At 34.1% G+C, this 144179-nt stretch overlaps 16 protein-coding genes, 2 long non-coding RNA genes and 1 other non-coding gene across 20 annotated transcripts; 11 read left to right on the plus strand and 8 right to left on the minus strand.

The window, feature by feature from the left end:
* Positions 1 to 12851: 12851 nt before the first annotated feature.
* On the plus strand, positions 12852 to 17837 carry LOC105960316 (uncharacterized). Its single transcript, XM_088818965.1, has 4 exons — positions 12852 to 13190; positions 13422 to 13793; positions 17041 to 17123; positions 17777 to 17837. Exons 1-4 carry the CDS (start codon positions 12852 to 12854, stop codon positions 17835 to 17837), a joined length of 855 nt encoding a protein of 284 aa, XP_088675091.1.
* Positions 17838 to 19777: 1940 nt separating this feature from the next.
* On the minus strand, positions 19778 to 20195 carry LOC148770062 (auxin-responsive protein SAUR21-like). The gene has a single exon (XM_088818913.1). It carries the CDS (start codon positions 20101 to 20103, stop codon positions 19837 to 19839), a length of 267 nt encoding a protein of 88 aa, XP_088675039.1. The 5' UTR covers positions 20104 to 20195; the 3' UTR covers positions 19778 to 19836.
* Positions 20196 to 30865: 10670 nt separating this feature from the next.
* Positions 30866 to 33574, plus strand: LOC105960433 (uncharacterized). Its single transcript, XM_012984606.2, has 3 exons — positions 30866 to 31645; positions 32454 to 33158; positions 33249 to 33574. The coding sequence occupies exons 1-3, from the start codon at positions 30992 to 30994 to the stop codon at positions 33381 to 33383; spliced, it is 1494 nt and encodes a 497-aa protein (XP_012840060.1). The 5' UTR covers positions 30866 to 30991; the 3' UTR covers positions 33384 to 33574.
* Positions 33575 to 44247: 10673 nt separating this feature from the next.
* On the minus strand, positions 44248 to 45322 carry LOC105960317 (uncharacterized). Its single transcript, XM_088818967.1, has 2 exons — positions 45304 to 45322; positions 44248 to 45164 (listed from the first exon to the last, which is right to left on the minus strand). The coding sequence occupies exons 1-2, from the start codon at positions 45320 to 45322 to the stop codon at positions 44248 to 44250; spliced, it is 936 nt and encodes a 311-aa protein (XP_088675093.1).
* Positions 45323 to 49948: 4626 nt separating this feature from the next.
* On the minus strand, positions 49949 to 50495 carry LOC148770063 (auxin-induced protein 15A-like). Its single transcript, XM_088819804.1, has one exon. It carries the CDS (start codon positions 50393 to 50395, stop codon positions 50129 to 50131), a length of 267 nt encoding a protein of 88 aa, XP_088675930.1. The 5' UTR covers positions 50396 to 50495; the 3' UTR covers positions 49949 to 50128.
* Positions 50496 to 52127: 1632 nt separating this feature from the next.
* LOC105960318 (auxin-responsive protein SAUR20) lies at positions 52128 to 52731 on the plus strand. The gene has a single exon (XM_012984482.2). It carries the CDS (start codon positions 52321 to 52323, stop codon positions 52585 to 52587), a length of 267 nt encoding a protein of 88 aa, XP_012839936.2. The 5' UTR covers positions 52128 to 52320; the 3' UTR covers positions 52588 to 52731.
* A 13117-nt stretch (positions 52732 to 65848) lies between these two features.
* Positions 65849 to 66807, plus strand: LOC105960434 (17.3 kDa class I heat shock protein). The gene has a single exon (XM_012984607.2). The coding sequence runs from the start codon at positions 66136 to 66138 to the stop codon at positions 66616 to 66618; it is 483 nt and encodes a 160-aa protein (XP_012840061.1). The 5' UTR covers positions 65849 to 66135; the 3' UTR covers positions 66619 to 66807.
* A 1502-nt stretch (positions 66808 to 68309) lies between these two features.
* Positions 68310 to 68856, minus strand: LOC148770064 (auxin-responsive protein SAUR21-like). Its single transcript, XM_088819803.1, has one exon. The coding sequence runs from the start codon at positions 68731 to 68733 to the stop codon at positions 68467 to 68469; it is 267 nt and encodes an 88-aa protein (XP_088675929.1). The 5' UTR covers positions 68734 to 68856; the 3' UTR covers positions 68310 to 68466.
* A 555-nt stretch (positions 68857 to 69411) lies between these two features.
* On the plus strand, positions 69412 to 70010 carry LOC148770065 (auxin-responsive protein SAUR23-like). The gene has a single exon (XM_088819805.1). It carries the CDS (start codon positions 69554 to 69556, stop codon positions 69818 to 69820), a length of 267 nt encoding a protein of 88 aa, XP_088675931.1. The 5' UTR covers positions 69412 to 69553; the 3' UTR covers positions 69821 to 70010.
* Positions 70011 to 71077: 1067 nt separating this feature from the next.
* On the plus strand, positions 71078 to 71891 carry LOC105960436 (17.3 kDa class I heat shock protein). Its single transcript, XM_012984609.2, has one exon. The coding sequence runs from the start codon at positions 71241 to 71243 to the stop codon at positions 71721 to 71723; it is 483 nt and encodes a 160-aa protein (XP_012840063.1). The 5' UTR covers positions 71078 to 71240; the 3' UTR covers positions 71724 to 71891.
* Positions 71892 to 74592: 2701 nt separating this feature from the next.
* LOC148770066 (auxin-responsive protein SAUR21-like) lies at positions 74593 to 75197 on the minus strand. The gene has a single exon (XM_088819807.1). The coding sequence runs from the start codon at positions 75070 to 75072 to the stop codon at positions 74806 to 74808; it is 267 nt and encodes an 88-aa protein (XP_088675933.1). The 5' UTR covers positions 75073 to 75197; the 3' UTR covers positions 74593 to 74805.
* Positions 75198 to 75730: 533 nt separating this feature from the next.
* LOC148770067 (auxin-responsive protein SAUR20-like) lies at positions 75731 to 76249 on the plus strand. The gene has a single exon (XM_088819808.1). The coding sequence runs from the start codon at positions 75830 to 75832 to the stop codon at positions 76094 to 76096; it is 267 nt and encodes an 88-aa protein (XP_088675934.1). The 5' UTR covers positions 75731 to 75829; the 3' UTR covers positions 76097 to 76249.
* Positions 76250 to 76401: 152 nt separating this feature from the next.
* LOC148770068 (U5 spliceosomal RNA) lies at positions 76402 to 76515 on the plus strand. The gene has a single exon (XR_016031945.1). It is a non-coding gene; the product is annotated as a U5 spliceosomal RNA (small nuclear RNA).
* A 9714-nt stretch (positions 76516 to 86229) lies between these two features.
* LOC105964412 (uncharacterized) lies at positions 86230 to 88297 on the plus strand. Its single transcript, XR_001173370.2, has 3 exons — positions 86230 to 87014; positions 87805 to 87896; positions 87993 to 88297. It is a non-coding gene; the product is annotated as an uncharacterized LOC105964412 (long non-coding RNA).
* A 600-nt stretch (positions 88298 to 88897) lies between these two features.
* LOC105960319 (uncharacterized) lies at positions 88898 to 90783 on the minus strand. The gene is made up of 2 exons (XM_088818968.1): positions 90127 to 90783; positions 88898 to 89638 (listed from the first exon to the last, which is right to left on the minus strand). The coding sequence occupies exons 1-2, from the start codon at positions 90781 to 90783 to the stop codon at positions 88898 to 88900; spliced, it is 1398 nt and encodes a 465-aa protein (XP_088675094.1).
* A 12606-nt stretch (positions 90784 to 103389) lies between these two features.
* On the plus strand, positions 103390 to 104256 carry LOC105960435 (18.2 kDa class I heat shock protein). Its single transcript, XM_012984608.2, has one exon. It carries the CDS (start codon positions 103558 to 103560, stop codon positions 104038 to 104040), a length of 483 nt encoding a protein of 160 aa, XP_012840062.1. The 5' UTR covers positions 103390 to 103557; the 3' UTR covers positions 104041 to 104256.
* A 1450-nt stretch (positions 104257 to 105706) lies between these two features.
* On the minus strand, positions 105707 to 106264 carry LOC148770069 (auxin-responsive protein SAUR21-like). Its single transcript, XM_088819806.1, has one exon. The coding sequence runs from the start codon at positions 106137 to 106139 to the stop codon at positions 105873 to 105875; it is 267 nt and encodes an 88-aa protein (XP_088675932.1). The 5' UTR covers positions 106140 to 106264; the 3' UTR covers positions 105707 to 105872.
* Positions 106265 to 106786: 522 nt separating this feature from the next.
* On the plus strand, positions 106787 to 107318 carry LOC105960437 (auxin-responsive protein SAUR21). Its single transcript, XM_012984610.2, has one exon. It carries the CDS (start codon positions 106900 to 106902, stop codon positions 107164 to 107166), a length of 267 nt encoding a protein of 88 aa, XP_012840064.1. The 5' UTR covers positions 106787 to 106899; the 3' UTR covers positions 107167 to 107318.
* A 28410-nt stretch (positions 107319 to 135728) lies between these two features.
* Positions 135729 to 137037, minus strand: LOC105960343 (uncharacterized). Of its 2 annotated transcripts, XR_016031796.1 has the most exons (3): positions 136892 to 137014; positions 136090 to 136273; positions 135729 to 136004 (listed from the first exon to the last, which is right to left on the minus strand). It is a non-coding gene; the product is annotated as an uncharacterized LOC105960343 (long non-coding RNA). The 2 variants fall into 2 exon arrangements; XR_001173014.2 differs by lacking the exon at positions 135729 to 136004 and having other exon boundaries at positions 136016 to 136273; positions 136892 to 137037.
* Positions 137038 to 144179: the final 7142 nt, after the last annotated feature.

Raw genomic sequence — 144179 nt, forward strand, 5'->3', positions numbered from 1 at the left:
TAATATGTCTAACCGTAGAAAAAGAAAAAGCAAATGACACCATTAATTACATTTATCAGGTTGTATGATCTATACTATTTGTATAGAATATATATATATATATATATATATATATATATATATATATATATATATATATATATATATATATATATATATATATATATATATATATATATATTAAATTAACCATCGAAACAATATGCAATTATGCAAGAAATGAACAATTGGAAAAAAATAAGATTAAACAGTGATACATCAAAAAAGTGCATTAACATGTTTATGTAATACTCACCCCGAGTGTTTCTTTAGTGTAGGTCAATTTCATGATTTACACCTCAATTTAGCCTAATTTTATCAATTAACTAATTTTAACCATAATTTCAATTTTGACCTGCCACCATCGGAGACCGTCGGTCAGCCACCGTTGACCGCCGGAGACCGGCGTTGACTTTTTTTTTTTTTTTTTTTTTATAATTTTGTTTTTTCTTAAAAAAAATATTTTAATTAATATTACTGTCTTGACACTAAATAACTGTCTCCAACAGTTATTTAACTGTTGGAGACAGTAATTTAACTGTCAATAAACTTTTTTTTTTCTTCAAAAATATTTTAACCAATATAACTGTCTTGGCTGCTAAATTACTGTCTCTAGCAGTTATTTAACTATCTGAGACAGTAATTTAACTGTTAATTGACTTTTTTTTTTATATATTTTAATTAATATTACTGTATTCGTTGCTAAATTACTGTCTCAAGCAGTTATTTAACTGTCGGACACAGTAATTTAACTGTTAATTGACCTTTTTTTTCTTAAAGAAAATATTTTTAATTAATATTACTGTCTTGGATGCTAAATTACTGTCTCCAGCAGTTATTTAACTGTCGGAGACAGTAATTTCACTGTTAATTGACTTTTTTTAAAAAAAAAAAAAAATTTCTTAAAAAAAGTTATTTTAATTAATATTACTGTCTTGGCTGCTAAATTACTGTCTCCAACAGTAATTTAACTATGTGGCACAAGATTAATAATATTACTGTTCGGGAAAATAATATTCATAATATTACTGTCTCAGACATTAATTTAGTAGCAAAGACAGTAATATTAATTAAAATATTTTTTTCTAAAAAAAAAAAAGTCAACACCGGAGACCGGCGGTCAACGGTGGTTGACCGGCCGGAAACAAATTTCAGAAAAAAAAAAAGTTTTCAAAAACAAAATAAATAAATAAAATAAATAAATAGTCAATGCCGGTCTCCGGCAGTCAACACCAGAATCTGGCCGGAAAAAAAATTTCAGAAAAAAAAATATTTTTTCAAAAAAATTATTATTTTGGGAGTTAATGTGATATATTTGTTTAAATCCGGGGTCAATGTGTAATATTAAGGAAGTTAGAGCATAATGGATGGAATTGATAAGAATTATATTATGGAGGGTATTTTAAACTAAAGGCATGGGATGAGTTTATTTGAAATACTATTTTTTTTGTGTACCAATGTTTAATTCCCATGTGATGAGCCTATTTATCATTCGCTCATGTAAATATATATGTATAAATTACGTAAATTAAGTTTTGCATTATTAAAGAACGAAAGATATACCGTATCTTTTTTTTTGAGTGAATTCAAGTTCATTACAAGGGGAAATAGGGGTGGGGGGACTCGAACCCTAGACCGTTACCCTATTGGTAAAGGCTAGGTACCAACTCTCCTAATGAGAGTTGGTAGATATACCGTATCAATAAAGGACTATAATAATCAACAAAAAAATAAAATAAAGGACTATAATAGATTCGGGAAATATATGCATATATAATATAAATACGATATTGTTTACCCTACCGTATATTAGGTAGATACCATAATTTAATGAATACACATATATGAATCGTACTTGTATATTATAAATCACAATTTCAAGAAGGAAAATATATTAAAATCAAGATATATTAGATTAAATATTATCAATCGTGAATTGAGAGTTGATTAATTTAGATTATAATAGATTGTGGTTGAAATTGTGATTATTTCCATATTAGTATTTCTATATATATATATATATATATATATATATATATATATATATATATATATATATATATCAATTAATAAATAGATATGATATATATTAGGAATTAGTTCCATATTTACTGTAATACGAATTTTAAAAAAGAGTGGGAAAATTTATACATATTTACGAAATATATATATTTAGGAAATGTATTTAATCTCGTCTAATAATTGTAATTAATAATTAGTATACACTTATTGAGATGGGATTTTTATGCAAAAGTCCCCAACCAAGCATGTTTATTATTCTAGGTTTAGGGGACATATCTCTTTTACCAATAAGCCCATCCCTTTAATATTTATTATAACTAAAGGAAACATTCATGTATATCCCAATATTACCCTCAACCATTTATACCCAATTCTTAATTGTAATCCAAATTAATCAATTTTGTCCATAAAAGTTCAATTTTGACCACAAAAATTCAATTTTGACTTTTTTTTGGAGTATAATTTAATATGCTCCAATTTCATCCTTAACTTAATTTAATCTCAATTTGACCCCAAATTTCACAAATTATTAAATTTTGACCCAAAATTTTTTTTTTTTCAAAAAATATTTTTTTTTTCAAAAACTTTTTTTTTGCCGCCGGATTCCGGCGTTGACTTTTTTATTTTATTTTTTTATTTTTTTTTTTCTTTCTTCCGGATTTTTTCGCCGGTTTCCAGCGTTGACCGGCGGTCAACGCCGGTCTCCGGCGTTGACTTTTTTTTTTTTTTTTTTTTTTTTTTTGCTTTTTTTTTTTTTTTTTTTCTTTTCTTTTCTTCCGGATTTTTTCGCCGGTTTCCGGCGGTCTCTTTTTTTAGTGTTTTTTTAAGTTTTTTGTTTTGTTTGGTTTGTTTTGTTTTTCCACGTCCGCCGCTAAACGTTGACCGTAATTGTGCTGTCACTGACAGTAAATTAACGTAATTATACTGTCAATGATAGTTAATTAACGTAATTGTACTGCCGTTGACATTACATTTATGTAATTGTGCTGCCGTTGACAGTAAATTAATGCAATATTATATTTTTTTATTTATTATTATTTTTTTTTATTTTTTTTTGATTTGTTGACAAGTCAACGTAATTATATTACTGTCGTTGACAGTAAAATAACTGTAAACACAATAATATTACTGTCAACAACATCAATATTATTATTTTTTTGTGGTGTTTGTATTAATATTACTGTCTATTATCGTAATATTACTGTAAACACAATAATATTACTGTGGTTGACGGTAATATTACTGTTTGTTATAGTAATATTCCTGTCAACCACATCAATATTATTCTTTTGTTTGGATATTTTGTTTGTTTGAGTTATTCACGGAGTAACGTAATAATATTACTGTCTACTATTGTAATATTACTGTTGCTATAGTAATATTACTGTCACTCACAGTAATATTAATTCTTTTGGTTTTTTTTATTTTGTTTAAATTTGTTGAACGGACAACATAGTAATATTACTTTATTATACAATAATAATGAATTTTCTTGTGTTAATATTAATGTGCTAGAGATTAATATAGCAATATCACTGTGTTAAACTATAGTTTAGTTATTTTTATTGTGTTTAACAGTAATATAGTTAATATTACTGTCATTCAAAGCAATATTGTTGTTTAAACGGAAAAAAAAGTTACAGAAAAAAAAATTAAAAAAAAAAAAATTAAAAAAAAAAAAAAAGTCAACGCCGGAGACCGGTGTTTACCGCCGGTCAACGCCGGAATCCGGAAAAAAAATCCGGAAGAAAAAAAAAAAAAAAAATTAAAAGTCAACGCCGGAATCCGGGAAAAAAAAATCCGGAAGAAAAAAAAAAAAAAAAAAAAAAAAAAAAAAAAAAAAAAAAATTAAAAGTCAACGCCGAAGACCGGCGTTGACCGCCGGTCAACGCCGGAATCCGGAAAAAAAAATCCGGAAGAAAAAAAAAAAAAAAAAAAAAAGTTAAAAGTCAACGCCGGAATCCGGCGGAAAAAAAAAGTTTTTGAAAAAAAAAAAATTTGTGAAAAAAAAAGTTTTGGGTCAAAATTGAATAATTTGTGAAATTTGGGGTCAAATTGAAGTTAAATTAAGTTAAGGATGAAATTGGAGCATATAAAAGTAAGAGGGGTTATTTTAGTCCTTTACATAAATCTGGACCATGTGTGGACTTATTGGTAAAGGAGAATATTGTCTGGATCTCTTTATGAATAAGTTCCCACTGATGGGCTTATTTGTAATATGCCCTATTGAGATTAATACCTTACTGTAATTTATGCCCTAATTTAGGTATTATATTTAGAATAATATACACAATTAATTACGATAAAATTTAATCTGTATTAATTTGAAAATATTAATTCCATAATTAACTTTAATAATTTAATCAGTATTAAATAGACATTATATATATAATATATAGTGACACATGGCTGATGATTAGGATGCCTACGTGGATGGTGACATGGATGACACATGTCGTAATTCTAGACCATGAGGGTTTCAATTTATATTGAATCACACATATATTTAAGGGATTACTTTGAATTTCTATGATCTTATTGTGTTTTTAATTGAAATTGAATATCATTGTTTACGGTAAAAAACTTTTTACTAGCTTGCAATCCACCCATCCCATTTTAATGTGATAAAGTAAATAATTAACAAATAGAGAAGATAATTATCCAATATAATGAAAGATTGAAGAAGGATTTATAAACTATTCGAGAAAAAAAACAAATGATCAAAAATCGAGTATTTTGAGTTGTTTTCATTATTACTAAATAAAACTTAATATGTAATGGGATGATGCCAAGACTTACACGTAAACTCAAAGAATAAAATAAGTTTCGAATAAGCATAGGAAGTAATATTAAATTATTTACAATAAAATGTAAAACTAAATAAAATGAAATCGGAAACATATCACAATTGGTTTACGAATGTTCACCATAAAAAAAATATGATTTAACAAAATAAATTTGCCGGTATCGAAAGACATAAAAATACCATATTATAAAGGATACAATGTTTGAATTACATTGTGTTTGTTACATTCCTCAATTCAATAACATTATTTGCTACATTCAACATTGTCAATGTAAATCAACTCATCATCAACTCCTTCATCGAAAAAGTCTTGTAATCATGCACGCGCATCTTGGTGATAGTTGATATCCATATATCTACAAATCAAAATATTGTAAAGAAAAATAAGACAATGCAACATAAGCATTACCAAAATAACAATTTCAATTTCTATATAACACGAAGATCAAATGATAATATATAACAATATCAATCAAAAATAGCAACCAATAAAGGAAAAAAGTACAACAAATGAATAATATTGAAAATATTATCAAAAAGATTAATATAATAATAATATAATGAACACCCAAATATTTAATAGAATGAGAGGATATATCAAACGAAAAGAACAACGGTGAATCAAAGAAATATCAAGAAGACAACATAATAACAATAGAAGAACAACGAATAACATTGTAAACAATATCAACATGAACAACATAATAATATTAGAAAGAAGATCAAATATTTAATAGACTGAGAAAAACAAATGAAAATATCAACTACGAAAAAAATGTGCAAACAATAGTGTGGTTTGGTGCGCCGGAGATGTGAATGAATGCAAATGATGGAGTATTTATAGTGTTTGAGATGAAATGTAAGAAGATGTTTGTAGATTTAGATAAATTAAGCAATTATATTCTTATTGATATTACTATAATTAGTTAATTAATGGAGATGTTTTTACGGATTGATTTATGATTGATTATGGTTAAATCAATAAAAAAATTGTGGTTTTATGTAATATATAGTCAATGATAGTTGTAGCATAATCATCCAATTCCTAAAAAATAGATATGTTAAAAAATCGGATAGTTATGTTCCATATTTAACGAATATGAGAAAATATTAAACAAAAATAGATTGAATTGTACCTTAAAAGGTTAATTAAATTATTACCATATATAAATTGGAACATTAATATAAAGCAAATAAAATAAAATAATTATCAAAATTTTGAAAAAAGAAGTTGGAGTTCAAAAATAAAATAGGATTCGAATGAAAAAAATACACATAAATGATATTTAAACTAATCCAAAAAGTCTTAATTAATATACAAATTAACTTCATATTAATATTCCGTGAAAATAGTTCTTGGATTCAATTAAACAATTTCCTTAATTATATTAATTATTAAATAATTAGCTTTTAATTAGCTTCATATTAAAATATATTAAATATATGAGTCATATATTTCCTTAAATAATTGATATGTATGGGCGTAAATATTGAAAGCAATAAATGGTAAAAATTAGGATATAAGTTACATTAGGATATAAAATATTTAATAACTTATTCAAATGAATTAAATTTATATTGAGACATGGCTGATGCTTAGATGCCTACGTGGATGGCGACATGGATGACACATGTCGTAATTCTAGACCTTGAGGGTTTCAATTTATATATTATATAGATAAAGATTCATACAATGTTGAACATTTATGATTTTCAATTAATAATATTGAGTAATATTAGAGCCCGTTTGGCTAAGCTTACTTAAAACATCTTATAAGCTCATACATCTAATAAGATGTTTTAGGAGCTGATAAGCTGTTAGATCTTATTTTAAAAATTATTTTTTAAGGTTTTTGGATATGTAGCTTATAAGTTACTTTTAGTTTTTATAAGTTGTTTAGGTGTTTGGAAATAAAATGTTTGTTTATCGCTTTAATGAAAGCAAAGAATATGACGCTATTATAACTGTTAAACTTATTTGATTCAAATACTTTTGTACCTAAAAAATATTATAATATTTACAAATTAATTTTTCGAATAAAATAATAATCATACATTAAATAAACCGGATGATTTTTTTATGTATATTGATATGATATTTGACTATTTTTAAAATAAAATGAAGTGTGATAAATTGTTTTAATGAATTAGGTTTGTGAAAGGTTTGATTTTTTGTGGTATTAATATATTAATATAAAATATAGGTTGTAAAAGAAATATTTGTTTTTGATAGATAAAAGAAATATAATTTATTATTGAGATAATAAGAATATTCGGGTATTTTTATATACATATAAAATATAAATAGAGATTTTTTTCACAATTGTTATGATAATTATGATAATTATATTTTTACTAATCTTCATTATAAGAATACGTTGTTTTGTTAAAATATAAATGTTATTGGCATTCATGTAATATAACAAAATATTTGAGGGTAATTTTTGTATTTTGAGTGTTTTAGTAAAGAAGCAAATAAGATCTTAATGAAAAAACGTGGGGTGTAGGTACTTTTGGAAAAAAACATCTTATAATCTTCCTAACATCTTATTTTTTTGAAATAATAAGATCTTATGTAATTTTTTCACCAAACACCTTTTAACAGCTTATAAGCTTTTAAGCATCTTATAAGATTTTTACGAGCGTATAAGCTTAGCCAAACAGGCTCTTAATTAGATTATGTGGAAATTAATTATATTTATTTGCTTACTCAAAATCATAAACTAAGTTGAGCGAGGACTTGGGAAATTCGATTTCTCAATAGATTATTATGTTTCGGACAAAGCCTTTTTTTAGGCTTTATTCCACGTTGCACCCTTGAAATATAGCTTTTTGGCACCTTGCACCCTTGAAAAAATATTATAGCACTTTGCACCCTCAAAACACAATAAATCATGCATAATGCACCTCAAATGAATTTTTAAAGTTAATGAAGGCAACTTAATATTTTTAGTGGTATTTTTTAGGATGTCAAATGTCAAATCAATTTTTTTTAGTCATCAATCAATTCTAAATTACGAAGTGCAAATATAAAAACACATTTCATCAACATATTAAATTATTATTATTTTCACAAAAAAATTATAAAAAAACAAATATATCCTTCAGTATGAAATTATTTGAAAATTATATTTTATTCCAAAGATTTCTACAAAACATTTACTAATTACAATATAAAAATCCATCAATCGAATAATTTAGTGATTTTTTTGTTGTTTTATTTTTAATAAAAGAATTTATATTTCAGTAATTTTTTGTCATTTTTGTTTTTTAGCATTTCGTACACTCGAAATTATGTCCAGGGCGGAAGAAAATAATAATTTAATTTGTTATTTGAACCCTAGAAATAAAAAAAAACCAATAAAAAAATAAATTACCCTCATTAAGTTTAAAATATTCAATTCAAAGTGCATTGTGAATGATTTATTGTGTTTCGACGGTGCAACATGCTATTAATTTATTTCAAGGGTGCGAAGTGTCAATGTCATATTTCAAGGGTGAAAAATGGGATTAAGCCCTTTTTAATCTATATTATATATAAAACTAAGATACACAATAAAATTTATCTACTTGAGGAGATTGAGTCCACATTTTTTTATTCGTTTCAAAATAACCCCACTTACCATAATCACCATATTATTATGTAATTAATTTCACATAATTAGTTTTCAAATTTTATCTCTCCTACATGTCAAAATAGTGTCTTTTTATTGGTTATTGAGTTTCCTTTTTTAATCCATTTTTCATAATAAATACGTAAATATATAAATGGATATAATTCTTTTTTTGGTTTAATTAATTTTATACACAATATTATATTAATTGCAAAAAAACCCAATTATCATAATTATATATATTATTAATTAATTAATTTCACATTATTGATTTTCAAATTTTATCTCTCCTACATGTCAAAATAGTGTATTTTTATTGGTTCATGAGTTTCTTTTTTTTTTTTTTTATAAACAATATTTTGATTTAAAAAACGTAGGACTTAATTGCAAATTTTATAATTTCACAATTGAGTAAATTTTATGCACAATATTATATTAATTGCAAAAAAACCCACTTACAAAAATCACCCATATTATTGATGAAATAATTATTATCGCTACATATTAGACGTTAATACTGTTATCTTTGTACAATTATCGCTACATAATTATAAATGAATTTTATAATAAATAGGCTATTTTGTTATCACGACAGATGACGTTTGAGTACTAGCACAATGGTGCATCTACATCATGTGAAGATCCATTCCAAGTTACAAAATCCTATTATGAATAAAATAAAAGGTGCGATCTTATTTTTTGGTGAGTAATTTTATGCCTAAGTTTAAATGATTAAGTGTGCAATACATGTAGACAATGTATTAGTTTTTTCTTTAATTTCGACAGAAGCTGAATGCTTACTATTTTGTTAGTGTTTCGTGCAAAATGTAAAGGAGATGTCAAGGAGTCATAAAACAATAGACTCTGTAACACGTGTGTTGGATATGAAATCAGTACTTGCTATGTTGGTAGATGACGATTTACAGATGGTAAGAGAAATTTCTTCCGACAACGGAGGTAATTATCTTTGTCATTATCTCATAACATATCTCATTGTTATGCGTTATTGTCAGTATATTTTTCTACTGTAAATGATAATTTGTTGTTTTTAAATGTAGATTTTGAATATGTCTCCGACGATGTAGTTGACGATATTGGTAAATATTATTTTAATCTAAAAACTTTTAATCTTTACATTATTAATTATATAAATTCATTGTATTAATTTATTTAATAACTAATATTATTTAATTCATTTTTGATAGATTATGAAGATCTTGGAGTCCAAATGTATGAATGTTCGTTTTGCGGTGCAATGATGTGGTACGGCGAAAGAATTGACAAGCACATACAAACATGCAGGCCAAAATTTGGCCTAAGTTGTATGTCCGGGAAAGTCCAGCTCCCAAAAATAAGAGATGCATCTCCTACACTTAACAATTTAGTGTTTGGAACTGATCGAAGGAGCAAACATTTCCAATAGCACGTACGATCGTATAATATGATGTTTTCTTTCACGTCGCTTGGTGGAAAAGTGCATACATCTATTAATAACGGATCTGGTCCATACACATTTCTATTACACGTCCAAAATTACGATCTACTGGGCAGTTTATTGCCGAAAGAAGGCACTAGGCCTAAATTTGCTCAGCTTTACATTTTTTACACAAAAAATGAGATTCAGAATAGAATTGATGCCGTTTGGAAAAAAATTGGGAATTATATCCCTGTTTCTAAAGAGTATAGATCTTACAAATTATAATTATATTTTTTTTTGTTTGGCAGGTCCGGAAATCAATCTAATGATCTTGGCTCAGCCATCGCTGCATCGTTGAAAGATATGATTGATGGTAATAATGTACTTGCACAGTCGTACCGTGTTGTTTGAGATCGGTTTTCCAATGATGGCCATCAATGAGTAAAACTTAGATTGGTAAAGAGTTGCAGTACTGATGGCAGGACGTACAATATTCCTAACACAAGTGAAAATAGCAGGCTTGATCATTGGGAACTTTGACACAGAAGAGGGTGTTAGGGATATTGTAGTTGAGACACGCTCAAATAAGCTTCAACGAATCAGTGAGCTCCATCTTCTTTAATTGCCTATACAATATCCTCTTTTATTTCCTTACGGTGAATATGGTTATTGAGACAATATAAGTTTGAGAGAATCTTCGCTTGCTGATAATAGAAAATGGAGGAATGTAAGCATGCGAGAGTTCTTTGCATATCTAACCTAAAAACGACGTGGATAACATTTGTTACTGTTGCATTCCAAGAAGTTATTTCAACAGTTCTGTGTTGATGGATTTTCAATGGTACAGTCACAGAGGTTGAATTTCATAAGGTTCAATCAGGATCAACTTAAGGTTGACATGTACAAAGGTATCAAAGAAAAGATTTTTAAAGGAGACACTTAAATGATTTTCCAGGGTCGTTCACCGCAGGTCCAAGGTATATGTTTAACAACTTCATTGATGCTCTTAAAATATGTAACTGGATTGGATTTCCAACCCTCTTCATCGCCATCATATGCAATCCTCAATGGCCAAAAATACAAAGGGTGTTGAAAGATACAAATCTCAGGCTGGAGGATCGGCCAGACATTCTTTGTCGCGTGTTCAAGATGAAGCTCGATAGTATGATGACAGTAAGCAAGAAGGGCTGTATATTCGGACGTATTAGAGCATGTAAGTATTTAATTAGATCTCAGTTTATAATTATACATTTACTACATTCATATAAATTAAAGAATTTGGTCATGTGTGAGTTTAACTACTTATTGCTTTCTTAACTAAATTAATGCATATTTTTTTAATTCCATATGTTTATATTTTCTATGCAGATGTATGCACAATTGAAATTCAGAAACGAAGTCTACCGCATGCACATATTTCATTGTGGTTCCATAATGAAGATAAGCCCAAGAACTCAGAACAAATTGACAAAATCATATGTGCTAAAATCCTGACGAATAAAACGACCGAAAGATGTACCAGTTGGTGGAGAAGTATATGATACATGGACCGTGCGGTCAGGCGAATTTGAAATCTCCCTGTATGAAGGATCGAGTTTGCACGAAGCGATTTCCAAAGCCGGTTGTACGGCGCACTGAATCAGATGCATATGGTTTTACTGTGTACATGAGAATGGAAGACGGCAAAACAATTACGAAGAAGAAGACTACTTTTGACAATGGGTTTGTAGTCCCGTACAATCGTATATGGTTGAGTAAATACCGATCTCACATTAATATTGAGTTATGCAACCAGAACAAGTCAATCAAATACATGTTCAAATACGTAAACAAGGGGCATGACCGAGTTACGGTGGCATTTTATGAAATACGGAATACAGATGGCGGTGTTGAGATTCGTGATGAGATAAAGATGTACTACGACTGCAGATATCTTTCGGCATGTGAAGCAATGTGAAGGTTGTTTAACTTTGATATTCATTACAGAGACCCGTCCATAATTAGGCTAAGCTTTCAACTCCCCGATCATCAGCCGCTTGTCTTCAATGAAAACCAATCATTTCAAAGTGTGCTGGATAGGCAAACTATGTTCCTAGCGTGGTTTGAGGCCAACATGAACTATCCACATGCTAGGGACTTGAGGTACGAAGATTTTCCACAACAATTTGTATATAAAGAGGATTCTTGAACTTGGGCGCCAAGGAAAAAATGATTTTCTATTGGTAGACTTGCGAATGTTCCCCCTGGAAAAGGGGAAGACTATTACCTTAGGCTGCTACTTAACATTCATAGGGGATATACGTGCTACGAGGACATCAGAAAAGTTTTTGACACCGTCTACCCTACGTTCAGGGATGCATGTTATGTTTTGGGTCTGTTAGATGACGATAAAGAATACAGAGATGCAATAATAGAAGTGAATACTTGGGCACTGGGGGGTTATATAAGAAGGTTATTTGTAGTTATGCTTCTTTCCAATAGCTTAAGTCGGCCCGAACATGTTTGTCAAAGTTGTTGGTTGGATTTGGCGGAGGGTATTGCTTACAAACAACAACGTCTTTATAATAATTCAGGTATGACAATTTGTATAGCACAGTATTCAATTAGATATTAAATATTACTCATTCTTTTAATATTGTCTCTTTACGTTTTGAACTAAATGCACATAATTTATGCATTTTTTTTTGAAGATTTACATATATCGGATGAAAACTTGAAGAACTATACTCTCACCGAAATAGAAAAAATATTGCAAAGCAATGGTAAAAGCCTGCGAAATTACGCGCCCATGCCAGTTCCAATCGAATTCTCAGCGGAGGAACAATAAACATATTGGTGTTAGATGAACTGGATTACGACCGGTTTGAAATGGGTAGAGAACTTCAATGGTGTCTTGCTTGAATTACAGACGAGCAAAGAAATGTTTATGATGTAGTCATGGATGTTGTATCCAATGACCGTGGTGGAATGTTCTATTCTATATGGCCATGGTGGAACATCAAAGACGATTCTATGGTTAACTCTTTCGGCTGCAGTTCGTTCTAAGGGAGAGATTGTAATTAACGTTCCATCGAGTGGTATAGCATCGTTATTGCTCTCCAGTGGAAGAACAACTCATTCCCGATTCGGACTACCCATAAATGTACACGAGAGTTTCACCTGCAGCATATCGCAACAAAGTCCACATGCGGAGTTGCTCATAAGGGCAAAGCTTATTATATGGGACGAGGCTCCTATGATGCGTAGAGACTGTTTTGAAGTGCTTGACAAGACAATGAAGTCAATATTACAGGTTGACAAACTCTTTGGTGGTAAGGGGGTTGTTCTTGGAGGAGATTTTAGGTAGATTTTACCAGTTGTGCTCAAAGCATCAAGGCAGGACATAGTATATGCTACGATAAACTCCTCTCTGCTATGGAATTTCTGTCGTATCATGAAATTGACTAAGAACATGAGATTGCAGTCATGCTCTTCTCCATCTAACGTGGATGAGGTAAAATAATTTGGAGACTGGATACTAAAGGTTGGTAATGAGGATGATGGGGAACAAAACGATGGTGAAGCTTCGATAGAGATTTCCGATGACATGTTGATTGGTGATTCAGACGATCCATTCAGAGACCTACTGGAATTCATTTACCCGGATTTGTTGAGTAACATGTATGATCCAAATTATTTTCATGGGAGAGCAATTCTTGCACCAACTAATGAATTCGTCGAGTCTGTGAACGATCACTTAATGTCTCTCCTTCCAGGAGGAGAGAAGGTGTACCTGAGCTCAGATAGTATGTGTAGGGACGAGCAAACAATGAAGGATAATGCAGAAATTTATTCGACTGAATTTCTTAACACAATAAGATGCTCCGGACTTTGTTCTCATGCGTTGAAGTTCAAGGTTGGTGCACCCGTTATGCTAATAAGAAACATCGATCAAGCTAGAGGATTGTGTAATGGGACTAGACTTCAAATTATTAAAACTGGTATTCACGTTCTGAGTTGCCAAATTCTTTTTGGAAAAAAAATATCGGTGACATGGTGTTCATTCCTCGGATGACTTTAATACCATCTAACTCCGGACTGCCAATTAAATTTAAGAGAAGACAGTTTCCATTAATTGTTTCTTTTGCAATGACAATCAATAAAAGTCAAGGTCAAACTCTTTCGCATGTTGGTTTGTATCTTCCTAGGCATGTCTTCAGCCATGATCAACTATATGTTGCACTGTCCAAAGTTATGAGCAGAGGTGGCATTAAGATATTCATCAAGTCGGATTCGGGCGAACTCACCAATGTCACTAGAAATGTCGTGTACAATGAAGTATTTCATCGAATTTGAAGGTAGAAAATATTTTCATATTTACCAATTATTTATGTAACATGTTTTTTTTAACAACTTATTCTTTGGCAGGTGTTTCTTCTCTATATAATTTCCCCCGTGCGATGTTATTTTCAGCCATGTCCCTAGGATGCTCAGTGCAAATCTTATTATCCTTAAGATTTATTTTTGACGATATACTAATATTTATATTATTCTTATGATGTAACTATGAAGAACATGATACTTAAAGCATATTTTTAATATTGTTGGTCGCGCTTTGTATTTAAATTCAATGAGCGTAATAAAATATGTATTTCAGACATGTATTTCCAGTTGAAAATATGCCGCCCCGTGCATCGCACGGGTGAATACTAGTAATTATAATTAGTTAATTAGGCCCAACCAAATAGTGAGTTATTTGGCCCAATCCCAAACTAATTTCACTAGCCACCTTTGAATCGGTTGGAATGAGTTAACAGACATTGGCTATTTAATATTTAGGTGGTGTTTGCAAAAGCTTTTAGAAATAGATTATGAGCTTTTTTTCTCACACACTTTGTTTTTAGATGTTTGCAAAGTTGACTTTTGCTTTTGCTTCTCTTAAAATAAGCTGATTTAAGCTATAATTTTAAAAGCACCCATGTACTTGTTTTTTTTATTTATATTAATTTTTCAGATTTTTTCAAACACCCCAAACTTTTAGAATTACCCATTTTGATAATCCCGTTGGAGTAGAAATTGTTAGTTTTGGGATATCAAAAAGGTAGTTTATGGGGTTGATAATCCATTTGATACTCCCATTGGAGTTGCTCTTAGAGGGATAAGTGTTACAAATGATACTTTACGGGATAAGTGTTACAGATGATATACATTAGGGGTGTAAATTGTATTTAAACCTTTAGGTTTTAATAGAGTGTTGATTTACACAAGGTTTTATATTTAAAAATTTTATTGTTTTTTCTTAGAGGGAGAATCAAAGAACCGGTACAAGCATACACTTTTACTATGTAAGTATGGAAATAATGTATTTTTGGTGTTTTAATATTTAACATTTCCAGCTTTCTAGGTAGTATTTTTCCGAGAATGAGCAAATGCAACCATGATATCGAAGAAGTAGCAATCATTAATATAAGGGCAAATTACGGCGACCCCTGAGGTATGGCTAAATCACGAAAAAAGTCCCACTTGTTGGATAATTACAGCCGCCCACTCCTTTTAAATATTTTTACATTAAATTTATGTAATTCGGTTATTTAACGAACCAAATCGTATATCCAGTTCCGTAAACGGTATGAAATGTTGGCGTACCGAAATTTCGGTTCGGTTTTACCAATTTAACATCCCTAAATTTACCTCAGCAGGGGTTTTTTCATAAAATAATACATAGTTGAGAGGGGTGGCTATAATTACCCACAACAGGAGTGGGTTTTCGTAATTTAACCATAACTCAGGAGGTGGCCGTAATTTTCCCTTAGTATAATTTTATCAAATATATATTTCCGCTTAACATTACAAATGACAATAGATGGAGACAATCTGAATTTGGAGAGACTCTGAGTGCATAAATTGTTGTTCTCACTTTTTTCTTATTTTATTTAATTACTTACTTTTTTGGAAAAAGTTGTTCTTTCTAATATATTGATAATGTAGTTAGAAATCAACATTAATTTTTTTTTTTGAGAAAAGAATTCAAAAATTAATTGATGTATTTAGATATGAAGTTACATTAATCCGTGTACAACATATTATGATTAATATTCTTGCTACGTGTAAGTTATGGCGCAATTTATTTGTGCTACGTACTTTAATATTTAACACGTAGCTCCCGGAAATTTTAGGGCCTTATGAATGAAACAACAAAGTGGCTATAGATAAGTCATGGTATCAGAAATGCAGTTAGGTGGTGTTGTAAAAGCTTTTGTAAAGTCAATCTCAGCATTTTTTGGCTCAAAATCACTTAGAGAGTGTTTGTAGTACCAACTTCTGCTTCTAATCTTGTAAAAATACATTGTTTTAAGCTAAATATAAAAAGATGCATGGACCAACTCCCCCTAAAATAAGTTGCTAAAATAAGTTCCTAAAGTTGATTTTTCATGGACTTTGCAAACACCTCCAATTAGAAATAAACAATTATCGTTAACTTAACTTTTAATTACCAACTTCTGTTTTTTTTTTTTAATGTTTTTACGAGCACCACCTTACTATGACAAGGTTTGCTTTGTAATATAATTTGCGACAAAGACAACTATACTACTTTATATATTTCTATTTGATTTCCAATGTTGACGTTGTTGTTTTCTATTTGATTTCTATTGTTGACATTATCACGACGCGTACACCGCACGTGCACCTGCCTAGTAATATAAAAAGTACATTACAAAAGTATAAAAATAGAATGTTTCAATTAAAGTGACAAAAAATTCTAAAAAAATACACCATTAGGAAAATTCATAAAATATAAAATATATAAGTACCAGAATTCTTTTTTTTTATAAGAATATGAATTCGATTATTGATTTAAAAAGCTGATAGAAAATCAGTTACAATAGATACATTTTGCTTTTTCAATATACATTTTTTTTTGTTTTACCAAAATCAATTCTCTCACCTTCTTCCCCAACATGCAAATTGTCTTATGGATTGATCCAACCAATCATCCCAGTTGCAATCGATGTTGCTGAATCTGTCTCCACATTCATCTCTTCTTCTCTTCGTCGACTTCCGACCTACTACCTCACGTATTTCACCAATAACAAAACTCGTAAATTATAAAAATTCCCACCTCATAATTGAATGTGTTTATTCTTCATTATCCGGCTATTCAGGCTTTTGGATTGCCGTCGGCCGTCCACCACCAGCATCTGGACTCGTCGCTCACCGTGAGAGGGCTACGCAGGGGCGTAACAAGGTAGGCCCAGGGGCCAGCCGTCCCCCTCCCCCAAAAAAAAGGGCAAATGACAAATATGCTCATGACAAGAGCACTTAATTAAAAAATAGACATCCAACACTTTTGTCGTCCAAATAAGGGTTTTTTGCAAAAACCACCTCTGTGTAATCTCGAATTTCTGAAAAAGACTTCGTGTTCAAATAATTAGCAAATACCCCCAATAAAAATTAGTCAAAGTTAATAAGGCCCTTGAGAGCTGACCGTGCACTTCACTCAAAATGTGACTGGGGGTTTGTTTTTTGACGAAAATACCAAAATGCAACCAGAAATTTCATAAGTACCAAAATGAACTTTTTAAAATTTTCAATTAAGTCCTTAATATTTCAATTAAGCCCTCTTCTTCAACCTCAGGAGCAGCCCTCCACTTTTTCATCGTGATTTTTTCCAGCAAACACCATCAACCAAACCCAGATCTGAGCTTGAAGTTCATTTCTATTTCAAATCCAAGAAAACAAATGGGAAGAAAAACGGCGCCTCAAACTTTTTCGGCACATCCATGTCCAAAGAAAAAAAAACCCTTCAAAGCACTTTTTTCCAATTTGTAAAACTTAATTCGTATCCTGAGGAAGAAGAAGAATGTCAAACTCGAAGAATCATTTGTCGTCACTGTGCAGTTACTCCGCCAAACTCGACGCCGACTATCCGATTCCACCATGCCGCCGCCACCGCTTTTGAATGCCACCGCCGCTACTATAGCTTCTGAATCCACAATTTCCGTCCATCAAAAATTGTTGTCGAGGCATTCTTTTCTTCCGATCTGAAAAAAAAATCCAAAAAATCCACCCCCCCCCCCCCCCCCCCCCCACCACCACCATTGTCACCAACCATTCTTCTCTTTTTCCTTGACGTGCAATGAAGGGGAGAGAAGCTGGTTTGCTCCGTTTGTGTGATATTTTTTTTTTCAATTTTTATGTCAAATTGAAAATTACTAAAAACTTATCAGGGGTAGTTTAGTCATTGCATACAAGTCAACCATCAATTTTGAAGTAAGGACGGTTGCTTCGTAAAACACAACATAGGGGGGTCCTTGCTAATATTTTTAACACGAGGACTTTTTCGGCAATTCAAAATTACATAGGGGGTTATGTGCAATTAGCTCTCCAAATAAATCCAACTCATTCAAACTTATTTGTAAATAAGGAAAGCCCTTTTATATATACCAAAATTACCCCAAATTCCTTGACACCCTAATTCAACTTCAATTTCATGATTTACACCACAATTTCACCAATTAACCAATTTGGACCCTTATTCCAGTTTGACCGCTTTTTTTTTTTTTTGTTTTCTATGAAAATTATTTTCCCGCAGGTCAACCTCCGGTCTCCGGCATTGACTTTTTTTTGTTGTAAACTTGTTTTTTCATAAAAAAATTATTTTAATTAATATTACTTTCTTGGCCTGCTATATTACTGTGTCCGACGGTAATTTAGCTGTCGGAGACAGTAATTTAACTATCTAAGACAGTAATATTACTGTCAGAAGCAGTAATTTTACTGTGTATTGATTAATTTTATCGTCTGGGCCTGCAATTTTGCTGTCTTCGACCGTATTATTACTGTCTCATGCAATAATATTACTTTTTGGGACAATAATATTAGTAATATTGCTGTTCGGGAAAGTAATATTCATAATATTATTGTTCGGGACAGTAATATTAGTATTTGGGACAGTAATATTACTATTTATGACGGTAATATTAGTAATATTACTGTTTTGGTACTCAATATTACTATCTCATACAGTAATTTTGTTCTTAACACAGTAATTTAGAGAGAAAAAAAGTTTCAAAAAATGATAATAATAAATAAAGTCAACGCCGGAAATCGGCAGGAAAAAAAAAATTCAGGAAAAAAAGTCAATGCCGGAGAACCGTCCGGCCAATGTCGGAATCCGGCCGGGAAAAAAAGTTCAGAAAAAATATTATTTTCTGAAAAAAAATTCAGAAAAAAATATTATTTTCTAGAAATTAAAGTTCCAATTCAAAGTATAAAAATTCAACTAGGAGGGGTGGATGCTGTTCTAATTTTCAGGCCTTGACCAAACAATATTAAGATCAAAAGTTTGAAAACTAACAACGAGGGGCAAATTGGAAAAACGTACAAATGCAAGTGAGGAAATCGATGTTTTTTTAAAATAGAAGAGGTAAATTGATCTCGACCCAGATTATAAGGGAAGAAAGTGGAATTTGTCCTTTATTTTTTTTTCTTCACAATTTGAAAAGTAACACATAAAACTATTTTAATGGTCAATTATTTCTTACAAAATCCAAGTGTGGCCTGTGTCGGCTAAAGACATTGAAGATGATATAGGAAGTTCCAAGGACTTCTATATTTTGTTTTGTTTTCGGCATTTTAAACCCTCAAATTACATGTTTTTAACATTTTAACCCTTTTATTGCAAAATTTGCAAATAGCCCTTTTCAAATATAAAGTGATTGGCACTTGGCACCCAAAAATCAATATTTTTAGAATTGTTTCTTGGGTTTAATATTTTTCAGTAAAATCACTTATGAAGATGTTTATATCATAAGGAGAACAAAAAAACTAATTAGAACAAAAAGATTTTAATTGTTGATTTCATATAGAAACAAGAAGAACAATACTTCTTGGAGAAACTAATTTTACAAAACTGTGGTCCTCCTAAACATATGTACATTCCTCTATATATGTATATATTATGTTCTGCTCAAGCGATATGTAAGATGAACGAATAAATCCTGACTGCAAGGAATAGTAAGGCCGCCCATTGGATGATGGAATCCAAATTCTTCTTCGGCTTGGCATAGCAAATCTTGAAATGAAGGATGGCTTAAATATGACAATGGAATAACAAATCTCTTCTTTTCATTTTCTCCAACGTAAACAGCTAAATGCCCCTTTGGGACTTCAGTTGATCTTCTTTCGTTGGATAAAGATCTTTTCAGTATTTGGCGGATGGCCATTTTTGTATGAAGTGTGAATCTTTCTTAGCTGAAGTATTTGAAATAAGTGAGAGCTGAGAAAGGAGTTGTTGATGATGGTTGTAATCAAGAAATGATGTTTGTATATATAGGCTATAAACAAATGATGTATCCTCTATGAAATTGAAAAAAACATAAGCATATGAAATCACATGGATTTGTCTTAAAAAAAAGTAAATTGGTAATGAATTAATTAGGCCAATAAGATGAATTTATGTGATCGAAAATGTTGTATCCCACCAGCTATAGCAACATGGCCCTTAAACATATATGTGATTTTCCATTTGCTAGTGTAGTTGGCAATGTTATCCTAAATGCTAGCTAAGTTATGTTTTGTAATCTAACTTATGCCACATTTAATTCGGTGGGTCTTATCACATTTTCTTGCTCAAATTTTGTGAAGTTTTAGAGACAAAACCATGTGATTCTTTATAAATTAATATACCCTTTGGCCACTTCGCAACCACTCAATCCAGCTAAGAGGATTATGGCATTTAGATGTTCATCTATATATATGTTTACACTACACATTTCTAAACTGACAACCAGCCTTCAAAACTCGATTTTCAAGATTTTCATCTGCTTCACTAAAGTACTCTCATATATTTCTTTATTTTCATCTTCAGCCTCGATCACCAAGATTTCAGTTCCAACAAAAATCGATGGCTATTCACAAAATTCTTAGACGGTCTTTGTCGGCTGAAAAGAGGACAACTGAAGTTCCAAATGAGCATTTGGCTGTTTATGTCGGGGAGAGTGAAAATAAGCGATTTGTTATTCCATTATCGTATTTGAATGATCCTTTGTTTCAAGAATTGCTATACCAAACTGAAGAAGAATTGGGATTTCATCTTCCGATGGGCGGCCTCACTATTCCTTGCAGTGAGGACTTATTCATTGATCTCACCTCTCAATTGAGCAAAACATTATATATAGACTAGGTTCTAGAGCAATAGAATTTTTGTTAGCTAGTCTCTTTACATATTTTTCATATCTGTACACACAATATACTTTGTCGGATACAAAATGTCTTCCCGGACAAATTTTAATGGTAGTTACAAGTTTTATCATAAGCGTTTTTTCGCATTTTTGCTTTCAAAAATTCATCTCTAACTTTTTGTACTTGTCAGAATATAAATAAGGCAACTCGGTCATTGAAATTTCATGAAACCCCAACAATTGAATCGGCTGAAGAGGTTGTACGTAACTAGCTAGTGCGGATGCTTCTATTTTTTGATCCGGACAAAGAATCCCAAATAACAATTTATAGCCAGGGATATAAATACAAGAGCACATAGCAAACTATTCTTTCGGCTTCTTTTTGCAAACATGGTGTGCTTGCTGCAATTCAAACAACATACGCCTCATTTTGGAGGGTTAATTTCCATTTGGGAATTTGCCCTAATAAATTAATCTAGTTCAATGTTTACTTATGTTAATTTGGTCACTGATAAGTAACAACATTCAAAAATATTTTTTGAAAGAGTGCCTATAATCAAATTATATTATTATGTTTCTAACGTCTGAAAAAACAGATATAGGACTTGGTTAAACTTGAGAAATGATATGGAACATTTGATTTGTGCTCAACGAGAGGTTAACTATATATGGATATAAAATATAGGAAAAATTATAGAAAAGACCCCATCTAAGAAATATAGTTAAAGAAACACCCCATCACAAAAATAATTAGAGAAAATCACCTTAGCTAATATTCCACTCAAATGCTATTTTAATAATTCCCAAACCACCCTTATTGATGTTAAATCTCATTTTCACGTTTCACAACCTAAACCCATTTCATTTACCGTTTCTTTCTTCTCCTTTTCTCATCTTCTCATCTTCTCTCTTCTCTTTTCTCTTCTCGACTGAAATTCGGAGGAAAAGCAGGACGTCGTCGGAGAAAATGTTTGACGGCGACCGACGACGGTGGTGATGGAAGAGTGTTTGCCGCTGCCTCCCGTCGCCGCGTGATGTGTGGTGACGACGGTTCTGTAGTTGGCGGCGGTGGTTTCCACCGACTACGCTAAAGCAGATGACTGACGCTTGTCGTCGAGGACGCAGTGGATTGACTGCTACAAGTGAGGCATGATATAATCACTGTTGCTATTGATGTTGCTAAGGTATTTTTTTTTTGTTTTTTTTTTGGTTTTTTTTTTAATTATTTTTTTAGTTTTAGTTTTGTCATGTGTTCAGAAATTATTTATGAAGTGCCCAAGAATGGTTGACAAATACCTTGAATCGTTTATGTTGTTTTTTTGGATATTGAAATGCAAATTTGTGTTTTTTTTTATAAGTTATTTATTTTATTCTTGTTAGGGATTGGTTTTTTTTTTTTTTTTTTTTTGTTGGCCAAAATATTTTTATTCCATTATATACTTGTGAAAGTACAAGAGGGCCTTCCTTAAAAATCTTATGGGCCTACACAAGGAAAAGAGTACCCCTACAATCGGAACGGAATAAAAACGGGACAATCGAAGTCCTATACAATCGATTACTAAAAAACCCAAAAAATGGGTTAAAAAGGAAATAAACAAAAATTACTATGTCTAATAAAGAAAATCTTCGAAAATTGCTCAAGGACCTCATGTGTGGATGAAAGTGCAAATACGCACAAGAACCACGTGTAAGTTGATATTCCTGCTCACCAATACAAAAATTGCAATTCGACCCCTTATTAAATTGAGAAACCCACATGTCATCATAGGTCCAAATCAACTTAGGGGCGGAAATTAGCAATCCCCAACCTATCACTGATCAAAGTAGCCCGAACCTCCACTGAAAGACTAATTTCGGTAAAATATTCTTGACTTGATTGGTGATTATACGCCCAATTAGCTAATCGATCCGTCACCGTATTCTTTTGACGAACTACGTGCTTGAAAGAAGAATCCACTTCCTGCAAACAAAGCCGAAGAATATATTCTAACTCCCATGTAACGACCTTGGTTTTAATTGCATTAATAGCCAACAACGAGTCACTCTCCACCGTAACATGAAGGATCCCCATGTGCCTACACATTCTTAGGCCATAAACTATAGCCAAAAATTCCGCAGAGTTGTTCGTGCCATGCCCGAAAAATGAAGAATATCTAGCAACAATATCCCACCTCGAATCTCTAATAATACCGCCTCCTGAACTCATCCCACCTTTTGCCGAACCATCTGTATTAATCGTATACTTTCCTGTCGGAGAAAATTCCCATTTATGCCATGCCCCCCGTTTATGAGGCGGCTGCACCACCGGAAGACCAGCGGCTTGAATACGAAGGCTTTGAATCTTGGTAGAAGATTGCTTGGGACGATGCAAAGCCACCAAGCTCTGCGTATGGTAGTAAACCTTACGAATAATTTCCGCACTTGACATATCCCCATCAGCATATACCACCCAGCACCGAGCATTCCAAATTTCACGAAAAATGTGACATACCACCGAATTCCGAATCATCGCATAAAGAGAGAGATCGGATGGCCGCGGGACCCAAACGCACAAAGCATGTTTGGGCGACTCAAACCGATCTTGGACTTGGAAAAGGGAGCCGAAGTGCTTCCAAACCCGTACCGCAAGCTCTGAGTGCAAAAATAGGCGAGCAATATCTTCCGAGCAAGGCGATTAGGAGCAAACACATCTTGAAGCCAATGGAATACCCCGAGAAATTATTCGTTGATCAACCGGCAATGCATGATGAATTACCTTCCATAAAAATCCACTAGTTCGATGAGGTAAGTAAGGCTGCCAAATACGAGTTGTCCACGAGACGCGCAAACGTGGCATATTAATATGACGCCAATATTCCTTACTCGAAAATTCACCAGATTGAGTGAGGGTAAAAATGAAACGATCCGGTTTATTCATCTCTAAAGTAATTTTCTTCATCTTTTTATGCCATTCTTGTGGTATAATTTGCAGCAGGTCCGCAAATTGGGGCCAGGCTTCCGCAATTGTCAAGTTATTATCGCTTGGTAAAGGTCCGACTAACACCTCTCCTAGCCAATTATGTGTCCAAAATTTAATAGCACCACGGCCCACCAACCATTCAGTACAGTCCGCTAAGCTCTCCGCATGGCTACAAATTGACATCCATAATGGAGAGGCGGATCTCCTTGTAATATGAACTCATTTATCACAATACTTCGCCCGAGCAAATTTGGACCATAATGAGGAATTTTGCAGCACCTTCCAGAATAGTTTAGCATGTAAGCACCGCATGACTTGTTTGAGATCTCGAATACCCAAACCCCATTCGTCAATAGGGGTACAAACCGTTTTCCATCTCACCCACTGGGTCCGCGATTCTCCACCAGAGCTCCACAAGAAAGAAGACATAAGTTGTTCTAGACGAACAAGAACAGAGGCCGAGACTTTGGAGCATGCTAGCTAATAAATCGGGATGCTTGCCATAACTGATTTAATCAACGTTAGTTTGCCCGCAAATGAGAGAATTTTACCGTGCCACCCTTGAAGTTTACCACGAACTTTTTGTATTAAATATTCGAAGTATTCAGCCTTGGTACGACCAGAATAAATCGGTATGCCAAGATATCGGAAGGGCAGAGATTTACGACGAAAGCCTGTCAATTGTTCAATAGACTGACCCACAAATTTAACCCACTTACCCACAAACATGTTGCTTTTAGACACATTCACCAATTGCCCTGAAGAGTGTTCGTAAGATTTTAAAACCTCCATAAGAGCTTGCATAGATTGTGGGATAATTATACTTTTCGTCCCTATACTTTACCACTTATTCGTTTTTCGTCCCTAAACAAGTTGGAGTGACATTATCCATCCCTAAACAAGCCATTTTTCTGCTATTTTCGTCCCTCCGTCAATTTGGCTGGTTAGTTTGGACAGAAAATAGCATGTGCTTCGCACATGATACGTAAGAGCCAACCCCTCTTTAATTTCAGATTGCATCTTCTTTAGAGCATAATTCTTCTTTTCCAAATTGCTAATTTCTTTAATATCACACCTCTTTGGACTAATAAATAGCCTCGATAATTCCCAAAAGACAATTTTTTTCCATCATACAAAAATCTGATGCAATGCAATTTCTACTTTGAATTAATATATTTGGATTTGTTGAATGAAATTTATAATATGTTAAGCTACTCAAAAAGAATTCTTTGTTTTGTTACCTATTGAGGATTTGCACGATTTGCAATTCTATAAACTTTAATTTAGATTGCCTACCCTAATTGGTCATTATATCACCAACTGACTTTGACTACTCATTTAAACAAAAAAAATTGTCATGGCCGGTGTAGGGGATATTAAAAAAAAACTGATGTAGTTGCATGTCTTGTATATTCATTAATTCATGCGCACATATTGCAAAAATTTATTTCACTGTATGTTTTGAGTTCAAATATGAAAATTTCATGCAAATTCGAAATAAATATTATTCACCCGACAATTGTATCGTTTACAGTCAATTCTGGTCAGAATTTCCTTTTAATTGGGTGGGAATGGGTCTCTTGCATGGTGGTGGTTCGTTTCCAAAGTTGAAATGGGTATTTTGGGAATGTGCATGATGGCTCGTTTTCTCTAGCAAAGTTTAGAGATGAGTTTTGGTGGGTGCCAATGCATGGGTAATTTGAGTTAATATATATGAGTTGGTTTCACTAAGCATATCACCAACAACATACACGTGAGCGGCCACGTGGATTAATAATCATCCATGTCAGCAGCATATATTGAGATTTTCAGGTCCACGTCAGATTTCCATCCAAAGTAACAGCAAGAGTTAACGGCAGGACGAAAACTGCTAAAAAATGGCATGTTTAGGGACGAATAATGTCACTCCAACTTGTTTAGGGACGAAAAACGAATAAGTGGTAAAATATAAGGACAAAAAATGTAATTATCCCCATAGATTGTTGCCCTCCATTCGAGAAAATAAGTATGTCATCCGCATACAAAAGATGAGAAACCACCACTTCATTTCGACCAACCTTGAATGGAATAATCTGTTTCGTCACCATTTTCCGATTAAGATTGATGGTCAAAATTTGTTGTGCCAAGATGAATAAAAGAGGAGAGAGGGGATCGCCTTGCCTAACCCCGCGGGAAAATTTGATGTTTCCGGTCAGGATTCCGTTGATGTTAAAAGAATAAGAGATGTTGCAAGTATTTTGATAAATCAAATCACATGATTTATGGGAGAAACCAAACGAGCACATGGCCTTCAAGAGAAACCTCCACTCTAATCGATCATAAGCCTTCCCCATATCCAGTTTAATAATGATGCCCCCCCCCCCCCCCCCCCCCCCCCCCCTCCGAACACTCTAGTCAATATCTCTCGTCAACTCTTGTGCCATAACAATGTGAGTAGTCATATTCCTTCCCTGTACAAATCCAGCTTGCTCCTCAGAGATAATAAAAGGAAGAATCTTGCCTAATCGGTTCGCTAGAATTTTAGAAACAATCTTTCCCGAGAAATTACCCAAACTAATGGGTCTGAAATCGCTCATACTCCTTGCATTCTCGACTTTTGGCAACAAAAAAAATTGTGGATAGACACATTTCCTTCAATAAATAACCCCCGCGAACGAAATCAACAATAAAATTTGCCAGCTCATCTTTAATAATTTCCCAACATGTATAAAAGTGCCCTGTGAATCCGTCATTGCCGGGAGAACTAGACGCCTTCAGTCCCTTAATAGCTTCGAGAATTTCTTCTAGATCCGGAACTATGCAAAAAATTTCATTTAAGGAGTTACTCACCACAGTAGTAATCTCATGGAATAAAGTCTCGTCCATATGATACTCCGACGCCTAAGCACCAATTTCGTTAGGAATGGATCCATCCTCTCTCTTAATTTGAATGGTCGAACGCTTGCACCGATCTTTGATGCACGCATGGTAAAGAGCGGTGTTGCGATCCCCATCCTTCTCCCATGCAAGTCGAGCCTTGGCACTTACCATCTTCGCTTCCCAGTCTTCGAGACGATTAAGATATTTCGTAGTCTCCACAAGTTGCCCCGAAATCTCCTCATTCTAGCCATGTTGAAGCTCATTTTCAAGCGCTTGAATTGTTTGTTGAGAAGCTTTGATATTACTTTGTAGGTCACCAAACACTTCCCAATTCCACCGCTTAAGAACACGCCTGACATTATGCAATTTAGCTGAAAAATATACGACGGAGACCCAAATATGGGAATAGTCCACGCCTTCTTGACTGTCTCTGGAAAAGAGCTATGATCTACCTACATACGCTGGAAAATAAATCTGGTTCGAACCGAATCCAGGGGCTGCTCATAACTCACACATAAAGGCGCATGATCGGACAAAGTGCGCTCCAAATGAACGACCTTCAAATTTGGAAAAGAAAGGTGAAACGAGGGATTGACCATGATCCGATCAAGACGCTTCCAAATCCTCGCAGGTCTCGTCCTATTATTGCTCCAAGTGAATGGATTCCCAATAAATCCCGCGTCCATTAAACCACTTTGCAACACCAAATTCTGAAAATCATGTAGACGGGAGATATCAACCAACCCTCATTTCTTCTCCGTAACGTCTAAAATGGCATTAAAGTCTCCACCTACTAACCATGGAGTGGATATAACAGCATGCATGGCCGTAATGTGATCCCCAAAGATTTTTCCGTTCAGTATGCGAACAACTTGCATAAATGAAGGAAGCAGTGAACAACGGCTGGCTAGGACTGGATATAGTATCAATGATTGCTTGGGCGAAAATATTTAAGCATTGTATATCAACAAAAGGTTTCCATAAAATCCAAATATATTGATTAGTGTATGCCCCATCCATGAACGAAGGAAACCCTAGTTTCCAGGCGAAATTTTACAGATGGTAATTTAGGCTCCAAAATAACCAATACTGTAATTTTATGTTGGCGAATAAGCTTCTTAAGGTGATTTACTGTAGCTTTTTGATTTACCCCCCGAGCATTCCAAATCGAGCACGACATATTAAACTTGGGGATTATTGAAGAACTTTGCCGGAGACCTGGTAACTCGATCTGTAGGTGGAACGTAATACCTACTTGAAGGAGGAATTATTTTTCTCTCCTTATTGCCAGCTTTCCCATTTGCTGGGACTTCACTATCTGATTTAGGGGACATAAAAATCCCTGCTTCGGCATCATGTTCACCCTCTGAATGGTACATAGCAAGCGCATAATTCTCCTCACCAAGGAGTTGAGCTTCAAAATGGTTATCCACTTCAACATTATCAGTCCTCACTGCATGAGTAATTTCTAGAGCCTGGAAATTGTCAACGTTCTCCGGCATAGTGTTTTCAGTCTCCTTGAATTCTTCATGGTTTGACAACTGATCTGCTACTGCACCCATATGTAGGTTGGAGGCGGCATCTACACCAGGTTTGTGGCTTTCAGCCAAAGGTGTAAGGTTTGTGCGTTCCTCTTGGGGTTGTTTAGACATGTTCCCCTTCTCAGAAACGTTTAACGTTACAGCCGTATGTTTATGACCAACGAAAAAAATTGTTCGTCAAAAAACTTTTGCGGCTCAGAATGTATACCATCGGTACCAACGACTGTATCATCTTCTACTACAACGGGAACGGTCTCAGCTACACCCCGACGGAGCATATGTCGAGGTTGTCCCACCGGGTTTGTCTTCGCTACAGGGGGTTTTGTCACTCCTTGTTTCTTTCGACACGCTCCTACTAAGTGCCCCAATAATCCACAATGAGCGCAATATGTGTGATTGCACTCATAGTCTACCTTCTGCCACCACCCATCATCCTTCGATACGCCGATAAAAATCGACTCCGGCAAATGTTGAGCCACATTAACCTCAATACACACCCCGGCGTAATGAGTGTGCGTGAATGCGAGAGTTCTGTCATCCACTCGTAAAACATTACCGAGCGCCGCTCCAATTCTTTCCAACGACGAAACATTGAAATATGGGAGCGGCAGTTTCGGTAAACGAACCCAAACCGCTACTTTGCTACTGTCTTTACCAATAGTAAATTCCGGCGTCCAACGAAACAAACAGAACATACAATTCTTGATGTTGTTAGAGTTGCAGGAGAGTTCTAACTTCGCATCGTGGATAGAACCCGTATGAATGGTGATATGTCGGGGATCCAAGAACCCAATTGCAGGCTCGGACGTCAAGTTCCACCCCGAGTTGATGTGGGATTTGATATCTTGTAAACTTGGACGACCAGCAGAGAATTTCATGATCAACGTGTTATTGACTTGACGATTTAATTGATCTATTTCAATCGGCGAGAAAAACACCGCAGGGGCGTGTTCGACGGAGGCTGTGGGACGAGGCGCTAGGGCCACGGGGACGAGGCGAGGAGGAGATGTCGTGCGTTTGGCCGCGAGCATCGCTGCGAATGAAGGACGGCGTGCCGGTGACGATGAATAGTATGGTTAGACGGCGTGCCAATGACGATGGGAGGCAGATTAAGGATTTTTTGATAGATCGGGCGGAGAACGGCGCATGTAGAGAAATTCGCGCAGACAGTAACCTTAATCGACTATGTACATGTTCAATAGTCGATTAAGATAATCGACTATCGTCGATTAAGGTTGATCGACTCCAATTTTTTTTTTTTTTTTTTTTTTTGTATTTTTTGTTTATTGATTCTTACTGTATAAATCAATTATAATGTTTGTACATTTTTTGTTTTTGTAAAATATAGTTGATTTTGCATTTTTTTTGCAGTTGTGATTTATTATTTTTAGTAGCAGATTCTTAATCTAGTATGCTTCATCATAGTCGATTAATATACCAGATATAGAAAAAAAATAAAACAAAAAAATTAAAGAATTTCCTTAATCGACTATGCTTCATAGTCATTTAATAAAACTGATACAGAAAAGAAAAAAAAATCGCTAATGACTAGCGCGTGGCGCCGTGATGATGTGGCGGGCGGGGGCAAAATTGGAAAATATAATGGCTGAAAATGGGTGTGGACTTTTCTCGAATGGAGCAAAATATTTGGGCATTTCCCCGCTAAAAGAAGTAATGGGGGTTTTCTCAAAGAGCCCCTAAAATATAAAAGAAAAAAACATCTCCCGCTAAAAGAAATAATGGGGGTTTTCTCAAAGAGCCCCTAAAATATAAAAGAAAAAAAAAAAGAAACGCGTAAATCTTATTTCATCCATAATATAACTAATAAATTATATTATAATAGTGCAATATATTTTGTTATTATAAATTTATAATTGCATATTTAAGTAGTTATTTTCTCAGTTTTAAAATGTTATCATGCGCATTACACAAGGATAATTACTATTTTTAATAATATTTTAAAATGTTATCATGCGCAATACTATTTTATTAACAAATTTTAATAATTTTTCAATTTACTTATTTACTATTTTTAACAATATTTTAATTTTTAAACAATCAAATTACAAAAAGAAATATATACATATAAATACATTTTAAGGGTCAATTTCGTCATTTCACATCCAAAAACCAACTCCCAGTCGCGCAACTCGCGAGTGAGCCACACACTAGTCAACCAGGGGGGTTTTTGCCTTTAACTAAATTTCACATGGGAGTTTTTGCTAGTTTATTTATCACAGGGAGGTTTTTGCTATTTAGAGATTATACATGGGTACATTTTGCAGTTTACTCATAGAATATGATAGGAAATTCTATTATTTATATCTAAATAACATAATTACACAGGGAAAATAAGAATCCTAGTAAAATAAAAGTTAATTCCAAGTCAATACAAATATAATTTAGAATCCGAACCAAAAGGAACTCTCTCAGCAAGTCTGTTACAAACAAAGCCGATTTGTTTTCTTCAAAGAAATCCACCACACGGATCTATTGCAATTCCGTTCCACTCACCTTTTTAAATCAATACTCAATCTGTGTGATTTATTCCATTTCGTACAACAACAGCATTATGTTTCTTGATAATGGAGTTGAGTTCTCTCTAAAAGTTCTGATAAACAAAGAGAAGAACAAAGTACTATTTGCAGAAGTCGACAGCGATTTCGCAGAAGTTCTGCTGAGTTTTTTAACTTTGCCACTGGGAACAATTGCGAGAGTTCTGAAGAAGCACTACGGAGACAAAGACGCAACGACACCTGTCAATATCGGAAGCCTAACCACTTTGTACGATGGATTATCGAATCTTGAAAGCATCAATGTACAGAGTCCATTCCGTAAGTCCATGCTTCTCTACCCCGTAAGTTCGTTTGAAGGTGAATGCCGAAAGCTTAAACTCGATATCAGTGATCCTTTGACCGTTACCTACTTTTCTTGCCCGGACTGGAATTGTACGCACCGATGGTCAAAGATGGCAATGCGAGGAGATACTACCGGAACTTGCGTTTGTGGGAAAATGAAGAACAAAAGCGTTTGTTTAGACGAGTCTGAAACTGCTGTTCATGGATCCGGTGGAGTTTTCACGATTAAGACGACTTCTTTCTTGATCTCTGATGATCTGAGAATGGTGCCTAATGTGGCGGTAGGCTTTGTGCAAACTCTCCGAAATCTTGGCATCACCGATACTAAAGGCGCCGAGCTAAGGAATGTGACTTTTGGGTTCAATGAGGTAATATAATTTGTTTGTAATATAATTTGTTTCTTGATTATGTTTGTATACTGTATATAATTAGGATTTATTTTTTGTAATTTTGATTCTCTATGTTGTCTATTTAGTGATTTAGTCATCTAAGTTATTATATTTCAATTTCACATGCAATAAAATTGCAATTTAGCAGTTGTTGGTTCACTACAAAAAAAATCTTTAGAGTGACAACACCTATTTTTCAATTGCATAGCCAATAAAATTGTCACTATGCTTGTCACTGATGGGGTGTCGCTAATGCTCTATAGTGACAATAAATAAGGATTAAGTGACAACAAAAAGAGCTATAAGTGACAAGAAAAAAATATTGTCACTTAATGTATAGATTAAGTGACAACTTTTGCATTTGTCACAATTGTGGTGTCGCTAATGCAACTTTTTCTTGTAGTGGTTTTATGTTGCTTGATTTTTGCATTTCATGATGTGGCATTTGTTGGATTTTGCTTGTACGGACTTTTAGAAGTTATGAATTCTTCATCAAACTTACTGTTCATAGAATTCTTAATCTGTGAGTTACAAATCAAATTAAAGGACCATTTATAATATTTAAAATATTCGTATAAGTGCATTCAAATGAGTTTGTTAAAACTAAAATTTCTGGCAAAACAGGACCAAAATTGCTAAATTTGCAAAGTTATTGCACGCAAACTTGAAATAGCATAACCAAAAGGACTAAATCACTGAATTGGTTAATATAGATGATCTAAATTACAATTTTCTCCCATATAACTATGTCGGTTTTGTGAATTTTAATAATCATTGTCTGCCTTAGGTTATGGATTTGCTCAAGGCCTCGTTAATGTCGCGTACTCCGCTAACCGACCTTATACTCAATAAAACAAAGGTTTATGATGACTTTGTCAGGCTAAAATACGACGCGGGAATTTCCTTCCAAGAGAAGGAAAAATCAGAAGCGACCAAGAAGATGAATATAAGGTTGGTGGTAAAAAAATCGAACAATAAGTTATTGTTTGCTCAAGCGGATGATGATTTCGTAGATTTCCTTTTTTCTTTTCTTACCATCCCACTAGGAGGAGTTGAGTGCCTTTTGGGCAGTAACACTTGTCTTAAGAGTATAGACAATTTGTATAAGAGCATAGCGGATTTTATCGATGACAAGTATTGGGTGAGTCCAAGTATCAAAAATAGGGTGATGAAACCCAATCTACCTAAAGGTTATGTTTCCGAAGGTACGATTCTTCCTCTTAGTGAACAAGTTACTCTATATTACCATCGGGATATGAACCAGAAAAAAGAATGGTTGTCATATTCAATTGGAAAAAAATCGGGATGGGTTGGTGAAATGGTGTTCAGTCGAGGCCAAGAGAATTTTGTTAGAGGAACAAAAATGTACATGGTGATCGATGATTTAACCGTGACTCCTATGTGTATGACCTCAACCCTTTCTATACTGAAGAAAATGGAAATCCCTTTATCTGATGTCAAAGAAGTGGAGGTGCACGTTGGATTGCAAGAGGTAATTAATATAATTTGATTTTATAATATCTCGTGTTTAATTTATTTATATTTTCCCATGCATGCATGTCGAGATTCGTTTTGGGTGCAGGCTTTAAGCATACTGAAGGCATCTCTGACATCGACGTCTGCTTTGACCGATGGCCTGAAGATCAATAGCATGTTAAAGAAAAAGCCTAACCATGCAAGTGCATTTATAAGGCGGTTCGCACAATTGTTTAATTAGTAATTTTAATTGCACCATGCATGGATTATTTTGTTTCCCAATAATGGTATTAGGCCAGTACTATACAAGTTGTAGTTACTTCATTGTTCAGGCCTTCAGGGGTAACTGATAATTTAGCTAATATTTACTGAAATTGTGTTTTCTGATCGGAATTGTTTTATGGTCGTAATAATAAGGATTGATTAAAAGATTGAGCTTTGGTCCCTTTACTTTTTTATATTATTATTGCCTCATAGATTTGTATTTTGTTATGCAATTGTCTATGCATGTTAGTATTAATATTATTATCAACTATCCGGTTGCAATTGACCATTAAATTATGTAATTAATTAGGAAAATAATAAAAATATTTTGAAATTTGCTATTCAAACACAATTCTAACTTTTCAGAAATTACGAAGATAGTAAAATTTTTCTCCCTCGTACTTGCTTTACTTTTGCCAAATGCGAAATATGGAAATTCTAGATTTTAAATTTTGTTTTCCAGAATAATAGTATTCAATATTGAATCAAGACAATGAGGGAGAACCCCTTAAAAAACCCATTTATCAATATTAGACCAATTCTTTTTTTTTTTTCTTTTTTACATACTTCTCATATGATGTTATGGATTGACATACCTCCATTAATTTATTATAACCTAATTTTATCCTTTTTAATTCGTTTAACCCTAGAAACACTATGTTTACTGCTCAATCACTTTTTCACTTTCTCTCCTTCGTCAATGCTTCTCTCTCCCCTTTCTCTCTTTTATCTTCCACCACCGCCACCACTCTCTTTGTGGACTGCTATCTTCCACCGCAACTGTCGCGAGTTCTTACCCACACAGAATTGGAGGATTCATTGAGGAACATGGAGAGACGACAGAGGTCGTCTTCCGCCAAAATTTGTAATTTCCGACGACACCAGCCGCTGCTTCTTCGAGACCCAGACGAATTACTCCTCATCTTCAACCAACAATAACAAGATCCAAAGCAATCTCTCCCTATCAATCCTCCCCTAAGTCCATTCTCTCCACATTCTCCCTTCAAAACGCCCCCGCAAATTTCGTCGCCGCAGCCTGTCGCGCCCACGTCAATTTCATCGCCCTCTATAACAACCGGAGAGCGGCCGCACGGCGAGGAGATTTCAAAGACGGAGTTTGAGGCATGGCATTAGTGATTGGAGCAGGGGGAGGTTGTTGAATTGGGGAGTGATGGTGGAGGAGCATCTGCGGCGGCTCATCATTGTACGAAACGCCGTGGGATTTTGCTGATTTTACAGATATTTCATTTAGTTGTTTCGGACAGTGGAAAATGGACGGTCTTGTTCTGACGCCTGGCAAATTAGAGTAGTTTTTTTTTTGTTGGTTTCGGTGATTTATAGTTGATTTCAATATTTTTCATAGTAGGTTTTGATAATATTTTAGTTGATTTCAATATATTGTAGTTGGTTTCGATGATTTTGTAGTTGGTCTTGATGATTTTGTAGTTGATTTTGATGATTTTGTAGTTGTTTTCGATAAATTGTAGGGCATTACTATAAATTGTAGCTTGTTGGTTGCTAAAATTTGTTGTTGGATTGAGGTGTTTTATAGTTATTTTTGTTATAAATTGTAGTTGTATTGAAATTTTGTAGTTGATTATTGTAATTTATAGTTGTTTACGATGTGGTAAATCTCCCAAAAAAAAAACACGAATTTATTAAAAAAATAATAATTTATTAAAAAAACAAATTTATTAAAAAGAAAAAAAAAATGTAGAAAATAAAACGATAATATATAGGTATTGGGAAAGAGGGGTGGGCATTGGAATAATATAAGGATAAAATAGGGATATGAAAAGTTAGGGGTGTCTCTCAAATGCAAATAATAAAGTGGGTCTAGCTTTATTAAAACACGGGGTAATTTTTTATAAATCCTCCACTCTAAGATTATATAGGTCCTAGTCCAAGTCATAAGACCTATTTTTCTAAAACCCCTACTAATATTTTTGGCTGATTTGCCCTTTGCAGCAAAATAGTAAAATTCCCTTTTAAATATAATTATCCACCAAATCAGTTTTTTAGCTAAAAAAGAGGGAAAAAAATCTCAAGTCGTGAGATTGAAACTGCAAAACCTTACCTCTCATTTCTTTCAATGCACCACCCTATAGCCCTAATTCTCAAATCGACAAAAAGGGTTGTATATCTGCAAACCGCCACCGAAGAAACAAACTGCAAAAACTCACTTCTCGTTTCTTTCAACGCACACTATAGCCCCAATTCTCAGATCGACGAAAAAGTTGTAAATCTACAAACCGCCATCGAAGGGAAAAATCTGCAAATCTCGTCAAATCGAAACATGCAAAAACTCTCTCCCCTTTCGTTCAACACAAACTCTGTAATCTTAGCCCCTTATTGCTGAGATCGATGGAGAGTCTGTAGGTCTGGAAACCGAGAAGATGGCGCAAAATCGAAAACGTACAGGTAATTTGCTATATATTGCATTTTTTTGTATTTTTTTTAAGTCGCGATTCATTGACGAAATACAATGGGTTTTTTTATGAATGAAGTGAAAGACAGAGATTTGGAGCCTATGACCCAGGTAATAACTTTGTTTTCTACAAAGAATTTTTTTTGTTTGTTTTTCATTTTGTTGTTTTTATGTGTATTTTGCACTTTGATGTTTATTGTGTATTTTGCACTTGTTGTTGTATTGTATATTGTATATTGTATTTTTCATTACACTTTGGTGGCATGTCGATTTTTGCAAACCTGCTATTGTATTGTTGTTAGTTGTGTTGTGATTTTGAAACTGTGTATTGCTGTTTGGAATTATAATTGGCACTTGCTATTACAAATTGCGGTTACTGTTTCAAGATACGCGTTATTATGTGCAATTGATGTACATGGTTTTTATTGGTTGACCTGTTGTGCAAATTTTTGTATTAATTCAACAGTTGATTTATTAAAGGGGAAGAGAAAAGTAAATGAATCAGCGGAGTCATCAAAAGGAGGAAAACAAAGATCGAATTAAGTTGAATATGTTCGCACGGGAGAACAAATCAATGCGGAAGAGCCAACATATGGAGATAATAAATCACCCCTTCTATATAGATCAAATCTAGTTTCAGTTGTTCGCTCTTTCCGGCAATATAAATATACAGAAAAACATATTGACTGCATTGGGCGGACTGCGTTGGCTGCTTTTATAATTCCATTAATGCCAAGGAAGATCTCTACACACCATGTTCGGAAGTCGACAGAAGAGGTGCACAAGATCCTACTTACTTACAACAAGGACAGACACAGATTTATTATTGGCGGAAAGGAACTTCAAATATTTCCTATTAAGTGCCAATTAATTTTCGGCATAAAATGTAGTGAAGTTGGGATGCATATAGCCAATCCTAAAGGTTGTCGTAAACCGACCGGTGGCCTAGTCCCTGGGCAATTTCGCAATGTAAAGCGACTGAACAATGCAAAACTAAAAAAAACCATGATTAGGTTGATTAGTGGAGACAGAGATTCAGATATAAAAAATGTGGCGAGGATCATCATACTAAATCTCACTGTTCTAAAAATCGGCCGAGGCGGCTGATTAATCGGTCTCCGAGGTGGAGGCGGTCAAAAACCTTTACGATTTTAGTGTAAAAGTTTGAAAAATAGGTTTTTTGCCTGTGAGGCGGTTTGAGGCGGTCTGAGGCGGTCAAACCTTTATGGCGGGTCAAACTTCGATTCCAAAAATCGGGGTTTTTTTTAATATATAATTCGAATTAAAAGTTAGGATTTTAATAAACAAAATATGATTTTATACTTTATTTTGTTTATGTTAACTGTTATTGTTAAAAAACTAATGATGTATGTTAGGAATGTTCAAGAATAAATGTAAATTCAAAAAAAATGCCTTTTTATTTATATTTTATAAGGATATTTATGAGTTATAATCTTATTATTATTAAACTTTTATTATTTTATCAGGATTTATACATGATGGAGATATAACTATGTTTAAATATCTTTTTATATATATATTTTTAATATTTATAAATAAAATCTAGAAATATATAATATTAAATTTTTAAAATCGATTTATTTCCGATTTATCGCCGATTAATCACCGCCGCACCGATGAATCGTGAGTCGGTCCCTGGCCGCCTCCGACCCAATTACCGCTTTTTACAACCTTGCTAAATCTTATGTTCAATTTCTTCTTCACTACCAGTGGGGATTTTGTTCCATGGTCCTGCGTTAAATATGTGGAAGATCTGGATGGTACAAAAAGATACAATTGGGCGAGAGAGATAACAATGCCATAGAAAAAGGTACCCCTGAGTTGGTTCCAGGATGCAATATGCTGTTAATGGTGAGTATTTTTCAATGGTTATTACTGTCATATGTTGTAATAATAATCATGTCCATATTCTTAAAAAAGATTGTTGTCAAATCATAGTATTGGCTGGCCGAGAAGACAACGGTAACACTGCCTATGACAGTCAACGCTTTTCAAAGGTTTAGAAAGTGGAACATCCAAACTATTGCTGAATGGTTGAATCAAATACACTGGAATCAATCAACGTATTTGTGGTGGTATTTGTTTGCATTTTATACACGCATATATATGTATATATGTTATGTTTTGCATTTTGCTATATATATATATATATATATATATATATATATATATATATATATATATATATATATATATATATATATATATATATATGTTATGTTTTGCACTTTGCTGTTGGTTTTAACTTTTGCATCTAAAATGCTAATTTTACTATTACATGTTTCGTAGGCAAAATTGAATTCTTAGCCAAAAAGAAAAAAAAAATCTACTGTTATTTGAGTTATCTTGTGATTTATATTATTACAATTTTGCATTTGCTATTATGTATTTTGAATTAGCAAAATGATACTGTTATAATTCGTTGTTGCTATTAAATTTATGGCTTTTGCAGTTATCTTGTGATTTAACAAAATTGTATTATTCCAATTTGCATTTGCTATTATATCAATGGCTTTTGCTGTTATGAAATGCAATAATAATTAGCTCACATATTTTGATGTTTTTATGTCTGTTTTGGTTGCTATATTATTTTACATATAGATTGTTGGCCCTCCTTGTTTTTAGGTGATTATAATTTTCCACTGTTTGAATATACCCTCATCGTTAGGGCTCTATGGCATCATAAAAGTTCTTTTCCTGAAAAGAAAAAAAACAACAATAACAGAACCACGAAATAACAAACAAAATACATCATATTGACAAAAAGTGGAAATAATAGCATGAAATAGACTAGTGTATAAAATAGTCTGACAGAAAAAAAAAAAAAAAAAAAAAAAAAGTGCAATCGACATAAAAAAATGAAAACAAACCAAAAAAGGAAAGAAAAAAAAACAAATCCAAATCGTTGTAGACAGAAATTCGCTTGAGTATAAAGAAGCCAAATAAATACACGAATTACATTTGTTTCATGCACGACTTCCTATTATGGTTTCCGAGTTCATTACATTGTCCACATCTAATTTTCCTCTTTATCTTCTGTTAAGTATATATTTTTATACTTTATCGTACCTTTTTATTTGAGCTTTTGGTGTGATTTAACGATAATTGGTGCTTAAAAAGTTGATTTATTGTATTTTAGGTATAAATTGAAGAATTGGAAAAGTTTGGGGTCAAAACTGCAAATTTGGAGAAAATATGGGCCAAAAGTGAAATAATCAAAAATATGTTGAAATTGGCTGAAAATAGGCCCGCACGGCCGTGCCAAAATTAGCCTATTTTTGGCACGGCCGTGCCAAATGCTGAAATTGGGCAGAAGGTTCGGCGATTCTCGCGCGGCCGTGCGAGAATTGCACTGATTTTCGCGCGGCCGTGCGAACACACGCTGGACACAATTTTGGACTTTTAATCACACAAGGAAACCTAAAATCATCTACCAAGTTGGGACATCTATATAAGGGCAAACCAAGCACGAATTAGAGGACTTTGGACACAACCTTGGAGCAAGAGGAGCGAGAGAACGAAGAATTGAAGACGGAGAATTGACAACTCTTCATCACAATTCTTCTTTTATCTATCTTTTCTTAATCTTTTCTTTTTATGTTTTTATTTTGTTTATCATAAGAATTACGCGTAGCTAAGTTTTTAATCTAGGATTTTGTCGGAACCCTATGTGGGGATGGTGAACCCGTTTTCTTGAGATTATGCAATTATGATTTTATGATTATTTCTTCTACTTGATATGATTGTTAGTGCATGAACTTGATCAATTTATGTGCTTTATCTGTGATTATTGGGATTGACTCGACAGAGCTATTTTGATAATTAGACGGTAAGTATAAGAACCTTCGAGTAGTTTTCACCGGATGAGTGTGTCAATTGCATGTGGTGTCGTAGACATACAGATATCACATTAGGTAGCCAATTACGAGACTTGTTAGTTAATGCTTTATTCATAATTTGTTTGCATAGACATATAGTGAACCGTTTATGAATAATAGACTCATAATACACGCGACAGCGGGTTATGAGTAAATTAGTGTCTCGGGTTAATAATCATGAATCATATATTTCATAATTGAGGGGTTTTGGGTGAGCAATTCTTGCATAGGGGGAAGATAAAATCCTAGGTCCGTTTTTATATTGATATTCTCTCTTCTTTATTTGCTTTCCTAATTAGTTTAATTTATTTAGTTGATTAAATTTGACAACCTTGCGTAGGCTGGATAAAAATCATAATTGTTAGAATTTGGTACTTAGGATTAGATAATTTGAGTATTCCCTGTGGGATCGACATCCGACTCTCACGAGTCCACTTTTACTACTTGTTTGCGATACGTGCACTTGCGTGTTAGGTATTTAGCACCCAACAAGTTTTTGGCGCCGTTGCCGGGGAATACAGCTAAATTATCTATTTATTCTGATATCAAATTTGAGCAATTTTTCTTACTTCAGCCATTTAATTTTTTTTATTTTATTATTTTTTTTTATTTTTTTTTTTGTTGTTTTTGTTTCATGTCTGGTTATAATGTTAGGGAACCTCAAACGGGATATGAATGGCTTCCATCTGACGAATACCTCCAAAACACCTATGATATGCCTCCGTTTTGTTCAGCATGTGGTGGAAATCATTATTCCGATGAATGTTGGGGATCACCAAAAGCGACAAATTTCGTCGAAATTACCAACGGAAGTTATTGGAACACTTACACCAACACATACGAGCAAAGTTTTCAGGACCAAGATTTGAACGAGTTTCAACATAGAGAGCCACAATTCGATGATCTTCAAAATTATTATCCATTGCAGCAACAAACCACTAATGACCAACCTGATTTGGTATCCATCATTGGCGAATTCATGAAGTCCACTCAAGCATCATTTCGAAACATGGAGATACAACTGGAAGAGATGACGCTCAAATTAAAATCTGAGTCTCTTGAAAATATTCCAGACGAAATCGGCAATGATTACATCAAAGAAAATTCGGGTGAAGCCTGCGGTGAGAAAAATCTTCCATGTCCAGAAAATAGTGTCGATATGAGAGAAATTGAAATTACGAAGACACTTGAGCATGATGAATCTGAGAAGGCAATCGAGCTAAACCACGAAGATACCTCAGAACAAGAGAAGAAGGAGATGGATGTAATGATTGAAGATATTCTAGTTGTGGACCATGTCGTTGATCTAAATGTGGATTTGAAGACATCAATAGTGGTCGATGAGAAAGCTAATGTGTTTGAGGTGGAGGTTATACGTAGACTGGAGATTTTTGTATACCGATTTGAGGGAGCGGTCGATGAACATCCTATCTTGGCTTCGTACCGATTGATTACCACAAAAAAAGACTACAAGCTAAGGTGTATCGTAACATATTGCAATGCTATCCATGCCTTGGTGGAAATTGAAGTGATAAAGCTCATGGGTGGATGCGCAATCTACAAGGCTTTGGATTGGACATAACAATTTCAAGAAGAAAAGTCTGGCTGAAGACTTAAAACTTAGCGCTTCTCGGGAGGCAACCCGAGCATTTATCGATTTTCGTATTTTTCTTTGTTTTTATTTTTCTTAGTATTTGTGCATGCGCAAACCAATAATTTAATCTTGTTTTAATTTTGAGGTCGAAAATCAAACACTAAGGGATCGGACGATAAAGGTCGAGCAAACGAACATCAAAGAGCGCATCCCTTGGAAGGACCTTCGACTAATCAGGTGTATTCTATCCTTGAACTTCGTGTTAATTACATTGAGGGCAATGTAAATTTTAAGTTTGGGGGTGGTAAATTACTTGTTTTTATGTGCTTTAATTTTTTAGTTTGCACGCCTTAGGATTTTTCATTTTATTTTAGTTGTTTTAGTTTATTTATTGCTTTCGAAAAAAAAAAAATTAAAAAAAAAAAATTGCTTGAGATAAATGCTTTGATGAATCATGATGACGAAAGATGGTCGATGTTTAATGATGGAATTGCTTGCTTTATCTTGATTTTGATCGAATTTTGGTGAGCTTTTGATTCAAAGTGTCGTAAGAAGGAGTCATTGTTAGGAATCTCGAATTATGTCTTGCTTTGGTTGAAAGTTTTGTGTTTTAAAACATGGAATTAATTTATGCTATATCATATGCTATTCAGTTTTAGAACTTGCCTTAGGAATTTACAAAGTGAAATATTAAATTGTTGAGCAATTTGGGAAGTGATTTGGGCCATCTTTGAACCGTTTGAGCCTTTCAAGCCTACCTTTAAATTTTTATCATTCGAACCTTGATTGAGCCTTGGAGAAACGGTGTTCTTTCTTTTAGCGAATGTGTATAAGGTAGAATAAGTGGAGATTTTTGAAAAATTAACCCTTGGAGTTCGGTCGAATTTTTTTTTATAAGGTCCTTCTTCTTCTAAAAAAAAAAAAAAAAAGAAAAGAAAAGAAAAAAAAAGAGATATATATATATAAAAAAAAAAAAAAAAAAAAAAAAGAGAAAGAAGAAGAAGAGACTAGAAGGGGAAGTAAGGACTAGTTGTTGAATTGTTTTGAAAGCTCGATCCATTGTTTTAAGAGCAAAAGTGGAGACTTTTGAACTCTTAAGAATCGAGTTTATTAAAGTCCTTAGAGGTGAATTCATTGTTTCAAACGCCTATCTTTCAAAATTTGGCGTAATCACCTCAATTCAAGAAGCATAGCCACATATACCCATATTTCCTACCTCGAACAAAAAAGCCCAACATTTGAAAGCCAAAAAGTCCCAATGATCCCAATAGCTCAATTATTTGATACTAGCCGAGTAGAGAAATTTGGGGAGTCTTTGGAGTTGAATATTATTATGTAAGTATAAATTTTCTCCATTTTTAATTTGCAAATATGGGATACTTTAAGCGATAGCATGGTTTGTGGGTTTTAGCAATGGTGAGTGAATACGTATCTTTGAATTACGAGCTTGTAAATATTTGAGAATTGTCATGATAATTGCAAGTTCTGAAAAAATGAAAATTGACCATTAATCTATGTGATGAGAGGCATTTGTTGAGAGTGTTGCTGTGAAAGTTGCTAGTTTTTGCTTGAGGACAAACAAAAGATCAAGTTTGGGGGTGTGTTAAGTATATATTTTTATACTTTATCGTACCTTTTTATTTGAGCTTTTGGTGTGATTTAACGATAATTGGTGCTTAAAAAGTTGATTTATTGTATTTTAGGTATAAATTGAAGAATTGGAAAAGTTTGGGGTCAAAACTGCAAATTTGGAGAAAATATGGGCCAAAAGTGAAATAATCAAAAATATGCTGAAATTGGCTGAAAATAGGCCCGCACGGCCGTGCCAAAATTAGCCTATTTTTGGCACGGCCGTGCCAAATGCTGAAATTGGGCAGAAGGTTCGGCGATTCTCGCGCGGCCGTGTGAGAATTGCACTGATTTTCGCGCGGCCGTGCCAACACACGCTGGACACAATTTTGGACTTTTAATCACACAAGGAAACCTAAAATCATCTACCAAGTTGGGACATCTATATAAGGGCAAACCAAGCACGAATTAGAGGACTTTGGACACAACCTTGGAGCAAGAGGAGCGAGAGAACGAAGAATTGAAGACGGAGAATTGACAACTCTTCATCACAATTCTTCTTTTATCTATCTTTTCTTAATCTTTTCTTTTTATGTTTTTATTTTGTTTATCATAAGAATTACGCGTAGCTAAGTTTTTAATCTAGGATTTTGTCGGAACCCTATGTGGGGATGGTGAACCCGTTTTCTTGAGATTATGCAATTATGATTTTATGATTATTTCTTCTACTTGATATGATTGTTAGTGCATGAACTTGATCAATTTATGTGCTTTATCTGTGATTATTGGGATTGACTCGACAGAGCTATTTTGATAATTAGACGGTAAGTATAAGAACCTTCGAGTAGTTTTCACCGGATGAGTGTGTCAATTGCATGTGGTGTCGTAGACATACAGATATCACCTTAGGTAGCCAATTACGAGACTTGTTAGTTAATGCTTTATTCATAATTTGTTTGCATAGACATATAGTGAACCGTTTATGAATAATAGACTCATAATACACGCGACAGCGGGTTATGAGTAAATTAGTGTCTCGGGTTAATAATCATGAATCATATATTTCATAATTGAGGGGTTTTGGGTGAGCAATTCTTGCATAGGGGGAAGATAAAATCCTAGGTCCGTTTTTATATTGATATTCTCTCTTGTTTATTTGCTTTCCTAATTAGTTTAATTTATTTAGTTGATTAAATTTGACAACCTTGCGTAGGCTGGATAAAAATCATAATTGTTAGAATTTGGTACTTAGGATTAGATAATTTGAGTATTCCGTGTGGGATCGACATCCGACTCTCACGAGTCCACTTTTACTACTTGTTTGCGATACGTGCACTTGCGTGTTAGGTATTTAGCACTCCAATAGATGGTATCCTCTTCTTTTTTGGTCTTCCACGTCGAGATTTAAATTCAGGTGGGCCAACACAAATTTCCTCTTCGTTTGTAGTGTATCTAACATACGGTAAATAGGGATCATATAGTCATATGGTTCTGTCCTCTCGTTCCCTAATACACACACCGCATGAACACAAGAAAATCCAAGAATCTGCCATTCTCGACATGTGCAAGATTTTTGCGCCAAGTCAACAACAATAGACGGATTACTGGGAACTTCAAAAATATTGTCAGCGGCCTTCTCAGGCTTCCACGACCTGCCTTCAACTTCAATATCTTGCGAAATTTTCTCCTTCTTAGGGTAGCACATAGATGACCAATTAGCTGCTTTATCTCTTCTCTTAGTCATCTGCTTCATTAATTTGCTTCTAATTGCGTCTATCATAGTCATAACTGGTAGGTCGCGCAACAGAAGAATTTGCGAATTCCAAGATTCCACGCCGTTCGAATACATGATTTCACCGTATCTATGCCCATCAAAATACGCATTCGCCCATTTATTATAAGGCAAGTCATTCAAGAATTTCACAACTTTGCTAGAACCAGTGACCTTGAGCTTCTCGATCTTCTTATCAAAAGACGTCTTTGAGAATTCAAATACGCATGATACAAATTGGCCAACAATTGCCTCCCTATAACTTGTTGGAACCCCTTTAAATTTGTTGTTCAAATTACCTATCAAATGTCTGAGGCAAAATGAGTGAAAACAATATGGAAACATGTTCTTAACCCCTTCTAGAATGTCATGTTGCCAATCAGAAATAAACGTAAAGATACGATCCTGGTTAATTGGCTCCTTTAGCAATGTTAAGAACCAAAACCAGTTATCGTCATTCTCCTCATGAACAATAGCAAATGCGATAGGGAAAAGTCCTGCAAAAAAACTTATCCAAAAAAAATGCAAAAATTTTAAGAACTAATCATAATTTTGCTATTATAATTTGCATTTTGCTCTCAACAAAATTAATGGTTTGCATTTTTCATTTTTTCGTTTCATGTTCTGCATACTAACCATTAGCAAACGACAACATCATTAACAGCCATAAAAAATACTAGATTATGATAAATTAAAATATTGCTATTGTAATTTGGATTTTGGTGCCGCCAAAATTATTGATTTGCATTTTGCATTATACATGTTTTCAATTTTTCCTTTCGTCTTCTGCATCCTAAAAACTTAAATAAACATTGACATCTAAAAAAATTTAAATTATTTTTTGTAAGTAACATCGATCCGAACTTGTCTTTCACTTGGTTTACAACATCTGTAGGTGTCATTTGTGGCATGATTCGTAAATCACCAACCGTCAATTCACCAACAATTTGTGTACTCATCCTAATTTTTTTCGACCGACGAAGTGCAACACCACAAGTATGCAATTGATTAAATGTCCTTACGTAGAAAAAACCATTAATTTTGTTGGCAGATGCATGGGTTCTATAGGGAAGTTCTTAGATTCTTTGAGTTTGCAAACAACAGTCACCCTATTACTTTCGTTCTTCACATAATCAAATTGAAATCCATTGTGATAAGCAAATTTGACTAAACATTTCCTAAAATTCTCTACCCCCTCTTTAAATATTTGCCCCACATCTGTAATTAAGTTACTCCAATTTGAACTCAACATCACCATTGGATTACGTGATCCTTCTGATGCAAGACTACCCATCTTTGGATTTGCATCAAGCATCGACATTTGGGTTCCAGTTGGATATTCAAGGAAATCTGTTGTTTTAATTTAACATTACACCATCTTTCAACTTCACATTAACACAAATTTCATCAATCAAAAATTTCTCAACATACTCCATCATCACGCCGGCCAACATCGTCGTCATCCGCCAACATACATTACCCGTGATTTAAAAAATTGTATGTTAATGTAAAATTACCAGGATATAAAGTACTCCACTTCAAGCAAACAAAATTTACTAAACACTTATATCTCGAAGCACCCGACACTTTTTTACTGCTACGAAACCATCGAACTTAAATACCAATTTAATTGAGCGGGGCAAACTGCATAACGAAATTAACAAATAAAAAACCTCAATTATGCTATGGATCGACCAACAAAGAAAAACGATAGTAACGAACAACAAAACAAACCTGTTGACGTAGCTCCTCTTCATGTTCATAGCAATACGAAAAACAAAAATATACCTAATTGCATTTGATTTCACAAAACTAAAGCCATACAATTCTAAGATCTTATAATGACGAATGAGTTCTTTAATTCTACCACGTTTGATAAACGCCCGATATTTTTTTCCATACCACGTCTCATAACTCCCTTCCAAATTGGGCCGGTCCGACCCGGTTCGATCTGGTCTGACCCGACCTGATTTTCTTTCTTTTAATTAATTTTTTTTACAGCGGTGGTCTGGCTCATTGGAGCTTCGGTTAGCTGACTCAACATTAGTAAACTTCAACATTAGTTGACTATTGACATTTTTTTTCGGCAGCGTGTCGTCGCATCTCTAGTTAATTAGCACACTCAACATTAGTTAACTTAAACATTCGTTGACATTCGTCGGAGCTACGATTAGCTGATTTCAACACTAAAACAATCGGGTGTCTGCTAATGCTTAGTCAGCTAATCAGAGCCCTAAGTACCCGCCGCCGACAAAAAGAGTTAAAATAAAAAATAAAAAATAAATGGTCGGATGTCAGCTAGTGCGAACTCACCTAATGCATAGTCAGCTAGTGTCAACTCAACTAATCAGAGTTACGACGTCCCGTTGCCGGAAAAAAAATAATAAAAAAAAAAGAGTTGGACGTCAGCTAATGTTGAAGTCAGCTAATGCAAGTAAACTAATCCGAGTTCTGACGATCCGCCGCTCGGAAAAAAAAATTAAATAAAAAATAGTATGTTAACTAATGTTGAAGTTAACTAATGATGAGTCAAATAATCGGAGCTTCCAAGACAAGCCGCCGGAAAAAAAAAACGATGTCAACTAATGTAGAGTCAGCTAAATCGAAGCTCAGACGACCCACCACCAAAAAAAAGAATTAAAAGAAAAAAAAATGTGATATCAAATGTTAACTAATGTTGAAGTTAACTACTATTAAGTCAGCTAACCGGAGGTCCGACGACCCGCCGCCGAAAAAAAAAAAAAAAAAAAGGGATGTCATATGTTACTAATCTCGAGTCAGCTAAACGGAGCTACGACGACCCAGGCCACCACTGTAAAAAAAGAAATTTAATAAAATAAAAAACTTAAATTATTTGTTTAATAAAATGAATAGATAAAAATAATAACAAACCTTAATTACGGTTTGAATGGGTAAAAAACTCGAAAATGGTATAAACTAATTATTTGAGTTTATATCAAATGAAACTTACAAGAAATGAATTTTCTATACTATATTATCTATAAAAGGATGAATATGCTTGGAGTTTCTTCCATTTTTTGAATGTCCAAAAATGCCCCTAGGTAATTAAGTTAGTAAATTTATTTAGTAACATAAAATTAATAAATTGATACATCTACACGTAGTGCATCCACAATGAATGGGTACATGATGAATGTAGTGAGTAACCGATTCTACTTATACTTGGGAATGAGCAAAAGAATTTGAAGAGTTGGGAGAATGAATGGTAAAATATACTCTTTAAATACTGGTGTGCTACTATAAAACATATCATATGTGGAGTGGAAAGAAGTGAAATTCCCCACTTTCACATTTCGGTGAACTAATATTCATATTTTATTTCTATAAGTACCTTTTTCAACAGTTAGTAATTAAATTTGCAATTCATTTGTTGTTCAATTTTTTGTTGCATATTAAAATAAAATGGCGTCCATCACAAAGAAAAGTTTAGCATTGAAATAAACAGGCAACTTCTCCTAAGAGACAGCTTATTTACTTGACGTGCATCGAGAGTGGCATGTCGGAATTTTCAGGTTTAAGAAATATTTTATTCATATTTTACGGTGTTTCATAATATCGAATTTCCTAGAAATTTAGATTCTACTACAAATATTTCTTATTTTCTACTACAAATATTTTATTATTTTAATAATATTTTAATTTTAAACAAACCAGTGAAGGAGAACTTGTACAAGCATCTCGAATAATTCTCCAGTTTTGAAAATTGTCATTCTCAAAGGTTGGCGGCGCTATTCGCCAAAGGAGATGTAAGGCTTGTGCGCGATGGACTCTACCTGCGAGGGGAGTGTGTCGGTCGCATTCTTTGATGATGGTTCTGTGTATGGATAGTTTGGTGGCTAAAGAGCAAAATATGGAAAAGTGGTGGTGACGGCGGTTTTAAAGCTTAAATAAAGAAATAGAATTAAGCCTCTTTCTTTGGGTGAATTGCATTTTGCACCCCAAAAATGGTAAGAATTGGCGTTTTGCACCCTTCGATTTTGGAATTGGCAAAATACACCCTCAAATTAAATATCTAATGACAAAATGCATCCTACAACTGTTTCGTATGAGATTTTAACCAAAATTTGAATATATCATGATATTTAATATTTAGGAGTTTCAGTATTTTTAACAAAAATGATGAGAATTCAATTTAGGACAAACATAAGCTTATTTCATACAAACAATTTTAAAACAACATAAAATGTGAGGTTAGAATATAACTAGAAAAATAATCGATCATTGAGATTTAAAAAGACAGAATAAATCTCATAAAATATGTAATGAAAATTGTTAATAATGTAGATGTTTTTTGAGCATAAATTATAACCTTTTAAATTACATTAAAAAAATATCATTGTATAAACAAAATTATTATTTTTTAGCTTATATATAATTTCAATTTTGATACGAAAAACTAACAAAAACAAATCATTATTTTTTCCTTTGTGATTCATTTATAATATAACGAAATAATAATTTAAAAATATAAAGTACAAAAAAAAAAAAAAAATCACCAAGCAAGAATATATTTGTATGGAGTTTGCAAACACCACAAACTTTAAGGAAAAAAAGTTAACTATATCACCAACTTCGAATTTTCCAGATGTTTCTGCAAACTACCTTGATATGAGAAAGTTTGCATTGTAAAATAGTTAGCTACAAAGACTACTATTACTACCCTGTGTATTTTTATTTGATTTTCAGTGTTGATGTTGGTGTTTTTATTTTATTTCAACTATTGATATTGTCACGACACGTGCAACGCACGTGCACATGCCTAGTACTCAAAAACATAAAAATGCTTGGGCTTATCTACATTATGTAAGTTAGTGAGGCTATCTCAATTAAACTCAATTTGATTTTGTATTCACAAGAAATTCAACAAGTGAAGGCCGCGGCCCCGCATATCTTGTGAAGATTTTGGAGACAAAATCATGTGATTGTTCATGTGCTTTTGTTTCTCCGAGTTTGTCATAAACCACATACCATTTGGCTTCTTCGCAAGGACTATGGTATTTACATGTTCATCTATATATACACATTCACACGACACATTTCTATAGTTACAACCCAACTTTCAATTCACAACTTCAGAGCTTAAACCGAACGGTGTTAAGGTCAAATGTCTGACAACTAACATCGAGGGCCACATTAAAACAAGTTTTCAAGTGCAGGGGTCAAATCGATACAATTGAGAGTAGAAAGGGGTAAAGTGATGCCAAGTCAAAGTACAAGAGGGAAAGTGGACATAAAATGCACATGTCAAAATGGCTCGGAGTAAACAAAAGATCATTCATAAGTAATACCGTTAATCTATCTGTCCATGAGTACATCTTCTACCTGCTGACAAAGTATCTTCTTTTTGTACAAAAACAAAAAAATGAACAAAATCATCCACGAACTAGCTAACAAACATTCTATTGCCCTAAGACCTAGCTTATGTATAACTGTATATATATCATTTTCTGCTCAAGCGAGATGTAAGATCAAGGAATAAATCCTCACTGCAAGGAATAGTGAGGCCGCCCATTGGATGATGGTATCGAAATTCTTCTTCGGCTTGGCATAGCAAATCTTGAAACGAAGGATGGTTTAAATATGACAATGGAATAACAAATCTCTTCTTTTCATTTTCTCCGACGTAAACAGCTAAATGCCCTTTTGGAACTTCATTTGATCTTCTTTCGTTGGATAAAGATCGTTTCAGTATTTGGCGGATGGCCATTTTTGTATGAAGTGTGAATCTTGGGGAAGTATTTGAAATAAGTGAGAGCTGAGTAAGGAGGAGTTGTTGATGATGGTTGTAATCAAGAAATGGTGTTTGTATATAGAGTAAAAAGCAGTTTGCCCCCTAAACTAATGTCCGTTTTGCACTTTGCCCCCCAAACAAAAAAAATTTGCACGTTCTTACCTGAACTCCGTTTTTTGTTGCACGGTGCCTCAAAATTGGAATTTTCAGGTCATTTTGATCGGAATCTTGCACATGTGCTTTTCACGTGAGTTTTAAGGGGGCAAAAGAGTCTATTCCTTACATTCTTCATAGTAAATAAAAAAAAAACAAAAAAAAAAAAAAAAAAAAAGAATGAAAGAAAATAAGGGGCTGCTGATCTGCCATTTCGGAACCAGCTTCGTCTTCATCTGTATCAACCACGGCGGCGCCAACGAGACCCCCTCTCCCCTCGTAATCGATTCCGTCTCCCGTTCGCCGATTCTCTCTCTTCAGGACACCGTCGGAGTTGGGTGGCGTCGCATCGATGCTTCCGCTGTACTTCTCCAGATCTCTAAGTTGGGTCTCTGTTCCGAGGTAACATTCTTAGCAAATTTGCAGAGTTATATCTCTCTTCATGTGAGTGGGAAAATTGGCAGCGTTTCTGGTGGAGGATGAAGTTGAGGGTTTCCACATATAGATGGAAAAGCCGCCGGATGTAGCGTCGAATTTGCAGGCAGAGCAGTGTGAGTTTCCATCGTTGGGTCTGCAGAGGAGCAGTGTAGATGGTCAAAAGAATCCAAAATTTTCATTCCAAAAAAATCCCAAATTCAATTCAATCAAAATGTATTAGATGATTCTATCTTGGCTTCGGATCTTGGATTTGTTGGAAGAGGAAATAATGATATCTCCCCCACAAGCTGAAACCTACACTCAAATCCCCCACACACATTTTCTTCTTCTCTAATTCTTCTTTGCACAAAATTTGCCACCCATCAATTTCTTTTTGCTTTCACACATTTTATAGTTTACAGTTTGAAAATTTTTCTGAGGAGCAGGTTCTCTCCAGTGGCAGATTTCCCCACCTTGTTTTTCACTTTTTTTTTTTTTTTTTAATTTACTATGAAGAATGTAAGGAATAGACTCTTTTGCCCCCTTAAAACTCACGTGAAAAGCACATGTGCAAGATTCCGATCAAAATGACCTGAAAATTCCAATTTTGAGGCACCGTGCAACAAAAAACGGAGTTCAGGTAAGAACGTGCAAATTTTTTTTGTTTGGGGGGCAAAGTGCAAAACGGACATTAGTTTAGGGGGCAAACTGCTTTTTACTCTTTGTATATATAGGCTATAAACAAATGATGTATCCTCTATGAAATTGAAAAAAACATAAGCATATGAAATCACATGGATTTGTCTTAAAAAAAACAAATTCATAATGAATTAATTAGGCCAATAACATGAACTTATGAGATCGAAAATATTGTATCCGACCAACTATGGCAACATGGCCCTAATTAAACCACCCTATAAGTTTTCTCTTGTAACTAATGCATGTAAGCCTTACAAATTACAGTCCCTACACATATATCACATCATCTAACTTATACTGCATTTAATTCGGTGGGTCTTATGAAATTTTCTTGCTGAAATGTTTTGAAGATTTTAGAGACAAAAGCATGTGATTCTTCATGTGATTTTGTTTGTCATAAATCATATACCATTTGTCCACTTCGTAACCACTCTATCCAGCTATGAGGAATATGGCATTTACATGTTCATGTATATATATGTTTACACGACACATTTCTAAACTCACAACCAGCTTTCAAAACTCGATTTTCAAGATTTTCAAGATTTTCATCTGCTTCACTAAACTCTCGTATATTTCTTTGCTTTCATCTTCAGCCTCACCAAGATTTTCATCACTTCCAACAAAAATCGATGGCTATTCACAAAATTCTTAGACGGTCTTTATCGGCTGAAAAGAGGACAATTGAAGTTCCAAAGGGGCATTTGGCTGTTTATGTCGGGGAGAGTGAAAAGAAGCGATTTGTTATACCATTAACGTATTTGAATGATCCTTTGTTTCAAGAATTGCTATGCCAAACTGAAGAAGAATTCGGATTTCATCATCCAATGGGCGGCCTCACTATTTCTTGTAGTGAGGACTTATTTATTGATCTCACCTCTCGCTTGAGCAGAGCTTGATATATAAGACTAGGTTCTAGAGCAATATAATTTTTGTTAGCTAGTTTCTTTACATATTTTCCTATTTGTATACACAAAAGATACTTTGTCGGATACAAAATGTATTCCCGGACAAATTGATAGTAATTACAACTTTTATCATAAGCTCGTTTTTGAATTTCTTTTTTCAAAAATTTTATACCCATAACTTTTTTGTTTGATGTTGGTCACACGCAGAAAAGTATGTTCAAAACGTAGATCATTTTGTACTTGTAAATAAGGCAACTCGATCATTGGAATTTCATGAACCCCAAAAAATGAATCGGCTGAAGAGTTTGTAACTAGTGCCTATGCTTGTAATTTTATCCAGGCAAATAATCTCAGATAATAATTTATAGCCAGAGATATATATACAAAGGCATAATTCCATAGCAAAATACGTACCGGTGAGCACATAGCAAACTATTCTTAAGGGTTTTTTTTTATTTATTTTTTATATTTTTTTATTTTTTTATTTACTTTTTTTTTTATATTTTTTTTATATATTTTTTTTATGCAAACATGGTGTGCTCGCTGCAATTTTTTTATTTTTTATTTTACTTTCTTTTTTATATTTTCTTTATATATATATATATTTTTTATGCAAACATGTGCTCGCTGCAATTCAAGTAGCATACGCCTTATTTTGGAGGTTAATTAATTTCCTTTTGATCAACTATCAAACTTAGCACTTACAGGCCCGCCGCTTGATCAATTATCAAACGTAACGCTCACCCTTATTAAATAATTTAAAGGGCAAATGGCAAAAAGGCCCATCACATGGGACTTAAATGCATTTTAGTCCATAAAAAAAACAGTCACTCAATTAAGCCCATCCCTATGCCTTTAGTCTAAAATACCCTCAATAATATAATTCTTAACAATTCCACCCATTATGCTCTAACTTCCTTAATATTACACATTGACCCCGAATTTAAACAAATATATCACATAAACCCCCAAAACTTTTTTTTTTCAGAAAATAATTTTTTTTCTGAAATATTATTTTTCCGGCCAGATTCCGGCGTTGACTGCCGGAGACCGCCGGTCTCCGACGTTGACTTTTTTTTTTTTTTTTTTTTTTTTGAAAATTTTTTTTCCTGAATTTTTTTCCGGCCGGTCAACCACCGTTGACCACCGGTCTCCGGCGTTGACTTTTTTTTTTTTTTTTTTTTTTGAATTGTTTTTTCTTAGAAAAAAAATATTTTAATTAATATTACTGTCTTGACTACTAAATTACTGTCTCTGACAGTAATATTACTGTTTGGGACAGTAATATTATGAATATTATTTTTCCGAACAGTAATATTATTAATATTATTTTCTAAGACAGTTAAATTACTGTTGGAGACAGTAATTTAACATCCAAGACAGTAATATTAATTAAAATAAATTTTTTTGTAAGGAAAAAAAAAAAAAAAAAGTCAATTAACAGTTAAATTACTGTCTCCGACAGTTAAATAACTGCTGGAGACAGTAATTTAGCAACGAATACAATAATATTAATTAAAATTTTTTTTTAAGAATAAAAAAGTCAATTAACAGTTAAATTACTGTCTCCGACAGTTAAATAACTGCTGGAGACAGTAATTTAGCAACGAATACAGTAATATTAATTAAAAATATTTTTTTTAAGAATAAAAAAGTCAATTAACAGATAAATTACTGTCTCCGACAGTTAAATAACTGCTGGAGACAGTAATTTAGCAACGAATACAGTAATATTAATTAAAATATTTTTGAAGAAAAAAAAAAACAGTCAATTAACAGTTAAATTACTGTCTCCGACAGTTAAATAGCTGCCGGAGACAGTAATTTAGCAGCAAAGACAGTAAAATTAATTAAAATATTTTTTTTAAGAAAAAACAAAATTATTAAAAAAAAAAAAAAAAAAAAAGTCAACGCCGGAGACCCGGCGGTCAACGGCCGTTGACCGCCCGGAAAAGAATTTCAGGAAAACAAAAATTAAAAAAAAAAAAAAAAAAAAAAAAGTCAACGCCGGAGACCGGCGGTCTCCGGCGGTCAACGCCGGAATCTGGCCGGAAAAAAAATATTTCTAGAAAAAAAATTTATTTTCTGAAAAAAAAAAGTTTTGGGGGTTAATGTGATATATTTGTTAAAATCCGGGGTCAATGTGTAATATTTAAGAAGTTAGAGCATAATGGGTGGAATTGATAAGAATTAGGGTTAAAATTGGGGTCAAAATTGAAATTAGGGTTAAAATTGGTTAATTGGTGAAATTGAGCTAAATTGGGGTGTAAATCATGAAATTGGAGTTGAATTGGGTTTCAATGAATTGAGGGTAATTTTGGTATATATAAAGGAATTTTCCTTATTTGCAAATAAGTTTGAATGGGTTGGATTTATTTGAAAGACAAAAAAATTGGATGTCCCTCTTTTAATTAAGTGCCCTTGTCATGGGTTTTTTTGTGATTACCCCTAATTTAAAATTTAAAATTACTTGACGTATTATAAAGGGGTCTTTACAAATAAGCCCATGAATGGGTACTTATTCATAAAGACTTCTTTACCAATAATTCTACACATAGTCCAGATTTTTGTAAAGGACTAAAATAACACCTCATACTTTAATATGCTCCAATTTCATCCTTAACTTTATTTAACCTCAATTTGACCCCAAATTTCACAAATTATTCAATTTTGACCCAAAACTTTTTTTTTTCAAAAAAAAAAAAAAATTCAAATTTTTTTTTCCCGCCGGATTCCGGCGTTGACTTTTCAATTTTTTTTTCTCCGGATTTTTTCGCCAGTTTTCGGCGTTGACTTTTTCGATTTTTTTTTTCTTTCTCCCTTTCTTTATTTCCGTAACTTCTTTTTTTCGTTTAAACAACAATATTGCTGTGATTGACAGTAATATTAACTATCTTACTGTTAAACACAGTAAAATTAACTAAACTACAGTTTAACACAATAATATTGCTATATTAATCTCTAGCACAGTGATATTAACACAACAAAACTCATTATTATTGTGTAATAGAGTAATATTACTATGTTGACCGTTCAACAAATGTAAACATAATAAAAAAAACCAAAAGAATTAATATTACTGTGAGTGACAGTAATATTATTATAACAACAGTAATATTACCGTTAACAACAGTAATATTACAATAATAGACAGTAATATTATTACGTTACTCCGTGAATAACTCAAAGAAACAAAATATCCAAACAAAATAATAATATTGATGTGGTTGACAGCAATATTACTATAACAAGAGTAATATTACCGTCAACCACAGTAATATTATTGTGTTTACAGTAATATTATAATAATAGACAGTACTATTATTACGTTACTCCGTGAATAACTCAAACAAAACAAAAACCCCAAAAAAATAATAATATTGATGTTGTTAACAGTAATATTATTGTGTTTACAGTTATTTTACTCTCAACGACAGTAATATAATTACTTTGACTTGTCAACAAATCAAACAAAATAAAAAAAAAACAATAAAAAATAATAATATTACATTAATTTACTGTCAACGGCAGCACAATTACATAAATGTATTGTCAACGGCAGTACAATTAAGTTAATTAACTATCATTGACAGTATAATTACGTTAACTTAATATCAGTGACAACACAATTACGATCAACGTTTAGCAGCGCACGTAGAAAAACAAAAACAAACCAAAAAAAAAAAAAAACCTTAAAAAACCACTAAAAAAAGTCACCGCCGGAAACCGGCGAAAAAATCCGGAAGAAAAAAAAAAAAAAAATCAACGCCGGAGACCGGCGAAAAAATCCGAAAAAAAAATTAGAAAAGTCAACGCCAGAATACGGCGGCAAAATTTGTTTTTTGAAAAAAAACGTTTTGGGTCAAAATTGAATAATTTGTGAAATTTGTGGTCAAATTGAGATTAAATTAAGTTAAGGATGAAATTGTAGCATATTAAATTATGCTCCAAAAAAAGTCAAAATTGAATTTTTGTGGTCAAAATTGGATTTTGGTGGATAAAATTGATAAATTGTGTTACAATTAAGAATTGGGTATAAATGGTTGAGGGTAATATTGGGATACACATGAATGTTTCCTTTAGTTATAATAAATATTAAAGGAACGAGCTTATTGGTGAAAGAGATATAGCCCCTAAACCTAGAATAATAAACATATTTGGTTGGAGACTTATGCATAAAAACCCTATTATAAAACTAACATTAATACCCTTAGTAAAAATTTATGAAATACACTACATCATAAATATTTTACAGGACAAAATGCACCTCTGACTCCTAGAAATTTCTAATTTTCTCACTTTCCCCTTACATATTAAAAAATGAGACTCTCTCCTTTCAAAATTTTATACTAGCTGCACTTTGCCCCAATTGACACTTCTCGGCATTTTTTTCACTGGTATTTTTTTTTTTTCTCCATTCACTTGAAGTGCATTTTCGTCTGTTAACTTGGGCGAAATGCATTAATTAGTCCATTCAATTTAAAGAAACAAAATACAAAAAAATATAAATTCAATATAATCTTCTTCCCACGACACATCCCCACCAACCCTCACCGCCTAACAACTCTACATCCAGCTTCTAATTCCAGTTAATTTTCTCATGTTTCTATGTGTAATAGTTTGTTGCCAACAATTTTTTTTTTATTGAAAATTTTACAAAAACAAAATATAAGTAGATCATTACAATTAGGGGTGGGTTTGGGAGGACAACCTTACTAAACCCCTCGAATCACTATCATTACCGAAATTTTGGTATTATGGAATCTATTATCATTGCTTTACCAAAAGCTTCGGTATACCAAAAGTTCACGATGGTAAGTGATCCAGCCCATTACCGATTGGCAGATCCAGTGAAGCCCAAAGGCCCAACTAGGATCAAAAGGGCACCAGTAAGCCCACCAAGAGAGGAGGGCCCATTAAGCTAATGTCTTGTTAGGCGAGAGGGACCAAGCGACCCGCGAGAACGAGAAGCTCTCTCGCTCTCTCGCAAAGCTTCTTGCCAGAACAGCCCGGATTTGGTGCTAGCTGCATGTGCAGGTATTTAATGCATGTCTGATCTACTGACAGACTCAGAGGAATGTCGTTCTGGTCTTCTACTTTTTGCAGCTGCAGGCGCCAATGAAATGTCATATTAAACTGCATTGAAAGTAATTTGGAGTCCGGATGCCTAATTACCGCGATTGGACAGGTAAATTAAATTGGAGAATATTGGACGTCCGTCCCCTTTCTAGTAGTATAAATAGGGGCAGTAAATACAGGTATCAAACATAAGAAAAATCTTCTACCTCAATTACATATAAAAACATAATATCTTCTTCAAGAAGTTACTGACTTGGCCGTCGGAGTGCTAACTCCGGCCTAAGTCCGGTTCTCTCCTTTTTTGTATGTTTATCCGTGGGCCCCGGTCCGAATTCAGGCCTACCTAACTCTTCAAATTAACCCACCACGAATCCAGTCGGATTAGTGAGGTATGATAATAGTAATTATCAATTTATGTTATCTAATATTTAAGTTTAAAATGGATATCATTTTTTCAAAGCGATTCAAGATATATACATGTTTAAAATGTACAAAACTAGTATTTAAGATATAAGTATTCTAAATATATATTCTTAACTATCTAATATAAAATATTTCTTAAATAAAATTTTTGACATCAATTATATCATCATAAAAACTTTTAAGTTTTTAACATCAAGTATATTATTATTAATTTAATGAAGCAATTCAAAATATTTTTGACATACCTAAAGAGTATAATTAATTTAACTAATAGTAGTTAGTTAGCATACTATATCCACATTTTATATAATAAATTAATCATTAAAATAATTTTTTTTTTAACATTTCCGTATGGTACGATAATAATTCGGTACAAATATTTTGGTAAATAATCGGTAGGGATCGGTAGGGCGACGAGTTGGTAGGACAATTTGGTAAAAAAAAAACCCTACCCTAATTACAATGGGATAGTTAGTGAAAACCCCCCTCACTCATTGAGTATAATAAGAATGGATCCTACCCCCTTAACCCCCTTAGTTATTTAATTAAATACATATTTAATAGACTAATACTCAATAAACCTAATTTGCCCTCATATCTTTTATATTTAAAATATCTAATTACGTGAAACCCTATTTCTTATCTCTTTTTTCTTTCCACCAGCTGTCTTCCATTTCTTTCGTCCGCCCCACTTTGTGCCTCAGCCACCACCATTGCCATGCCCCTTCCCGCCGCAATCCCGCCTCTACTTGCCGCGACCTTGGTGCCCCAACCACCACCGCTGGAGTTGTTTGATGATGGAATCAATCGACCGCGATGAGGATGCAGAAACTTTGGACAGTATCTTCATGGAGAGTCGCCGCCTCCCCGCTCCATTGCCCCCGCCCTAGATCTACCAAAGTTTTGGCGGTTAGAGGTACCAAGGTTTTCGATTTCATCATCAGATTTTCGATTACGCCATCAGCAAGGCTTATCCGCACCACTGTCATCTCTGCCCCAATGTTGCCATCGCTTTGCTTTTTTTTTTTTTTTTTGCTGTTGAAATTGTGTTGGATATCTCGCAAAGGAAAATAGTTGTTTTCGTCACTTTTTTTTGTTGTTTTCGAATTCTACTATTTGTTTTAGATTGTTTCAAATTCTGTTATTTGTTTTAGTTGGTTTAGATAATTTTGTAGTCTATTTCGACATGTTTGTAGTTAATTTCGATAATTTTATAGTGATTTCAATAATAGTTGATTTCAAACTGGTAAACCTTGAATACCATAATTTTTTAGTTGTTTACCATAATTTTTAGTTGGTCGTGAAGCAAAACCAAAAAGAAATTAAAATTGTGATTGATAAAGAAATTTTTGCAGTTGATTATGGAAAGAAAACAAAAATAAATTGCAAATAAAAAGATATTCAAAATTAATTAAAATGTTTAAAAAACAATTTAGTTGATTTAAAAAAAATTAGTTTATTTATGAAAAAAAAACGGAAAAAGGCCCGAAAAAAAAATTAAAAAAAAAATATTTTTTATTAGAATCTTTTTTTTTATATTATTATTTTTTAATAATTTAATAAATAAAAAATGGAAATAAAAAATGATATTTTTATGTAAATATAAAAGGGGTAATTTGAAAAAAACCCTCCATTACACAAGTGTCATTACAGTAAGTCCAATTTTATTTTACACTTTTAAGATAAATCCAAAACAGTTTTTATTAATTAAAATTAATTAATTATCACCATTATACCCCTAACTAATAAATAATGTATATTTAAGTTTGATATTAAAAGATATATAATATCTTTTGGGGTAATGGCAAATAGGCCCATGACAAGGGCACTTAATTAAAATAGGGACATCCAACTTTTTTGTCTTTCAAATAAATCCACCCCATTCAAACTTATTTGCAAATAAGGAAAATCCCTTTATATATACCAAAATTACCCCCAATTCATTTGAAACCCAATTTAACTCCAATTTCATGATTTACACCCCAATTTAGCCCAATTTCATCAATTAACCAATTTTAACCCAAATTTCAATTTTGACCCCAATTTTAACCCTAATTCGTATCAATTCCACCCATTATGCTCTAACTTCTTTAATATTACACATTGACCCCGGATTTTAACAAATATATCACATTAACCCCCAAAACTTTTTTTTTTCAGAAAATAATTTTTTTTCTGAAATATTTTTTTTCCGGCCAGATTCCGGCGTTGACTTTTTTTTTTTTTTTTTTTTTTTTTTGAATTTTGTTTTCCTGAATTTTTTTCCGGTCGGTCAACGGCCGTTGACCGCCGGGTCTCCGGCGTTGACTTTTTTTTTTTTTTTTTTTCTTAAAAAAAATATTTTAATTAATTTTACTGTCTTGGCTGCTAAATTACTGTCTCCGGCAGCTATTTAACTGTCGGAGACAGTAATTTAACTGTTAATTGACTGTTTTTTTTTTTTTTTCTTCAAAAATATTTTAATTAATATTACTGTATTCGTTGCTAAATTACTGTCTCCAGCAGTTATTTAACTGTCGGAGACAGTAATTTAACTGTTAATTGACTTTTTTATTCTTAAAAAAATATTTTTAATTAATATTACTGTATTCGTTGCTAAATTACTGTCTCCAGCAGTTATTTAACTGTCGGAGACAGTAATTTAACTGTTAATTGACTTTTTTATTCTTAAAAAAAATATTTTTAATTAATATTACTGTATTCGTTGCTAAATTACTGTCTCCAGCAGTTATTTAACTGTCGGAGACAGTAACTTAACTGTTAATTGACTTTTTTTTTTTTTTTTTATTTTTTTCCTTAAAAAAAATTTATTTAAATTAATATCTTGGATGTTAAATTACTGTCTCCAACAGTAATTTAACTGTCTTAGACAATAATATTAATAATATTACTGTTCGGAAAAATAATATTCATAATATTACTGTCTCAAACAGTAATATTACTGTCTGAGACAGTAATTTAGTAGTCAATACAGTAATATTAATTAAAATATTTTTTTTCTAAGAAAAAACAATTGATCAAAAAAAAAAAAAAAAAAAAAAGTCAACGCCGGAGACCGGCGGTCAACGGTGGTTGACCGGCCGGAAAAAAAAAAGCAGGAAAAAAAAATTTCAAAAAAATAAAAAATAAAAAAAAGTCAACGCCGGAGACCGGCGGTCTCCGGCGGTCAACGCCGGAATCTGGCCGGAAAAAAAACAGTTCAGAAAAAAAATTATTTTCTGAAAAAAAAAAGTTTTGGGGGTTAATGTGATATATTTGTTTAAATCCGGGGTCAATGTGTAATATTAAGGAAGTTAGAGCATAATAGGTGGAATTGTTAAGAATTATATTATTGAGGGTATTTTAGACTAAAGACATGGGGATGGGCTTAATTGAGAGACTGTTTTTTTTGTGGACTAAAATGCATTTAAGTCCCATGTGATGGGCCTTTTTGCCATTTGCCCATATCTTTTTCATATATATCTTAAATAACAGTTTCTTAAATAATTCCACAATTCCCGCTTATTGATTGCAGAATTCTAATCATCATAATTTTAATATATCTCTCCCCCCTCTTTCTCTCGCAGGAATTAATCTGCAAATATAGGAATATTTTTTGGGTTTAAAAAACAGTGTGTGAATCTTTGTTTGATGATTGTGTTAAAAGAAGTGTATAAATAGTTGAATTAATCAATCTCTGCGAAATTATTATAATTATTAATTAATGACGAGTGATGAGATTAAGGTAGTTTAATATGGATCATAGTTATCTTAAACAATTAATTTATATTATTTGGTGGGTGAAAAGGTGTGTTCATATATATATGTAAACAAAGAGATGTTGTGTTCCTGGTGTGTAGTGTCGAGTGAAAAAGGAATTTTGTAGCAGTGTTGATTCCCTCTCTTTCTTTCTCTCTCTCTCACTTTATAGTGAGTGAAAAAGTGTGTGAGAGAAAGAGAGAGAGAGTGCGTGTGTTTTGAGTACATATGTTGATTGTAACCACTCTGTATTTGTCTCTCTCTCTCTATATACAAAATACAGAGTGGTTTTCACATAATGTCGGTTTTCATAATATAGAGTGGTTTTCACACAATGTCGGTTTTCAAAGTTACTTTTAAGTCATGGGTATAATTGTGCATTAACGTAACAAAATACAGTGGTTTCGAACAAAATACAGAGTGGTTTTCGTCTCAACAAAATATAGAGTCTAATTAAGCAGGAAGTTTGTCTCAATAAAATACAGAGTGGTTTTCGTACTTTTCCGCAAACTATGTAAGTGCTTAATAGTCATGGTTTTAGCACTGTTCGAAATAATGTTAATATGAATGCACATACTTTTTCTTCCCCATTGTTATGTGGTTTTAGCATATAGTCGATTGATCCTTTAAAATTACAAAGTGGTTTTGATATATTGCCGGATTTCAAAGTTACATGTCCGTTTTTATTATTATTATTATACATGTCAGATTTATATGTATTTTCTCAATCGTGGTAACAACTCTTTTTTTTCCCTTGTTAAATTAAAGACAACTTCTACCGTAATTTGGGGGAATTCTGAAAACAATGGAGAATGGGCTATGCCGGAGTGGTTTTTCTACAGTGATTTGGGGGAGAAATATTTGGGAGAATTATACGTAATATGATTTTTGGGAGGGATTTGGAATTGACTTACTGTATTTTCAATTTTAATAATTATACTAATTAGTGGGGGCATATATGGTTTTTCAGGCCCATTGAATTTATCTCAAATATCATTTATAAATAATGGATTTATTAAAAATTAAAATCCTAACGAAGGGTGTTTGGCATATAGCCCCAATAATAAAAAAAGGAATCAAGTAATGAGTATTAGATAGTGGAAATTGACTAGTGAAGAAGGACATATTTAGAATAAGGAAAATGCTAGACCTACTACTAATAGTGAAAATAAGGGTGAATCCACTCTTATTAAAAAAGGGGCTCTTTGAGGAAACCCCCTCATTACTTTTTTTAATGGAGAGAGGTCCAAAATATTTCAGTCCATTGGGAAAAGCCCACACCCATTTTGAGCCATTATGTTTTCCAGCTTTGCCCCCACCCGCCACATCATCACAGCTGGGTCACGCGCACAACGTTTTTTTTTTCCCGTTATTTCCCCTTCTTTTCTGTATCAGTTTCCTTAATCGACTATGAAGCATAGTCGATTAAGGAAATTTAATTTTTTTAATGTTTTTAATTTTTTTAATTTTCTTAAATTTTTTTATTTTTTTATATTTTCTAATTTTGTTTTTAAATTTTCTTTTTTTTGTTTTTTTTTAATTTTTTTTCTCTATCAGGTTTATTAATGCATAGTCGATTAAAAATTTAACTATTAAAAATAACAAATCACAATTACAAATAAAATGCAAAATCAACTATATTTAAATAAAATATATACAAACACTGTAATTGATTTATACATTGGAATCAATAAACAAAAAATCAAAAAAAAAAATTAACAACTGGAGTCGGTTAACCTTAATCGACTACTGAACATAGTCGATTAAGCCTTAATCGACTATTGAACATAGTCGATTAAACCACACGTAGTCGATTAAGGGCCCTGCTTGTGCGAATTTCTTTTTATGCGCCGTCTTCCGCCACAATCTACCAAAACTAGATCTGCTCTTCATCGTCACCACGTCGTCGCCACACCACACCATCACCACCCCACTTCCATATTCTAACGGTTTTTTATACAAACAATCAAAACAGAACCATGTACTACGGTCAAAATCACCAAAACAAAGCCACCTATATAAAAAAATATGCAGCAAAATTAGAATAAAAATCCATAACAAATAAGTAAAATGAAACAAAACTACATTGAGTGCGTGTTTTGCAGCCCCCGTACAACTCTGAGATTTCTATCTGCAATTAGATTCCCGATCTCCAATTTTCAAATCTCAAACCAGAAACAACAGAAACAAACATTACTCCAGAAAATCAAAACCATAAATAAAGAGTAAATCTTAGAAATAGACGAACGTACGCATCTCCTCCGGTGTGGAGACTCCCCTCGAAGCTCCAATCGCCAAACCTCCGCCAGCGCCGCCTCGGCGCCGCCTTCTACCATCGCCCCATAGTCGGACCGCCACCAAACACTCAGATCAGATCATGTAGAGAAGGAAAAAAAAGAGAGAAAGAGATGAGAGTGTGAAGAGATGAAAAGAGAAAAAGAAAGAAAAAAAAACGGCGTAAAACATAATTAGGGTTTTGAAAGAGTATATTGGACAATTAAGGGTATATTTGAAATTGTGAAATAATATGATGGAATATTAGGTAAGGGGGTTTTATCTAATTATTTTTTGGAGGAGGTATTTCCTTAACTCATTTTCCTAGATAGGGGTTCTTGTTAATATCCTATTAAAAAAAGCTAGAGGGCGGGGTTATCACTAATGGTCCAAATTACAAAATATAAATAATACTACAAATAAAATAGGGTTAATAGCATTTTGCCACCTGTACTTTGCCCATTTTTGCGCTTTGGCACCTTAACTAAAAAAAATTGCACGGGCACACCCAAACTCGTTTTTTTTACGCACACAACCACCTAGGGGGAATATTACGGCGAATCTTGAAAGATTCCGGCACACGTGCGATGCACATGACTAAATACATGGGTTTTGTCTTTAATCTGAAGATATCATGTGTGGTAAAACTGGAAGTTTTAAGGACTCAATTGAACTTAATTTGAAACTTTCCTAAATTCTAAATTAATTGAAATAGAGTTGTGGTTCTTCTTCTTCCATGGGAGTGGGTCTTCTTCTTCTATGGGAGTTTCTCCCCATTAATATTTTTCAAAGAAACCCTTTCCAATGCTTCAAATACTCCACTATGCAGGCAATTCTCTCTCTTTCTTTCTAATTCTCAGTATGTTTCTGTGGTTTACAGTAAATGTTAAAATTAATTACGCTTTAGATATGTGTATGTGTGAGAAAATTCAACTATGATAACAAATGTGAGATGCAATGCATATGAAGCAGTAGAAGAAGAGCAGCAACAGGTGGAGTCGCGTGGTGTGCAACCAGGTGGAATTTGTGAGGAAGATTTTTGCCCAATCATCCATGGCCAGAGATGCACGTACGCAAATTCGTCCAGACTTTTGAACATGCCTCGCTAATTCTCTAATCAAAATCACTTCCATCTCCCCCATGAACACAACCGTACCTCCAATCGTTCTCCAATCCAAGAACTAACGAACAAGACTAAGAGAAACGATTGGACTTAATATGTTAATGATGATGAGGAGGAACATCGAGGAAAAATCCAAGTTGAGGACCAAGATCGTCTCACAAGGTTTTTGATTAAATTGATGAGAGAAGATAACCCATTATTTTCTGTAAAGCTTGGATTTTTTTCAAAAGTTGTTGTTAGTTCAAAGAACAAATTAATGGGGGCGAAACTTCCATTGAAGAAGAAGAATGAGAGTTTTATATCTTTCAATTTCACCCCTTGGAATTTTCAATCTTTCAATTTCATCCTTTGGAACTTTCAATTTTAACCCACGTGATATCTTCAGATTAAAAGACCAAAAAATTCTCACATTAAGTATGTGCATCGCACGTGCGCCGGAAAAATGAGAAGATTCGCCAGAATATTCCCCTTAAGTGGTTATGTGCGTAAAAAAATGAGTTTGGGTGTGCCCGTGCAACTTTTTTTAGTTAAGGTGGCAAAGTGCAAAAACGGACAAAGTACAGGTTGCAAAATGCTATTAACCCAATAAAATATATGAAAAAAATGAAATGGTGATACAAATGGATTGTTGTAAGATTGGGCTTCAAAAGTTTTTATTCCGTAATGAGCCCAAAATATAAAGTCACGGCCCAAGGAAAGAACAGTTAAGTATTTTCTAGAACATGTTCGAAATTCTAATTGTACTGAAATCCGTATCGCTCTCGATATTTCAAGAATTTGCAAGATCATTCTGATCACCCATATAAATACGCGTGCTTCTTCAACCAAATCCCGTCAAAAATTAGAAACCGAGTTATCAAATCAACAAGTTCATCATCCACCCAGTATTATTTTTTGCAGAGATGTCTCTGATTCCAAGCTTCTTTGGCAACGGCCGCCGGAGCAACGTCTTCGATCCATTTTCATTGGATGTTTGGGACCCATTTGAGGGCTTCCCATTCTCCTCAGCCGTCACCAATCTCCCTTCCTCCGCCAGAGAAACAACCGCGGTGGCCAATGCTAGGATCGACTGGAAAGAGACGCCGGAGGCACACTTGTTCAAGGTGGATGTTCCCGGGTTGAAGAAGGAAGAAGTGAAGGTTGAGGTTGAAGATGGCAGTATTCTTCAGATCAGCGGAGAGAGAAGCAAAGAGAAAGAGGAGAAGAACGACAAGTGGCACCGTGTGGAGAGGAGCTCCGGCAAATTCATCCGCAGATTCAGGCTGCCGGAGAATGCTAAATTGGAGGAGGTGAAGGCGGCGATGGAGAATGGGGTGCTGACTGTGACTGTGCCCAAAGAGGAGGTGAAGAAGCCTGAGGTCAAGGCGATTGACATCTCTGGTTAATGTTTGAATTTTATATTTCAGCAAGTTTTGGTTTGTCTCGTTGTAATGAATAATGAATAATGTTGGCGTATATTTGGGAGCGTATTTCTATCCGGTTTTGTGCAAAGTGAAATATCACTATGTATAATAGAAATTCCGGAATAAAGCCCAACTAGTAAATAACAAATTACATTTTGCTTTTCACATTAATTCATTTCTATATGTTAATTTGTTAAACTCTTGTATCAGTATTCAGTACCATTTTTAGATTTAAAACATTGGGAACTAGTTATGGCAATTGTAAATAATGGCTAACTCTATGAGGTAAGATTAAATTATGAAAAAAATCTATCTTCTTTGGATAACTACAACCACCTTCCTTCACTACGTATTGTTTTACAAAAAAAAATTTTGTTAATAGTTAAACTTATAAGACAATATATAGTTCATGGGATGTTGTAATTAACTCTGCCTTGTAATTTGATTTTGCTTTAGGAGTGACGGTTTGCCCCTTTTTATTAGTGAATAAACACTAACTGTCTCGACTCTCATGTAATAACCATCAAGTTCACACAAACATCAATCTTCTCATCAAGACACAAAACTCTCTCCCGCATTTCTTCTCACCTTCTCCTCCCACAATCACTCTCATAATAACCTCTTCAATCTCACCTCTCTCCATCCAACATTTCTCCATTTTGATCCCTATTTTCCAAACACCATACACATACCTCGAATTCACCATTTGTTCGCCGAAAAAAGGCAAACAAATCATCGGTACTCCTTTGCAAATACTCCCTAGCGTCGAATTCCATCCACTTTGCGTCCAAAATCCACCAACTGCAAAATGAGACAGAACCTCAAAATAGAACTCCTCCCCCTAATCGAATCCGAAACTGGAGGTCCGTCCGTTGCGTTCCGGGCGTTCTAGCGAACCATGGTCCCATAATTCATGTTTAATTTTGTCATTGTTAAGTAGAAATATCAGAAATATTTATTTACAGCATGCTTATAATTAAATTTAATTATTATTTTTTAACATGTGGATAAAATATAGGGCAAATTCCATTTTCCACACCTTTTGTACCACTTTATCCCATTTTACGTACGATCGTATCGATTTATCCCAATGTACTTGTAAAATTGTCCCAATGTAGTCCGCGGCGTTAGTTTATAGATTTCTGACCTTGACAATGTTTGATCAATTTGACCATGGCTTCTCCCCTTTCCATTGTGTTGTCCCTTTGGTTTAAGAATTGTCGCTCGACCAACTGTTTCAGCTCGCTCAGTTAAACCAGACTTTGTTAAACATCATTCACGGTGTCGTCGGTCGGGCTGAGAGATTATGGGAGGAGCTGGCAGCACCTGAAGGATAAAGAGATAAATATGTGCGAAATGAAAAGTCTCTAACTAGAGTTCCTTGCAAATTGATGCGATTGAGATCTACAGCTACCACAACTGTACGTCTGGGATGTTTAATGAAATCTCGATAAATCGAACAAAAGACCCATGATTTGGTGACTCCTATTGGGTCGTCTGTAGTGGCTGATTCCTTGCCTCGAGAATATTGTATGCTCTGTTCGGGATGGTTGTCAAATTTTCCCTACTTCATAAGATAAAAAAATGCAAGTAAATCTAGATTGATTTGAACGTACTGTTTAGTTCATATGGAATTATTATTTCCAACTCAAACCACACAATACTTTTGCATCTTAAAATGGTTCAATGATTTTCGTATATATATACTCTAATTTTGTGCTTCTATACATTTTTTTTCTCTTGATAAACTATCATATTTGTCTACAAAATGAAAACAAACAAGAAGAACTAATTTTACAAAATTGTGATCCTCCTACACATGTATATCGATCATGTTCTGCTCAAACGGGAGGTTAAATCAATGAATAGATCTTCACTGCAAGGAATAGTGATCCCACCCATCGGATGATGGAACCCGAATTCTTCTTCGGCCTGAAATAGCAATTCTTGAAACAAATGATGGTTTAAGTACGACAATGGAATAACAAATCGCTTCTTCTCGCCCTCTCCAACATAAACAGCCAAATGCCCTTTTGGAACTTCAGCTAATCTTCTTTCGTTGGATAATGACCGTCTCAAAATTTGACGGATTGCCATCTTAGTTTGTGTGAAGTGAATTTCGCTTTGGTCAACTAAAAACGAAGAGGTATTTGAAATAAGTGAAAGCTGAGAAAGATAAGAGTATTTTGATCAGGAGTTGTCGTTTGTAATTAAGAAACGGTGTTGTATATATATATATAGGCTAGAAAGAAATGATGAATTCTTCAGATATCTACATAACACGGTCAACATAAATGTGGTTGCTCTATGAAACTCGAAAAAACATACGCATATGAAAGCACATGGATTTGTCTTTAAAAAAATGAAATGAAGTCAAGGCAACAAGAATTTGTGTGATAGAAAATGTTGTATCCTACCAACTCTGGCAACACGGCCCCTTAAACCATCATCTCAACATCTCTATTTATTTCGATATATCTACTAATTAGGCCATCTTATCCTAAATGCCACATTCAATTCAATGTGACGTTTTCTTGCTGGTGGTGTTAGGGATGATATATAATTCATTATGTTGCTCTAATTAAAGGACAAAACCATGTGATTTTTCATGTGCTTTTGTTTCTCTAACTTCTCCAGCCACCACATATCCTTTGGTCTTTTCATCACCATTCAATCCAGCTAATTTGGATATACCATTTACATCTTCATCAATATATATATATATATATATATATATATATATATATATATATATATATATATATATATATATATATATATATACTTATACGACACATATCTAAACTCACAACCAGCCTTCAACTTCTCATATTTCACTTGCTTCATAAAACTCTCCTATAATTCCTTCATATTCTTTCATCTTCGGCTTCATAAAGATTTATTTTAACCAAAATCAATGGCTATTCACAAAATTCTTAGACGGTCTTTATCGGCTGAAAAGAGAACAACTGAAGTTCGAAAGGGACATTTGGCAGTTTACATCGGAGAAAGTGAAAAGAAGCGATTTGTAATTCCATTATCGTATTTGAATCATCCTTCATTTCAAGAATTACTATGTCAAGCTCAAGAAGAATTCGGATTCCACCATCCAATGGGCGGCCTTACTATTCCTTGCAGTGAGAATTTATTCGTTGATCTAACATCTCGCTTGAGCATAGCGTAATATATATACTAGGTTTTAGAGCATATAATTTTTGTTAGCTAGATTCTTTACATATTTTGTAAACACAGAAGATACTTGTCGGATACAAAATGTATTCCCGCACAAATTAATCGTAATACATATGGAAGATTTTAATGTATACTAGTTTTGAGCCACTTTGATACATGAATATATTGCCTATTATTTTTAACCACAACCAAGAAAAAAAAATAACTTGTCATATGCTACTAAACTGTACTTATCAGAATACAAAAAAGGCAACTCATTAGGAATTTCATTCAATCACCAACATTTGAATTTGTAGAAGAGTATTTAAGTGCCAATACTTCTATTTTGGCTCGGAAAACGAATCCCATAGGAATTAATAGTTTATAGCCAGAGAATAAATGAAATGGCAGTAATATGTTCGAGTTCACTCAGCGAGTAAAGAGAGCATAGTGAATTAATTGTTCACCTTTTGCTAAAGAATATCGTGTTGTCGTTTTAATTCAAGCAGCATACGTCTCTTTTTGGAGGGCCAATTTCTTTTGGGAATTTTTCGTAATAAATCCAGTTCAATTTTGAAGTATAATTATAGAGAAATTCGTGTTATAAGTATGTTTTGGAGTCGACCTCACTCATGTACGAATCAAGGTTCACAGAATTTAGAATTGAGTTTTGGGAGGTAGCTGCCAACCCTCGAACCCGAGAACGAATTGGAGCTGGTTTAGATCTATTTTGTGCTGCCGACTTCCAAACGACGCCGTTTCGGAGTTCGAGTGCTGGTCGGAGGTGAGCCCGACGATGCCATTTCGGGGTAGAAATCGAGATTGATGTTTTCTGATGAGGAAGACGTCGGAGATGGTGTGCAGCTGGTTGAGTGAATTTTTTTGTTTATTTTGGAGAAGATGGTTTTTTTTAAAAGGTTAAGGATTGAATTGAATTTTTTTCAAAACTTGATTTTGGGGCATATTGAATTTCGGGGTGAATCTGTAATTTTTGAAATTTATAATTAAAGTGAATTTTGGTCCTTTCGGGTCAAAAATAAACTTACAGTCGCACAATCGGCGTGTGGAGCACGCGATAAGCTGGCAGGGCCCTTGTTGCCTCTGACTAATTTTCATAGGGAGTTATTGCTAATGTTTTTAACATGTGGGTTTTTTCAGCAATTTTAGATTATATAGTGGTGGTTTTTGCAAAAAACCCAAAAATATAAAGTGAAGGCCCAAAGAAAGAACAAGTATGTTCTAGAAGATGTTCGAATTGTACCGGGAATCCGTTTCGCTCTTGAAATTTCAGGAATTTGCAAGAATCGTCTGATCACCCATATAAATACGCGTTCTCCTTCAACCAAATCCCATCGAAAATTAGAAACTATCAAATTCATCATCAAAAACCAAATCAACAAGTTCATCACCATCAAGTATTATTTTTTGCAGAGATGTCTTTGATTCCAAGCTTCTTTGGCAATGGCCGCCGAAGCAACGTGTTTGATCCATTTTCATTGGATGTTTGGGATCCATTTCAGGGATTCCCATTCTCCTCCGCCGTGGGTAATCTACCCTCCTACGCCGGAGAAACTGCCGCTGTGGCAAACGCTAGGATCGACTGGAAAGAGACGCCGGAGGCACACTTGTTTAAAGTGGATGTACCTGGACTGAAGAAAGAGGAAGTGAAGGTTGAGGTTGAGGATGGTAGTATTCTTCAGATAAGCGGAGAGAGAAGCAAAGAGCAAGAGGAGAAGAACGACAAGTGGCACCGTGTCGAGAGGAGCTCCGGCAAGTTCATCCGCAGATTCAGGCTGCCGGAGAATGCTAAATTGGAACAGGTGAAGGCGGCGATGGAGAATGGGGTGCTGACTGTGACTGTGCCCAAGGAGGAGGTGAAGAAACCTGAGGTCAAGGCGATTGACATTTCTGGCTAATGTTTGAATTTTGTATTTCAGTATGTTTTGGTTTGTCCGGTTGTCGTATATTTTGGAGTGTATTTCTTTTTGGTTTTGTGGCAAGTGAAGTATCACTATATAGTATGTACAATAGAAATTCCAGAATAAAGCCGAACTGGTAAATAAGAAATTACATGTTGCTTTTCAGTACTTTACTTTTAATCATTTCTATATGTTAAACTCTTGTATCAGTATTTCCTTTAGATCTAAAACGTTGACAAATTATGGCCTTCTCTCTCAAGTTAAATTAAATTATGAAATGATAATTACAACCACCTCTCTCAGTTAACTATTATCTCTCTCAGTTACCTATTATCTTACGAAAACTTCCTCCTTTAATAAGTAAATTTGACACCGTAAATATGGACAATATATAGTTGATGAGAGTGATTGTAATTACCCAAAAATGAGAAATTTTCATAATTTAATCTTATCGAGAAAATTACAGTTTATGTCCCTAAACTTTACCACTAAAACGATGTATGTCCTTAAACATTTCAATCCACAAAATATGTCCTCAAACTTGCCACTTTTGATCACTTTATGTTCTGCCGTTAACGTCGGCAGCTAACTTCGACGGAAATTGCACGCGTGGCTCACGTGACGTCTATGTGGCCGTTAAATGTGACGTGGAATAATATATTGAATATTAAATGTTGACGTGGCACAAGAATATACTAATTTCCTCCAACTCACTCTCCCAAATCACGTTCATTCCCATTCCCAAATTTTCAATCCAATCTGCATTCTTGCTCGAACCCATACTAAAATCGAAGTCATAAACCCATAAAAAATCCAAACATTCTCACATTTGAAGAGTTTTTCCCTTCTCAGAGAACAGCAGATTCACGTGCAAACACATGTCTGCAATCGAGAGGAAGAAGGTAATTCTTCTCCCAACTCCGTCTCTAGAACATTGGGGTCGTGTGATTCTTCGCCTGCTGATGCTTGTGCCCCTTGTGGTCTCGATGAAGCGAGCACAAGGATGGTGAAGATGGCACAAATTCTACCCAACTCCGCAGTTTCAGAACCTGCCCAGAAGGTGTTCGACAAAATGTCTGAACCAATTCCGGAAAAAAAAAACATGCAGCACCTGTCAAAGCTGCATATAATTCTTTTTTGGCCAAGAATAAAGTGGCCAAGAACGGATTCCAGCTCCCCGACTTCCCCAACGAAGTGGAAGAAGACATGATATTTCAGCCCGAAGATGAAAATGAAATCGAGGAAACATTCGGCATTTGTTTATTGGGCTATTTTGCAGGTAAAACACCACGAAAAATGGCCATGGATTCACAGACGATTCTGCTATTTTCGAATTTCACCTTAATAGAAGGATTCGAAATGGGGTTTTAGGGATTGGATTTACGGGTTCATTGGGGATATGGAGAATTAGGGATTTTAAAATAGAAATAGGGGAGGAGAATGACGTGTCGCTCCACATCACGTTTCGTCAACCAAGTAGGCACTGGGTGTTGTACAACTCGACATTTAACGGCCACATAGACGTCATGTGAGCCACGCGTGCAATTTCCGTCGAAGTTAGCTGCCGACGTTAACGGCATAACATAAAGTGATCAAAAGTGGCAAGTTTGAGGACGTATTTCGTGGATTGAAATGTTTGAGGACATAAATCGTTTTAGTGGTAAATTTTAGGGACATAAACTGTAATTTTCCCTAATTTTATCTTATGGCTGAGCGTAATTTGGCCTTATTTTATGAGTGAATATGCACAAAATTGTTGTATGTAACAACCAATAAAACACAAGATTTAACAAATGATGAAATGAGATTAACCAAACCATCAAATGCTACATAAGAAGAACCACCCGATTTCACACAAACATCAATCTTCTCCTCAAGACACAAAACTCTCTGCCTCATTTCTCCACTTTCTCTTCCCAAACAATCACTATCTAAATAGCCTCTTCAATCTCACCTCTCTTCATCCAACATTTCTCCAATTTAATCCCGGTTTTCCAAACACCATACACATACCTCGAATCCACCATTCGATCGCCGAAAAAAGGCGACCAATTTATTGGTACTTCTTCGCAAATACTCTTCAGCACGGGAGGACTGTTCCCATTGCGTTTCCGCGCAAACCATGGTCCCAATAATTCATGTTTCATTTTATCATATTTAAGTAGAAAAACTCAGAAATATTTATTTAAAGCGTGCTTATAATTAAATTAAATTATTATTTCTTAACATGTGGATAAAATATAGGGCAGATTCTATTTTCCACCCCAGTTGTACTTACGATTGCATCGATTTACCCCATGTACTTGTAAAATTGTCCCAATATAGTTCTCGTCGTTAGTTTTCAGATTTCTGACCTTGACACTGTTTGATCAAGGCTGGAAAATTACAGAAATGACCATGGCTTCTCCCCTTTCCATTGTGTTGTCCCCTTTGGTTTAATAATTGTCGCTCGACCAACTGTCTCGCTCCATCAAACCAGACTTTGTTAAACATCATCCACGATGGCCAAACCTTTATGGCGTCGTCGGGCCGAGAGATTATGGGAGGACCTGGCAGCAAATGATTATGGGAATGATAAAGAGATAAATATGTGAGAAATGAGAGGTCTCTAGCTAGAGTTCCTTGGAAATTGATGCGATTGAGATCTACGGCTACCACAACTGTACGTATGGTATTTTCCATGAAATCTTGATAAATCGAACAAAAGATGACTTTGTAAGAACAAACACTTTTGGGCCAACCCATGATTTGGTGACTCCGATGGGGTCATCTGTAGTGGCTGATTCCATGCCCGGAGAATATTGTATGCTCTATTAGGGGTGGTTGTCAAATTTTCCCATATGATAAAAAAATGCAACTAAATATATCAAGATTGATTTGAACGTACTGTTCAGTTCATATGGAATTAGTATTTCCAACTCAAAACCCGCAATACTTTTGCATCTTAAGATTTTTGTATATACTCTAATTCAGTGCTTCTATACATTTCTTGATAAACTATTATGTCTGCCTAGTAAAGGAGAACAAACAAGAAGAACTAATTTTACAAAATTGTGATCCTCCTAAATATGTATATCAATCATGCTCTGATCAAACGAGAGGTTAAATCAATAAATAGATCTTCACTGCAAGGAATTGTGATCCCACCCATCGGATGATGGAATCCAAATTCTTCTTCGGCCTGGAATAGCAATTCTTGAAACAAATGATGGTTTAAGTATGATAATGGAATAACAAATCGCTTTTTCTCGCCCTCCCCAACATAAACAGCCAAATGCCCTTTTGGAACTTCAACTGATCTTCTTTCGTTGGATAATGACCGTCTCAAAATTTGACGGATTGCCATCTTAGTTTGTGTGAAGTGAATCTTGCTTAGCTCAAGTAAAAACGAAGAGGTATTTGAAATAAGTGAAAGCTGAGAAGGATAAGAGTATTTTGATCAGGAGTTGTTGTTTGTAATCAAGAAACGGTGTTGTATATATAGGCTAGAAAGAAATGATGAATTCTTCAGATATCGACATAACATGGTCAACATAAATTAATGTGGTTGCTCTATGAAACTCGAAAAAACACACGCATATGAAAGCACATGGATTTGTCTTTAAAAAAATGAAATGAAGTCAAGGCAACAAAAATTTGTGTGATAGAAAATGTTGTATCCTACCAACTATGGCAACACGGCCCCTTAAACCATCATCTCTATTTATTTCCATATATCTACTAATTAGGCCATGTTATCCTAAATGCCAAGTTTTGTTTTGCAATTGAATTTATGCCACATTCTATTCAGCGGGTCAATATGACGTTTTCTTGCTGGTGGTGTTAGGAATGATATAAGGGTCCCTCACAATTGACAAATAATTCATTCTTCATGTTCTTTTGTTTCTCTAACTTGTCCAGTAGCCACCACATATCCTTTGGCCTTTTCATCACCACTCAATCCAACTAATTTGGATATAGTATTTACAACTTCATCTATATATATGTTTATACGTCACATATCTAAACTCACAAACCTGCAGCCTTCAACTTCTCATATTTCACTTCATAAAATTCTCATACATTCCTTAATTTTATTTAAGATTTAGTTTCACAAAGAACCGATGGCTATTCACAAAATTCTAAGGCGGTCTTTATCGGCTGAAAAAAGATCAGCTGAAGTTCCAAAGGGTCATTTGGCTGTTTACATAGGAGAAAGTGAAAAGAAGCGATTTGTAATTCCATTGTCGTATTTGAATCATCCTTCATTTCAAGAATTACTATGCCAAGCTGAAGAAGAATTCGGATTCCACCATCCAATGGGTGGCCTTACTATTCCTTGCAGTGAAGAGTTATTCGTTGAGCTAACATATCGCTTGAGCAGAGAGTAATATATATACTAATTTTTAGAGGATATAAATTGTATTAGCTAGATTCTATTACATATTTTGTGAACACAGAAGATACTTTGTCGGAAACAAAATGTATTCACGAACAAATGAATCGTAATACTTTAATACACGGATGCCTTATCTTCTTACAAATTGTTATCAATATTTCTAGTTCTGCCATCATGAATACATGGTTGTCAAGAAAAAAAAACATGTCGTATGCTACTAAATTGGGAATTTCATGCAACCCCAAAAGAATCCCATAGGAAAACAACCAAATAATAGGTTATAGTCGAGTTCACTCAAAGAGCAGTGAGAACATAGTGAACTATTTGTTCGCCTTTTGCTAAAGAATACTATGTTTTCGCTGTAATTCGAGCATCATAAGTATGTTTGAAACCAAATTCAGCCATTCTGGTTATTAATAACGTTTACTGACCCATTAATTGTACATTATTAGTAAACCTAGTGAAATGGGAATCTAATAGATTTACTCATTACTAAAGAGGCTACTAGAACTGGAAAAAATAAAGAAAATAATGAATCTTCGGCCTAAGAGATTGAATCTTCAATAAAGGTGAAAGCCAACGAAAATATTAAATTGAATTTGTCTTCGTAAAACAACATTGGTAGGTCGACGAGAAAACACAAGAGAGAGAGAGAGAGAGAGAGAGAGAGAGAGAGAGAGAGAGAGAGAGAGAGAGAGAGAGAGAGTTCATAAAGTCTGTTCCTAATGGTATTGATCCTGCAATCATGATGCGAGAAAAAAATTAACTAGTCAATGTTCCTTGGAGTGCATTTTGGATGGGAAAATTAATTGAGGAGGTATTGCAAATCCGTAACAGCAACCTCATTGTACTTGTTTGGACAAAGAGATTCATTGTGGATTTCAAATCCACAGTTCTCATTTTTAGTTTTTCTTTTTTTAGCAATTGTGGTGAATTTCAAACCCCTTCCTAAATTATAATTGTTTCAAATCCTCCCCAATTGAATTGATTAAAAACCATTCATTTCAAATAACTCAATCTAAACACAACCTTAATGAAATTTGGTCTACCCTTATAAGCACGAGTATAGTTCAAAGATGCTTGTCTATTTCAATTCATTCATCATTCGACAACAAACTAAAAAGAGAACGGGGTTCATAAAATCCCATTCATAATTAACTTCTCTTAAGTTGTTAAAAACAAGGAAAATAGTACAAAGAACCATAGTGCGTCAAAAACTAGTTATGTTGGATTCATAAATATTGTTTACCGTTGTTGTGTTGAGTATTAGAACATTGTTAACGATGCTTCCGCTTCCTCCACCCTCGAGTAACACTTCTTTGGTTGGTCAACAACAAAAGAAAAATGAGAGAAAATTCATAAACTTTGTTGATCATGAAACCTATGATTTCACAAACATAGTGCAAGAAAAAAGTTTACATTGTTAGAAAACTGGTTTAACCACTATGTCGCTGACGAATAAGAATATTGTTCGAGATACTTCTCTAGTGCATCTACATATGTGTTCCATCTTCTGTCTTTGGGGAGGCAACCGACTCAATAGTATCCCTTCCCAAGGTGAAAATGAGGTTCCGAGGGAAAATCTCAAAGAAAAGAAAGACCTCTTATGCGGTAACTGTCAACAAAAAATAAATAATAATAAATCAATAAATAAAGAGAGAGAGAGAGAGAGAGAGAGAGAGAGAGAGAGAGAGAGAGAGAGAGAGAGAGAGAGAGAGGCAAAATGAACTACGCTCATAATTAACTTTAATAATTATTAAAATAAGAAAATTAGTGATAGAAACAATGAATGTGCCAAAGGCTTCAAATTTGTGGCCGTAAAGGTTTATAAATAACAATACTTCGTTCTACATTTAAAGATTAAAGACCTATTCGTTTGGCAGTTTGCTTACAAACTCTCTACCTCTACCAACTTTAAAAGTATGAATCTTTTTTGTTTCTTAACATTTTTTGTGCTTTCTTTTATGCCGCTTATAACAAAGTTATACCATCAACTAGTTGGTGTACTCAATTCTGTGATAAAAAAGAATGAAAATAATAAATTAACATAGCTTAATAATGTAGTTTAAATATCAAATGTCTTTTCATGTGCTATATTTATATGAAGGTGAGAGTTTATTTTCTTCTTATTATAATTTTTCTACATATAGATATTTTCGATGTAATTTAATTTTGTATAACACTACATTTGGACAACTTTCATTGATATATTATAAGCATATATGTAAAAAATTATTTTAAAATAAATCATGTTATTTTAGGGACAATAAAAAATAGGGTCTTTCTAGGGTGAGATCCTATGTTCTAAACTTTTATGAGATACCCCCTTTATATTGCGCCACGTGTCCCTGCCAAAAAATCCATTTTTTCCTCATTTACGTATTGTCGTAAATACCCTTCGTATAATTAATATTTTCAAAAAATCGGCCATTATATAATATTAATGTAATGTCAATTTTACCCTCTATATTTTTAATGCAATTTTAAATATATATTTATTGTTGAATTAAAATTTATAATGTCAATTATATCATTATTCGTAAAAATCATTAAACCACCCATCGAAAATTGCATCAACCTGAATTCGAACTCGTGACCATCTGAAAACACACAAGAATACTTACCATTAAGACACAACACATAATTGACAATAAACTAACAATACGGATATATATCACAAAGCTACAATTTATAATGGTTATAAAACTTATATAAATAATGTTAAATAAATTATTAATTCTCATATAATTATTATTATTATATATTAAAAATATCCCATACTAACAAATCTTTATATAATATAATTTAAAAATCTAAGGAAATGTTGTTCAACTCGTGTAATTTAAAAATGAGTTTCGAAAGAATTTGAAGTTTGAATTGAATCGTAAATTGGAAGATTTTATTAAATCGTAATATTTGAATCAATTAAACTCATGTGTTTTCAATTCAAAGACAATATTCAAAGATTTGATCGATTAAGCTCAACTCATTTCAATTCGTATACAATATTCAAATATTTGAATCGGTTAAACTCAATAATTTACAATAGCGTATTAATCAATCTGTGTATAGTTAAAGTTTAGTAACCTTTTTTTTATTGAATTTTATCATAAAAAATAATAAAATTTAATTCGTAAAAATCGTAAGATTTAATCGGTTCATGGTTAGATTAAATCTTACGATTTACGATATGATTTTTACGATTTTACGAATTAAATTATTATTTTGTTGTTAAAATTGAATTAAAAGGATAGTAGACTTTAATTATAAATAGTTAACTCGATTAATACGTTCTTGTCAGTGGTTGAATTTAATCGATTCAAATTTTTGAATAATATTTACAAATTAAAAGGATTTGCGCTTAATTGATTCAAATCATACGCTTTAATTAATCTTATGATTTGATTCTTGCGTAATTTAGGAATTATTTTTTTATGATAAAATTGAATTAAAAATGTATTACACTTTAATTAATAATAGTTAATTTGATTAAGACGTTCTTGTCAATAGTTGAGCGCGCTAATGAATCGATTCAAATATTTGAATAATTTTTACGAATTGAAAGCACTTGAGCTTAATTGGTTCAAATATTACGCTTTGATAAAATATTATGATTTACGATTAGGTTCTTACATGTGTTAGGAATTAAATTTACTATTTTTTATGACAAAATTGAATTAAAAAGATATTAGACATTACTTATAAATAGTTAAATCAATTATGTAACATGTTATGTCAATAGTTAAGCAACCGATTAAAATATTTGAATAATGTTTACTAATTGAAAGGATTTGTACTTCATCGATACAAATCTTACTAGTTGATTAAATTAAATATTAAAAGAAATTCACAATATAGTATTTGTAGTATATAATTTTATTTTAAAGTAAGAAAACTACTAATTGGAATGAGTTATAATTTTTTCTTCTTCTAAACAAACATATTATTTTATTTTTTATTTGGATTTGTCACACTATCGATTAAATAACATAAGTGAGTTTGAATTAAGTTATGCATTTTTTTATATTTAATTGAGCATTCTTTACATTAAATGGTGGAGTTTATTAATACTTCTAATATTATATAATTAATGATAGATGTTTGGCGTATTGAACTGCAATTCTTTATATTTTTAAAACTTTATTTTATTAAATTTGTTAATAATTTATTTAATATCATTATTAATTTAATAATAATGAATGTTGCAATTAATATTTGAATTCACAGTATGTATACAATTATTGTTAAATATATCATAATAAGTTAATGTGCTTGGATGGTTAGGAGTGATAAATGTATTAAGAGGTCACAAGTTCTATTCCTAATGAATGCATTTTTTTCGATTATTTATCAAATAAATCTCGGTCACAATGAATTTAAATTAATTATTTAATTAAAATATAGTAGGGGGTAAATTAGACAATTCAATGTTAATCAATTTTATATTAATTTAATAAAAAAAATAATCGAAGGATAATTTGGTAAAATACTTCATTTTTTAGAACATAAGCCATGTTATTTTCCTAGGGTCCAGATTTAATCTTAGAAAATTAATGGTGATTAATGCATATCTCATAAAAGTTTAGAACATGGGGTATCTCACCCTAGACAAACCCTAAAAAATAAACCCATCATGAGCTACTTATCCATAAAGGGGCCAAGACAAAAAAATATTTTACAAAAAAAATCTAGACAATGTCCAAAGGTGCGTAAAAGACTAAAATACCCCCTCACATTTTAATATGCTCCAATTTTATCATTTAATTCAATTTAACCTCAAATTTCATCTATTATTCAATTTTTTCTCCTAACCCAATTTTGACTACAATTTCGTCAGTCGTCGCCGTTGAGCGGGGTTGTTTTTTATTTTTTTTTACCTGTCTGCTTTTTCCGCTGGTTTTCAGCGTTGAGTTTTTTGATTTTTTTTCCTTTCTGCCGCGTCTGACAAGCGTGGCCTTGACTTTTTTTTTCTTTTCATTTTTTGGTCTGTTTAAACAGTGATACTGCTGTGGTTGACAGCCATATTAACTATATTACTATTTAACACAATAATATTAACTGTATTACAGTTCAACACAATAATATTAACACAACAAAAATCACTATAATTGTGTAATAGAGTAATATTAATATGTTGACCGTTCAACAAATGCAAACATAATACAAAGTCAAAAGAATTAATATTCATGTGGTTGACAGTAATATTACTGTCAACCACAATAATATTACTGTAACGAAAGTAATATTATTGTCAACTAAAAGTAATACTATTGTGTTTGTAAAAAGCGGTAATCGGATCCGAGTCGGTCAGGCACCGATTCACGATTAATCGGTGCGGCGGTGATTAATCGGTGATAAATCGGAAATAAAATTTAATATAATATATCTCTAGATATTATTTATAAATACTCGAAACATATATAAAAAGATATTTACACATAGTTATATCTCCATCATGTACATATTCTTAATAACATAATAAAAGTTTAATAATTATAAGATCATAATACAATATCCTTATAAAATATAAATAAAAAAGCAATTTTTTTGAATTTACATTTATTCTTGAACATTTCTGGCATACATCATTAGTTCTTTAACAACAATAATTAGCATAAACAAAATAAGGCATAAACTCATATTTTCTTTTATTAAAATCCCAACTTTTATTTTGAATTATAAAAAACAAAAAAAAAAAAAAAAAAAAAAAACCGATTTTTTACCGATTTTTGGCCGATTTTTGCAACCGAGTTTGATCCGCCTTAAAGGTTTGACCGCCTCAGACCGCCTCAGACCGCCTCAGACCGCCTAAAACCGCCTCACAGACAAAAAACCGATTTTTCAAACCTTTACACTAAAATCGTAAAGGTTTTGGACCACCTCCGCCTCGGAGACCGATTAATCGGCCGCCTCGGCCGATTTTTAGAATACTGTTTACAGTAATATTACAATCAAACAAAATAAAAGGCCAAAAAAATTAATATTGATGTGGTTGACAGTAATATTATTGTATTTACAACAATTTTACCGGCAACGACAGTAATATTATTACGTTGACTGGTCAACAAATCAAACAAGATACAAAAGCCAAAAGAACAATAATATTGATGTGGTTGACAGTAATATTATTGTGTTTACAGTAATTGTCCTGTCAACGGCAATATAATTACTATCAGCGACAATTCAATCATCATCAATGAAAGTATAATTACAGTCAACGTTCAGTTGCGGGCGTTACAAGCAAAAACTTCGGCAAAGCCTATGAAAACACCTCAATCCAACAACAAATTTTAACAACCAACTACAAGTTACAATTTATAGTAATCCCCTACAATTTCTCGAAAACAACTACAAAATCATCAAAACCAACACAAAATCATCGAGACCAACTACGAAATCATCGAAACCAACTACAATATATAGAAATCAACTAAAATATTATCGAAACCTACTATGAAAAATATCAAAATCAACTATGAATCACCGAAACCAACAAAAAAAAAAAAAAAAACAACTCTAATTTGCAAGGCGTCGGAAGACCGCCCATTTTCCACTGTCGGAAACAACTAAATGAAATATCTGTAAAATAACCAAAATCCCACGGCGTTTCAAGTACAATGATGAGCCGCCGCAGATGCTCCTCCACCGTCACTCCCCAATTCGACAACCTCCTCCTGCTCCAATTACTAGTGCCATGCCTCGAACTCCGCCTCTGAAATCTCCTCGCCGTGCGGCCGCTCTCTGGTTGTTATGGAGGGCGATGAAATTGACGTGGGTGCGGCAGCTACTGTTGAGGTTGGAGAGCGGATTGGCTGCGGCGACGAAATTTGCGGGGGCGTTTTGACCGAGGGAGAATGCTAGCTATGGAGAGAATGGACTTAGGGGAGGATTAATAGGGAAAGATTGCTTTGGATCTTGTTATTGTTGGTTGAAGATGAGGAGTAGTTCGTCTGGGTGTCGAAAAAGCAGCGGCTGGTGTCGTCGGAAATTACAAATTTTGGCGGAAGACAACCTCTGTCTCTCCATGTTCCTCAACGAATCCTCCAACTCTGTGTGGGTAAGAACTCGCGACCAGCGGCGGATCTACTATATGTCTAGGGTGTGCAGCTGCACACCCTTGAAATTAAAAAAAAAATATTCCCTATATATATATTGTTATATTATATTATATGTGATTATTTAACAAACGTAATTGGTAGTTCACCTGGTAAGTAGCTTTAATCTTTTGTGAAATGTCATAGGTTCGAGTCCCAAAATCATCAAATTTTTTATAGCTTTTCCAAAACTCTACAAATCCATTTATACTCACATTTTCTCTCTACAGATCCATTTATACTTAACATTTTCTCTCATTTTTCCAAAATTTACTCACATTTTCTCTCTACAAATCCATTTATACTCTAACATTTTCTCTCATTTTTCCAAAATTCTACAAAAAATTGCAATTGGTCTTAAAATTTCGATTTTCCTACATATTAATATTATTTTATGCTGGTATTATTATTATTAAAAAAAATCGGGGGCGCTGCCCCCGAACCCCGTAAACTTTCGCACCCCCTTGGCTAAATTCCTGGATTCGCCACTGCTCGCGACGGCGAATTGGAGAGGCATGAGTGATATTTGCGGTGGAAGATATCAGTCCACAAAGAGAGTGGTGGCGGTGGTGGAAGATAAAAGAAATAAAGGGGAAAGAGAAGCATTGGCGAAGGAGAGAAAGTGAAAAAGCCGTTGAGAAGTAAACATAGTGTTTCTAGGGTTAAACAAATTAAAAAGGATAAAATTGAATTATAATAAATTAATGGAGGTATGTCACAATTCATAACATCACATGATAAGTATGTCAAAATGAAAAAAAAAATTTGGGCTAATATTGATAAATGGGGTTTGAGGGGTTCCCCCTCACTGTCTTGAATCAATATTGAATACTATATTCTGGAGAACAAAATTTAAAATTTGCAATTTCCATATTTCGCATTTGGCAAAAGTAAAGCAAGTACGAGGGAGAAAAATTCTACTATCTTTGTAATTTCTGAAAAATTATAAGTATGTTTGAATAGCAAATTTTAAAATATTTTTATTGTTTTCCTAATTAATTACATAATTTAATGGTCAACTGTAAATTGATGGTTGATAATAATACTAATACTAACATACATAGACAATTGCATAACAAAATACAAATCTATGAGGCAATTATAATATAAAACATTAAAGGGACCAAAGCTCAATCTTTTAATCTATCCTTATTATTATGACCATAAAACAATTCGGGTCAGAAAACACAATTTCAGTAAATATTAACTAAATTATCAGTTACCTGAACAATGAAGTAAATTACAACTTGCATACTGCTGAAACGTGAATAAGGATTAAGGCCTAATACCATTACTGGGAAACTGAAACGTGAATAAGGATTAAGGCCTAATACCATTACTGGGAAACAAAACAATCCGTGCACGTTAAAATGACTAATTAAACAATTGTGCGAACCGCCTTATAAATGCACTTGCGTGGTTAGGCTTTTTCTTTACCATGCTATTGATCTTCAACCCATCGGTTAAAGCAGACGTCGATGTAAGAGATGCCTTCAGTATGCTTAAAGCCTGCACCCAAAACGATTCTCGCGTACATGCATGCATGGGAAAATATAAATAAATTAAACACGAGATATTATAAAATCAAATTATATTAATTACCTCTTGCAATCCAACGTGCACCTCCACTTCTTTGACATCAGATAAAGGGATTTCCATTTCACTACCAAAAAACATGGCTTTTGTAACGGAAAACTTGTGACACACTAAATCTGTCACAATTAGTGATCGAATTGGTGTCAAATTTGTGACTGCTTTCATTACAAAAACTCTGCAATTGATTGTGACGAGTACATGACCAATTTTGCGACGAATTTTGTGACAACCAAACTTTTGTCACATTTCAGTCACATCTTGTTTGACAGAAATTAGTTTTGTCACAAATCAGTGACATATTTTATGACGAAAAATAGTGTAGTCACAAATCGGTCATAATATTTTTAAAGAAGCAATAGTTTGACTAATATTGGTCACAAATTCGTCACAATCTCGTTTCCATCACAAATTTGTCACATAGATTTCAGTCATAAATCCGTCCCATGTCACGATTCGTCATTGATCCGTCGTTACTGCATCGCCGTCACACATCTGTCATACACAACTCCGTCATAAATCTGTCATATTTTAAATTTTGTCATTTATCTGTCACTATCTTTATTCAATCACAAATCCGTCACATGTAATTCAGTAACGAATCTGTCACATTTTAAGTTTCGTCATTAATTCATCACTTTTGATATCCTGATCACAAATTCGACACATATGTTTATTGATTAAAAATAATTACATTTTGATTTTGATTTATTAATCATTTATACTTATTTTGATCTTTGTAAAACAATTTAATGGTGACTAAAACTGATTATAATATATTAAAAAACATAATAATATAACAAATATGAACTATTCCAATGCTAATATTGTAAATATATTTTAGATATTGTTCAAAATTCATACTATTCCTCTTTAACAACATTGGTTCGGAAAATTGTTTAATTTTGTTTATTATTTTGCTTCAAAAAATATTTGTTATTTGATTTTAAATTACTTTCGACCGAGTTTGTAAGATACACAATTTTGAAATTTGATCCATTTTTGTTAATAAGTAACTTCATTAATTAATTAACTTACATATGTAACATATTGTATTTTTTTATGGGGGATTTTCGTAATTTACCCTAAAAATAAATAATAAAAAATGCATTGTTTCAATCATATGTCAATATTTTACTATTTTGAAAAAAGAACTTGATGAATTAAAAAATGAAGCCTACAATTAAATAAAATTATCAGGCTTAAATTAATTAATTGTACTTTGATTTGTAGTATATTATGTAATAATTAATGTTGTCAGAATCGGATCGGACACAAAACGGGATAAGCATTCGGGTTACGATTGGACCGATTCAACCCGGTTGTTTTAGTTTTTTAAATTTTTAATTATATTATAAATTTTAATATTTAAAATTATAATTTATATACATTTTTTTTAATCTTCACACTTTCTTCCCCTTTATTTTTTTTTTATAGACTCTTGCCTTTATTTTATTCACTTTTTTAATATTTTTTTATGCCCTTTTCTTCTCTCTAAATTTTCCTCTCGTCATTGCGGCCGGCTTCTCCTTCCCTTCATCTTCTGTTTCTTTCCCAAGAAATTCAGCACCTATCCCCTCTCTTTTACTCACAATTAATTAATTGTTACTTCTATTTTTTTTTCTTCTTCCCTCTCTATCTCTTCCTTATCTAATTTGTTTTCTTCTTATTCATCTTTTTTCTCCATCCATATTCAGCCATCTGTTCGACCCACGACCAAACCCGTCGGATTCCGGCAATTCACGGCCAGATCCGCAAATCCCGGCAACCCACGGCCTACTCCACCCAGATCCGGTCACCCCAGACGAACTCTGGCCAAATCCCGCCACCAACAGCCTCCGATATGAAAACCCGGGTCATTGACCAATTTTCGGGTTCATCGGTTTCAGCCGGTCAGAGGGTGTTTTTGACATTTGACTCCACGCTCCCACTACCATAAATTAATACCGTGGACACTGTCAACAAGCACCAGAAAACATCAACAAAACACCCGGTGACAAGGTTAGGGTTTCTGGATTTACGGTTTTTTTTTAAACTCCAACTCCGTTTCAAACATGAAACCATCGACAGCGGTAGACTGGGAATCAATTATTGTGATTGGGCATGGCGCACCGACCGACCACCAGCGATTTTGCGATTAGGCCCATAGCTCTCTACTAGCATCGGTGGTTTCTACCATCTATAGCAACAACGGCATCAGTGATTTGGCATCAGTGATTTTAGGTACTTATCTAATTTCTTCTACCGGCAATTTAAGTGGGTAGTTTCTGATTTTGTACTTTACTACATATCTGTGTCTACATGAATTCTGAGTTTTGGATGCAAATGTATATTGAAATGTTATAACTAATTCCCCAGATCTGCAGTTAGGCCGTATATAAACAATTATTGTTCGAGATTAACGTATTTTTATCTTCTCTAGTTGTTAGAGGTCGCACTACTTTTATTTTTTTAATAGTGTTTTCAAGGTCGTATTAACTCTAAGGTATTGTGCCTTTAGCAGTCTAGGACTTTTTTCCATCTAAGTAGTGAGATTTGCTTTTAAGGTTGGTTTTAGTCATGGCCAATGCATTTGAGTTGTGCTTTTACATTTAGCAGAATTTTCATTTTTCTCTTCTAATGATCTTGAGATATCAATGCCCTATCCAAATATTATTCAATTGCTTCTAGACTAATGTGCCGAAGGTGTTATACTACTGCAAGTTTTCAAATTAGATTTAATCTTTTACTAAGTTGAAATGAATGTTTCAATAAAACTTTGTCCATACAAGTCCTTGAAAAGTTAAGATTGCAGGTTTGCTTCTAGTGTTCAGACAAATATGATTTTGCATAAAAGTTTCTCTTTTTTTTCGGATTTTTTTGTAGTAAAGAGCTAGAATGAAGATCTTAGTGGTCGGATTTTTGTATTTTGCCCCTTCCTTACCTAGTGCTTACGATTTTGGGGGTTAATCATAATGTTTCCTCTGAATAATATTGATGCAAGATGCATTTCTTGTTTTTCAAATGCCAATAGCACCAAGAACTCATCACAAACTCTGCATGGCTCATGCATAATCGTGGACGACAAGAGTATTTTTGTTTCCTATTGTGATAGATTACACATCAGTAAGTATAGAGGAATAATTATAAATTCTTTTTCCATAATCATGAAATCTGCACATTGGAATTTACTGATTGTTAAATAAATTTCTTTGCTCGCAGGGTCTCGTGTAAATTTTGTTCGAGTTCAAATTTGAGGGCTCAATGCAGCAACGGTCTGATCGAAACTAGCTTTCTGCATCAACAAGCTCGAGCACGTAACTGAGAAGGATATTGATCTCGAACATTGTTACAGAAGAAATATCTTTTTTAACTTGTATCGAATTGAAAAATTAGGTGGCTTCCTTCAATTTTAATGCAAAACTCTTTCGAGTTTTCTTTCGGTCTATGTATTATATGTTTTGACTATTGTGGAATCATATGTAAATTTGGTCTTCTAAGAATTTTCTGTGCGAATTTACTTGGTATCTTCTACTTTTTGTTAGTTTTGTTTTGTAGTAGATTGTGTGTTGATTATCAAGAATTTTGAAGTTGAATGAAGTTTTGAAATATTCGTATAACAAATATAAAAAAACTAAAATAGCTTTGAATAGCGAATAGCGAAACTTCCTGAATCAATAACCAGTGATCGAATTGTGACCGAAAGATAATTAAATATTTGTAACATATTTGTGACGAGATACTTGTGATGGAATTGTGACCGAAAGATTATTAAATATTTGTAACATATTTGTGACGAGATACTTGTGATGGAATTTTGTGACGGAAGTTTTGAATGAAGTATTTGTGACCGATGTTCTTGATGGAATATTTGTGACGGACGTTTTTTTGTGACGATGTTGTCACGGACAAGTGATGTAAATTCTCAGTGATTTGTGACACATTAATGACCAATAAAAAGGTTTGTGACGAAATCCGTCACAATACTTGGAGACCCTAGATTACGTATTTGTGACGAATTTGTTTTTAATTGCGACAGACGCATCTGTCATAAACATTGTGACGGACAAGAAAAATCAGTCACAAATTTATTTTGTGACGAGGGTTTTTCTGACAGAACAATTCGGTCACAAATTTGTGATAAAAGGGCTTTTGTGACAGATTTTCTTACATTTCGTGACTGAATCATCCGTCACAAAAGCCCTTTTTTTTGGTAGTGTTTTCTTCAGTATAGAAAGGGTGGAGGTCATACACATAGGAGTCACGGTTAAATCATCGGTCACCATGTACATTTTTGTTCCTTTAACGAAATTCTCTTGGCCTCGACTGAACACCATTTCACGAAACCATCCGGAATCTTTTCCAATTGAATATGACAACCATTCTTTTCTCTGGTTCATATCCCGATGGTAATATAGAGTAGCTTGTTCACTAAGAGGAAGAATCGTACCTCCGGAAACATAACCTTTAGGAAGATTGGGTTTCATCACCCTATTTTTTAAGCGTGGACTCACCCAATACTTGTCATCGATAAAATCCGCTATGCTTTTATACAAATTGTCTATACTATTAAGACAAGTGTTACCACCCATAAGGCACTCAACTCCTCCTAGTGGGATGGTAAGAAAAGAAAAAAGGAAATCTACGAAATCATCATCGCCTTGAGCAAACAATAACTTATTGCTCGATTTTTTTACCACCAACCTTAAATTCATCTTCTTGGTCGCTTCTAATTTCTCCTTCTTTTGGAAGGAAATTCCCGCTTCGTATTTTAGACTGGCAAAGTCATCATAAACCTTTGTTTTATTGAGTATAAGGTCGGTTAGCGGAGTACGCGACATTAACGAGGCCTTGAGCAAATCCATAACCTAAGGCAGACAATGATTATTAAAATTCACAAAACCGACATAGTTATATGGGAGAAAATTGTAATTTAGATCATCTATATTGGCCAATTCAGTGATTTAGTCCTTTTGGTTATGCTATTTCAAGTTTACATGCAATAACTTTGCAAATTTAGCAATTTTGGTCCTATTTTGCCAGAAATTTTAGTTTTAACAAACTCATTAAATTTGTTGAAGAATTTATAACTTTTAAAAGTCCATAAGCAAAATCCATCAAGTGCCACATCATGAAATGCAAAAATCAAGCAACATAAAACCAAAAAATGCTAAATTGCAATTTTATTGCATGTGAAATTGAAATATAATAACTTAGACGACTAAATCCCTAAATAGACAACATAGAGAACCAAAATTACAAAAGAAAAAAAATTCCTAATTATTAACAGTATACACATTCAATAAAAATTACAAAAGTAAAATAACATAATCAAGAAACAAATTATATTAATTACCTCATTGAACCCAAAAGTCACATTCCTTAGCTCGGCGCCTTTAGTGTCGGTGATGCCAAGATTTCGGAGAGTTTGCACAAAGCCTACGGCCACATTAGGCACCATTCTCAGATCATCGGAGATCAAGAAAGAAGTTGTCTTAATCATGAACACTCCAGCGGATCCATGAACAGCAGTTTCAGACTCATCTAAACAAACGCTTTTGTTCTTCGTTTTCCCACAAAGGCAAGTTACGGTAGCATCTCTTCGCATTGCTACCTTTGACCATCGGTGCGTACAATTCCAGTCCGGGCAAGAAAAGTACTTAAAGGTCAAAGGATCACTGATATCGAGTTTCAGCTTTCGGCATTCACCTTCAAAGGAACTTACGGGATTGAGAAGCATGTGCTTATGGAATTGACTCCGTAAATTGATGCTGTCAAGATTCGATAATCCATCGTACAAAGTGGTTAAGCTTCCAATGTTGACAGGCGTCGTCGCGTCTTTATTATCTCCGTAGTGCTTCTTCAAAACTCTCGCAATCGTTCCCAATGGCAAAGTTAAGAAACTCAGCAGAACTTCTGCGAAATCGCTGTCGACTTCTGCAAATAGTACTTTGTTCTTCTCTTTGTTTATCAAAACCTTTAGAGAGAACTCAACTCCATTATCAAGAAACATAATGCTGTTGTTGTACGAAACGGAATAAATCACAGGTTGAGTATTGATTTAAAAGGTGAGTGCATTGGAACGGAATTGCAAAAGATCCCTGTGATTGGATTTCTTTGAAGAAAACAAATCGGCTTTGTTTGTAACGGTTTTCCCCATGTAATTAGTTTATTTAGATAAAATTGGATTTCCTGTCATATTCTATATACTAATATTTCCCGGTGCAATGCAATGCAAATGATAACATTTTAAAACTAACTAGTACTACACCCTTGGGATGCACGGTGAGTACATATTTTTAATCGTCAAATAAATATATATATATATATATATATATATATATATATATAACATGATCTGAAAAAATCTGTACAACATAGAACACATTGGGGATACGATGCTACACCCAGTGATTTTCACCGAATAGCTCTCTTCTTGACATATATCCTTTTTAATTTATTTTATAATTATATTTCTAAAACTCCATGGGATATAACTGTATTCGTAGTGGTAATCTTATTAACTAGGGTGCCTGGTTATATTAACTAGGTGTAACATCGATATTGCCGAACACATTGGCCACCAAATGTGATTGAGTAACCTATACCTATTTCATCTCACAATCGTCAGGAAAAACTCCAAACATCTTACTATACAAAATTGAATGTATTTTTTCTAATATTCAGCAATTAGTTAAAACATTCAAACTTTTTTCATAATAAGGAGAGTTCTGTATAAATTTTGTTGATTAATCACATTCATATTAGTTATTAAATGCTAGGAATTACATATTCTATCATTCTTGTCAATGTTCTGAAAACCGAACCGGACATTGACCTGGCCAAGATATCGGGGTCACGCTTGGACCTGTTCAACCGGGGTCCAACCGGGGTTTTGAATAATTTATTTTTAATTATTTATATTTAATTTATATAGTATTATTTATGCAAAAAAAATACGTAAAAATAACCTGTTTATCACCAACTAGCATTTTTTCTCGTGCGATGCACGGGGTATTATTTAAATAGTGAAAAAAAATCAATTTAATGCATAATAAGAAATTATAGTACACTAATATACTAAAATTTAATAATATAGTATTATTCATATTTTATATAACATTAGTTTTTTTAAATCTTACATATTAAGATTTATAATCCAAATAAATAGACTAAAATTTAACAAATCGAATTTCTAGTTTTATCTCTTAATAATTTTTGAAAATTATAGTTCAAAAAATTAGTATAGAAAAAATATTAAAAATAAATAATTACATAAGTAGCAATAAGGTAGGATTCTTCACGGGCTAGTTTTAATTTTGATAATTGTTAAAAAATTAATTAGAAATTAGTAGAGAAAAAATATTAAAAATAAATAATTACAGAAATACCATTGAGGTTTTTTTGGGTTGCCCAACGTTTCTTTCTTTTATATATTAGATAAGATACCATTAGAGTTTTTTAGGATTTCTTTCTTTATTATATAAGATATCAAATATTCATATGAGTTAAGCATAAAATTATAGTCATCTTATAAATCAAAACTCAAAAGTTAACATTTAATTTGAAGTCATACATCTTACTAAAAAAATAAAAAAATAAAAATAAAAAAGGTCTTGCATCCAATGCAAACATTTAAAATAAGTCTCACATCAAAATTAAATATTTAAAGTAAATAGTAAATGCATAAAAGACACTATCATCTTCATATATCACTCTTCCTCATACTCATCTCCAATTCCAATTTCTCTTTTTCTCTTTTTAGAAAAAAGGTGTATGTTGTACTTTTTTTACAGAAAAAGACTTCTGTTGTTGTCTTCTATTTTTTTTTCTTTTTTCTGGGCATTAAAATGATGCCGTTTTGACTTCCTTTTTTTTTTGAATTAATTAAAAACGCGTCTATGCAGCCAAAAAACCAGTTTTTAGCCGGTTTCCGGGTTTCCGGTCAAAAGACCTGGTTTTGACATTTTGACCGGTTTTTTGTAATTTTTGGTTTTATGGGGCTAACCGGACTGGACAAGGCACCGGTTTGCGGTCGAACCGGCCAGTCCGGTCCGAGTTTCAAACATTGATTCTTGTTCCTTTTTTTCCCACTATTCATAAACAGATTGTTAACCTAGGTACCGATGCTTCCGCGCCTTCCAGAAAAAGTTGCTACTGTTATTCCAGTCTTGCTCATTAATATTTTCATTTTTTCCAACTCTTTGCTCCAAACCAGTACAACCATTTATGATCCGTGGGTGACCTGAAATTAACAAGCAAATATCCAACAGAAAAATGAATCGAAACACAATAATCAACATGAGAAATGCGCTTAATATAATGTAAAAAACTGGCAGACATAATAATGGCTTATAGGAGTGGACGGAAAAGGGTCTGAAATGTGAAGTTGAAAGCAAAAATGGTCGGTGAGCACTTGAATTGAGGGCCTGAAAATTCACTTGTCATTTGTTTCTCAATGTTGGGTGCTAAATACCAACACGAAAGTGTACGTATCGCAAACAAGTAGTAAAGTAGACTCGTGAGAGTCGGATGTCGATCCCACAGGGAATACGCAAATTATTTAATCCTAAGTACCAAATCCTAACAATTGTGATTTTTATCCAGCCTACGCAGGGTTGTCAAATTAATTAACTAAATAAATTAAACTAATTAAGAAAGCAATTAAACACGAGAAAAATATCAATATAAAACGGATCTAGGATTTTATCTTTCCCCTATGCGATAATTCTTCACCCAATTAATCTCCTATCATGCAAGTTACGATTCCCGATTATTAACCCAAGACACGAAATTACTCATAACCAGCTGTCGCTGCGTTATAAGCCTATTATTCATAAAAGATTCACTATATGTCTATGCAAACCTAGTATAAATAAAGCATTCAATAACAAGTCTCGTAAACGGCTACCTAAGGTATTATCTGTATGTCTACGATAATACATGCAATCAACACACACATTCGGTGAAAAACTACTCGAAGGCTCTTCTATCCCTGTTCTAATTATTAAAACGATCTGTCAATCAATTCTAACAATAACACATAGCAACATAAATTAGCTACGTTCATGCGCTAAATAAGATCAAGATAGAAGAAATAATCGAAGAATTAAACTTGCATAAAAGTCGAAAAAGAGGTTCGAATTACCACATAGGGTTCCAATAAAATCCTAGAATAAAAACTTAGCTACTCATGTTCGTTACGAAAAACATAATAAAAATACGAAAAATCATAAAAGCTAATAAAAGAGGAGAACTTTGATGAAGAGTCGTCAAGTCTTCGTCTTCGTTCTTGTGCTCCTTGATTGCGTGTAGAAAGATGAAAAATAAAAACCTAAAGATTAAAGATAAAAAGTAAAAGATAATCCTAATTGTGTGCTTGTGGCCTTTAAATAGGGTGCAAAAATATAATAGGGCGGGTTTCCTTGTGTAATTAAACTTCCTTCACTGCGCCCCTACGTCCATCCAGACGGCCGTGCGAGAATAGGCTTTAAAATCCGGACGGCCGTCCGGTCCTTGATTCTCCAGAATTCTGATTTTTTTACTTTTGGCCCACTTCTTCTCCGAACTTGCAGTTTTCACCCCAAAAGTTGTCAATTCTTCAATTTGCACCTAAAATACAAATAATAACCATATTAAGCACCAATTATCGTAAAAACACATCAAAAGCTCCAATTAAAAGGTACAATTAAGTGTATAAATATACACTTAACACTCAACATAAGTTACAATTGTTGATTGTGTCGACATCTTAATAAATTATTATTTGTGTTGACAAACCTGCAAGAAAAACAAATATATTTAAATACTCACCAAATTAATTTACTCAACTAATATTGAACAATAAGCTATTGGGATCATTGGGACTTTGTGGCTTTCAATTGTTAGGCACTTTGGTTCGAGGTAGGTAATATGGGAATGTGTGGCTAATTTTCTTGAATTGAGGTGATTACGCCAAAAATTGAAAGATAGGCGTTGGACACAATGAATTCACCTCTAGGGACTTTAATAAATTTGATTCTCCAAAATTCACACGTCAACGCTTTTGCCTTTGAGGCAATGGATCGAGTTTTCAACACAATTCAACAACTAGTCCTTATTTCTCCCTTCGAATCTATTCTTCTTCTTCTTTTTCTCTTTTTTTTTTTTTTTTTTTTTTTTGAATCGAAGAATTTAGATATATATATATATATATATATATATATATATATATATATATATATATATATATATATATATATATATATATGAAGATGCACATATATATCTATTTTTTTTTTTATTTTTTTTTTTAATTTTTTAATTTTTTATTTTTTTTTTCGGACGAAGAAGAAGAAGAAAGATCTTATAAGAATTTTTCGACCAACCTCAAGGGGATAATTATTAAAAAATCTCCACTTTTCTACCTTCTACATATTGGCTAAAAGAAAGAACACCTTTTCTCCGAGGCTCAAATCAAGGTTCTAAGGATAAATTGACAAAAAGGGTAGGCTTGAAAGGCTCAAACGGTTCAAAAAGAAGGCCCAAATCATATCCCAAATTACTTACTACCAACACTTCGTATCATAAATGTCCTAAGGTGAGATTTAAAACCGAACAAAGCATGATTGAGCACAAATAAATTCCAAATTTAAAATGCAAAACATTCAACCAAAGCAATGCACAAGGTGTGATTCCTAGCAATAATTCACTTCTACGTTCCGTTGAATCGAAAGCTAAACGAATACATACTCCTTATCAACATAAAACAAGTAATCACATCATCAAACATTGACCATCTCCCATCATCATAGTTCATCGATGCATCGAATTTTTTTTTTTTTTCAAAGCAAATAATAAAACGGAAATAATAAGACGCAAATAAAGCATGCAAACTAAAAATAAAAATTAACTAAAACACAAATAAAGCGCACATAAACGAAAACAAGTAGTTAACCACCCCCAAACTTAAAATTCACATTGCCCTCAATGTGATTCGCCCGGAGTTTAAGGATAGAAAACACCTGTTTTTAAGCGTCGGGACCATCGTCGGGTTGCTCACCAACTCCAACTTGCGCATGAGCATCACCATCTCCTTCATCATCCGAAAGCTCGGGTACCGGCTCAATAATCGGTGCGGGAAAATCGTCGAACACCTTGTGGGCGTTCTTGGTGGAATGGGTTTTTCGAGAACATTGCACCGTTCTTGAATCTCCCTGCACAAATCAATAACAAACCATCTTGATTACGTATTATGTGTGTGTAGTTGGTAAATTTTCGGTGAAATTTGTCAAAGAAAAGAGAAAATTTCGAAAAAAGAAGGCGAAGGTTCGAAGTGGGGGAGAGAGGGGATTTGAAATTATGGAAATTGTTTTTTTTTTTTTTTTTTTTTTTTCTGCACGGCCGTGCGAGATTTAGGTGAAAAATCCGCACGGCCGTGCCCTTTCTCAGAATTAGGCAGTAGCCTCTTCAAATTTCACACGGCCGTGTGAAATTCCTGCCTTTTTCTTGCACGGCCGTGTGGATAATTGCAAAATTTGCAATTAAGCCCCTGAAAAATAAAAACTTCTTATTAGTACCCCTGAAACTTTTTTTTTTTTTTTCTTAAGTAAAAATAAAATAAGAACTAACACTAACAAGATAAAAACAAAGATTAAAAGAAAATAAAATAAAAGAAAGAAAAACGAAATCTCGGGTTGCCTCCCGAGAAGCGCTAAGTTTACAGTCTTCAGCCGGACTTTGTCTGCTTCTTTGTTCAAGCTAACGTGACCGAAGTCACTTGGCAATTGAATTCCTCTCCCCGATGACTCTCGTTTGATTTTTTAGGTGGCCACATCCTCCTTGCACGTTCATCACCGTTAGCACCCCAACTCTTTTAACTATCTCTCGGAGGTGTTGAAATTGAGTTCGCACAACAAACGTGCTCCTTCCGATTCCCTTTTCCGTTATCATCTCCTGCACTCAACGATGCTTTCCCATGGTCCAAAATTGAAACATCAAATTTTTCATGATTTGTAAAATCCATAAGATCAATAGTAAAACACTCATTATTCTCACATGGATTTTTATTAGCACAAAAAACATTAAATTTGATCGTTTCATCATGCACTGTCATTGTAAGATCACCATTCGCACAATCAATTAAAGTTTTTGAAGTGGCTAAAAACGGTCTCCCTAAAATCAGAGGTATCTCCCTATCTTCATCTATATCGAGTACAACAAAATCAACCGGGAAGATAAATTTGTTCACCTTTACTAGCACATTCTCTAAAATACCTTTTGGGTAAACCAAAGACCTATCGGCTAATTGCAGAGTTATAGCCGTAGGTTCAATTTCACCTAACCCAAGATTTTTAAAAGTGGAATAAGGCATAAGATTAATGCTAGCACCTAAATCAATAAGCGATCTAAATTTTTTACCTCCTATAGTACAAGGGATAGTGAACTTACCTGGATTGCCGAGTTTTTGTGGAAGGGGCCGTGTAAGAATTGCACTACATTGTTCCGTGAGTTGGATCATCTCGTTCCCTTGCAATTTCTTCCTCTTTGTCACGAGATCCTTGAGGAACTTCACCCACTTTGGCATCTTTTGAAGGGCTTCAATAAACGGAATATTTATTTGGATTTCCTTCAGCTTGTCCAAAAATCTTTGATAATCGGCATCGAGCTTCTTCTTTATAAGCTTCTGAGGATATGGAATTGGAGGGGCTCGTGATTTCACTGGAGATGATAGTGGTTCTTTGTGAGTTGCTTCTTTTTCCCCAATCACTCTCGGCTTCTCGATTACCGTGTTTTGCTTCTCCTTTGGTGGGGCTTCCTCCAATTGTCTCCCATTCCTTAAACTCACAGCGTTGCACTGCTCGACGTTGTTTTTCCGAGGATCTTCTGTATTTGACGGCGGTGCTCCCGATGGCCTCGTGGTTAGCTGGGTTGCAAGTTGACCCATTTGTGTTTCCAAATTCCGGATGGAGGCTTGGGTGGTTGTCATGAATTGCGCCAAGATATTTGCGAGATCTACACCTTGAGGTTGAGCTTGAGGCGGATTTTGGAATCCGGGAGCTGGTCGTGAATGATTTGGTGGTTGACCTTGAGGTGTTGCTTGCCTTTGTCCTTGCTGATTTCCTCCCCACCCAAAGTTAGGGTGATCCTTCCATCCGGGATTGTAAGTATTGGAGTACGGGTTCCTCTGTTGTCGGTTGGTGTCATGCACATAATTCAGAGACTCCGTTTCTTCTACGCGCTGATCGGGAACTTGGACTGCGTGGACTTGCTGAGTCTGCAAAGCCGTTACTTGCTTCGATAGCTTCTCCAATTGGGCCGTGATTGCAGTGACTCCGTCTGACTCCAAAATTCCTCCCGTCTTGACTGCTCCGCTATTCGACCGGTCCGATGCTCGCATGTATTTATTCCTAGCGATTCGTTCCAAGAGCTCGTATGCTTCGTCGTAGGTCAAACTCATGAACATACCTCCAGCTGCAGAATCGAGCACTGTCCTCGAGTTGTCTTGCAGTCCATCGTAAAATATTTGCAGTTGGCGCCACTCTTGTAGTCCGTGATTCGGGCACCTCCTTACTAACTGTTTGAACCGCTCCCACGTCTCGAATAATGCTTCACCGGCTTCTTGTATGAAGTTTTGAATTTCTCGCCGGATTCTCTCAGTTTTTGTTGGGGAGTTGTATGTGTTCATGAAAAGTTGAGCTAGCTGGGCCCACGACGAGATGGAGTGCGGTGCACGAGTTTGCAACCATTCTCGGGCTGCTCCTTGTAAGGAGTGTTTGATCAGGCGGAGTTGCAATGCTTCGGGTGATACTCCGTTCATCTTGTGCGAGTCACACGTTTCGAGGAAATTGACTAAGTGGAGATGTGGGTCTTCATGAGCCAATCCGCTGAATAACCCATTGTTTTGGAACATCGTGAGGAGTCCCGCTCGAATCTCGAAATTGTTGGCTTCAATGGGGGGCTGCTGGATACTTGATTGAAACCCATTAAGCGTTGGAACGGTGTACTCATGCAGTGCTCGTTGACGCGGTGGTGGATTAATTAGCTGGCGTTGCTCTTGCTCATTGACGACTTCCCCAACCGCAATCGGTATGCGCCCTTGGTCATCTTCCCTACGATTGATCTCTTCTTCCATCGTTGCGGGAGCGTTTTGAGCTAACCGTTGATTTCCCCTGGCTTGCCTAAACGTTCGCTCAATTTCGGGGTCGAGAGGTAGCAAGCTCGTGTCGTGTCCTCTTCGCATAAAAAGTACCTAAAACAAAATAATAAAATGATTAAATAAAATAAATAAAATGGCTGAAGTAAGAAAAATTGTTTAAATTTAATATTAGGATAAATAAACAATTTAGCCGTAGTCCCCGGCAACGGCGCCAAAAACTTGTTGGGTGCTAAATACCAACACGCAAGTGTACGTATCGCAAACAAGTAGTAAAGTAGACTCGTGAGAGTCGGATGTCGATCCCACAGGGAATACGCAAATTATTTAATCCTAAGTACCAAATCCTAACAATTGTGATTTTTATCCAGCCTACGGAGGGTTGTCAAATTAATTAACTAAATAAATTAAACTAATTAAGAAAGCAATTAAACACGAGAAAAATATCAATATAAAACGGATCTAGGATTTTATCTTTCCCCTATGCGATAATTCTTCACCCAATTAATCTCCTATCATGCAAGTTACGATTCCCGATTATTAACCCAAGACACGAAATTACTCATAACCAGCTGTCGCTGCGTTATAAGCCTATTATTCATAAAAGATTCACTATATGTCTATGCAAACCTAGTATAAATAAAGCATTCAATAACAAGTCTCGTAAACGGCTACCTAAGGTATTATCTGTATGTCTACGATAATACATGCAATCAACACACACATTCGGTGAAAAACTACTCGAAGGCTCTTCTATCCCTGTTCTAATTATTAAAACGATCTGTCAATCAATTCTAACAATAACACATAGCAACATAAATTAGCTACGTTCATGCGCTAAATAAGATCAAGATAGAAGAAATAATCGAAGAATTAAACTTGCATAAAAGTCGAAAAAGAGGTTCGAATTACCACATAGGGTTCCAATAAAATCCTAGAATAAAAACTTAGCTACTCATGTTCGGTACGAAAAACATAATAAAAATACGAAAAATCATAAAAGCTAATAAAAGAGGAGAACTATGATGAAGAGTCGTCAAGTCTTCGTCTTCGTTCTTGTGCTCCTTGATTGCGTGTAGAAAGATGAAAAATAAAAACCTAAAGATTAAAGATAAAAAGTAAAAGATAATCCTAATTGTGTGCTTGTGGCCTTTAAATAGGGTGCAAAAATATAATAGGGCGGGTTTCCTTGTGTAATTAAACTTCCTTCACTGCGCCCCTACATCCATCCGGACGGCCGTGCGAGAATAGGCTTTAAAATCCGGACGGCCGTCCGGTCCTTGATTCTCCAGAATTCTGATTTTTTTACTTTTGGCCCACTTTTTCTCCGAACTTGCAGTTTTAACCCCAAAAGTTGCCAATTCTTCAATTTGCACCTAAAATACAAATAATAACCATATTAAGCACCAATTATCGTAAAAACACATCAAAAGCTCCAATTAAAAGGTACAATTAAGTGTATAAATATACACTTAACACTCAACATAAGTTACAATTGTTGATTGTGTCGACATCTTAATAAATTATTATTTGTGTTGACAAACCTGCAAGAAAAACAAATATATTTAAAGAGCTTGAAATCTCAACAGAAGGAACAAATTATTGGTGTGGCGTCTTTGTATCCATTGTAATCTTGGTTCGTGATTTACTAATCATTGGGTCAGGGTTCGATAAACTTGTTTCTTTAGGGGATCTTGGGGTTTCAAAACCATATATTCTTATTGGGTTTCGTCACATGTCGGCGTAGTTCATATCACTTGGGTGGTTAGCGGTGGCTAGGGTTTTTGGTAGGAGGCGATTGGGGTGAGGAGTAATTGGCGGTTTGGTCTAAAATTCTTAGCATTTTGAAGCTATGACCTCCAAAAGAAAGAGCTCGACGAGAGGAAACCAACGGTAGTTAAACCATCGAATTTCGACCACCGGAGAGAGATATGACTCCGGGAAGCAACTTCGCCGGTTGGAGATCTATGGGGGCCGGATTTTAATATTGGAGTTGAGAGAGGAAGAGAGAGACGACTGTGAGTGACTAGGGTTTAAAAATGATTATAAAAGGGCATTTTAAGTACATCAGGGTGGGCTAGGGGGGTCTATCAAATTAATTTCGAAATGAAGGAGTACGTACAAGGATGTAATTAGTTAGGTGATTAGTTATATATCAATTAAATGTATATCTCAGCGCAAATTTGGGGCCGGTCGGATCAATCAAATGAGCTGATTGCATCGACAAACGCGTCGGTCACGTTTAATAGTGGCCGAAACTGAGCTAAACGGTCTCTTTTCACTGCGAGCGCATGGACAATGGGGCTTTGCCCAACTAACATGCCGACGGCGCCTGAAAGAGCTTCGCGTTCATATGCAGATCGCCTCGAAACTCATCCGAGTCAAAAGTTATCAACGCTTTAAGCCGCTACGGTACAAGTTTTTCAACATAAAACCAAATTGTGTGCATAGATTTCAGGTGCGATCATACCAGCACTAATGCACCGGATCCCATCAGACCTCCGAAGTTAAGCGTACTAAATAAGGGAGGTCTCTAAAATAATCGCTACAATATATATATGGATAATTAGCTAGAACCCCCGTATTTGGAATTTATATAGATGGGGTCCATTTTATTAGTTGATTATAGCTATAAGTCACTTCATCAATAAATGTAATATAAATTAAATTAAATTATTTTTCTATTGACATTAATACCCTTAGTTATTATTTATATTAAGATAATTAGTTATGGAAAATATGAATAAAATATCACATTTCACTCTCCATTTAACTCCTCTCTCTCTCCTCTCCCTCACGTCTCTCTCTAATTTAACTCCTATCTCTCTCTCTCCTTTTTTTTTTCTTTTTTTTTCTTTTCTAGTTTAGTAGCCTCACGGCTCTCTCACTCTAATGAATCTCTTGTTTGTTTTCTTATGACCTATAGTTGCAACGACGGTAAAATGCAAGTTCAACCAAAAAAGCTTCCAATTATAATATGCACACATTTTCATCAATGCATATTTACAATATCAAAACGCATCATAGAATCCCTATAGAAAAATACAATGTTCGAAGTTGCAACAACGAGATACAAAAAATACAATTACTATTGCAATATGCAATACATAATGAAACAGTAAAATACAAAAGAAAAAAGCTACACACACATTAACTTTAATACGAGTTTACAAAGAGAACCAAAAAATATTTCAAACATTTCATAGTTATTCCCAAAGAAGAAGAAAAAACTAATATTAATTTGCAATAACGAGCTGCAAATTAAAATATGCAGAACTGCCAAAGTGAAATTGAAAACCGTCTAAAGGGACAACATCAACAAACTTCACGTTGCAAACAACAACATAAAAAATATAAACTACAACAACATCAACAAAATAGTGGCAACAACAACCAAATAAAAGTATGCAAATAACCATATCCAAATGTAATTGTCAACAATAAACTGCAAAATGCAAACGATACAATGACAATAAGTTATTTTCAACAAGTATTTTGTTATGATAGATGAAACCACTTGTTACGACACCAAACTGCAAATATTACAGTAAAGTGCAACTTATACTATGATAACAACAAAGTCGAAATGAAATATAATATAAAAGCAAAATATGCATCATATAAGTAAAATCCAAAATAAAAAGCAAAGTGCAAAAAATACTATGCTAAAAACAAAAAAAATCCAAACAAAAACCGATAAAATGTTGCAATTGACATAAAAAAATTATATAATAAAAAACAGCAAAATCAAAAGCAAGAAACCAATGATTTTCACATAAAACAAATATGGTAATTGGGGTCGAAGAATCAATATATCAACATCTTTGAATCCATTGATGAAAATGTTCATGACAATTCGTGCATAAATTGCCGTTAAAAACATAAAAGAACAGACATAAAAGAGCAAATCACCTGAACTTTTTCCATCTTTAATCATTATCTCTGTTTTTTTTTTTTTTTGTTTTTTTTTTTTTTTTGAAATTTACATCTACGAGAATAACGATTAGAAAAATCAATTTTACGATTGTTTCTAGGATTACAGTATTTGTTTCGCATAAAAAGGGAGAGAATTTTTTTTTCTTTCAGAGATTCAACGATCGAGATAATCGCGGCCCTATTTTTGCTAGATGGGTTCACGGGGAATAAATTTGCTATTTATTGATTTAAGAATAAAAATTTCCTATGTTATTTAAGGGTATATCAGCCATAATTAATTATAGGGGGTTCTAATAAAATTGGACTTATATACCTACAGAATCTAGTAACGGGACCTATAAAAAATTACCTCAATATATAATACTACAAAATAAATGAAGTGGAAAAAAACCCCGAAATGAATTCATAATTATGGATAAAGGTGATGCAGATGGATTGTAGTAAGATTGGGCTACAAAAGTTTATCCAGTTATGAGCCCAAAATATAAAGTCAAGGCCCAAGCAAAAGAACAATGAAGTATTTTCTAGAACATGTTCGAAATTCGTTTGGCTCTCGAAATTTCAAGAATTTGCAAGAATCGTCTGATCACCCATCTAAATTATAAATACTCATTCTCCAACCAAATCCCCATCGAAAACTAGAAACTCAGTTATCTGCAAACTATCAAATTCTTCATCAACAACCAAATCATCCATCCAGTATTATTTTTTGAAGAAATGTCTTTGATACCAAGCTTCTTTGGCAACGGCCGCCGTAGCAACATTTTCGATCCATTTTCATTGGATGTTTGGGACCCATTTGAGGGCTTCCCATTCTCCTCCGCCGTTGCCAATCTCCCTTCCTCCGCCAGAGAAACAACCGCGGTGGCAAATGCTCGGATCGACTGGAAAGAGACGCCGGAGGCCCACTTGTTTAAAGTGGATGTTCCCGGGCTGAAAAAGGAAGAAGTGAAGGTTGAGGTTGAAGATGGCAGTATTCTTCAGATAAGCGGAGAGAGAAGCAAAGAGCAGGAGGAGAAGAACGACAAGTGGCATCGCATCGAGAGGAGCTCCGGCAAGTTCATCCGACGATTCAGGCTGCCGGAGAATGCAAAATTGGAACAGGTGAAGGCGGCGATGGAGAATGGGGTGCTGACTGTGACGGTGCCGAAAGAGGAGGTGAAGAAACCTGAGGTCAAGTCCATTGATATCTCTGGTTAATGTTTTAATTTTGTATTCCAGTAACTTTTGGTTTGGTTTGTGTGGTTGGTTGTAATGAATGATGAATAATTGTTTTTATGTTGGCGTATATTTGGTAGTACTGTATTTCTTTTGAATTTTGTATTTGAGCAAGTTTTTGAAATTGTTTTAGTACTGTATCACTCACTATGTATAACAGAAATTCCAGAACTGGTAAGTAACAAATTACATTTTAAACTCTTTTCACATTAATTCATTTCTATATGTTAAAACTCTTTTTATCAGTACCTTTTTCAGACCTAGAACATTGTGAACATATTATGGCATGGGTAAATAACAAAAATCTATCTTGTTTGAATAACTACAACCACCTTCCTTCACTACGAATTATTTTATGCAAAAACTTCCTCTTAAATTATTGAACTTGTAAGACAATATATAATTGATGGTGATTGTAAACTCTCCCTTGTAATTTGATTTTCCATTAGGAGTGACGGTTTGCCCCTTTTTATTAGTGAATAAACACTAACTGTCTCGTGTAATAACCAATCGAGCAGAAGATTTAACAAAAGATGAAATGAGATTAACCAAACCGTCAAGTGCCACACACTAAGAACCACCCAAATCATTAAGACACCAAACTCTCTCCCTCATTTCTTCTCACCTTCTCTTCCCACAATCACTCTCATAATAGCCTCTTCAATCTCACCTCTCTCCATCCAACATTTCTCCATTTTGATCCCTATTTTCCAAACACCATCCACATACGTCGAATTCACCATTTGATCGCCGAAAAAAGGCGAACAAATCATCGGTACTCCTTCGCAAATACTCCCCAGCGTCGAATTCCATCCACTGTGCGTCCAAAATCCACCAACTGCAAAATGAGACAGAACTTCACAATACAACTCCTCTCCGTAATCGAATCCGAAACTGGAGGTTCATTCCCGTTGCGTTCCGGGTGTTCCAGCGAACCATGGTCCCAATAATTCATGTTTAATTTTGTCATTGTTAAGTAGAAAAATTCAGAAATATTTATTTAAAGCGTGCTTATAATTAAATTATATTATTATTTTTTAACATGTGGATAAAATATAGGGCAAATCCCAATTTCCACCCCTCTTGTACCACTTTATCCCATTTTACTTACGATTGCATTGATTTACCCCTATGTACTGCTTAAATTGTCCCAATGTAGTCCGCGGCATTAGTTTTTAGATTTCTGACCTTGACAATGTTTGATCAAGGCTGGAAAATTACAAAAATGACCATGGCTTCTCCCCTTTCCATTGTGTTGTCCCTTTGCCAAACCTTCGGACCTCAGGCGTCATCGGCCTTAGAGATTATGGGATGAGCTAAAGAGATAAATAGGTGAGAAATGAGAGGTCTCTAACTAGAGTTCCTTGCAAATTGATGCGATTGAGATCTACGGCTGCCACAACTGTACGTATGGGATTTTGTATGAAATCTCGATAAATCAAACAAAAGACACCTTTGTAAGAACAAACGCATGATTTGGTGACTCCGATTGGGTCGTCTGTAGTGGCTAATTCCATGCCTGGAGAATATTTTATGCTCTGGTCGGGATGCAGAATATTTTATGCTCTGTAGTGGCTGATCAAGATTGATTTGAACGTACTGTTTAGTTCATATGAAATTAGTATTTCCAACTCAAACAACACAGTACTTTTGCATCTTAAAATGGTTCAAAGATTTTCGTATATATATACTCTAATTCTGTGCTTCTATACATTTTTCTTCTATTGATAAACCCTCATATTTGTCTACAAAATGAGAACATACAAGAATAACTAATTTTACAAAATCGTGATACTCCTAAACATGTATATCGATCATGTTCTGCTCAAACGAGAGGTTAAATCAATAAATAGATCTTCAGTGCAAGGAATAGTGATCCCACCCATCGGATGATGGAATCCAAATTCTTTTTCGGCCTGGAATAGCAATTCTTGAAACAAATGATGGTTTAAGTACGATAATGGAATAACAAATCGCTTTTTCTCGCCCTCCCCAACATAAACAGCCAAATGCCCTTTTGGAACTTCAACTGATCTTCTTTCGTTGGATAATGACCGTCTCAAAATTTGACGGATTGCCATCTTAGTTTGTGTGAAGTGAATCTTGCTTAGCTCAAGTAAAAACGAAGAGGTATTTGAAATAAGTGAAAGCTGAGAAGGATAAGAGTATTTTGATCAGGAGTTGTTGTTTGTAATCAAGAAACGGTGTTGTATATATAGGCTAGAAAGAAATGATGAATTGTTGAGATATCGACATAACACGGTCAACATAAATGTGGTTGCTCTATGAAACTCGAAAAAACACACGCATATGAAAGCACATGGATTTGTCTTTAAAAAAATGAAATGAATTCAAGCCAACAAGAATTTGTGTGATAGAAAATGTTGTATCCTACCAACTCTGGCAACATGGCCCCTTAAACCATCATCTCAACATCTCTATTTATTTCGATATATCTACTAATTAGGCCATCTTATCCTAAATACCACATTCAATTCAATGTGACGTTTTCTTGCTGGTGGTGTAAGTGTTAGGGATGATATATAATTCATTATGTTGCTCTAATTTATGGACAAAACCATGTGATTTTTCATGTGCTTTTGTTTCTCTAACATCTCCAGCCACCACATATTCTTTGGTTTTTTCATCACCATTCAATCCAGCTAATTTGGATATACCATTTACAAGTTCATCTATATATATGTTTATACGTCACATATCTAAACTCACAGCCTGCAGCCTTCAACTTCTCATATTTCACTTGCTTCATAAAACTCTCATATACTACTTCATTGTCTTTCATTTTTGGCTTCACAAAAGATTAATTTTAACAAAGAATCGATGGCTATTCACAAAATTCTAAGGCGGTCTTTATCGGGTGAAAAAAGATCAACTGAAGTTCCAAAGGGACATTTGGCTGTTTACATCGGAGAAAGTGAAAAGAAGCGATTTGTAATTCCATTATCGTATTTGAATCATCCTTCCTTTCAAGAATTACTATGTCAAGCTGAAGAAGAATTCGGATTCCACCATCCAATGGGTGGACTTACTATTCCCTGCAGTGAGGATTTATTCGTCGATCTAACATCTCGCTTGAGGAGAGCATAATATATATGCTAGGTTTTAGAGCATATAAATTTTGTTAGCTAGATTCTTTACATATTTTGTACACAGAGAAGATACTTTGTCGGATACAAAATGTATTCCCGCACAAATTAATCGTAATACTTTAATACATGGATGCCTTATCTTCTTACAAATTTTTATCAGTATTTCTAGTCCTGCCACCATGGATAGTTTGTACTTGTTAGAATATAAAGAAGACAAGTCACAGGGAATTTCATGCAACCACAAAAGAATCCCATAGGAAAGCAGCCAAATAATAGTTTATAGCCGAGTTCACTCCGCGAGCAGTAAGAACATAGTGAACTATTTGTTCGCCGTTTGCTAAAGAATACTGTGTTGTCGCTGTAATTCAAGCATCGTAAGTATGTTTGAAACCAAATTCAGTCATTCTGTTTTTAACCACTGAAAAAGAAAAACATATTGAACTTGAATACTCGAACTTGAGTATTATCTTTAAAGATTTTAGTTATTATATTGGTAAATTTGTAGTCTTTTATTTACTCTAAGATTTACCTATTGGATATGCTATTGTAGCTGTAGGAATTTTTTCAGCTAATGAGCTATATTTATCTCAGCCATTGGAGACGGGTTTTTTTTTTTTCTCTCTGTCGACAAATACCATATTTACTAAACTTGAACTTAGACCTTGCAATTTTGTCTTGGAGATAGTACAAATTGAAATTTGTGAAACCACCATGACAAACAGCAATAAATCAAATAGTTTCATAACTTTTCACCAGTGAGGATACTGGAATAATCACATCTTCAGAAGGAATCTGTTGGGGCTAAATACCTAACACGCAAGTGCACGTATCGCAAACAAGTAGTAAAAGTGGACTCGTGAGTGTCGGATGTCGATCCCACAGGGAATACTCAAATTATCTAATCCTAAGTACCAAATTCTAACAATTATGATTTTTATCCAGCCTACTTAAGGTTGTGAAATTTAATCAACTAAATAATTAAACTAATTATAAAAACAAATAAACACGCGAGAATATCAATAAAAACGGATCTAGGATTTTATCTTCCCCCTATGCGATAGTTCATCACCCAATTAAACCTCTATCATGTAAGTCACGATTCCCGATTATTAACCCAAGACACTCAATTACTCATAACCCGCTGTCGCGTGTATTATGAGTCTATTATTCATACCCGATTCACTATATGTCTATGCAAACCAATTATGAATAAAACATTAAATAACAAGTCTCGTAAATGGCTACCTAAGGTATTATCTGTATGTCTACGATAATACATGCAATTAACACACTCATCCGGTGAAACTACTCGAAGGTTCTTCTATCGCTGTTCTAATTATTAAAACGATCTGTCGATTCAATTCTAACAATAACACATAGCAACAAAAATTAGCTAGATTCATGCACTAAATAAGATCAGATAGAAGAAATAATCATGGAATTTAAACTTGCATAATATTAGAAAAATAGGTTCGAATTACCACATAGGGTTCAAACAAAATCCTAGATTAAAAACTTAGCTACTTATGTTCTCTACGAAAAGCATAAAAATACGAAAATTCATAAAAATCGAGAAATAAAAATAAAAAGGGAGAACTATGATGAAGATTCGTCAAGTCTTCGTCTTCGTTGCTCCGTTCTCTTGCTCCTAGATTGTGTGTAAAAAGATAGATTCCTAATTGTGTGCTTTTTTGGCCTTTAAATAGGGTGCAAAAATATAAGAGGGCGGTTTCCTTGTGTAATTAAACTTCCTTCACTGCGCCACTTCCTGAACCCGGACGCCCGTGCGAGAAATAGCTCTGAAACCCGGACGGCCGTCCGGTCTTTAATTCTTCAAAGTTTTGATTTTTTTACTTTTGGCCCATTTTTTCTCTGAATTTGCAGTTTTTACCCCATAAGTTGCCAATTCTTCAATTTGTACCTAAAATACAAATAATAACCATTTTAAGCACCAATTATCGTTGAAACACACCAAAAGCTCCGATTAAAAGGTACAATTAAGTGTAAAAATATACACTTAACACACCCCAAAACTTGAACTTTTGCTTGTCCTCAAGTAAAATCAATTTATGAGCACAAACCTCGACTATACATCTCATTACATAGGTCGATTTGATCAACTTCGCGTTTTTAGAACTTGCAATTATGATGACAATTCCTAGGTATTCGTAAGCTTAACATTCAACGGCACTTAGTCACTTACTATCACCAAAAACCACAAATCATACAATTGCTTCAAGTATCCAATATTTGCAAATTAAAGATAGAAAGAATTTATACTTACATGCATATATTTGACTCCAAATACTCACACATTTATTCTACTCAACTAATATTGAACATTAAGCTATTGGGATCATTGGGACTTTGTGGCTTTCAATTGCAAGGCTCTTTAGTTCGAGGTAGGAAATATGGGTATATGTGGCTATTGTTCTTGAATTGAGGTGATTACGCCGAAATTTGAAATATAAGCGTTGAAATAATGAAATCACCTCTAAGGACTTTAAGTCAACTCGATTCTCAAAAGTTCAAAAGTCTCCACTTTTGCTTTTGAGGCAATGGATCGAGCTTTCAAAACAATTCAACAACTAGTCCTTACTTCTCCCTTCTATTTTCTTCTTCTTCTTTCTCTCTATTTTTTTTTTTTTTTTCGTGGAAGAAGAAGAAGGACCTTATAAAAATTTTCAACCGAACTCCAAGGGGTAATTTTTCAAGAATCTCCATCTATTCTACCTTATACACATTGGCTAAAAGAAAGAACACCTTTTCTCCGAGGCTCAAATCAAGGTTCTAAAGATAATTTCGATAAAAAGGTCGGCTTGAAAGGCTCAAACGATTCAAAGAAGGCCCAAATCATATCCCAAATTACTCACTACTCAATACTTCGAATCATAAATTTCCTAAGGTGAGTTTTAAAACCGAACAAAGCATGATTTAGCACAAATAAATTCCAAATTTAAAATACAAAACATTCAACCAAAGCAATCCACAAGGTGTGATTCCTAGCAATAATTCACTTCTACGTTCCGTTGAATCGAAAGCTAAATGAATATCTACTCCTTATCAACATAAAACAAGTAATCTCATCATCAAACATTGACCATCTCCCATCATCATAATTCATCGATGTGTCGATCCAAGCAAAAAAAAAATTTAAACTTTTTTTTTTTTTCTCATGCCATTTTTTTTTAAATAATAAAACGACAACTAAAACAAAAACTAAAACATGCAAACTAATAAACAAGTAAAACACAAATTAAGCGCACATAAAAGAAAACAAATAGTTAACCAGCCCCAAACTTAAAATTCACATTGCCCTCAATGTGATTCGCCCGGAGTTTAAGGATAGAAAACACCTGTTTAAGCGTCTGGACCATCATCGGGTTGCTCACCAACTCCACCGTGCTCATGAGCATCACCATCTCCCTCATCCTCCAATAGCTCGGGTACCGGCTCAAGAATCAGTGCGGACAATGGTTCCGGTTCGGCGCACTCGGGCGTACCGCACGCCAAATGGCGCACAATGGCTTGGAGCATCTTCCCCGACCACCGTTGAAGAGATTCGATTGTGCTCACCTTGTGCTCCACCGTGGCAAGCCGATTTCTAGTAATGACCAACTCTCGCTCCATTCTTCTTTGAAAACGGCGGTCCGAACTTGTGCTTGGACCCTCGGGTGGAGCTAATGGTTGGCTATCGACGGGTTGCTCGCCACCGTGGATGGGTGCCTTGAATTGTCGGGCCGCAAGGTTACTCATCGGCTTCCGAATTTGTGTGATAATATCCGTCGTTTTGGTTGGGACCTTCGCCTTCTTGCATAGGCCGGTAACGAGGCAAGGGAAATAGAACCCTTTGGAGTTGTTGATCATGGAGATCCAAAAACGGTCGGATATGATTTCGCCATTATTGATCGGTGTGCCCTTTAAAATGTAATATGCAAGAGCACACCGTTCATGGTCCACGTGAGTCCATGAGCGGGTGGGGATGAGGTCGGCGCATATGAAAGTAAGGCATGCCTTGCCTATTTGGTGGATGCATTTCCACTCCAACTCGTATTCCTCCTCGGTGGAGAATTCGGACCAAATTGGGGGCCCATCACACAACACCTCGCCGAGTTGATCTTTTGTTACCGCGAGTTGCATTTGTTCCCAGTTGAATGGCTCATGTCGGACGTTGTAGAAGGAGTTGATGGCCTTGGCACTCCAATCGACCCGCTTCCCTCGAACCGTGCTCGTCTTCCTATCCGAAGTTAGGAGAATACGGGTGTTGGCGTAGAACTCGCGGACCAAAGATAAGTTTATCGACTCCGCCGGTTCCAACAATGATTGCCACCCTCGTCGTAGGAATTCTTGATGCAACGATGCACATTGCGGTAGGGTGACCTCATATGCGCGCTCCGTCACAAGTTTCTTCACTTTTTGTTTTTCAAAACGAACCTTGGCGCCTTCGACACAAAATGCATCGTCATCGGGGGTTGGAATTTGATAGGCTTTCTTGCCCTTCCCCTTGCCTTTTGAAGTGCCTTCGCCTTGTGAGGTGCCCTCCCCGTCATGTCCTCGTTTCCCCATGATGTGAGAATGCCTTGTGGAAGGGATTTGAAGTGAATTGGTGTGCAAAATTTCCCCCAAACTTGACTCGGGCAAATCGTCGAACACCTTGTGGGCGGTCCTTGTTGAATGGGTTTTTAGAGAAATTTGCACCTTTCTTGAATCCTCCCTGCACAAATCAACAACAATCCACCGTGTTTGAGTATTATATGTGTGTAATTGTGAATTTTCGGTGAAATTTGTCAAAGAAAAGGGAAAATTTTGAAAGAAGAAGGTTAGGGTTCGAAGTGGGGAAGAGAGAGGAATGGGAATTGTGAAAATTGTTGTGTAGAAAACCCTTCTTTAATACGCACTGTTTTTATTTCGCACGGCCGTGTGACCTCTTGCACTGTTTTTTCGGACGGCCGTGCAAAATTCAAAAGTTGGGCAGTAGGTTGCTGTTTCTCGGACGGCCGTGCGAGAATTCAGTGTAAATTCCGCACGTCCGCGCCCCTTCTCGATTTTATACAGTAGCGTCTCCAAATCTCGGACGGCCGTGCGAGAATTCAGTTATTTGTTCGCACGGCCGCGCCCCTCGCCGATTTTATACAGTAGCACCTCGATAATCTCACACGGCCGTGTGAGATTTCTGCCTTTTTTCTTGCACGGCCGTGTGAATAATTGCAGAATTTGCAATTCAACCCCTGAAAAATAAAATTTTCTTATTAGTGTGCATGCTTTTTTTTTTTTTTTTTTTTTTTTATAAATAAAATAAAAACTAAAACTAACAAAATAATAATAAGAAAAAAATTAAAATAAAATAAAATAAAATAAAGAAAAACAAAATCTCGGGTTCCCTCCCGAGAAGCGCTAAGTTTACAGTCTTCAGCCGGACTTTGTCTGCTTCTTTGTTCAAGCTAACGTGACCGAAGTCACTAGGCGATTGAATTCCCCTCCCCGGTAATGCTTGAGGCGTTGCCCATTGACTTTGAACGATTTTTCGGTTTCGGGATCCAATAACTCGACTGCGCCGTGCGGAAATACTTCGAGTATAGTAAACGGTCCGGACCATCTTGACTTGAGTTTTCCTGGAAACAACTTTAGACGGGAGTTGTGAAGGAGAACCAATTGCCCCTTTTGAAATTCTCGATGCAATATCTTGTTATCGTGCCAACGCTTGGTTTTTGATTTCACGATTCGTGACCTCGGCTTGCCCGTTCGTCTGAGGGTGGTAGGCCAATGCGACCTTGTGCTTTACACCATACTTGGCCAAGAGTGTTTCGAATTGTTTATTGCAAAAGTGAGTGCCTCCATCACTAATAATTGCTCGTGGTGTTCTAAAGCGGGTGAAAATCTGTCTTTTCAAGAAAGCACAAACCACTGCAAAATCATTAGTAGGAAAGGCGGCCGCCTCAACCCATTTAGATACATAATCAACAGCCACTAAGATGTATAGGTTATTGAATGATGGGACAAAAGGCCCCATAAAATCTATTCCCCATACATCGAAGGGCTCTACTTCGATCATTGTATTTAATGGGAGTTCGTGCCTCCTTGAAATATTACCAACTCGCTGGCATCTATCACAACTTGAAACAAAATTATAGCAATCTTTAAACAAAGTTGGCCAAAAGAAACCTGATTGAAGCACCTTTCTCGCCGTGCGCTCACCTCCATAATGTCCCGCATAATGCGAGCCATGGCAGTGAAAAAGTATATCTCCTTTCTCGCTTTCCGGTACACATCTTCGAATGACTAAATCGCTGCATTGTCTAAACAAAAAGGGTTCTTCCCAGAAGTAGAAATTCACATCGTGTAAAAACGTTTTTCGTTGATGAAAAGTGAGCTCAGGTGGAAGTACATGGCTAACTAAATAATTCACAAAATCCGCATACCATGGTACTTCTTGATTATCAATAACAAGCAATTGTTCATTCGGAAAGTTTTCATTAATGCAAATTGGATCTTCTAATTTCGTTTCTAGCCTAGATAAATGATCGGCTACTTGGTTTTCGCTACCCTTACGATCACGAATTGCCAAATCGAATTCTTGCAACAATAAGACCCACCTAATAAGTCTAGGTTTTGCTTCTTTCTTTTCTATCAAATATTTCAAAGCCGAGTGATCCGTGAAGACAATGACTTTTATGCCTATAAGATATGATCTAAATTTTTCGAATGCAAAAACAACTGCTAGCAACTCTTTTTCAGTGGTGGTATAATATAATTGTGCCTCGTTTAGAGTTTTATTAGCATAGTAAATTGAATGAAATTTTTTATTCTTTCTTTGACCCAACACGTCACCTACCGCAAAATCATTAGCATCACACATAAGCTCAAAAGGTTCATTCCAATCGGGCACAACAATAATAGGAGCAGTTACTAACCTTGTTTTCAAGTCGTCGAAGGCTTTGAGGCATTCGTCATTGAAATCAAATTTGACGTCCTTCTCCAACAAATTGCACAATGGCTTGGCAACCTTGGAAAAATCCTTGATGAACCGCCTATAGAATCCCGCATGTCCCAAAAAACTTTGAATCCCCTTTACGGAAATTGGTGGCGGTAATTTCTCGATTGTCTCGATTTTTGCTCGATCGACTTCTAACCCTTTCCTTGACACCTTGTGTCCTAGCAAAATTCCTTCTTGCACCATAAAGTGGCACTTTTCCCAGTTGTGCACCAAATTTGTCTCTTCACACCTGCGAAGAACCTTAGCCAGTATTTGGAGACAGGTATCATACGTATCACCGAAAACAGAAAAATCATCCATAAAAATTTCAAGACCACATTCAACCATGTCCGTAAAAATTGCCATCATACAACGTTGAAAAGTAGCAGGAGCATTGCATAAACCAAAAGGCATACGTCTAAAGGCAAAAGTACCAAAAGGGCAAGTAAAAGTGGTTTTGTCTTGATCCTCGGGAGCTATGGCGATTTGGTTATAACTGGAATACCCATCTAAAAAGCAATAAAATTCTTGACAAGCTAGCCTATCAAGCATTTGATCAATAAAGGGCAAAGGGAAGTGGTCTTTTCGAGTGGCTTTATTCAATTTTCTACAATCCATGCAAATTCGCCAACCCGTTACTGTCCTAGAAGGGATTAATTCATTTTTTTCGTTTTTTATAACAATCATTCCCCCCTTCTTGGGTACACATTGTATCGGACTAACCCACGCACTATCGGAAATAGAAAAAATAATACCTGCGTCTAACCACTTGATGATTTCTTTCTTCACAACTTCCTTCATGATGGGGTTCAATCGCCTCTGTTGTTCCACTGAAGATTTATGGCTCTCCTCCAATATGATCTTGTGCATGCAAAAAGTTGGACTTATGCCTTTGATGTCGGCAATTGTCCATCCAAGTGCTAGCTTGTGCTCTCGCAAGACCTCCAAAAGTCTCTTTTCCTGTAGACCTGTCAAAGATGAAGAAATAATAACAGGTAAGGTCTCATGAGCTCCAAGATATATATATTTTAAATGAGATTGTAAAACTTTAAGCTCAAGTTTCGGAGGTTCGATCACTGAAGGCTTAAAAGTGACAGATAACGGGAGCTCCGTTTCCAAACTTTCAAAGCGTGGTCTTGACAGCGGCTTTCCCACATAATTGTTCCGTCACTGCTTCTTCCTCAACTGATGTTCCTACACTCAAAGATGCTTCCAACGGATCCGCAATTAAAGGTTCAACAAAATCAAAATTCAATTGATCTAACACATCAAAAGCAAAACATTCATCACCCTCTTGAGGGTGCTTCATTGTACGGAAAACATCAAATTTAATCGTTTCATCCCCCAAAGACATAGATAAAATTCCATTATACACATCAATTATATTTCTACCCGTTCTCAAAAAAGGTCTTCCCAAAATCATATGAATTTCTTTATCTTCTTCCATATCAAGAACTACAAAATCTGCAGGAAAGATGAATTTATCTACTTTACCTAACACATCCTCTACTATTCCTTTTGGGTATATGAGTGATCTATCGGCTAACTGTAAAGTCACAGATACCAATTTTATATCTCCTAATCCCAAACTTTGAAAAACTGAGAAAGGCATGAGATTAATGCTCGCACCTAAATCTATGAGAGATTTTGCAAAGAACTTACCTCCGATAGCGACTGAAATCGTAAACTTACCCGGGTCTCCAAGCTTTGGTGGAATTGGGCGAGTAAGAATGGCACTGCATTGTTCGGTTAAGGCTATCATCTCATGTTCACCGAATTTCCGTTTCTTTGATACCATGTCTTTCAAAAATTTCACCGAATGAGGCATTAGTTCAAGTGCTCGAGTAAAAGGAATATTAATATGTAATTCACTCAATTGCTCAAGAAAACTTTTGTAATACGACTCATTCTTCGCCTTTATCTGGCGTTGAGGATAAGGTACCTGAGGGGTCGGCTTAGGTGCAACGACCCTTTTCTCACCTGGTGGATCTGTCAGAGTCATAACTTCTTTTTCTCGTTGCTCTCTGTTAACCACAAATTTTTCGAGTCTGCAAAATATAATAAAAATACAAGACAGGAAAATAGGGAACAAATAATTTATTAATCAAAACGATGTGGATTACAATCTTCGTAATTCCCCTGATTCTTCTCTCCTATTCTAATTTTGATTCAAGGGCTTAAAAGCTTGTTCTTGAATCGAACATATGATTTCCTATCACGAACATCTCGAATTTAAATATGTTATGAATTCGAGGAATCGAATACATGATTTCCTATCACGAACACCTCGAATTCAAATATGTTGTGAATTCGAGGCGGAGGCTCGAGACGTGAGCTTGAGAGCTCGATATGTGTCTGTGTGAGTCTAATTTTTAGATGCACCAAAGATCTTCTTTTATAGACACAATCTAGGGTTAGGGTTTCTCGACTTGTAGAGTGGGCCAGACATTTAAAAGCCCAAATATATTATGGACTTTAATCTGAGACCTAAATTAATAACCGATTTATTTTGGTTATTAATTAGTAATTTATCTCAAAATTTCGATGTCTACAAATGCCCCCACTTCTAGTCTCGTCGAAGAACATGTTGAATATTTGTAAGACGAGACTTGAAGTAATCGAATTTTCTTTCATTTATTGGCTTCCACACCTCTTTCCTCAACTTTGGGGTTTAATTTGATAAGTCCTTCACCTTGAGGGACTTAAATGATAAGTCCTATTCTTTGATAAGGGCTCAAACGCAATTTATTGCTTCTTGATTTGGGGATCTAACTAATCCATCCGCAGCACTTCACAATTACTCCGACGGCCGCTCACACTTTGGTCTCAACATCTCTCTTTGTAACTTTGAAAATTTCTCCATATGCATATGTTTTTCACATATTCACGACCACACCATGGGCGGTGGTAATGAAGAGCGGCGCAGTAGCATCTTTGGATTCGCCGGAAGAGTTCAGCGCAACACCTAGACGATGGCGAGCTTGGACTATAGGCAGCATCTTTGTTGTCATCGGAGGAATAGGTGGCGCGGCTCTTCAGTCTACGGTGAGTTTGACTGGTGGATTTGAGCGGCCAGCGGTTTGCGGCGGCGAAAGAGGATATAACACCGTCGAGGGCTTCCGGCGGCAAAAATTGAAACGGAATTCTCCAGGCGCCGATGTTTGTCGGCGGGCATATTCCGGCGGCCTCCCGGATTTGACATAACGGGGAGAATTGTTGGCAAAGTCAAATGATCGCCATGGCTGGCCCCTTTTTTTTTTAATTTTTTTTTTAAATTCATTTAGGGACCAAGATTGTGGATCTGTATTTTTTTTTCTGCTGCCAAAGAGGGGATTTGCTGGAGATTTTCTTCCTTCGTCAATACTCCAAATCTTTTGGCAACTCAATCGGTCGAAGCATAGTAGATTGGAGAAGAAATCGTGCCACGCGTCTTTGCCCCCAAGCGAATAAATAAAGAGTTTTACCCCTTTTTTTTCTTTTTTTTTTTTTATTCCCGTCCGTATTCACGAGTAGCAATGGTTTCTTAGCCGCCATTGGACAGTTGAATGGACTTAATTTTGACATCGGAGGAAGAGATGAGGGGCGAAGATAGTCCCACTGGGCGTGCCAAAATTTGTTAACCACAAATTTTTCGAGTCTGCAAAATATAATAAAAATACAAGACAGGAAAATAGGGAACAAATAATTTATTAATCAAAACGATGTGGATTACAATCTTCGTAATTCCCCTGATTCTTCTCTCCTATTCTAATTTTGATTCAAGGGCTTAAAAGCGTGTTCTTGAATCGAACATATGATTTCCTATCACGAACATCTCGAATTTAAATATGTTATGAATTCGAGGAATCGAATACATGATTTCCTATCACGAACACCTCGAATTCAAATATGTTGTGAATTCGAGGCGGAGGCTCGAGACGTGAGCTTGAGAGCTCGATATGTGTCTGTGTGAGTCTAATTTTTAGATGCACCAAAGATCTTCTTTTATAGACACAATCTAGGGTTAGGGTTTCTCGACTTGTAGAGTGGGCCAGACATTTAAAAGCCCAAATATATTATGGACTTTAATCTGAGACCTAAATTAATAACCGATTTATTTTGGTTATTAATTAGTAATTTATCTCAAAATTTCGATGTCTACACTCTCATCCATCCTTGTTTGTCGCCTTCTTCGTCACTTCTTCCAGTTGTCTTCCATTCCTCAAACTGACGACTTTGCATTGCTCGTTGGTGCCCTTTCGAGGGTCTTCCGTATTTGACGGTAATGTACCGGCTGGCCTCGCGTTCAATTGGGTTGCAAATATGCCCATCTGTGTTTCCAAATTTCGAATGGATGCTTGGGTGGTCGTCATAAATTGGGCCAAGATATTCGCGAGGTCTCCACCTTGAGGTGGAGCTTGAGGCGGATTTTGGAATCCGGGAGCTAGTCGTGAATAATTAGGAGGTTGGCCTTGAGGTGGTCCTTGCATTTGCCCTTGCTGATTTCCTCCCCACCCAAAGTTAGGGTGATCTTTCCATCCCGGATTATACGTGTTGGAGTACGGGTTCCTCTGTTGTCGGTTGGTGTCGTGCACATAATTTAGAGATTCCGTTTCGTGTATGCATTGGTCGGGAGCTTGGACTGCATGAACTTGCTGAGTCTGCAAAGCTGCAACTTGTTTTGATAGCTTCTCCAATTGGGCAGTGATTGCGGTGACCCCGTCCAATTCCAAAATTCCTCCCGTCTTGACTGCTCCGCTATTCGACCGGTCTGATGCCCGCATGTATTTATTTCTAGCGATTCGTTCCAAGATTTCGTATGCTTCGTCGTAGGTCAAACTCATGAACATACCTCCAGCTGCAGAGTCGAGCACGGTTCTCGAGTTGTCTTGCAGTCCATCGTAAAATATTTGCAGTTGGCGCCACTCTTGAAGTTCGTGATTCGGGCACCTCCTTATTAGCTGCTTGAACCGCTCCCACGTCTCGAATAATGCTTCAACGGCTTCTTGTATGAAGTTTTGAATTTCCCTCCGGATTCTCTCAGTTTTTGTTGGGGAGTTGTATGTGTTTATGAAAAGTTGTGCTAGCTGGGACCAAGACGAGATGGAGTGCGGCGCTCGAGTTTGGAGCCATTCCCGGGCTGCTCCTTGTAAAGAGTGCTTGAACAGGCGGAGTTGCAGTGCTTCGGGTGATACTCCGTTCATCTTGTGCGAATCACACGTTTCGAGAAAGTTGACCAAGTGGAGATGGGGATCTCCATGAGCCAATCCGCTGAATAACCCATTGTTTTGGAGCATAGTGAGGAGTCCCGCTCGAATTTCGAAATTGTTGGCTTCAATGGGGGGCTGCTGGATGCTTGATTGAAACCCATTGAGTGTTGGAACGGTGTACTCATGTAATGCTCGTTGACGAGGTGGTGGATTAATTAGTTGGCGTTGCTCTTGCTCATTGACGATTTTCCCCACCGCATTCGGTAGGCGCCCTTGGTCATCTCCCCTACGATTAATCTCTTCTTCCATCGTTGCGGGAGCGTTTTGAGCTAACCGTTGATTTCTCCTAGCTTGCCTAAACGTTCGCTCAATTTCGGGATCAAGAGGTAGCAAGTTCGTGTCGTGTCCTCTTCGCATAAAAAGTACCTAAATCAAAATAATAATAATAAAATAATTAAATAAAATAAATAAAACGGCTGAAGTAAGAAAAATTGCTCGAATTTAATATTAGGATAAATAAATAATTTAGCCGTACTCCCCGGCAACGGCGCCAAAAACTTGTTGGGGCTAAATACCTAACACGCAAGTTCACGTATCGCAAACAAGTAGTAAAAGTGGACTCGTGAGAGTCGGATGTCCATCCCACAGGGAATACTCAAATTATCTAATCCTAAGTACCAAATTCTAACAATTATGATTTTTATCCAGCCTACGCAAGGTTGTGAAATTTAATCAACTAAATAATTAAACTAATTATTAAATCAAATAAACACGCGAGAATATCAATAAAAACGGATCTAGGATTTTATCTTCCCCCTATGCGATAGTTCATCACCCAATTAAACCTCTATCATGTAAGTCACGATTCCCGATTATTAACCCAAGACACTCAATTACTCATAACCCGCTGTCGCGTGTATTATGAGTCTATTATTCATACCCGATTCACTATATGTCTATGAAAACCAATTATGAATAAAACATTAAATAACAAGTCTCGTAAATGGCTACCTAAGGTATTATCTGTATGTCTACGATAATACATGCAATTAACACACTCATCCGGTGAAACTACTCGAAGGTTCTTCTATCCCTATTCTAATTATTAAAACGATCTGTCGATTCAATTCTAACAATAACACATAGCAAAATAAATTAGCTAGATTCATGCACTAAATAAAATTAGATAGAAGAAATAATCATGGAATTTAAACTTGCATAATATTAGAAAAATAGGTTCGAATTACCACATAGGGTTCAAACAAAATCCTAGATTAAAAACTTAGCTACTTATGTTCTCTACGAAAAGCATAAAAATACGAAAATTCATAAAAATCGAGAAATAAAAGTAAAAAGGGAGAACTATGATGAAGATTCGTCAAGTCTTCGTCTTCATTGCTCCGTTCTCTTGCTCCTAGATTGCGTGTAAAAAGATAGATTCCTAATTGTGTGCTTTTTTTGCCTTTAAATAGGGTGCAAAAATATAAGAGGGCGGTTTCCTTGTGTAATTAAACTTCCTTCACTGCGCCACTTCGTGAACCCGGACGCCCGTGCGAGAAATAGCTCTGAAACCCGGACGGCCGTCCGGTCTGTAATTCTTCAAAGTTTTGATTTTTTTACTTTTGGCCCACTTTTTCTCCGAATTTGCAGTTTTTACCCCATAAGTTGTCAATTCTTCAATTTGTACCTAAAATACAAATAATAACCATTTTAAGCACCAATTATCGTTGAAACACACCAAAAGCTCCATTAAAAGGTACAATTAAGTGTAAAAATATACACTTAACAGAATCCAAGATGAACAGTTTCCACCAATCGCAATGCATGGATCGACTTCACTAGGAGTGCTGACGTCAGCATTACTCAGAACTTAATTGGGGTTAGTTATAGCTTGAATGAGCTTGTAACAAGTCATGTAACCGAATCAGAGATTCTTCAATGTATTCGTTTTGTATTTAAATAGATAGATTATAAAGCTTGGTAGAATATTTTTCGTTTTCTCTTCCAAAGCCTTTAGCCATTGTTGTTCGATGGATAAATCTCGAAGCTTTATTTATTCTTCCAATGTCTTTGATCTGTAGATTCTAATATGGTGTCAATTGATTAGTTTCTTTTCTTTGGATTCAATTTCTTTTCCGTTAGCATCTAGTTTCTAGAAAACTTAGTACATGATAGCCAAGCCTTCATTTTGAATTCTGAGGAAAAAAAAAAAAAAAACTAGTGTTGCAAAAACATGCCCGTACTCTCATTGATGGGAGGCAATGGCTTTTTGCTTGGCGAAGTGAAAACGCGCCACAGATACGACAGAGAGAGAGAGAGAGAGAGAGAGAGAGAGAGAGAGAGAGAGAGAGAGAGAGAGAGAGAGAGAGAGAGAGAGAGAGAGAGAGAGAGAGAGAGAGAGAGAGAGAGAGAGAGAGAGAGAGAGAGAGAGAGAGAGAGAGAGAGAGAGAGAGAGAGAGAGTTCATAAACTCTGTTGCAAATGGTATTGATCCTGCAATCATGATGCGAGAAAAAAATTAACTAGTCTATGTTCCTTAGGGTGCATTTGGATGTGACGATTAATTGAGGAGGTATTTCAAATCCATAACAACAAACTCATTGTACTTGTTTGGACATAGAGATTCATTGTGGATTTCAAATCCACAGTTCTCATTTTTATTTTTTTATTTTTAGCAATTGTGGTGAATTTCAAACCCCTTCCTAATTATAATCGTTTCAAATCTTCCCCAATTGAATTGATTTAAAACCATTCATTTCAAATACCTCAATCTAAACACAGCCTTAATGAAATTTGGTCTACCCTTATAAGCATGAATATAGTTCAAAGATGCTTGTCTACTTCAACTCATTCATCATTCAACAACAAACTAAAAAGAGAATGGAGTTCATAAAATCCCATTCATAATTAACTTCTTAAGTTGTTAAAAACAAGGAAAATAGTACAAAGGACCATAATGCGCCAAAAACTAGTTATGTTGGATTCATAAATATGTTTTACCGTTGTTGTGTTGAGCATTAGAACATTGTTAATGATGCTTCCGCTTCCTCCACCCTCCAGTAAAACTTCTTTGGTTGGTCAACAACAAAAGAAAAATGAGAGAAAATTCATAAACTTTATTGATCATGAAACCTATGATTTCACAAACATGGTGCAAGAAAAAAGTTTACTTTGTTAGAAAACTGGTTTAACCACTATGCCGCTGACGAATAAGAATATTGTTCGAGATGCTTCTCTAGTGCATCTAGATATGAGGTTCCGAGGAAAAACCTCAAAAAAAAAAAAAGACTTCTTACGCGACAACTGTCAACAAAAAATAAATAATAATAAATAAAAAAGAAGAAAAATAAAAAAGAAAGAGGCAAAATGAACTACGCTCATAATTAACTTTAATAGTTATTAAAATAAGAAAGTTAGTGAATTTAGAAACAATAAATGTGCAAAATGCTACAAATTTGTGGCCGTAAAGGTTTATAAATAACAATATTATGTTCTACATTTAAAGATCAAAGACATATTCGTTTCGTAGTTTGCTTACAAACTCTCTATCTCTACCATCTCTACGTACCAACTTTAAAAGCATGAATGTTTTTTGTTTCTTAACATTTTTTGTACTTCCTATTATGCCCCTTCTAACAAAGTTATACCATCAACTAGTTGGGGTACTCAATTGTGTAAACAAAAAAATGAACATAGCTTAATAATGTAGTTTAAATATCAAATGTCTTTTCACGTGCTATATTTATATGAAGGTGAGAGTTTATTTTCTTCTTATTGTAAGTTTTTCTACATATAGATATTTTCGATGTAATTTAATTTTGTATAAAATTACATTTGGACAACTTTCCATTGATATATTATAAGCATACATTTACATATGTAAAAATTTATTTTAAAATAAATCATTTTATTTTAGGGACAATTACAAATAGGCCTATTATGAGCTACTTATTCATAAATGGGCCAAGACAAAAATATATTTTACAAAAAAATCCAGACAATGTCCAAAGGTGCATAAAATACTAAAATACCCCCTTAAATTTTAATATGCTCCAATTTCATCATTTAATTCAATTTAAACTCAATTTAACCCCAAATTTCATCAATTATTCAAACTAACCCAATTTTGACTACAGTTTCGCCAGTCGTCGCCGTTGACCGGCGTTGGTTATTTATTTTTTTTTTCACCTTTTCCACTGGTTTTCAGCGTTGCTTTTTTTGATTTTTTTCTTCTTTCTGCCGCGTCTGACAGGCGTGGCCTTAACTTTTTTTTTAAACTTTTTTTTCTTTAACATTTTTTGATCTGTTTAAACAGTGATACTGCTATGGTTGAGAGACATATTAACTATATTACTACTTAACATAATAATATTAACTATATTACAATTTAACACAGTAATATTGTTATATTACTCTGTAGCACAGTAATATTAACACAACAAAAATCATTATTATTGTGTAATAGAGTAATATTAATTTGTTGACCTTCAACAAATGCAAACATAATAGAAGGTCAAAAGAATTAATATTGATGTGGTTGACAGTAATATTACTGTCAACTACAGTAATATTACTGTAACGAAAGTAATATTATTATCAACCACAGTAATATTATTGTGTTTACAGTAATATTACAATTGAAGACAACAATAGTATTACGTTAATCGGTCAACAAATCAAACAAAATAAAAAGGCCAAAAAAATTAATATTGATGTGGTTGACAGTAATATTATTACGTTGACTGGTCAACAAATCAAACAAGATACAAAAGCCAAAAGAACAATAATATTTATGTGGTTGACAGTAATATTATTGTGTTACCAGTAATTGTCCTATCAACGACAATACAATTACTATCAACAACAGTTCAATTACTGTCAATGAAAGTATAATTACGGTCAAAACAAATAAAAACTTTAGGAAAAAAATAAAAAAAAAGTCAACACAGGAAATCGGCAGCAGAAAAAGCAGGCATGAGAAAAAAAAACTCAACGCCAGGAATCGGTGGCAAAAAAAAAAATCAGAAAGAAAAAAATTTAAAAAAGAAAAGGTCAAAATTGAATTTTTGTGGTCAAAATTAATGAAAATGAAGTTAAACTGGGGTTACACTTATGAATTGAGTTTAAAGGGTTGGGGGTAATGTTGTTATATATTAAATTTTACCTTTATTTATAATACATGTTATATGAACACAGAGATGGTTGGTGAGGGACTTATGCATAAAATGTAATGAACACAGAGATGGTTGGGAAGGGACTTATGCATAAAAGTAGACACGACCACGGACCGAGTTTGACCCGGATCCGATGACCGCCCAGCCCCTCCAATGTATGGTATGCATAAAAGTAGACACGGCCACGGACCGGGTTTGACCCGGACCTGATGACCGCCCAGCCCCTCCAATGTATGGGTCGGTTTCGGGTCCCGAGACCCGACGAGTCCACGCATGAGACCCGGCCCGAGGACCCGACCCGGGACCTGGGTATTAACTGTAGCATTTTTGTCCAAAAACCGCTCGGCAAGGGGTTCGAACTCGGGGAAGATTGGTAAGAATCTTACCTATCGGCCAACCAACATGTTTGATTAAAAGCAAACAATATAATATAAAAAGCCGGTGTAAAATGATAAAATGACTTATAAATATGTTTAATAAATTATTAATTTTTATATTTATTAGGGCAAAGTTGCACCCCTAGACTATGACGGTTGTACCACTTTGCCCCTCTATACTATAAAACGTCTCAAATACCCCTCTCCGTTTAACTTCTCTTTGTGAAAGCTAATGTGGCACTTTGACTTTATTGCTTATAGCCCTTTTTTGTACCATTGGATATTTTCTGATGATTTTACCCCTTCATTCAAGTATATATAGGTGTGTGTGTGTGTGTGTGTGTGTTGAAGTCCTTTTCACGAGCTCAAGTTTTCCTATTTTTTTGATAAATTGCTGCATTTTTTGGTCAAGTCTTTTTGCTCCATCTTTTGTGAAGTCTGAATCATATAATGTGCCTCCATGATGAAATCTTATGGTCTAAAATTGATCAAACATGTGTTTTCTGCACAAAAATCAACAAAACTGAAATTGTAAAAAACAATACCAAAATAAAATACCTACAATTACAAAATCAATCCTAAAAATGAAAATTTTCCCAAAAAATAAACACAGTTGTAAAAATCAAGTAAACCCTAAGTTCACTTCACTCACAATTTCTTATCAAAATCGACAAATACATCAACTATTATACAATTACTAAGTTTCACACAGCAAACCCTCAATCAAAATTCAACCCCTAAACCCTTAAACAAAATTACAAACAAAGACGAGAAAAACCCTAGAAATACGACTAACCTTTGCCACGGTCTTCAAATGTCTTCTATCAGAATTTTCGTCGGTTAATTAGCTACCAAATGTTCGATGATGATTGATTTTTAGACGATGGCGAGATTCTAAGAAGAACAAATCACTTTTTTTTTCCAAAGTTGTTTTCTGCATTGTTTTGGTGTTCTCGTGAGTGAAGTTGTGAGATAGTGGAGAAGAAAAGGTGAGTCAACATACTATTTTACACTGATAAAGGTAGATAAGTAATTGCACCTTCAAACTAGCGTTGTTAATAATTTAACGTTTGACCACAAATAAGAGGGAGGTATTTGAGACGTTTTATAGTATGGGGGGCAAAGTGGTATAACCCTCATAGTTTAGGGGTGTAAACAGTACTTTGTCCTATTAATTACTATTATTTTTTTTAATTAAATTATTAACAAAATGCAATACCTTTCATATTTATCATAAAATAATTATTTAAAAATATAGATGATGTTTATTTTAACAAAAATAGATTATATCTCATTCCAATTAATTTTCTTACTTTAAAAATAAAACTATATATGACGAGTATAATCAAAATATTATGATGTCATTTCTCTTTTTAATAAGTGGTTTAATTTGTAAAAATTGTAAGAATTAAATCGTAGATCATATGATGTAATCAATTTTTTTTTTACATTTTATTCAAATATTAGAATGGAATTGTAAGATTTAAATGGATTAAGCTCAAGTCCTTTCAATTTATTTTAAATTTTTATTATATTATATTTGTTAATAATTTAATTAAAATTGTATAATAATAATGAATGTGATAATTAATAATCTATTTAACATTATTTATTATAATTATTTTACACTTTTTGTTTATATAATATATATTTCTTGCCTGGATTGCCATTTATGTTTGAGGAACCCAAGTTCGAATCCTATCCTAAGCATTTTGAACAAAATTTAAAAATCCGCTTTGGACCCGGACCCGACTCACCACGGGTCGGTTTCGGGTCTCCAAAATGTTGGACCCGGACCTGGACCCGACCCGTGGTCGTGTCTACATAAAAGGCCATTTATTGTAAATTAAGTATTAGATACCTACCTAAAATAGCTCCAAATTTTAAGTATGAAAATATAATAATGTAAACTCAAACTAATTATTATTTATAATATGCTATATTAAAAGTATGATAATCTTTTCATATATTATAATTTATTTCGAAAGTTGAAGTTTATTTACTTACAAATTCCACAAATATGAAAATTTAAACTCAAACTAATTATTATTTATATTATGCTATATTAAAAGTACGATAATCTTTTCATATATTATAATTTATTTCGAAACTTGAAGTTTATTTTCTTATATTCTTAAATAAAATGTATTTCATGTAAAACTCATAATATTGTTTTTCAGTGACATATCATAAACATGTAAGTGAACGTTATCAGGTTAATTTGGATTATTTAGAAATAACAAATTAAAATTAAAAATAAACATTGATAACCAAAATATAAGAAATATGTCCAGAAATAAGATAAAATAGTTGTGAATAACTAAGATTGATTTTAAAATATTGAGATAAAATAAATTCTTAAATTTTATTTACTATCGTTATTTATGCATTTTATTAGTGAAAGTAATAATATGATTTAACCATAGTCAATTATATAAAAAAAACCATAAAAACATAATAAGTAAATACATGATAGTGTATGTTACTTATTTTTTAGTAATATAATTTTTATGTCAAGGACCTGTTAGTATACTATAAATTATGTTAAACGTTGTTTAACAATAGTAAATTATGTTAAAAGTTGTTTTTTTTTTTTCATGGTTATCGTAATTATGTTTATACAATAAATTTCAACATTCTTTTTCTTTAGAGTTACATTTCAAGAGCTTTCCAATGATCTTAATATTATAAGCATATATATGTAAAAATTTATTTAAAATAAATCATCTTGTTTTAAGTTAACCACTAGATACCTAAAGTAGTTTCAAATTTTAAATTAATTCTAATTTAATTTGTATTACTCAAACTAATTACTATTTCCTAATACCAGTAATAATAGTTATATTTTGTTATATGAAAAGTATGATCATCCTTTAATATATTATAATTTTTTTGAGAAGTCAAAGTTTATTGTCTTAAATTTATAAAGAAAATTTATTACATATAAAACTCAAAATAGAGTTTTTCAATGATATATTATAAAGATGCAAGTGAAGGTTCATGTAAAAAAAAGGTTTAGCTGGCTATTAGAAACTTAATGTACTTTTGATTTTCAAATTGGTGAACTTTTCATTGTAGATGTCAAGTTAATTAAGGAATATTTAAAAATAATAAAATAAAATTAAAAAAATACTCATATGTAAGAAATATGTCTAAAAAAAATAGTGGTGAATGATTAAGATTGATTTTAAATATCGAGGTTAAATAAATTCTTAAATTTTATTTACTATTTTTATTTATGCATTTTATTAGTGTAAGTGATAACATGGTTTTTGTTTTTCATGATTTAACTATAGTCAATTATGTAAAAAAATAAAAAAAAAATTAAAATATAATCCGTAAATAACTAATAATGTATATTACCTATATTTTTAGTAACATAATTTTTAAATTGAGGGCTACACGTTTAATGTACTTTTAATCTTTAGATGTAATAATTAGCCTTATTATATAATTCTCTGTCATGTATTCGATATCGTTTTGGATCGCTGCACGCATATTCAGAAACTCAATATATATGCATAGATCATACCAAAAATAACATAATAAATACTAAAATAGCCTTGTCATTAATTATTTTTAAATTAACTAATTAAGAGTGGTAAGGGGCAAAATTGATAAAAAAAATGTAATTAATACTTTATTGGAACTCTAAAATGACAAAATAATTTGAGACATAAAAACACCCCAAAAAGACAAATTATATGAGAGAGCGGGAGTACTTCATAATTAGTCTTATTGTTTACTTAAGTATATTTTATAAATGAGTTTATTAGGGATAACCCCCTTGTTCATATTTTCTAATGAGGTAGATCCAATTTTTTTTCCCCTTTTTGAGATAGACCCAATTTTGCCAACTTGGCAAAATATATTATATAATTTGCCTTTAATACCCTTGTTTTATTTTTAAAAGGCATTTATTTCCTTTACTACGTGATTTGAGATTTGCTGATACGTTGCCTAAAATCACGGAATAAAATTACGTGAGATCATTGGCCGTTATATCAAATCGTGTACAATATTTTTCGAAGGTTCTCTTCAGCGTTCCAGAGGTTTTTTATCGTCTTTGACGATTTCTGCACCGTCGTTGAAATAGGATCGAATTTGAGTGTTCGTTGTTGGACGTTGTTAACCGGGTATGAATGCGTTATTCGTTTTTATTTTTCGCTCAATGTCTAGGATTGTCGATTACGGTGGTTAGAAATTGTTAAGAGTTGTGTTGATACTTGATTCTATTAAGTAGAACGTTTTTTTAACAAAATTATTCCGTCATATATACATCGTTATTTTTTGGCGGATGATTTTTGTTTGGAAGAGGATTGACAGAGTTAGATGAGGATGGTTCACGTATATCGGACCAGAGTTGTTTTATATGAACATCGTAGTTGGTTTACGCATTAATTGAAATAATTGTCCGCCGTCGTGGAGTTCATGAGTCTGATCCCGGTCGATAGTTGGTTTATTTGTTTATAACAGCCGATTTAAGTGTGCTGGGTAGTACATTAAAATATAGTTCGTAGTCTTTTTTAAATTAGCGTATGGATTTTGCATTTAAAGTTTATTTTTGATGATATTAATGTATTGTCATTCATATGTATTTGCAGTCTATTTAATCATTTTTTAGTATTCTGCATTTTTAATTTTGTTTCATGATTATAGGTTTTTTCGATGGCGAATTTCGTACGGATGTTGTTGAGGTTTGGTGGGTTGGTTGCTATAAAGAGGTGTTTACGATGTAATGGCTCGGTAACTTCGGTTAAGTTTTAAACCGTTGTAATACAGTAGTATACTATTATGAATACCGTATGATACTACCATTATCATTTTATTATACTATTATGAGATTATTAATGTACTAGAGTTTTTTAAGTCGACATATTGGTTTGATTGTGTTATGATGTGTTTTATGTATTTTATCAAAACCCTAGATTGAAATTATGAGATTATTAATGTACTATTTTATTGGTTATGTTGGAATACTTTACGTTGGTGTTGTTCTCAATGTTCTTGTCATTTCAGTGGTATATTGTTTGTAACACAATTCATATCACTATTATAACCGTAATATACTATCATAGCAGATCAATGTACTATATTGAAATTATTAATATACTATGTGGTTGAATAATACGGGATCCATAGTCGATTAACGAGATCCATAGTCGAATTAGATCAATAAGATAGTCTATTACATGATATAAGGAAAATTACCCTAATTGATTAGTATTCCAAACAAACATATTATTCAGTTTCCATATGTATTATTATTTTTTCATATATATTATTATTTACCTTAATCGTTTTCATATAATAAGGAAAATTACCCTAATTGATTAGTATTTCAAACAAACATATTATTCAGTTTCCATATATATTATTATTTTTCCAATAGTCAATTAACTAAACCCATAGTCGAATTAGGTACATGGGATAGTCTATTAAAAGATATGAGATAGTCTATTAATTTTAAAACACAAATCCGCCGCCGTCACTTCTCAAATCTAGGGTTTTGATGATTCTTCGGCACATAGTCGATTAACGAGATCCATAGTAAAATTATACCAGTGGGATAGTCTTTTAAATGATATGGGATAGTATATTAATACAGATGTAATTCGACTATGCATCTCGTTAATCAACTATGGGCCGAAAAATTATCAAAACCCTAGATTTGAGTAATCCTAGATTTGAGTAACCCTAGACTGGAGCAGTGACGGCGACGGCGACGGCGGCGGCCAAAGACGATATCACTTCTGGTGGATGTTCTGCCCATCAATTGTTGCAATATCACTGATTAAGTGCTCGAATTCGGTATGCGATTATAACAGCTCTGCAATTACACAAACGTAATAGTCGATTTAGCCAAAACATATCAACAAATCGATGGATGATAGCGATTCAGCGAGTGGCGATGACGTACCTACGACAGCTTGCTCGGAGTGCACGAAAATCGTCGTTTCACGGCAGTGCAGACGTCTTCCCCTTTCAATCGGCCGTACCGGAAAGTTGTTCTGGGAGGTTTTGCAGTTTATTCGATAGTGGATTTGGGATGATAGTGATTTAACGGAAAAATAGGAAGGGATTTGATTTTATTTCAAAAGGTAAAGTAACGGGTTTTGTGGGATTTGATTGAGGGTAATTATGTAATTAGGAAAAATTTGGGCTGTTATAAAAATGGCAAATATAAATTTGGGTCTACCCCTATTATTTGAATGTTTAAGGGGGTTATATCTAATAGACCCTTTATAAATATTATAATGTAACTCAAATATCAATATTAATAAAAGAATTTATGAAAATAAAAATAAAAATGAAATAATAGACGTGGATGATTAAAACTATTTCAAAATTTGAGGTCAAATAAAAAAAATACAAGGGTGTATACGTAGAATTAACCGAAGGAAGGTCAACATAGTTTACTCAACATTTGGTCAGAGGTAAAAATATAATCTAAGAAAAGTAACTGATCAAATGAGTTAAATCTTTGCTACTATTCAAATTCAAGGGAGATATGCATTTCTCAAATTAGATGCAGTCTAATTGTAATTACACCAAATATCAGGGCCTTGATGTAGTAAATTGCACTTTCTTTAAGGAAATTATTGGTAAATTTAACCACAGTGATCATAACATACGAGTAACACGAAAAAATACTTAATTGTTTCAAACAATAATTATGCAGAGAAATTTAAGATAATAAAATTAGCATCTATCACAACAAAATAAGAGAAATTTTAGTGTGAGAATGAATTAATATATAACAATTTATTTTAGCTATTTTATTGTGGTTTTAAATTCTTATTAATATCAAATTGCACTTTCTTTAAGGAAATTATTGGTAAATTTAACCACAGTGATCATAACATACGAGTAACATGAAAAAATACTTAATTGTTTCAAACAATAATTATGCAGAGAAATTTAAGATAATAAAATTAGCATCTATCACAACAAAATAAGAGAAATTTTAGTGTGAGCATGAATTAGTATATAACAATTTATTTTAGCTATTTTATTGTGGTTTTAAATTCTTATTAATATCAAATTTGGACTAATTTTATTTCATCATACGTATTGATACATAAGGAGAACATGAAGTTTTGTACTTATTTAATTTTATTTAAAAATATCTTTTGTTGTTAAATATAGTATGAAACTTTTATTTATTAATAATAAGTCATATATGTTAAGTAAAATTATATATAATCACGTGCAACACACATGGTGCTTGCTAGTTCCTATAAAAACTCTAAATAAGTATATTCAAACATGGTCATAGTGTTAAGGCTCCCAAATTCAATCAAATCAAAAGTAAAATGACCCTCTATATACACTTAAATCTTAATCCTTCAATGACATATATGACTAAACATTCAGTAAAAAGAAAACCAAAAATACTTGATTCAATGCAAATTATTCATCATTCAAAAACAAACTTGTACATATCAATCACCATTCAACAACAAACTGAAAAGAGAAGAGAAAATTCATAAAATCACATTCATAATTAACTTCTGAAGTTGTTACCAACAAGAAAAATAGTGCATTAAAAACAAAGGACAATACTGCATCAAAAACTAGTTATGTTTTGATCATAGATAACTGGTACCAAAGAGGGCTATAAACTTGCCAAAGAAAGGTGCTCAATATAATTCATTTTACCGTTGTTGTGTCGCTCCCAATAACATTGTTGAAGATTGAAGCTTCTGCTCCCTCCACCCTCCAGTAAAACTTCTTTAGTTGGTCAACTACAAAAGAAAAATGAGAGTAAATTCATAAACTTTGTTCATCACGAAACCTATGATATGACAAACATGGTGCAAGAAAAAAATTTACTTTGTTAGAAAATTGGTTTAACCTGTATGTCTCTGACGAATAAGAATATTGTTCGAGATGCTTTTGTAGTGAATTTACATATGTCTCCCATCTTCTATTCTTCGGGAGACAACCAACTCAATACTAGCCCTTCCCAAGGTGAAAATGGGGTTCCGGGGGCAAAACTCAAAGAAAAGATAGACCTCTTACTCGACAATTGCCGACAAAAAATAAATAATAATGAATAAAAAAAGAAAAATAAAAGAGAGAGACAAAATGAACTACACTCATAATTAACTCTAATAGTTGTTTAAATACAAAAATAAGTGAATTTAGAAACAATGTACGTGCAAAAGGCTACACATTTATGGCTGCCAATGTTTATAAATAACAAAATTTTGTTCGACATATAAAGATCAAACAAATACTAGTTTGGCAGTTTGCTTACATACTTCCTAGAAAAACTCCAAATAAATATATTCAAACCTGATCATAGGGTTAAAAAAAATGATATTCCTCGCTATCACTCTTTGCCCCACAAATTGACTCCCAACTTCAATCAAATCAAAAGTAAAATGACCTTCTATATGCACTTAAATATTATTCCTTCAGTGACATATAGGACTAAACATTAAACAAAAAAAAAAAAAAACCAAACAAATACTAGATTCAGTGCAAATTGTTCATCATTCAAGAACAAACTAGTGCAAATAATTCATCATTCAATAACAAACTTAAAAGAGAAGAGAGAAAGAGAGTTCATAAACTCCCATTCATAATTAACTTCTAAAGTTGTTAACGACAACAAAAATATTGCATTAAAAACAAAGGGCAATAGTGCAACAAAAACTATTTATTATTCCAACCCTAGATAACTTGTACCAAAGAGGGCTTTAAACTTGTCAAAAAAAAAAAAAAAGGTGCTCAAGAAAATTTATTTTACCGTTGTTGTGTCGCTCACAAAAACATTGTTCAAGATCGATGCTCCTGCTCCCTTCACCCCTTCACCCTCCAGTAAAACATCTTTGGTTGGTCAAGTACCAAAGAAAAATAAGAGGAAATTCATAAACCTTGTTCATCACGAAACCCATGATTATACAAACATGGTGCAAGAAAAAAAGTGCACTTGGTTAGACAACTTGTTTAACCAATATGCATTTGACGAATAAGAATATTGTTCGAGTTGCTTATCTAGTGCATCTACATGTCTCCCATCTTCTGTCCTAGGGGAGACAACCAACTCAATAGTTGCCATTCCCGGAGTGAAAATGAGGTTTCGAGGGCAAATCTCAAAGAAAAGAAAGACCTCTTACTCGACAACCATCAACAAAAAAATAATAATAATAAATAGAAAAGGAAAAACAAAAAAAGAGAGAGACAAAATGAACTACGCTCATATTTAACTTTAATAGTTGTTAACATAAGAAAAATTAGTGAATTTAATAACAACGTAGGTGCAAAAGGCTTCAAATTTGTGGCCATAAATGTTTATAAATAACAAAATTATGTTCTACATTTAAAGATCAAAGAATTACGGCAAATTGCTTACAAACTTCCTATAAAATCTCAAAATAAATATATTCAAACATGATCATAGGGTTAAAAAAATGATATTTCTCGCTATGTCTCTTTGCCCCACAAATTGGCTACCAAATCTAATCAATTCAAAAGTAAAATGACCCTCTATCTGCACTTAAATCGTAATCGTTCAATGACATATAGGTCTAACCATTGAATATAAAGAAAACAAAAAATACCTGATTCAGTGCGAATTGTTCATCATTCAACAGCAAACTAGTGCAAATCATTCATCATTCAACAACAAACTGAAAATAGAAGAGAGAGTTTATAAACTCCCATTCATAATTAACTTCTGAAGTTGTTAACAACAAGGAAAATAGTGCATTAGAAACAAAGGAGAATAGTGCATAAAAAACTAGTTATGTTCCCATCATAGATAACTTGTACCAAAGAGGGCTTTAACTTGCCAAAGAAAGGTGCTTACGGAAATTTATTTTACCACTGTTGTGTCGCTCAGAAGAACATTGTTAAAGATCAATGCTCCTACTCCCTCCACGCGCCAATAAAACTGGTTTGGTTGGTCAACGAGAAAAAAATGAGAGGAAATTCATAAACTTTGTTCATCATGAAACCCATGATTTTACAAACATGGTGCAAGAAAACAGTTTACTTTGTTAGAAAAGTGGTTTAACCAGTATGTCTTTGACGAATAAGAATATTTTTCGAGATGCTTATCTAGTGCATCTACATATGTCTCCCATCTTCTGTTCTTGGGGAGACAACCAACTCAACAGAAGCCCTCCTAGGGTGATAATAGAGTTCCGAGGCCAAACCTCAAAGAAAAGAAAGACCTCTTACTCTACAATCGTCAACAAAAAAATAATAAAAAAATAAAAAAAGAAAAAGAAAAAGGATAAAAAGAGATACAAAATAAAGTACTCTCATAAATAACTTTAATGGTTGTTTAAATAAGAAAATTAGTGAATTTAGAAACAATGTAAGTGCAAAAGGCTATAAATTTGTAGGCGTAATGTTTATATATAACAAAATTATGTTCTACATCAAAGATCAAGAAATACTCCGATTGGGAGTTTTTTTCTTACACACTTCCTATAAAAACTCCAAATAAGTATATTCAAAAATGATCATAGTGTTAAAAAAAATTGATATTCTCTCTCTCTCTCTCTCTCTCTCTCTCTCTCTCTCTCTCTCTCTCTCTCTCTCTCTCTCTCTCTCTCTCTCTCTCTCTCTCTCTCTCTCTCTCTCTCTCTCTCTCTCTCTCTCTCTCTCTCTCTCTCTCTCTCTCTCTCTCTCTCTGCCCCGTAAATTGGCTACCAAATTCAATCAAATCAAACGTAAAATGACCCTCTATATGCACTTAAATCATAATCGTTGAACGACATATAGGTCCAACCATTTAACAAAAAGAAAACAAAAAATACGAGTTTTAGTGCGAATTGTTCATCATTCAACAACAAACTAGTGCAAATCATTCATCATTCAACAACAAACTGAAAAGAGAAGAGATAGTTCATAAACTCGCATTCACAATTAACTTCTGAAGTTGTTAACAACAAGGAAAATAGTGCATTAGAAACAAAGGGCAATAGTGCATCAAAAACTAGTTATGTCCCATAGATAACTTGTACCGAAGAGGGCTTTAAACTTGCCAAAGAAAGATGCTGACGAAAATTCGTTTTACCACTGTTGTGTCGCTCAGAAGAACATTGTTAAAGATCAATGCAACTACTCCGTCCACCCGCCAATAAAACTGGTTTGGTTGGTCAACTAGGAAAAAATGAGAGGAAATTCATAAACTTTATTCATCATAAAACCCATGATTTTACAAACATGGTGCAAGAAAAATGTTTACATTGTTAGAAAACTGGTTTAACTAGTATGTCGCCGACGAATAAGAATATTGTTCGAGAGATGCTTCTCTAGTGCATCTACATATGTCTCCCTTTGTGAATAAAACCTCACAGTAGCCCTTCCCAAGGTTAAAATGGGTTCACACGGGCAAACCTTGAAGAAAAGAAAGACCGCTTACTCAACCACTGTAAAAAATAGAAAAAATATTAAATAACAAAATGAGAGAGACAGAGTGTTTATGACTTACGCTCATAATTAACTTTAACTATTATTAAAAATAAGAAAATTAGTGATTTTAGAAACAATGTAGCTGCAAAAGGCTACATATTTGTGGCCGTAAATGTTAATAAATAACAAAATCAATTCTACATTTAAAGATCACATAAATACTTATGTGGCAATTTGCTTACATGCTTCCTCTAAAAACATCCGAATAAGTATATTCAAACATGATCATAGAATTAAAAAAATGATATTCCTCGCTCTCAAAATGTATCAATCATAAGTAAAATAACCATCTACATGCATTTAAACTTTAACCCTTGAATGACATATAGGATTGAACATTTAGTAAATAGAAAACTAAAAATACCAAATTCAGATACCGAGGTCTTAAATTCTAGCACTACCAAAATTTGCTACATGATTATTTAAATAGTTTCAAAGAATAAAAAACAACAGATTTAAGGCAACATGCAGAACAAAACATCATAGATCCGTTTCTCCAAATCATATCTATCAGCACTTGAACAATCAATCTAAACAAAATTGGAAAAAAAAACTTTGGAAAGTATGGCAAACACCTCGGCGGCGGAGGTTCACGAGGAGGTCTTAGGCGGCAGAGATCTTCAGCCGATGATCGATAAGCCCACACAAACAATGGCATTGATGTCGGAATTCAGAAACGGCTGCGCACAGACATGTATATTTCTTTTGATCATTTTCTATCATGTATATAAAGTGACAGTGACCCAGTAACCTAGGAATCAAAAGGCTCACTTAAAGACAAGGCCCATTGGGCTTAGATTTATGTATCACTGTGTCTTAAAATGATTTATACAATTTGTATTATTTTCTTAATTTCTTTTTAATACTTTTATTTTTTATATATGAAATTGCACATACTGTAACATCTTAATTTAATGTGAAATAATGATTAAGTCGTAAAATGTGAAAGCAAGATTACGGAGCGAAAGGTGAAAATGTGTGGTGGCTAGAAAACATGAAATATGGATTTCTTTTAGTTTTCCTATTTCAAATTATTTATCGATTTACAGAGATTAAAAAAAAAAGTCATGTTAGATATTTTTTTTAGATATATAAATGTTGCACGTAGGGGTGTGAACGAGCCGATCTCGCCTATTTTGGCAGGCTCGAGCTCGAGCATAAGCTCATTTGGTTTTTTTTTAATTATTAAATTTTGTTATTAAAAAATATTTAGATTATTGTAAAATAAATTCAAAATAAACAATAAACTGTAATAATATATAATTTTTAATATTTATATGTTCTTTCCATATTATTTATATACTATTTTATATTATTATACATTATGTAAGTAAAAATAATAAATACAAAAATCATTGTGTAATAGGTTAATATGAATATGTTGACCGTTTAACAAAGGTAAACATGATAAAATGCTAAAAGAATTAATATTGTTGTGGTTGACAATAATATTACTGTCAACCACATTAATATTACTGTAACGACAATAATTTTATCGTCCACCACCAAAATATTATTGTGTTTACTGTAATATTACTATAGTATATAATAAATAAAATTACGTTAATCGGTCAATAAATCAAACAAAATAAAGAGGCGAAAAAAAATATTGATGTGGTTGACATTAATATTATTGTGTTTACAGTAATTTTATAGTCAACGACAATAGTAGTATTACGTTGGTGGTCAACAAATCAAACAAAATAAAAAAAACAAAAAAAATATTAATATTGGTGTGGTTGACAGTAATATTATTGTGTTTACAGTAATTGTACTGTCACAATCCGTGAAAGTACAATTACTGTCAATGACAGTACAATTACGGACAATGTTTAGCGGCGGGCATAAAAAAATGGACAAAATTTTGAGGGAAAAAAAAAAGGACAACGCCGGAGACCGGCGCTGACTGCCGATCAACTCCGGAAACCGACGGTGTAAACAACATAAGAAAAAAATTCAAAAAAGTCAACGAGCCGGAAAATGGCGGCGGAAAAAAAATGTCAACGCCGAAGACCGGCGGTGAGGAAAACAAAAGCCAAGATTTTTATGGTCAAAATTGATGAAATTGAAGTTAAATTGGGGTTAAAATTAGGAATTGAGTTTAAAGGGTTGGGGGTAATTTTGTCACATACATTATTTTATATCTCTCTTTTCACTCTCTCTTAGCCTCCATTTTCTCTCTCTCTTTACGAAGATCACCATCCTCCATAGATGCAGCCGCAATCGCCACCGCCGCTACAATATCGGAACCGTGCAAGAAATCTGGTTGTAGATCCCTTTCTACCTCCACCGCTTGTCTCTGATGCAAGATCTGTGATCTCGCTGCCGCCGTTACATTTCTCGATTCTCGATAATTTGGAGAGGGTATACGACTTCATCGACAGTAGCTCAATTATCTCCAGTGAGTTAGTTGCCGTTTTAATTACATTTTATTTTATTTTGTTCGTCTAAGGTTGGTGATTTTTATGCCGTATGTGTACATGATTGTAAATGGAGTTTTATTGTTGTTTCAGTATACTGATAGATTTTAGTGTGTAGTTTAATTATGGAGTTTTATTGTTGCTTTAGTACATTGATGAAGTTTTGTTATGTAATTGAATTAGTGAAGTTTATTGATGCTTTAGTATTTTTTCATGGATTTTTCTGTTTCATAGTTGATTAGCACGAGAGAGTATATTGATGTATTGTTATGCTCTATAGTCGATTTGCATAGTTATAATCGATTTTATTTAATTTTCATAGTCCGGTAAATTTGCTACCTTACTCATATCATAACTTTATGCTAATTTATTTTTCAGATGATGTGGCTACAACTGCAAAATCGAGGGGAGGACATTCGAACATTTCATAAAGAGAAGTTGGATTCGGGTCGGAAGCTTTTGCCATAGTTTATTCATTTTGTGATGGCTCAATTGATATTTTTTCTTAGTTGAAGGATTTCCGCCTGTGGATTGGGGGAAGATCGTGTTTTTGTAGATGTATTTGCTCAATTACATAGTAGTTTTCGTTGCAATTGGGGTGTTCTCTTTTCTAGTTGATTTCGATAAATTGTAGTTGTTTTCGACTTATTGTAATTGACTTCGACAAGTTATAGTTGATTTCGATATTTTGTAGTTGATTTCGACATTTTATATTAGATTTTGATTTTTTTATAGTTGATTCAGGAAAGAATGAAAAAAAAAATAGTTTTTAGTAATTTTGTAGTTCATTTCAATTTTTGGTAAACTTATTGAAAACCACAATTTTGAAGTTGTTTACGATAATTTTATAGTTGATTATGGAAAAATATGAAATAATAAAAATTAAATTATAGTTGCTTTAGGAAATATTATAGTTGATTTCGAAAATATAATAGTTGTTTTCGGAAATACTGTACTTGATTTCAGAATTTTTTTAGTTAATTCTGAAAAGGAAAAAAAAACTGATTTTTGATTTAAGTTTTATTTTTTTAAGTCAGTTTTAAATAAAGGGCTAAATACACTTTGCACCCCTGAAGTATAGCCTATGTAACACTTACCCCTTTAAAGTATCATTTGTGACACTTACTCCTCAACATCAAATATTTTATAGTTTAAAATTAAAACATAATAAACATAACAATCTAATAATTATTGGATCATAAAAATTGAAAAGCAACTAAAACTAAATTATTGGAAAAAAAAAAAAAGTAATATATATTGTATAATAATTAATGAAAATATATTTTAAGAAATTAATGAACTAAAATAAATATAAATACTTAAGATTACTATTATTTATGTATTGATTTCTTAAAACTTATCGATATGATTATATTCGATTAGTTGGTCCAATAGCAATTAGATGTTATTATTAATATGTATCCAACAGTACAACATAATATTTTTAAATGTTCAAATATTGCATTTTTCAACAGATATTTTTATTTGTATAATTTAATTATTCTTTTAGTTATTATTTTAAATAAAAAAAAGAAAATTTTTAAGGTATTAGGATTTAAAATACAAATTGAATTGAGTTTGAGGGGTAAGTATAACGAATGATACTTTAGGGGTAAGTGTTACAGATGATATACATTAGGGGTGTAAACTGTATTTCGCGCTTAAATAAATACACGAAAAAATTATTAAAAAAAAAGGAAAAAGAAAAAGACACTAAAATGGTGGGTAATGGGTAGTGAATAGAGGGAGGATAAATTTGAGAATAAAAGAAAGGATGAGTCTATCACTAATAAGTAAAAAGGCGTTGGACCCATCCTTATTAAAAATAAAAATAAAAACGATAGAGGTGTTTTTTTACTAATAGTCCCTAAAAAGTAATGCATAATTAATAAATATATTGGAAAACTAATAAGAAAGGTGCAATGCACATTCAACTAGTAAAAATAAAAAGATGTCTTAATCCCAGAAGCAAGAAAACACACTTCTTCACGGCATTTTGCTTCCAAAAAATACTAAATTTCAATAATTTGGTTGTTTGCCAATATTATTACTATTCTTTTTTTTACTCCATCCGTCCCATATTATATGTTATTTTGGGGTGTTTATGCGTGTATTAAAATATCAATAAATTTTACCAAATATAACATAGTAAATACTAAAATATACTTGTCATTAGTTATTTTTTAATGGGGTGCATAAGTCCCTAACCAATCATCTCTATTATTCTAGGTCTAGCGGGCTATATCTCTTTCGCCAATAACCTCATCCCTTTAATATTTATTATAAATAAACGAAAAATTCATGTATGTGACAAAATTAGCCCCAACCCTTTACACCCAATTCTTAATTGTAATCCCAATTTAATCAAATTTGAGCTGAAAAATCCAATTTTGACTTCTTTTTTTCAAAAACTTTTTTTTTCAAAAATTATTTTTTAACCGCCGGTTTCCGGCGTTGACCGGCGGTTAACGTCGGTCTCCGGTATTGACTTTTCGATTTTTTTTCCCCGCCGCTAAATGTTGATCGTAAGTGTGCTGTCATTAACGGTAATTATATTGTCACTGACAGTAAATTTTTTTTTTTTTTTTTCAAGAGAACGACACCCGATGAGGGTGGGGTTAGGCTTGACCCCCTACCTGTTTATAAAACAAAATTTAAGAAGTACATAATGAGTTTCGCTCAAATTGCTACTGCCCAACATATGGCTAATAATAGCAATTGACAAACAAAAGACAATAGGTAACTAACAAAACGTTAAGAAAACGGGCAAAACAGGTGGCCCAAATAATAAAAAGGACGGGGTGGGAATGATCATAGAAGGTCGGGGAAGACCAAGGTAGACCGTTCGCCTCACCACAACAGCCGAGGCCACTTACACTTTCGCCAAAAATGGGCGAAACAGGTATAACGGCTGCGAAATGTGTGGCACCATTCGGCAAACAGTCTAGTCTTGATAGACCCAAACAATCCATAATCACCCCAACCCTTCCTAACATGTAAAGTTCACGAAAATTCCTAAATTGCCAATAATATAAAAACGTGGAATGCATGGCACCTATGTGCAAGACTGTCGTCGAAAGGATGGATATCCAAGCTGGTCCATCCGAATCATCTGCTGAATAGGTCGGGGAAGTTCCGCTGTTGTGAAGGTACGAGCCAACTCGGTCTGACACCCCAAGTTAGCTAATGCATCAGCTACTTTATTGCCCTCCCGGTAGATATGTGTAATCCTGTACTCCAAAGTAGAAAGAGAGTTCCGGATCGCCGTGAGAGAACTCTGAAGACTCCAATGACCTTGGTCCGTGTGCGAAAGAAGTCGAACAACGACTTCTGCGTCAAGCTCGATCCAAACTCTAGTGAATTGCCTCTGAATAACAAATCGCAGCCCCGAGGCAAGGGCAGCAAGCTCGGCCGCAATACTGCTCGGGGCAGAGATCCTCTCGTGAAATGCAACTATGGCCTCAGCGTCCGAACCTCTGATAATCCCGCCAATAGCTGCAATCTGGGTGGATGCTCTACGTGCTCCGTCTGTGTTTAGCTTCACCCAACCCGGATCCGGTGGAAGCCAAACAACTCGATGAGGTGTGAGAGTTGGTGTTCTGACTCGGTAATATAGGCCAAGAGACTCAGCCACGTGGGGAATGCCAGTCCAGCTGTCCGCCGAAAGTAAGTTGGTTTGGTGAAGAATCCTGATGTGCTGGATGACCCTGTAAATGATGGAAGAAGCGCGAACCGTGATATCCTTGTGCTTGCTGTCATTTCTTGCAATCCATAAGTACCACAAGATCAAGCAAGGCACAATGGTCGTGATGTGTGTGTGGTGTGTGAGTGTGTGCGAAGTGAAGTGCTGCCAATAAAGTAAAATCTGGGGTATGTGCGTAGTGTGTGCAGGTGTATAGCCAAAAAGATAGAAAAAATGATGCCATACCCTCTTAGCCGTCGGGCTCTCCACGAAGATATGATCAATCGACTCAACAGAAGGAGACTCGACAGACTGAGATACAAGACTCGACACAGGAATAGATGGATCTGGACAACAATAGCACCTCGAGGCAAGAGAGGTGCCTCGAGACTGAAGTTTGGTATCCACTGGAAGACGCTGAAGAAGGAGACGCCAAAGAAAGATAGAAATTGTAGGAGTAAGACAAGATCCCCAAAATATACGAAGAAGAGGGGTAGGGGTATGCTGCTGTCGTATCAAGGCCCAAGCCGAGGTCAAGGAAAACTTGCCATCCGAAGAAGCTCTCCAAATGGGCAAATCACCCGAAGCACCAGAGATTGGGACCGAGCAAATCCTATCGATCCACTCAAAAGGAATATCCTCAGCTAGCTTGTTTCGATCCCACTGACCGTTAACCAAATAATACTCCACACGAACTGACGTTAGCCGACCACCATCAATAATGCCCGAAAGGGGACCATCGCCAAACCAGTGGTCGTGCCAGAAATAAACATGACCTGGACCAATCCGCCAAAATATTTGAGCTTGAACACGCTCTCGGACACGGCACATGCGCTTCCACACCGTGCTATAGAGTGAAGACACAACGGATGAACCTGGGAACCGATTCCGACAATACTTGTTTCGGAGAAAACGGGCCCAAAGAGAATCCTGAGCACGGAATCGGAACCAGAGCTTGTAAGTGAAGGCGTCAATCACATCCGTCAAACGCCTCAACCCCAAGCCACCCTCACCAACTGGCCGACAAATCGTCTCCCAAGCAACCCAATGAGGCCGGCGCTGATTACCACAAGATCCCCAGAGAAATCGGGCCATGCACTGCTCAATCTGCTGAATAATGTACTGCGAAGGTTGAATAACCTGAACAAGATGCAAAGCCATAGTCGAAAGCGTACTCCGGATCAAGGCAAGACGGCCCCCGAAAGCCAAAGCGGTCCGAGCCCATCCCGAAATCCTGGCTTGCATGCGATCAAGCAAAGTGTGAAACAAACTGCCCCGGTCCCTCCCTTTGTATAGTGGTGCTCCAAGATAAATGATAAATTAGCATAATTATACTATCACTGACAGTACATTAACGTAATTGTACTGTCGTTGACAATACATTTATGTAATTGTACTGCCGTTAACAGTACAATTAGAGTCAATGACAATATTATTATTATTTTTTTTGTTATTTTTTTTTTAATTTTGTTTGATTTGTTGACAAGTCAAAGTAATTATATTACTGTCGTTGACAGTAAAATAACTGTAAACACAATAATATTACTTTCAACCACATCAATATTATTATTTTTTTGGGTTTTTTTGTTTTGTTTGAGTTATTCATGGAGTAACATAATAATATTACTGTATATTATTCTAATATTACTGTAAACACAATAATATTACTGTCACTCACAGTAATATTAATAATTTTGGCTTTTTATTATGTTTACCTTTGTTGAACGGTCAACATATTAGTATTACTCTATTACACAATAA

Source organism: Erythranthe guttata, chromosome 6 (genome assembly GCF_056151865.1).
Source record: "Erythranthe guttata isolate IM_541 chromosome 6, IM_541, whole genome shotgun sequence".
NCBI classification, from domain to species: Eukaryota; Viridiplantae; Streptophyta; class Magnoliopsida; order Lamiales; family Phrymaceae; genus Erythranthe; species Erythranthe guttata.

Bases quoted from the DNA above. Each gene is read 5' to 3' on its own strand.
- LOC148770069 (XM_088819806.1), bottom strand. From the start codon at position 106,139: ATGGCAATCCGTCAAATTTTGAGACGGTCATTATCCAACGAAAGAAGA.
- LOC148770064 (XM_088819803.1), bottom strand. From the start codon at position 68,733: ATGGCAATCCGTCAAATTTTGAGACGGTCATTATCCAACGAAAGAAGA.
- LOC105960433 (XM_012984606.2), top strand. From the start codon at position 30,992: ATGTTTCTTGATAATGGAGTTGAGTTCTCTCTAAAAGTTCTGATAAAC. The intron at 31,646-32,453 runs GTAATATAATTT...TGTCTGCCTTAG, and splicing joins TGACTTTTGGGTTCAATGAG to GTTATGGATTTGCTCAAGGC. The intron at 33,159-33,248 runs GTAATTAATATA...TTTTGGGTGCAG, and splicing joins TGCACGTTGGATTGCAAGAG to GCTTTAAGCATACTGAAGGC.
- LOC148770067 (XM_088819808.1), top strand. From the start codon at position 75,830: ATGGCTATTCACAAAATTCTAAGGCGGTCTTTATCGGCTGAAAAAAGA.
- LOC148770062 (XM_088818913.1), bottom strand. From the start codon at position 20,103: ATGGCCATCCGCCAAATACTGAAAAGATCTTTATCCAACGAAAGAAGA.
- LOC105960319 (XM_088818968.1), bottom strand. From the start codon at position 90,783: ATGTTTCTTGATAATGGAGTTGAGTTCTCTCTAAAGGTTTTGATAAAC. The intron at 89,639-90,126 runs GTAATTAATATA...TGTCTGCCTTAG, and splicing joins TGACTTTTGGGTTCAATGAG to GTTATGGATTTGCTCAAGGC.
- LOC105960437 (XM_012984610.2), top strand. From the start codon at position 106,900: ATGGCTATTCACAAAATTCTAAGGCGGTCTTTATCGGGTGAAAAAAGA.
- LOC105960436 (XM_012984609.2), top strand. From the start codon at position 71,241: ATGTCTTTGATTCCAAGCTTCTTTGGCAATGGCCGCCGAAGCAACGTG.
- LOC105960316 (XM_088818965.1), top strand. From the start codon at position 12,852: ATGACCGTGGTGGAATGTTCTATTCTATATGGCCATGGTGGAACATCA. The intron at 13,794-17,040 runs GTTGGTGCACCC...CCGGCTATTCAG, and splicing joins CTCATGCGTTGAAGTTCAAG to GCTTTTGGATTGCCGTCGGC. The intron at 17,124-17,776 runs GTAGGCCCAGGG...GTCACTGTGCAG, and splicing joins CTACGCAGGGGCGTAACAAG to TTACTCCGCCAAACTCGACG.
- LOC105960318 (XM_012984482.2), top strand. From the start codon at position 52,321: ATGGCTATTCACAAAATTCTTAGACGGTCTTTATCGGCTGAAAAGAGG.
- LOC148770066 (XM_088819807.1), bottom strand. From the start codon at position 75,072: ATGGCAATCCGTCAAATTTTGAGACGGTCATTATCCAACGAAAGAAGA.
- LOC148770065 (XM_088819805.1), top strand. From the start codon at position 69,554: ATGGCTATTCACAAAATTCTTAGACGGTCTTTATCGGCTGAAAAGAGA.
- LOC148770063 (XM_088819804.1), bottom strand. From the start codon at position 50,395: ATGGCCATCCGCCAAATACTGAAACGATCTTTATCCAACGAAAGAAGA.
- LOC105960434 (XM_012984607.2), top strand. From the start codon at position 66,136: ATGTCTCTGATTCCAAGCTTCTTTGGCAACGGCCGCCGGAGCAACGTC.
- LOC105960435 (XM_012984608.2), top strand. From the start codon at position 103,558: ATGTCTTTGATACCAAGCTTCTTTGGCAACGGCCGCCGTAGCAACATT.